The sequence below is a fragment of the Gobius niger genome (assembly GCF_951799975.1).
Source record: "Gobius niger genome assembly, chromosome: 2".
NCBI classification, from domain to species: Eukaryota; Metazoa; Chordata; class Actinopteri; order Gobiiformes; family Gobiidae; genus Gobius; species Gobius niger.
The window spans coordinates 40,503,564-40,647,742 of record NC_136853.1 but is presented as its reverse complement, the minus strand read 5'-3'; the positions used below and the strand labels follow the sequence as shown (position 1 = coordinate 40,647,742).

At 42.1% G+C, this 144,179-nt stretch overlaps 5 protein-coding genes across 5 annotated transcripts; 3 read left to right on the top strand and 2 right to left on the bottom strand.

Annotated features, from left to right (window-relative positions):
* Positions 1 to 69,318: 69,318 nt before the first annotated feature.
* On the top strand, positions 69,319 to 73,483 carry LOC306959935 (NXPE family member 3-like; the record flags this gene model as incomplete). The annotated part of the gene is made up of 2 exons (XM_079552190.1): positions 69,319 to 69,403; positions 72,846 to 73,483. The coding sequence occupies 2 exons, from the start codon at positions 69,319 to 69,321 to the stop codon at positions 73,481 to 73,483; spliced, it is 723 nt and encodes a 240-aa protein (XP_079408316.1).
* Positions 73,484 to 77,921: 4,438 nt separating this feature from the next.
* LOC306959934 (NXPE family member 3-like) lies at positions 77,922 to 89,273 on the top strand (the record flags this gene model as incomplete). Its single annotated transcript, XM_079552189.1, has 6 exons — positions 77,922 to 77,944; positions 78,139 to 78,595; positions 78,853 to 79,148; positions 81,752 to 81,819; positions 87,257 to 87,451; positions 88,723 to 89,273. 6 exons carry the CDS (start codon positions 77,922 to 77,924, stop codon positions 89,271 to 89,273), a joined length of 1,590 nt encoding a protein of 529 aa, XP_079408315.1.
* A 9,946-nt stretch (positions 89,274 to 99,219) lies between these two features.
* On the top strand, positions 99,220 to 108,521 carry LOC306959933 (NXPE family member 3-like; the record flags this gene model as incomplete). Its single annotated transcript, XM_079552188.1, has 6 exons — positions 99,220 to 99,232; positions 99,397 to 99,842; positions 100,265 to 100,536; positions 103,808 to 103,872; positions 105,360 to 105,554; positions 107,964 to 108,521. The coding sequence occupies 6 exons, from the start codon at positions 99,220 to 99,222 to the stop codon at positions 108,506 to 108,508; spliced, it is 1,536 nt and encodes a 511-aa protein (XP_079408314.1). The 3' UTR covers positions 108,509 to 108,521.
* Positions 108,522 to 109,383: 862 nt separating this feature from the next.
* On the bottom strand, positions 109,384 to 123,924 carry LOC306960177 (fibrinogen-like protein 1). Its single transcript, XM_079552539.1, has 4 exons — positions 123,832 to 123,924; positions 121,806 to 121,923; positions 116,015 to 116,200; positions 109,384 to 109,767 (listed from the first exon to the last, which is right to left on the bottom strand). Exons 2-4 carry the CDS (start codon positions 121,909 to 121,911, stop codon positions 109,466 to 109,468), a joined length of 594 nt encoding a protein of 197 aa, XP_079408665.1. The 5' UTR covers positions 121,912 to 121,923; positions 123,832 to 123,924; the 3' UTR covers positions 109,384 to 109,465.
* A 4,496-nt stretch (positions 123,925 to 128,420) lies between these two features.
* pkp2 (plakophilin 2) lies at positions 128,421 to 143,943 on the bottom strand (the record flags this gene model as incomplete). Its single annotated transcript, XM_079552426.1, has 13 exons — positions 143,750 to 143,943; positions 142,610 to 142,680; positions 141,282 to 141,862; positions 139,815 to 139,953; positions 139,230 to 139,440; positions 137,820 to 137,997; positions 136,365 to 136,482; positions 134,768 to 134,929; positions 132,853 to 133,029; positions 132,325 to 132,478; positions 130,759 to 130,951; positions 129,685 to 129,772; positions 128,421 to 128,489 (listed from the first exon to the last, which is right to left on the bottom strand). Exons 1-13 carry the CDS (start codon positions 143,940 to 143,942, stop codon positions 128,421 to 128,423), a joined length of 2,334 nt encoding a protein of 777 aa, XP_079408552.1. The 5' UTR covers position 143,943.
* Positions 143,944 to 144,179: the final 236 nt, after the last annotated feature.

The window sequence follows — 144,179 nt, the reverse complement described above, 5'->3', positions numbered from 1 at the left end:
GGGAGGGTCTTTCATCCCCCCCTGGTGTCTCTGGCCAGAAAAACACAATTTCAACTTCCCTGCCTCCGGGTCGGAGCCAGCAATACACACTAATGGAATCACGAAGAAGAAGCTAACAGGCCAACGGGCAAAGCTAACTGCGGGCTAGCACCACTTAAACGGTATTTACAGCCAAGTTTGAGTGAAAAAAATTGTCTCCATTGTGTGTGTGTGTTTGGATGTACAATATCTCCCTTTGTCTTTTCTGTCAGCGTAGTATTTACTCTCACGGACAAATTATGAGTAAAAATGAATAAAACATGCTACAACACTTGCAGTGGCATTTATGGCCACTAGGGGCATGAGTTCCTTAGTACGGCTTTAACTTTTTATCTATGTGTTATTGTTAATGTGAATAATAATCAAAACATGGTTCATAAGTCTTTGGAACTGGCCCGTCTCTCTCTGCAAACAGTCCAGCCTAATTTTGGACTATTACATTTTGACCTATTTATGTTAACGATGCTTGACGTCGTTCTTAATTATTGGTCCAGCTCAGATGGGTCCATCCAGCTCTAAACAATGGCCACGGTCACATGGCTCTCACATGGTGCACCTTCGGTCCCAGCGACTGGCCTTATTACTAACGAGCGTGACCACAAAAACAGTCCTAACGACAATCAGTGCCGTCTTGCGCCTCACCATCAACTGTTCTCTGGGGCGCCGCCGTCATCTGACTAAGCCCAAAATTACCCGCAAATAATTCTGGGAAAAAAACATTGCGGTTAATACCACAAAAATCAACACGCGAATGCATTCATACTGTATATATATAGTGATTTTGACTGGAGCGAAACGTTCCTTATGTGCAATGAAATATACAGCGGGATTATAGAAAGCGTTGGCAAGAGTTACAAAGTCATTACTGTAAATGTAATGCCCTTTCGTTAATTAAGTGTGGTGCACGAGGCTAAGCCAAAACGCTGCTATTCAATAACTTCAAAAGCTACTTATGACGCACTTTAAAAGCAACAGTGTTTAAAAGTGCTACCAATGTCTAAACAACACACTTCGCTGTTGCTTTTTCATCCTCGTTTTCCTCGCATCTTTGAGGGTTTTTTTTCAAGAAACTGTTAGATTTGGGTAAAGCCAAACTGGGGGAAATGTGCTTGGTTATTTAAGAGGTTAAAAAAAAAACTGACGCCTGACCACCATTCTTTAGCAATGACTTTTTGTGTGAATTTATCTGTTCCTTAACAGAAAGAAATCTTAGATTAAAGGCACACTGTGTAACATTTTGGACTCCACTGATGCCATCAACACAAAACATGCTCCTCATGACCAGCTCGGTGCAGAATATGCTATTTTCTGTATCGCAATTAAAGAATGGATTTGGATGAGGACATAATTCTGCTTAGTCACATCTCCATGGAGACGAGCTGGAGACGTACCCACTCTCGGTAAAGTTACAGTCATGTTTTAGGAGAGCTGAGACGCTCAGATAAGTTTTTTTTTTTTTTTCATTATGAATATAAATGCTTGTATTTCAATATTATTTATTGGGTGAATTTTATGAGTTGTGGCTTTAAAGCAGTACTAAGTAACTCATGCCCCTAGAGGCCATAAGCGCCACTGCAGGTGTCGTAGCATGTTATGTTTTTTTACTCATTAATTGTCCGTGAGAGTAAATACTACGCTGACAGAAAAGACAAAGGGAGAGAGGGATTAGGTATATCGCAATGGATTTCATTTTTATCACTCAAACTTGGCTGCAAATACTGTTTAAGTGACGTTAGCCCGCAGTTAGCTTTGCTCGTTAGCCTGTTAGCTTCTTCTTCGTGATTCCATTAGTGTGTATACGTTTGTTTCTTCAATGCCACAATCAACATTTCTGAAACTCAACAGAGAGTTACTGAGCATACTTATTTATCAGGCCCATTAGCCAAAAATGCAGCACCTACTGTTATAAAAGTAATATTTACCAAAATTGCTACATCCGGGTGGAGAAAAATGCCAACGTCCGAGTTGGCACAGCAGCTATGCTAACTCCGGAAGCAGCGACTTTAGTAAATATAACTTTTTTAACAGTAGGTGCGGCATTTTTGGCTAATGAGTCTGAGAAATAAGTAGGTTCAGTAACTCTCCATTGAGTTTCAGAAAGATTGACTGTTGTTTTTAAGAGTTTTTTATGTTTTTTTCTCATATATTTGCCGGTCTGCCACGACCCGGAAGCGGAAGTCGTGACGTCACACCTAACACACATATTGGTGACTCCGACCCGGAAGCAGCGAAGTTGCAATTGTGGTTTTCTGGCCAGAGTCACCCCCCCAATCATCCCAGTAACACTTATTTATTAAGGTAAACAAGTTAGTACTGCTTTAATGAAGACTAAAGAGGTTTAGTCTTCATTAAAGCAGTGACACTGACAATCTGCATGCCAAATTTGACCATACACTTATTTATTCCCCATGAAGAATAAACATAATGACCATTAGCTACATCTCAAAGCAAGTAGTGAAAACGCTGCTTTATTCAGTCATCCAAATCTCTTAGCACATACAGTACATACAACTGACTAATGCACCTTCAAACCACCTCACATGTTCACTCCCTCATCTATAGTGGCTCTGCTAAAATGAGACACTCCACAGAAAAGCGCCGCATTCTCTCTCCATGCGTGTGTCTCCCTGTGTTGGAAAATGCATTAATATTTAAACATATTTCGGTGCTATTCTTTGTTCCATGCGTCATCACTTCCAGCGGCACGCGGTCGTTCTCTCACGTAGGCCTTTGTCTGACACTGTTCCGCGGTTGTACATCTTTTTTTCTTGATCAGGAACTTGATCAGAGGAATAGCACAGAACGTCCAACACACAATGCTGACAACTGTACGTGTTTGCACCGGAATGGCAAAGAAATAGAAGAGAATATTACTCTTTATCACTGAAAACCCTGGTAATATATATATCAAAATAAAACTTTGTGATAAAGAAAATAAATCCTGAAATAACAAACACACCAGTCATATAATACATTTGTTTTTGAACATCAGGTCAAACGTTGTTGTCATAATGCGTCATAACTGTATATCTTGTACAGTCTTCACATGAGATCCTGTTTTTTGCAAAGAAATCGCCAGGAGTCAATTCTTTGTGATCATCTGCTGAGAGCATTAAATGAATAGGCCAATAGATAAAGTATGATACACAAGAATGAAATCCTACAGTGGCTTTGAATAGTTTCCGTTCAAAGGCTGGTGTTTTCACTGTTTTTTTTCCTCAATTGCTTTAGTGTATTCGTTTATTTAACAGGGACATTATTATACCAGATTGTAGCTCAGGGTCAGGCCACCGTTTTTACATACTGAAACATGTTCTTACCTGAGTTTAGACGAGTTGATAGGTACCTGCCTGGTCTTTGTGCGTGCCCTCAGTCACGCAAAATGACAAAGATGTTGTTAGCATTTGGCCTCTCCCAGTATGTTCCTATAGCTCCAAATGAGGTGAAGTTTGAAGCGACCAAGCTCTTCACAAAGACCAGACAGGTACGTATCAACTCGTCTAAGCTCAGGTAAGAACATATCTCAGTATGTAAAAACGGTGGCCTGTTCCTTTAACAACACCGGACTGCCACTTAACCAACTTCTACCAACCTCGTATTTACTACTTACTTCTTGCGTTGATAATCGCGGACAAGCGGCACGTGCAGGCGAAATACCACTCGACCAGACACCACCTTAACTACCAATTTTCCTGGGGGAAACCCTGTAGCTTAAGCTGTTTTCCACCTGCAGTCAATAGATATGACACTGTTTCTGAAACATAACACACTCCCATCTACACACTGAAAAGCACAGTGCACTTTATTGTCAAAATGTGGACTTTGCCAAAACGTGCACACACAGAGCAGAAGTAAGACAATGCACGGCCAGTTTGTTTTATATGAAATAAATTAAAAAATAACAGTAAAGTGAATAATCAGCAGATCTCTCATCGACTATTGATGGGAATAAATATCAGATTCTACATAACACAATCACTACAGTATAGATACAGACAGTACCTCTGGAATCGCCCATATATGGTCATGCTTGAAAACAGTTCAGGGGGAAAACAATCTATTCTATCTAATCTACTTTAACAAATGCTGAATTATGAATATAGTTTTCAACTATATAAAGATACAAAGACATGGAGAGGAGCAAAGAGGTTCAACAGCCCATAAATAGCCTACATAAATAATGGAGAATGCGAACACGATGCTTCATGTTAGCATCGGGCTAATGCTAACTGTTAGCTAGCGCTAGCTACAACTGCCGTTTATTTCACTTCTACTGAACAATCTGCTGTGAGAAAATATCCATATGGGCCCGATTTACACTTGACTTTATTTATGTGTCATAAATGAGTTCATATTCCAACAGAAAATGGCTAAAAAGAGTGAAAAAATGTTTCTCTAAAGATTTTATTTTCCCCCTCGGCGAAGCCACGCCCCCTTCTATGACGCAATGCCGTCTGTGTCGATACATTTGACTGAAATATTGTACCAAATTTACACATCAACAGTGTAGGAATCAGCTTATTCTCCTCAATTTTAGTTTGTCCAAGTTTGTCACTGAATTGTTTCACTAATTTGTTGAGGTAGAAGGAATGTGTTTCCAAATTGCTTTAGATTCAAGGGGAAAGTGCAACATGTGTGTGAGGCTAGAGGTATTTGCCCCGTGTGAGAGGGTTGTGAGGATTGTACACTTTGATTTATTTGTGAACTGACTGTGAAAACATACTGTACAACATTCAATACCATCAAATGTATAGGAATGTCCACAGATGAAGACGAACAACTGCATGCACTCACTCACGCTCCAATATCCTGAAATCACCGCATGAACCATGAATATCACGCGTCCAATCCAAGCGTATTTGTAAAACAGCAGCACACACAGTAACAGCAGCGATGATTAATGACTTCCCGACAAGACGTTGGCGTCAGATTGAAGCAAAGTCAACAGACCAAATAACAAGCTGTGGACATGTTGTGCTAATCCCTCAACGGAAAAAAAAAAATCTGTTAATAAAACATAAAACTCTGTGGATCCTCTGTCCCGGCCTGCACTTAACAGTTTGACATCTCCATTAATACGTGACTGCATTATGTCGGCGCAAACGGGACAGACGCTCCCAGTGCAATAAAACCACCTGATGGAGTCCCAGAGCTGTAATTAAAGCACTTAACTAACGGTAACGCAAACGCTGGGAAGTTTCCAAGAACCTTTTCAAGCACACTGAATTGAAAACAAACTATTCTGCTACACGCGAGTATGAGTGCAGGATGTGTAAATCAATTCTGTGCTAAATGACTCAGTGTGAAGTACAGAATAATTCAACTTGACTTATTCACCCTTAAAGCTACATTTACCACAGTCACGAGGAGGAAAGTGTCTTCATTCTGGGGAGATATTTGTGTGGGTGAGTATATGTGAATATTGTTTTTTTGTCTTGTGTCTTGTCCTGTGTGTTGAAACTTGTCCTGAATGTGCCTGGATTGTTTGTGTTGTTTTGTTGTAAGTCTAAACTGAAGGGGAATGTGCTTTTTCTTTTCACTGTTTAGTCCTGGTAAGTACTTGGTAAGGACCAACTGGGAAGACCATTGTAAAAATAGAAAAAATAACATTTCTGGGAAGTATTTCTTATTGCCACAGGTAAAATGTTAACATATTTGTTCCGAGATGATATTAGAAGGTGTAAAATAGCATGGTGTAGATCAGGGTTAGGCAACGTCAGGCCCGGGGGCCAAAACCGGCCCTCCATCATCAAACTCTGGCTCTCGAGATGATTTTGAGAAATATTATGACTCAAATCAGAGATCAAATGCCTGTTAAAGTACTCTAGAAATGTGAAAAATACTGTCAATTCCTTAAAAGGCCTTAGCAGAGCACCCTGTTAGGCCATAATCCTAAAAGAATAATCATCTAAAAGGAAGAAATTACTTAAATCTACTTGAATTAAGAGATTAAATCTAAAGTTTGGGTAGATTTGGTCGGGCCTTAGAGCAGATAAAACCTATTCTTACCAATGGAAAAAGCACACGTTTTTTTCTTAATTCAGGTTATTTTGTGTAATTTCAAGTGAATAATAAAATATTTTTACAGTAAAAGTTAATTCGTCTGATTTCCAGTGAGATTTCTATTTGTTCCATTGGCATAAGCGTTTTTATGTGATCTTAGATTAGTTCAAACCGACACAAATATAACATAAAAAAAACTTTATTCAGGCGATTTTAAGTAATTAATCTAATTTAAGATGGACATTTTTCCAGTGTATATGATGTACAACACTGGCACATGTAGAAAGTGATGCTTTACTTCAATAACTTCAATTGGAGGGTCCGGCCCTTGGTCTTTTGACGATGAAGAAAGCTGGCCCTCCACCGAGCAAACTTGCCTACCCCTGATGTAGAAAAAAAAGTATAGAGGCATAATGACAATGATTTCCGAAGAGCAAATCCTCTTAAAAGTCTTAAATCAACATTGTGGGACATTGAGTTAAAGCATGTTTGCAGTCAGCAGCCTCTAACCGATTCACCTTTTAGGACAAGTTGGGTTTCGATGTCTCGCCTAAAGGCATAGCTAAAAATACGAGCGGGAAGCAAGAGGGGGAAGGAAAAAAAAAAAAAAAGCACATGCCTCGATCCAAATGTCTTACTGCCCAATAAACAAGTTTGAGAAGATTTTTTTTGGTCACATTTTTGTCGCTTTTTTTTTGCCACTTTTGTACCACATTTTCTTGCTTTTTTTGTCACTTTTTCAATGTTCTTTTGTTGCTTATTTGTCACTTTTTAATCACATTTTAGTGGCGCTTTTGTGGCTTTTTTTTGGGTTGCATTTTCGTTCTCCTTTTCATCAAATTGGAGAAAATGTGCTCGGTTTGGGGCTTAATAGGTTAAGCAGCTTTTTTGAGGATCTGTACTTTACTTTTTACATCACAACATTTAAAACGTTTATAGACTTTCTACTTCACTGCATTTCTTCAAAGGCTCCAAGTAAATAAAACTTCATTTGACTATGCGATATGTTCATTTGTAAAGCCTTATAACATACATTCAATGAACAGCAGGTGGCGCTGTGTGACTCACAACAAGGAAGAAGGTTTGTCCCCAGTCAATTGCTTGCATCTATATATTTATTTACTTTCAGCCACAAAGTTATTTTTTATACGACTTACTTGAAATGGATTTGTACCGTCGATGCAGAATGCTGAGGTATTTTCAACAGTTAACACTTACAAGTACTTTCACTACTTTGACTCAAGTAATGAAATCAAGTACATTGACCAAATGATCTCTCGGATTGATGACGAAATTGTAGACACCTAAACATTCAGAGAAAACCCATCTACAAAGGGAGAACATACAAACTCCACACATAAAGTCCCAACGTGATCTGGGACCTATACAACGACATTTCAAACTGCTCTGCCACCGAGCATCTTCCACAAACCGTAATGTATAGAAATGTCTTCATCATCATCACCACCAACGGCAGCATAATATCTATGGTCAGAAACACCTGGCTGGAGGATTCACCTATTGTACAGGTTTTTAGTGGTAGGGGAAAACGGAGTACCAGAAGAAACTTACACAAACTCCACACAGAAAGGCCACGTCCAGGTGGGAATAAACTGGGACTTTCTCTCCATGAAGCCTGAAAGTAAGAAGTTGACTTGATAGTTGGTTCAGCTCAAATAAATGATGCAGCTTTTATGGATTAAATTAATATTGTTGTTGTGTTTTCTGGTTCTAGATGAGGTTTTTTTTCTAGTATAGGTATTGAAAAAAGTATTGTTCATGCATCAGTATCATAAACCAAGTGTCCAGCCCTAACTATAAAAAAATCATTGTTTAACCTGAAAGCAACCAACAATTGAAGATTTGCCTGTTTTGTTTATTGTTTATTTAAAAAATAAATAAAGGCCTTTAAACTTCAAATTAATGACATCCACACACAAACCCTTGATACAGCTCTACCTCTAGCGTTTCAATAATGTAACTCTCTGCTATGTTCACTGCATATTTTACAACAACATGACAAAACAACTGGCACGCATTAATCCCCACCGCGTAACGTGTGTCATAGTCTATCCCTGGTTTGAACTACGTCTAAACAGTTCTGTGAATTGGGAGCATGCACAGACCTGCAGTGTGCATAAAGGACACATCGATTCAATAAAGTCCTTTGTCGGGTGTAGAGAAGAACGCAGAGTACCAGAGGGATGAAATACAGTTAACTACTTTCTGTCAAGGAAAAGACAGAGATCTGGCAGTTTTGAGGTAAGGAATGGTGAGGCACATTCTCACTCAATGACAGCACAGACAGTCACTCAGTAGTATCTGCGTTGCGATCTATTGTGCGCTAATTTTCTTCGATCTTGTATAAATATCTCAACTTTGTGGCTGAAACACATCGACATTTGAGTGGATGTGTTTATGATCCAATAGAGAAATGTACAATTCCCTTTGTCTTGCTTGTAACCAGATGCCTGGTTTATACACAGATTTAAATGGGCCATAACATAGCAAACAATGCCTGGAGCTGAAGGAGGTTTCCCTGCCTAAATAGTTGCGGGATCAAACGTAAACTTGTGTAAAATACCTGCGGTTCACTCAAATCACACAACAGCAGACTTTCCAAAACTCACACAGCAGCACAGCCCTTCACACGTTTATCCACCACTTAAAGCCGTAAGTAACTCATGCCCCTAGAGGCCATAAGGGCCACTGCAGGTGTTGTAGCATGTTGCGTTGTTTTACTCATAAATTGTCCGTGAGAGTAAGTACTACGCTGACAGAAAAGACAAAAGGAGAGAGGGATATTGTACATCCAATTACACAATGGAGATATTTTTTTCACTCAAACTTGGCTGTAAATACTGTTTAAGTGGTGCTAGCTCGCAGTTAGCTTTGCCCGTTAGCATGTTAGCTTCTTTTTCGTGATTCCATTAGTGTGCATTGGTGCTCCTACCCGGAGGCAGCAAAGTTGCAATTGTGGTTTTCTGGCCAGAGACACCAGGGGGAGATGAAAGACCCTCCAGGAATCCCATTAACACTTGTATTACCCCCAGAGGGACTACGAAAAGGATTTATTGTGGTAAACAAGTTACTTATACTGCTTTAAATGGCCTAGATGCAAGTTCGTCATTTTATACTCACTACTGCCACCTCAGGTCTTATGTGTAACTGCAGCTTCTATATCAAGCTCGTGCATGACGGCACTTCGGACCTGAATCAACACCTTTTTGAGTGACAGTGCAGGATTTTAGAGGCAGTTGTGGTGAACAGGTCTGCGCTCATTCGACACATTAGGACATTGCTGGAACATGAATGGGGAGGAAAATACATCATTTTAACATTTTTAAACTCTCTTTAAACAGAATCCCTTATGGTCTTGTCTCCGGATCGTTCCAAGGACATCTGACACAACAATTAATCACAAAATGATTAAATGAATACAACCCGTAAATCACCAGAGCCGCCTCTTTTCTTTCCGTCACATCCAAACACAGGTCAGTGCTTTTCTATCGGAACATCAGTCCACTTCACTCCAAACTTCAAGTTCACCTGGGTAACAGTTTCGCTGCTCCTCTGACTTATTCAGCCTAAAGCCGGTGCGGGACACAGCACACGACTCAGCTTTTATACGTTTTCTTTTACACTTTTGAGTACAATCACACAGGGATACACAACAACATTGAAGTTCATCAAAAGCATTGACCAGACGTTATCCAAAAACGACTGAAGATCGTGTCGCTTAAGGGATTACGCCCACCATTTCACATTTAAATCCACAATCCCATTCTACAGTACCTAAGGAATGTCTACAATGTACAGCCTTAACACACCCACAAAACTATGAAGATTAAAGCCGGGATTAGTCTCTTCTAATGTGAGGCCCATACCTTAAACAATGGTATATATTTCACAAGAGTCCAGTCCAGGTGGTTATGGATTCGGGGTGGGGTCAGGAGGGAGCTGCAGGTTTCACCCTTGGGTGCTTTACAAACCTGCGAGATCTGATATCAAAGGTGTCCACAAGCTGACACCCATCACCCAGAGGCACCTGAGGCGTTAGGGAGAAGAGGCGCTCCCTGACATTTAGCCATAATTATACCATTACAACTGGCCCGTCTGGTACAGGGACTGGTTCTGTAGATTAGAACTCTTTTGGGAAACACCACTGTTATCAATGAAGACAAAAGGCGCATCTTTACTCTTATCTCCGGGAAGCAGGAGACTGAATTCTAAGTGGCCTTTTACAGAAACAGATGACCTGATTCCAGTGCTCGATATTTTGCGATATACATTCTCCTTTTAGTATTTTGATTGTCCTTAAACGTTGCTGTCTGCTTTGCTTGTCTGTCCATGGCTTATCGCTGCAAAGCACAACTACTGCCCCCCACTCTCACTCTGACGATATTCAAAGAAATCAGTTCTATTTATCACATGACGACTGCAATAGGTCCACGACTCTCCAGCTCAAGTCCTGACAAGAACAAGGAAACACAATCATATTAGTCCAGTGCTCAGGTCTCTGCACTGGCTTCCTGTCGCTCAGAGAATGGACTGTAAAACTCTGAGAACGTCAGGGAGGGATCACAGGCTGGTTCCCGGAGTCAGGTCTAAGCATAGTGAGGCGAAAATCTGGAGCCGACTTCCGGAAGATGAAGTATGACACTGAAAGTATTTGATCTGCCCTCTTCATCTTTAATGTTATTTATCTTCAATGAAGGTTCCTGACACAAGAACCTTGATTGAAGATGATTAGATTGATGTTTTATAGATTGATTTTATCTGCCTTTTTGTTTATGTCACTGTGAAGTACTTTGATTTGCACTTCATAAAATTGTCCTGCATTGCCTATGTTATCTGTGCTTCTTAAACTGTGAAACTAATATGATAGACTCATTACATGCAAAGTGAGATTAACCTTTAAGTTAAATTACAAATCTCACAACATGAGAATATATTGCAAATGGACTATAAGCCATAATCATCAAAATTAAAACAAATAAAGGCTTGACATATGTCACTTTGCATGAGTCTATATCATACATAAGTTTCACATTTAAAGCAGTACTAAGTAACTTGTTTACCTAAATAAATCCTTTCCGTAGTACAAGTGTTAATGGGATGATTGGGGGGTCTTTCATCTCCCCCGGTGTCTCTGGCCAGAAAACCACAATTGAAACTTCAGTGCCTTCGGGTCGGAGCCACCAATACACACTAATGGAATCAAGAAGCAAACAAGCTAACGGGCAAAGCTAACTGCGGGCTAGCGCCACTTAAACAGTATTTACAGCCAAGTTTGAGTGAAAATTATCTCCATTGTGTAATTGGATGTACAATATCCCTCTCTCCCTTTGTCTTTTCTGTCAGCGTAGTATTTACTCTACGGAAAACGAATGAACCCCATGAACTGCTACCTTAACGTGGTGGGGTTGTTTGAGCGCCCGAATGATCCGAGGAGCTATGTTGTCTGGGGCTTTATGCCCCTGGTAGGGTCTCCCATGGCAAACAGGTCCGAGGTGACGGGTCAGACGAAGAGCAGTTCAAAAGACCCCCATGGACGTACACTATACAAGGACCGTGACGTCGCCCGGCATGGCGCAGCCGGGGCCCCACCCTGGAGCCAGACCTGGGGTTGGGGGCCCGAACGCGAGCGTCTGGTGGCCGGGTCTCTGCCCACGGGGCCCGGCCGGGCCCAGCCCGAAGGGACGACGTGGGCCCGCCCTCCTGTGGACCCACCACCCGCAGAGGGATCCGTAGGGGTCGGGTGCGGAGAGGACTGGGTGGCAGTCGAGGCCGGGTGCCTCGACGACCTGGTCCACATGCACAGCTTCTGGCGTTCGGGACATGGAACGTCACCTCGCTGGGGGGGAAGGAGCCTGAGCTTGTGCGGGAGGTGGAGAGATACCGACTAGATATAGTCGGGCTCACCTCCACGCACAGCTTGGGTTCCGGATCCCAACTCCTGGAGAGAGGCTGGACTCTCCATTTTTCTGGAGTTGCCCGCGGGGAGAGGCGGCGGGCTGGGGTGGGTTTGCTCATATCCCCCCAGCTCAGCCGCCACGTGTTGGAGTTCACCCCGGTGGACGAGAGGGTCGCGTCCCTACGCCTTCGGGTCGGGGACAGGTCTCTCACCGTTGTTTCGGCCTACGGGCCCAACATCGGTGCAGAGTACCCGGCCTTCTTGGAGTCCCTGGGAGGGGTACTAGATAGTGCTCCGACTGGGGACTCCATTGTTCTGCTGGGGGACTTCAACGCCCATGTGGGTAACGACAGTGAGACCTGGGAGGGGGTGATTGGGAAGAACGGCCTCCCCGATCTGAACCCGAGTGGTGTTCTGTTGTTGGACTTCTGTGCTAGTCACAGTTTGTCCATAACGAACACCATGTTCGAGCACAAGGGTGTCCATAAGTGCACGTGGCACCAGGACACCCTAGGCAGGAGGTCGATGATCGACTTTGTAGTTGTGTCATCTGACCTCCGGCCGCGTGTCTCGGACACTCGGGTGAAGAGAGGGGCTGAGCTGTCAACCGATCACCACCTGGTGGTGAGCTGGATCCGCTGGCAGGGGAGGAAGCCGGTCAGACCTGGCAGGCCCAAGCGTGTTGTGAGGGTCTGCTGGGAACGTCTGGTGGATCCCTCTGTCAGTGGGGTCTTCAACTCCCACCTCCGGAAGAGCTTCACCCGGATTCCGGGGGAGGCGGGGGACATGGAGTCAGAGTGGACTCTGTTCTCCTCCTCCATTGTCGATGCGGCTGCTCGTAGTTGTGGCTGTAAGGTCTCTGGTGCCTGTCGCGGCGGCAATCCCCGAACCCGGTGGTGGCGCCCGGAAGTAAGGGATGCCGTCAAGCTGAAGAAGGAGTCCTACCTGGCCTTGTTGGCTTGTGGGACTCCTGAGGCAGCTGAGAGGTACCGGCAGGCCAAGCGTGCTGCGGCTCGTGCGGTTGCGGAGGCAAAAACTCGGGTCTGGGAGGAGTTCGGGGAGGCCATGGAGGAAGACTATCGGTCGGCCTCGAAGAGATTCTGGCAAACCATCCGGCGCCTCAGGAGGGGGAAGCAGTGCTTCACCAACACTGTGTACAGTGCGGGTGGGGGGCTGCTGACCTCGACTGGGGATGTCGTCGGGCGGTGGAAGGAGTACTTCGAGGACCTCCTCAATCCCGTCGTCACGTCTTCCAATGAGGAAGCAGAGGCTGAGGACTCGGGGGTGGGCTCGCCCATCACCGGGGCTGAAGTCACCAAGGTGGTGAGAAAGCTCCTTGGTGGCAAGGCTCCGGGGGTGGATGAGATTCGCCCTGAGTACCTTAAGTCTCTGGATGTTGTAGGACTGTCTTGGCTGACACGTCTCTGCAACATCGCGTGGCGGTCGGGGACAGTGCCTCTGGATTGGCAGACCGGGGTGGTGGTCCCTCTCTTTAAAAAGGGGGATCGGAGGGTGTGTTCCAATTACAGAGGAATCACCCTCCTTAGCCTCCCCGGTAAGGTCTATTCCGGGGTGCTGGAGAGGAGGATCCGGCCGATAGTTGAACCTCGGATCCAGGAGGAACAATGCGGTTTTCGTCCTGGTCGTGGCACACTGGACCAACTCTATACCCTTCATCGGGTACTCGAGGGTTCGTGGGAGTTCGCCCAACCAGTCCACATGTGTTTTGTGGATCTGGAGAAAGCGTTCGACCGCGTCCCTCGTGGTGCCCTGTGGGGGGTGCTCCGGGAGTATGGGGTCCGGGGCCCTCTGCTAAGGGCTGTCCGTTCCCTGTATGACCGCAGCAGGAGCTTGGTTCGCATTGCCGGCAGTAAGTCAGACCTGTTCCCGGTGCGTGTTGGTCTCCGCCAGGGCTGCCCTTTGTCACCGGTTCTGTTCATTACTTTTATGGACAGAATTTCTAGGCGCAGCCAGGGGCCGGAGGGTGTCCGGTTTGGGAGCCTCAGAGTCTCATCTCTGCTGTTTGCGGACGATGTTGTTCTGATGGCTTCAACGAACCAAGACCTTCAGCACGCACTGGGGCGGTTTGCAGCCGAGTGTGTAGCGGCCGGGATGAGGATCAGCACCTCCAAATCCGAGGCCATGGTTCTCCACCGGAAAAAGGTGGCTTCCCCTCTGCAGGTCGGTGGGGAGTCCTTGCCTCAAGTGGAGGAGTTCAAGTATCTCGGGGTCTTGTTCACGAGTGAGGGACGGATGGAGCGTGAGATCGATAGACGGATCGGTGCGGCGTCAGCAGTGATGCGGTCGCTGTATCGGTCTGTCGTGGTGAAGAGGGAGCTGAGTCGGGGGGCAAAGCTCTCGATTTACCGATCGATCTACGTTCCCACCCTCACCTATGGTCATGAGATTTGGGTAATGACCGAAAGGACAAGATCGCGAATACAAGCGGCCGAAATGAGTTTCCTTCGCAGGGTGGCTGGGCGCACCCTCCGAGATCGGGTGAGGAGCTCAGTTACCCGGGAGGAGCTCAGAGTAGAGTCGCTGCTCCTTCACGTCGAAAGGAGCCAGCTGAGGTGGCTCGGGCATCTGTTTCGGATGCCTCCTGGTCGCCTCCCGCGGGAGGTGTTCCAGGCATGTCCTAGTGGGACAAGGCCTCGTGGAAGGCCCAGGACACGGTGGTGGGACTATGTCTCCGAGCTGGCCTGGTGTCGCCTCGGGGTCCCCCCAGAACAGCTGGAGGAGGTGTGTGTGGATCGGGAAGTTTGGGCATCTCTGCTGAGACTGCTGCCCCCGCGACCCGGCCCCGGATAAAGCGGAAGAAAATGGATGGATGGATGGAAAACGAATGAGTAAAAAACGAAACATGCTACGACACCTGCAGTTGCGCTTATGGCCTCTAGGGGCATGAGCTACTTTGTACTGCTTTAAGTTGAATTACAGAAATAAATGAGCTTTTGAGCGATATTCTAATTTTCGAAGTTTCACCTGTATTTATATATTTTAAACAAATAAAATAGGGTATAAACATGTCAATTGTAAAGTTCTAGATTTTCAGGTAGTGACAATATTAGTGGGTCTGTCTGATAAAGCTTTACGTTAGTTTTACGAGTCGATAATGGATGAAATCTACACTCCCACTTTGGGGTACAGCTGCTACATGCACAACTATACAGTAACACGCTGCTAACGCTTTGTGTATAACCAAAATTAAACAGCATGTGGATGCTCTACAAACAAATCTCACTGCAACAAAGAACTCGCCATACATAGAAGGCCCAACAACACTGAACATTCACCCATGTTTTGTATGAACATGAAATATAAAGCTGAGTGATAGAAGTTCGTTCAGCCCAGCTCATGACCTACTTTGTGCATTTTCAAAACAAATCACTTTCTTCAGATTTCAGAGTATCTTTGAGGATTATTACATCAGGCAGTCGTGCATTGAAATCATCAAGTGAGAGTGAGATGTATTAAGAAACAGATGAATTCCAAATGTCTTGCAAAGTTCCCCCAAACATTCAATGCCTAAAGTTGTCCACGGTCTACAAGAACCGATCAAGAGGAATTTAAAAATAATGTTGTTGAAATTTCAGCTAATGTGACAATGACATTCTTGTGTGCCAATGAAATCATATTACCATGTTATTATTACTATTATTATTATTAGATACAGCATAATGACAGTATGGATAATGATAATAGTAGCTGTAACATAAATGTTGATGATGATGACGATGATAGCCATTATTATTGTTATTTTCTCTAAGCATTTGCTTTAGCATTTGCTTTAACAACTGTTGCCTGGTCTGTTGTTTTTGCCGTCTCTGTTGTTGGTTTTTCTTATAACTCAATAAAAACAGAAAAAGAAAGAAATCATATAACCAGAATAATACATTTATGGGATTTAGCTGATTTAACCTGCTGTAGAGCTGACTACAAGGCTCTTTTTAAACACCTGACCACAGAGAAATATTACTTTTACTCCAGATCTTCTTAAGTAAGTCTTTTCTGACATTAATTATCAAATTATTTTTTCCATACACAACGAAAGCTTTTTTTTAAAAATAAAAATAAACACATTTTAACTGGAAAACTTGTGAGAGATATTATTCTAATTTGGGGTAAAGCCGTTTTTGGCCTTTTATCTGCTGCTATATCAGCAGGAGAATCAGATGAAGCTGAGTTTTTTGCCGTTTTTATCTATGGATCTCTCAACTGTTTGGACCTGGAAGTAGCGTATTAATGTCACACTGAACAAACCTATAGATTTCAGGGCTGTGATGTCATATTGCTAAGCATCATGGGATTTGCAGCAATATTAAACTAATGGAGATTTTAAAAGGTAAAATACTTTATACATAAGAGTCATCATTCACATCAAATTACTTGGACACTACAGTGAGTTAGATGTATTTACCAGGAGTGACTCAAATGCTAACGCAGCTTTTTCTTCACTTTTTAAACTGTTTTTAGCTAATAATTTGTCTATGGAAAATGTAAGCTAACAGCTGCAAACATGGCTGATCTCCATGGTAACAGTGCATTTTCCCAAACTCTATACGTTTGTTAAGTGGTGACGTCACAGCTCTACTTCCAGGTCCGCAGATGTGCGAGAAACTACAAAAAACTCTTTAATACTACAATCAATATTTGTGAAACTCAACAGAGAGTTACTGAACATACTTATTTATCAGGCCCATTAGCCAAAAATGCTGTACCTACTGCTAAAAAAACTACGCTAACCTCGGAAGTAGTGACTTTAGTAAAGATAACTTTTTTAGCAGTAGGTGCGGCATTTTTGGCTAATGAGTTTGAGAAATAAGTAGGTTCAGTAACTCTCCATTGAGTTTCAGAAATAAATTGTTGTTTTTAAGAGTTTTATATGTTTTTTCACTACCGGGTCTGCTCGGACCCGGTAGTGGAAGTCGTGACGTCACACTTAACAAACGTATAGCAGCCATTTGCGACTTACAAAATTCTGATTTCGATTCAATCAACGATTTTGCTTACAGCCTGAGTTCTTGAACTCTAAAAAGTCTCCTTGTCACTCTTCAAACTATGCAATACATATGAATCATGCACACTCATACATCTCAGTTATTCTTCACCAACTTTTCCTATTTTTAAATGAACTATATCTGAACTGGTAACACTCCCATATTTTCCACCACTGATGTTGTTTTGCTTGTTTGCTTTTTGACTGTTGGCCATTTAACTGTGTTTTTTTGGGACAGTTTATCAGTTCAAATCAGAAGGTCTGGCAACACGCAGAAAAAGACTTGCATGCTGCATATAAATCACCGGAGCTTCTATGGCTTGCCTGTATTGTCTTATTGGATTGCTCTGGCCTGATAAGTAAATCTAAATGTCTTCAGGATGTCCCTTCTGTATCAGGCATCAGCTCCGTTCGGTGGATACACTTTGAGTTATCAGCAGCTCCGGACTTCTCTGAAAGACCACGCTGCCATAAAGAGAAAGAGAGAGAGAGAGAGGGGGGGGGGGGGGGCTATCGGAACGGGTCAAAGTAAGAGATGTCCAGCAGCCGTAGACCCGAGTGCACTTAGCGTTGAGGAGATAAAGGAAATCATCGGGACAGAAATGCAGATTAGCCGGTCAAATGGGACATCATGTGGCTTTGCTGTTGGGAAAACGCGCCTCACCTTCAAAACCACATGATCTGTATCTGTGACTGTCTCCCAGGGAATTGTGGGGAATGATAATACAAGCTGCATGCAGGGGGGTTGTTTGTGGACTGACGGGAGCTTCAGTCTAAGCGTGTGTTTGGCTCGAACTTGCCAAGAGAAAGTGGAATCAAATGAGTAAACTTTGTGTCGTAACGGTAACTGTGACCCAGGTACTGCTGGACTTAGGCTTAAAGGGATATTTCAGGATTTTTTTTTTTTTAACATAGGGCCTAATTTCCTAGTTATCCAGAGTGTTGTTGATTTATGGAGATTTTTTTTTTTTAATTTATTCATGCAGTCCTTATATTTGGAGAGTTTCGTGGTGCTAGGCTAGTGCTAGGCTAGCGCATGTCTATGGTAACTAGTAGCCTGCGTTAAAAACCTCTTCAAAATCATCGGGTAGTCCTCCAAACGTTGCCACATCTGATTTGTAGAAAGCTCCTTTGTGAATTCCACGTGAAGTAATGCCGGCCACAGGAAAACTACTGCAGATCCGGTAACTTAGCAGATCACTCCGCCGCTGCGTAGCTTACAACCAGGAAGCTGATGCTGCTCAAATATAAGGTCTTATAAATGCAAAACAGTTATGTTTCAAAAATGATTCAGTCAACACAGACATTTATATCGGTAGTCTGGTGTTGTAAGTGATTTGTCTCAGGTGCACTGTGCTTGGGTCAGACTGTTTTTAATGCAGGCTACTAGTTACCATAGACATGCACTAGCCTAGCACTAGCCTAGCACCACTAACCTCTTCAAATATAAGGACTGCGTGATAAAAAAAAAAAAAAAAATCTCCTGAAATCAATAACACTCTGGATAACTAGGAAATGAGGCCCTAGTGAGCACCCGCTAACAAACTCCTGCTGCACTTCTATTATTGTCTTGTTGTTGCAATTAATTGAATATGGGTATTAGGATGCACAGAAGTTCACATGACTTACATCTGTCCCACATTGGATTATATTGTGGTCAGGTCAAACGCAAATTGGATTTAGAGATAGAAGAATGAAGAATTATTGGGCTTACAGAACATGGGGTTGAGAGTTTGGAAGGGGGAGTAGCTTAACATAAGGACTTCAGACATTTCTATGACAAGTCTTAATTAGAGACACACTGTACGATATTAATGCTGCTATATATGTCTGGAGCTATATGGCACGGAGAGTTTTGCTGGACAATGAGCGGTCAGTGGCAGGGAGGGTTTTGATTCTGGCTTTGGAGAGGCGGATCTGACAAAATGACAAACATCCACTCACAAACTCTCTCCTGCATAGATGCTCATTTGTGGTTTCGCCGTGACAGCTGATATGAGCTGTTGGACTTGGTTTAAAGATGAGGCTGGAATGTAGACCCGCACCTCTCTCCCAAACAGCATCTTTTTATTTTATTTTTATGAAGCACCTGGAAACCATTTGGCCTTATCATCTCTCTCTGTTCTCTGGACCTCTCCAAACTCTGTCTCACAAAAGCTCACCGGGGGGAGTGCAGTAAAAGTGAAGCCCTACAGCTGGTACAACACAGTTTGAACCTGATGGGAAAGGGTTTTATGGGGCTGACTTGTGAGGAGGGCTACACTGCTATCACTATTATCACAATATGTCAAATATCATTATAGTCTTACATATCTATGTGCTTTTAGTGGGAAGTGTTTTATAACAAAGATACAGGCTGTGAAGAACTCCATTTCTTCCAGACAAGCTAATTAACTCCTGCCAAAACGTGTCAAAAAAATTAAGTCTTATATGAACGTTGCCAGTGGATGAAGTGGGCGATTGTGCAAACTGTCACCAAGTCTGGGAGGAAACAAAATGATGCTTTTCTGCGTCAGATTCGCTGCTTCTATCAGCTGCTTTACCAGCCACACGCGCACTGAGCCTCCCACCCACACGCGCTCAAACGTCCCACAGCAGAGACCCGACTCACTGCCACAAGAGACCCGCTCAGGAAACCCCCAGAGTTGCTGCTGTGCGCCATTACGCACAGCTGCACGGAGCTATACGTGCCACAACGCGCCGCGCTCAGAAAGACTATCTGACAGACTCCCCAAGTACAAATTATTTAATTATTGAATAAACTCATGACCTCAGTCGTAAAAGAAAAAACATAATAATAAGTAGTGTAACGAAGAAAAGCGGCAAAGGGATTATTACGCACAGACCAGGCGGGATCTCTACTGTTTTAGTACTGTATATTTCTTTAAAACACATAGGCGCACAAGCCCCTTGCCCTTGGGTTGGAAAAAGCATTCGACTATAAGGCTTTGGATCAGCCACAGCCTTTTGAGGGAAACTCTCCGCTCAGATGTGAAAGTATGCATTGCCTTCCCACGTTTACGCGCTCGCGACGCACGCAACAATTCACAACGTCAGACGACTTCCCACAAGTTACTGTATGTGTGTGTGTGTATGTGATAGCTATACTCTATTATGGGAAGAGTATGGCTGTTCGATAAACGAATTATAAAACAACAACAGACAAATAATAACTCTCGCACTGCTGAAAGGATTTAGGCCACACACATAATGATTGGATATTTCCAGAATGTAAACAAGTAAGTGCATTAGCTTCCCTAAAAAGCCATGTATACACGTGTTGTTTTCTTATCTAGGAACCCAACTTTACGCCTTGCATCCCACTACAAATGTTTGGTCCTTTCCAAACAATTATTCCTACACACGCATAAACCATGTGCCGAGAACGCATAGATGAAGAAAGGCACGCGATTTACGCAGCCGCGTGCATTGTTCAAATAAACTGTGTCAACTGTTCCATATCATCTTTCACTCACAAACTCGCCCAATTAGCACCAGTTTCACGGCGCGTATTCGTCCGCTTTCGCCAAAGAATCACAAACAGGGCCACGTCCAGGCCCCGTCTGCGTCTATCGCCACTTTCTCAGGGTTGTAAAAACAGACTTTGACTTTGCAACAGGAGTGTGTTTGTGTGTTTAGCCAGGCCCGCCCTGAGTTACCTGTGCGTATGCACAGAGAGGCAGACGCTGTGCCTTTGGGCTGCGCACGTTCTATCAGGCTTTACCTGTACTAGCTCCGGCTTTGAGGGCACAGTAGTGCGCGGTAATATCACGCACAGGTTTTAGTCCACGTGGACATCTCCAATTAGATACGCTGGTGGTGGTTCAAATCAATTAATCATAATAATACAGCGTTTCCAAAGCCTTTGTCATGGTGTTTAAAAACTTTGTCAATATTTATGGGCAACTTGTTTTGCTTTTCCCTACTGCAAATCAGTCCTGCACGGCAGAGCCAACGTGTAAGTTACATTTGGAACTACTTTAGCGCATTAGAACGAACTGGAACAGCAAGAGATCCCAGGATGAGGTCCCCAGGCTTAAAACCAAATCCAAAGGGCGCTCACAGAGAAAGTAAACAGCGCTTCTTACCGTAATAAAGGTAACCATAGCCTCGGCGGGTGTGTATCCAACAGCGTCGACATGAAGGTGATTGAGTTATAGAGAATCCTTTCGGTGAAAACTTCCCACTGTTCAGATCCCCAAGTGCTGCCGCCTGTCTGCTCTGCGCGCCACACGGCTCTGTCCCGAGCAGAGCCGGGGATCAGCCTGTAAAGCTCGCTCTGGTCTGCGCGTGTGCGTCTGGTGCGTGCATGCCGTGTGTGTCCTCGACATAATCTAGCGCTCTCGCTGCTACGGGACAGATGGCTCGGCGCATGTTGCAGTTTAGACCTGTCTGCAGGAACTGGCGTCAAGTAGGGCGTAGTAGTGCGTGTAGCTATAAGAGAACATGTGGCCTATGGGGAAATAACTTAAGTGCTGAGAACATGGTCCATGTTGTGGAATCCGGACTCTTTGTGAAGAGTCAAAATCAAGAACATTTATTTTCATTTCACTGTCTCATACGCTCCTGTTTGTCCTCCGTTTGGACATGTCTGAACAGAAGTCAATCCGAGTTCAATATAAGCCTGTCATGACGTCACCATGAGGCTATGCATTAGGTCGTCAGCAAAAGTAGTTCCACTTCATCATTAAAACAAAGTGTTGCATTTTTAACAAGAGCAAAAACGCACATCTCCTGCCTGGCTCTGGGATGTCCCACGTGACCCCACTACACGGTCATTATTATGCTGGACTGCACTAAATTCATCAAATATGTAAAGAGGAGGACGGAGGACTCAGAGGAGGGAAAAGGGATGAAGTGTGGTGTTGTAGGTCATGGACAACTTATGTGTCTTTATATACAAGCGCAAGTTGATACTAATAATACCATTTTCATTACGAGGAAATGGGTTACCTGCCTTTGACCAATAGGGCATCCAGTCAGGAGGGAACACAGACACAGTGCAGCACTTGCTTGATCTAAGATTTACGTCAGATTAGCTGAAAGTTGGTCTTTAGGTTGAGAGAAGAAATCAGGGGGAAAAAATATGTGTTTTTAATTTTCACTTTGTTTTATGTTTTGTTTAAAGGGACTATACAGAGTTTAAAAATGTTAAAGGGGGGGTATTATGCAAAATCGACTTTTTCAAGCTTTACATCATGTTATTATGTCTTTCCCTCATTAAAAACATGCCTGAAGTGTTGCCTTGGCACATTCACGTATTTTTGAGTAATCTGTAAAAACTCGGCCATTTTAGGGATAGGTTTGCCTGAGTCCTCCTAGGAACGCCCCCACCTCCTGGAGACGCCTCCGAGCTTTCGTCACCAGCCGAGTAACCAACCACTGCTCCTCAGCAGAACCCCCTCCCCACTGATGCCACAGACAGCGTGTGGAGGGGGCGTGTCGGAAGAGTCAGAGGGTCAGAGGTTCTTAAAGAGACAGAGGCCTATTTCAAGACATTCACTACAGCCATTTTGAGAGAGCAATTTTATACAAGGCAGTTATTCTAATTTACTGCAATTACAGACCAACAGAAGGTTTCGTCATCATTTTAGTGTGATATAGACTGGTGATTGAAAAAAGCATAATACCCCCTCTTTAAAAAGTAAGTATTTTCCTCCCCCTACACGTTCCAAAGTCCTAATGTGTAGAATGAGCTCAGACCTGTTCACCACAACTGCCTCTAAAATCCTGCCCTGTCACTCAAAAAGTCGTTAATTCGGGTCCGAAGTGCCGTCATGCACGAGCTTAATATAGAAGCTGCAGTTACGCGTAAGCCCTGAGGTGGCAGTAGTGAGTATAAAAATGACCAACTTGCATCTAGTCCCTTTAACCTCTTAACCCCCACCTGAACCGTGCACATTTTCTCCAGTTTGGCTTTACCCAAATCTAAAAGCTTCTTGAAAAACGCGCCACAACTGCGACAAATCTCTATGCGTTATATCTCGTGCTTCACAGCTAAAAGGTCCCGGGTTTGACTCCCACCTGGACGGGGCCTTTCTGTGCAGAGTTTGCATGTTCTCCCTGTGTCTGCGTAGGTTTCCTGTGGGCGCTCCTGGACCACAAAAAACATGTACAATAGGCCCGGATGAATGAGAGTGTGCATGGGGACGGCGGATGGAAATTAGCCCAAGGAATCCGGTGTGGCTTGTTTACATGCATGAGACCCATGTATGTCCATTAACATGCACTGTCCCCACCAAATAAACCAATAAAAAAAGAAGAAGAAAACGAGGATGATGAAAAAAAAGGATGAAAAAAACATGACAAGAAAACTACAATAAAGAGACGAAAACAGGACAAAAGAGAGAAAATGTGCCAGAAAAGCAACAAAAATGCGGCGTCAATGTGACAAAAATGTTAGGATCAGTTTGGTAGGCCTTAGCTTTCAAATCAGGCATTACACTGTTGCTCTCCAGTCCAGAAGCTTTGATAGTTGAGTAAAACCGACCTGGAGAAAATGTGCTTGGTTAAAGAGGTTTATGGATTACATAATTACTAAAGCTTTCCCCCAAAACTACTTTTCTTTTATACGAGTATTCGTATTATTGCTTTTTATTCCAACATGAGTGATGTCATTTTAAAGTACTTTCAGATCTTACTCACCTCTGACACTACACATTTTGGCATCTCGAACTGACACCTCGCGTTAAGCTCAAACTCTTAGACATGAGCTCCACTGACAGACTAAATCCCGGACAAACCGCGCGCCACATCCCATATTACACGGGGCGGATTATATTTGTTAGTACAGCAAATTCCCCGTTCTCCGCGCTGACACCCGAACGCATCGTATTCAAAAGAGCAGCACTTAATTCGGTGGAGATGAGCATCAGTCAACAACAGCAGCCTCCAATGCAAACAAGAGTTTTATGAAGCTTATCAACGGGCCGCAATAAAGAAGCCTGTGTTTCGGTCACGGTATAATAGCTTTCGTGCCGCTTGTCATTGCAGGGGAAGCGGATGGCTGATGGACCAACATATTAAAAAAGAGGTGAATAAAGCATGCCGGGTCAATGGAATTGAAGTGGAGCACTCAGGAATACAATGAATGAAGACAGCTGCCTGATAGAGTAAACAAACTGGGGACAAATGAACAGGGAATATATTAGGAGAGCGGGAGCCGGGCGAAAAAGCTAAAGAGCGGATCAAGTACGTATCATTTTAGAATAGTTTTTAACCACACAGTACTTTTTACTTATACTTGAGTGAAATTGAATTGCACAACCAGGAAAACATTATTTTTCTTAGAGCAGTACTAAGTAACTTGTTTACCTTAACAAATCTTTTCGTAGTCCCTCTGGGCATAATACAAGTGTTAATGGAACTATCTCCCCCTGGTGTCTCTGGCCAGAAAACCACAATTGCAACTTTGCCTACACTGGGTTGGGGGCTCCAATACACACTAATGGAATCACGAAGAAGAAGCTAACAGGCTAACGGGCAAAGCCAACTGTGGGCTAGCGCTACTTAAACAGTATTTACAGCCAAGTTTGAGTGGAAAAAAAACATCTCTCTCTCCCTTTGTCTTTTCTGTCAGCGTAGTATTTACTCTGACAGACAATTAATGAGTAGAAAAACGCAACATGCTACGACACCTGTAGTGGTGCTTATGACCTCTTGGGGCATGAGTTACTTAGGTCTACTTTAATTATTCCACCATGTTGTTCTCTGCTAACTGCAATGCACTTTTTGAATAACAACAGCCTGCACTTGGAGGTCCCTGGACTCAAATAACCAACCTTTCAGTTAGAAGACAATCAAGAGGCAGGAGGAGGAGTCCATTGTGCATGTTTTGGGTTGATGGCAAAACAGGGGAACTCACCTCATCTCCATGGCAGCGCCAAAGCCATCATCTTCATCAATGACTGATTCATTCACGACCGCCCCACACCATGATTCTCCTGCTCCAGACTTCACAGTGAGGAGAGGGTTTTGATGTCGATGTGTTGCTCCATTATTCCTCCACACATTGTGTGTTCCGCCCAAACTTTTCAACTTTGGGTTAATCAGTCCATAGAATATGAATAGTGCTGTGAAGCATTCTGGACACATTAATTCACAAGTTTATTATCAAGATATTTTGCAGAAAAACTTGAGACACAACAGCATGGAATAAGTAAGTGAACCCTTGTATTAAACAGCTGGCTGACCCTTTTGTAGCAATAACTGCTTTCCTGTAGTTGCAGATTAGACGCTCACAACGATCAGGATGAATCTTGGATCATTCCTCTTTACAAAACTGCTGCAGTTTAGCAAGATTCCTGGGTTCACTTACTTTTTCCTCCCTGTCCTGTGAATGTTTACATGATATGTCCATTTAAAATATGATGACGTGTAAATGTTTAATTTTAGCAGACACTTGATTCATTCTTATGATTTTTATGAAGATCAGACCACATTTTATGACCAATTTAGACAGAAGTGTGAGAAATTCCAAAGCGTTCACATGCATTTTCCTCCCACCTTAGATGCCAAGTGTGACACCTCATTTGAAAGCTTCTAGTTTCAAAAATCTGTGTAAGATCTGTGTGAGTGAAACACAACTTACATCACATTTGCCATCCCTAACCCTAATCATAACCCTAGCATATTGGTAATTCACCATGTCAGAGTGAACAAGTGAATGCATTATCCTCTGCATTTGACCTACACCTATATTACTGAGACAACTCGTGGGGCGACTCCACTGCATGTTTTGGAGGAATTCAGACACAAGAGGGACATAAACTCTCATAAAATGACACAAGTTGGTTTACATTTCCAACACAGGAACTTCTTGCTCACAGGACGACAGTAATGTAACATGTCAGACGGTTGCAGACTTCAGAGGTGTTCCTGAATTTACAGGTTATTTTACTGCTGCTGCTGCTGTTTCGCACTTAAGAGTTATGGACAGTATGAAACTCAATTGAGGATGAAAACTCCATCAATCAGACTGGGAGACACTTTTACTCTCCTGGACGTTTTGTATTTGTGTTTGACAGTTTCAGACTAATTCTACACTTTTAAAGACTTTTAAAGATACAGTACAATCTCAGAACATATTGTTTTGTTTGTGACTTAAATAATATAATAATTATACAATATAATAGTTCATTTTATTACAAAAATGACAATATAGCCCACAGTGTTTGTTGTATGATGCAAAATGTCTATACTTAGCATTGTCTCTTTTGCATAATTCTAACAGTGACAGTACAAGTTGTACATTTGCACATACACCAGGCCTCCCTGCTGTAGGATTGTTGAGTTGTGGAGATGTGTCTTAAGCATTGTGTTCATTGCATAACCAGTCCTGGCGGATTTGCATATGAGGCCTTTCTAGTTTCGGTTTTAAAGACAGTTCAATTGACAGATGGAGAGGCAGGAATGTGTGATGGCTAACTGGCTAGTCCAAAATACTGTATACTGTAGTTCTGCAGACTCGGTGAAAACATGTGTCTGTTTCTACCTACATTAGGCACTCAAAGTGTTTTACAGCAAGAATCCACTCACCCATTCACACTCTCATTCATACACCAGTGAACGCAGACACTGAAGGCAAGGTGGGTGAAGTCTTGCCCAAGCACACAACGACAGTCTGCACCTTCAGGAGGCGGGATAAAAAAAAAAAAAACCTTTATATCTTGAGACGACCGGCTCCACCAACTGCGCCACTGTCGCCCCCACTGCCTAAAACAACTTTGTAGAGTGTAGACAGGACTGGACAGCAGTCAAAGGTAGGTGCCTCGACGACCTGGTCCCCGTGCACAGCTTCTGGCTGTCGGGACATGGAATATTACCTCGCTGGGGGGAAAGAGCCTAAGATTGTGCGGGAGGTCGAGAGGTACCGGCTACACATAGTCGGGCTCACTTCCATGCACAGCTTGGGTTCTGGAAACCAACTCCTGAAGAGAGCCTGGACGCTCCACTTCTCTGGCATTGCCCACGGTGAACAAGAGGGTCGCCTTCAGGTTGGGGACAAGTCTCTCAACGTTGTTTCGGTCTAGCATCGGTGCAGAGTACCCGGCCTTCGTGGAGTCCCTGAGAAGGGTGCTCCGACTGGGCGCTCAATTGTTCTACTGGGGGATTTCAACCCCCACGTGGCAACGACAGTGAGACTTGGACAGGGGTGATTGGGAACAATGGCCTTCCCAACCTGAATTGAGCGGTGTTCTGTTATTTGGACTTCTGTGCAAGACTTTGTAGTTGTGTCATCAGATCTCCGGCCACGTGCCTCGGACACTCGGGTAAAGACAGGATGTTGTAGGAATGTCTTGGCTGATGTCTCTCTTGAACATCGCGTGGGCGGTTGGGGACAGTGCCTCTGGATTGGCAGACCGGGGTGGTGGTCCCTCTATTTAAGAAGGGGGATTGGAGGGTGTGTTCCAACTACAGAGAGAGCACACTCCTCAGCCTCCCTGGTAAGGTCAACTCCAGGGTCCTGTCGATAGTCGAACCAAGGATTCACGAGGAACAATTTTGTTTTCATCCCGGTAGCGGCACACTGGACCAGCTCTATACCCTCCATCGGGTGCTCTGGGGTTCGTGGGAGATCACCGAACCAGTCCAACCGTGTCCCTCATGGTGCCCTGTGGGGGGGTGCTCCGGGAGTATGGGGCCGGGGCCCTCTGCTAAGGGCTGTCTGTTCTCTGTATGACCGCAGCAGGAGCTTGGTTCGCATTGCCGACAGTAAGTCAGACCTGCTCCCAGTGTATGTTGGTCTTTGTTACCAGTTCTGTTCATGACTTTTATGGACACATTTTCTAGGTACCTCCAGCCGGGGGCCGGAGGTTGTTTGGGAACCTCAGGATCTCATCTCTGCTGTTTGTAGCAATGTTGTTCTGTGGGCTTCATCGAATCAGGACCTTCAGCTGCACTGGGGCGGTTTGCAGTGTGAAGTGGCCGGGATGAGAAGCCGCTGCTCCTTTACGTCGAGAGACTGATGCGGCTCGGGCATCTGTTTGGGATGCCTCCTAAAGTCCTATAGTAGAGACACGATAAAGCGGAAGAAAATGGATAGATGGATAAAACAAGTTCTGTTTTCTGATGGTGATGCGCATTTATTTTATTTATTTGTATTTATTTATTGGTTACATGTTCCCTAAAGCATAGTTTACCTTCACAAATGTCCTCTATGTTAAGTGGAAACTATCTGACATTTCTGATTGTTCAGTCATGTTCGGTTTTGTAGAACCCTTCTGTGGATGTCTCTGCTGCACATGTGCTATTCTGCTGCTGATCAACAGTTTTTACAGAAAAGCAAAATGCTGTATATACTAATTGGAGCTTATTATGTTTATGTTGTGAGGAACAGAGTGGTCTGAAATCCTAATTTCTTGATTTTATATGGAAAAATGTGTACATTGGTTTTGGAGTGGAGAAAAATAAAGTAATTAAATACACATGGGATATCTGTTGTGGATTTACTTGCCGCTTTCTATGCACTGTCAACATAATTTATACCTATGATTGGTTATGGTATGTTTTTGACATGGTGGGCTTTGTCAAACCAAATAAACTGCAGAGTTGATTTTTTTAGTGTAAAAAAATAGCACTAATAATTGTTAATTATTATTTAATGGTCAAGTTTATTGTTTTGAACACAACCATTAATTCAGTGAACCAGTAGTGAACCATTTCCCAAAACCAGTTGAAAACAATACTAAAGTTAATATGTAACCAATCCCTAGAAAGAAAGAAAGAACAAAACAACTTTCAAACATTCTCCGTATCTCAACCATCGCGGTATCCAGGGTCATTGGTGGTTTTAATCATACTTGCTACTTACCATTTCCATGCATTGTCCTCTGCAAACTTGGGCCCGCTGACGCACATCTGACCTGGCTTATTTACGCCCCCAGTTCTGCTTTTCCCATGAGCCACTTGACCCCGGGATCTCCTCATTGCAGCCATACAGTGCATGAATGAGACCGGCTGGTTTGGACTAGACCAGGGCGTAGTACAGACCTATCTTAAGTCAATACAGCAGTGTTTCTAGTAATAATGAAACACAGACAGACACAAAAGTACTAACCACTGCTGTGTGAAGACCACTTGTTCACAACATACAGTATTTGAATCCTATTGCAGCTTTTAGACGTGAAGGCATTGTTACTTCTCATAGTGCAAATATGTGTCTGACGTTCAGTGCAGTGTCTGGACTATTGTAAAAGGTGTTCCCCTGCCTTTCACCCACTTCTTTGTGAATCACGTTTGTTTGTGATACAGGAAAATCTGCACAGCTGTTCCCTTCACTGCACAAAGAGTGGGCGATTTGGACCAGATGCTAAAGGGATTAACTATTATGTGTACAGTACATGTTTTAAATAAACTTAGATAAACAGACCGCGTTCACAATGAAGAAGTCTTACTGTTGCTGCGTTACAGAACACAACAAAGTACGAGACGATCTTATAGGTTTGTATGGTTAAGACATTTTTGCTAACCCGGAGTGCTTATCATGTCATGCATTTCTCGCAATCATTTAGTTGAATAAAGTTTAATGATTTTACTCTAATTGTGCTGACTTGTCCATGGCCTTTAGATACAGTACGGCTGCTAAATAAACTCTCCAATAAAGAAGTGACACATCACACCGCCCAACATCCTTGAAATAACTGAATGAATGAATGAATGAGTAAATAAATAAGATCAATTAGGCAAAAATGTGCATGTAGCTAAATGTTTATTTTCTCCTCCGTGTGCAGCTCCTCCCCGTTGGCCCAGTCAGACGTGTTGGTTTAAGCCGCAGCAGCAGAGAATAGAGCTTGGCCACAGACCTCTTTGTCTCTTTGGCTGAGCGTATTGACTTACCTCTCAGATGAATGTATGTGGGGACGGAGTTATGTGAGAGGCATGTACCTATGTGTCCATGCGTGTCCACCGCGTCAACAGCAGCCCGATTCTTCAAACCCATGGCCTCGACAGTGCGCACTCTGACAGGTTGCAAATACAAACTGTTAGAGATTGGAATAACAGCACATACACAAAGCACTGAAAGACTTTACTGAAATAATCTTAAGAATTTGTGTTGATAATCATTACCTTCAGTATACTGTTGTTTTGTTTGTCAAGACAGAACAAGGATCCCCTTCAGTTTTAATGTCATTCGACCACATTCATCATTTAATTCAAACATACAACACAGAAACCATGGGAACTGTAACCTAACTTGGACTTGCGCCCAAAGACTTGACTTGGATTTGGCCTCAGACACTGTTTGTGAAGTCTGTATTTAAGGGACGTGTGGCAACCCAAGCCTTCTGCTTGTTGTTCTACTGCATTTTCTGCATGGCATGGTGGCACAGCGGTTAGCGCTCGTGCTTCTGAGTAAGAAGGTACTGTCATAACTACTGATGACCTCTGGTTGAACTGCATGTTCAGGTTTAAGCTTCATGATGTCAACTTAAAAACACAACTCACTTTACAACCACACACTTAGTTTTTTTCTTTTGTAGTGTGAAAGACTATATTTAAGTTGTGATGGCATAAATTTGTGCTTTATTGGGACGCTCGTAAAGACAATGGTGTCCTTTATGGTGAAGCTTAAATGTCGAGTTTGCGGAGGTGTGTCTAATGCTTTTAAATGGTGCTTACACAGATACAGTACATTCAAACCATCTGCAGCCAATTAAAGACCTACATCAGACATGGACAGTTACTGCCTGGAATTTGAACTTCATGAGAGGCCAGAGATCTGAGTGTGGAGACAAGTCCATGTGACAAATGTCTGACAATAGGATCATATAAACAACAGTCAACCAGGTTTCTTTTGAGTTGAAGACCTTCCATCAAAGAGATGGTAAATTCTGAAATGGAAAGAAAGCTGAAAGGGCTGGAAGTCTGAAGGGACAATATGGGCCCACCCTCCTGTGGACTCATCACATAAGGGTTGGGTGCAGAGAGGACTGGGCGGCAGTCGAAGGTAGAGGTACCTGTCAGGTGATGTGGGCTTGCTTATACAGCTCAGTCGCCACAGGAGTTCATCCCAGTGACCGAGGGGATCGTGTCCCTACATCTTCGGCCTTCGAGCTCGAGATCAGTGCAGAGTACCCGGCCCTCTTTGAGGGATAAGGCGAGGAGCCGCTGCTCCTTCACGTCGAGAGGAGCCAGCTGAGGTGACTCGGGCATTTGTTTCAGATGCCTGATCGCCTCCCTCAGCTGGAGGGGGCGTGCATGGATGAGAAAGTCTGGGCATCTCTGCTCAGACTGCTGCCTCCGCAACCCGGCCCCGGATAAAGTGGAAGAACATGGATGGATGATACTCGCCTGGATGACTGAGAATTTGCACAAACTGATAACTATGTTAGTGCTTTATTTGTCATTGTTCAATTGTACAACTTTGAGTTCAGGTGTTGGGTAAGTCCTGAGCTGTCGCAGCCATTGTGGGCCAACATGACCAGCATGTTTTTGGAGGTCGAGGAAACCGGAAACCGGAGTACCCTCCAGTTAAACTTTTGACATCTATCTGTCCTTAATTTTTTATTGTGTAGAAACAAAACAAAAACAAATCTAAACTAAATGGTTTATCTTGGTTACACCCGTCTCCTGGGATGGCATTTTTTTTTATTTTTTTTTTACAATATCCATGCAATCATGGAGCAATAAAAAGGAAAAGCTAACTCAAACAATGTGGCTGGCCGAGATTAGAGACCGGACGAAAGGATAAAACAATCTGAGAAAAACAGCTGGCCATAACAGTTTACAAAGGGACATTTTGAGTAAACAACAAATTACAAAACACTCAAATAAGTCCACTGTGATTATGCAAATGACCACAAAACTAAACTAGGGCAGAGCCTGGCCACTGTAACCACACCTTGACTTCAGCAAATGGCAGTGATCGTCTTATCTTTCAAAGGCACTCTGCAGCCGAACCACATCTGAAGATTTTACTCTAAATCGGCTTTTGGTGCACTTAACCTCCCAAATGACATTCTTTTGAGGTAGGTAGGTAGGTGTAGAACCACTGGTCTACAGTAAAAGGGTACAAAGAAATTAATCACTTTTCAATGTAGGACAAGGGGGAAATGTTTGTGATGGCTCTCAGTCGTTCAGGAATTTTGAGACAAATGCTTCAATATTCAGAGGCTTTTTCTTGCTCTTGCAGTCACATGTAAGAGTGATAAAATACACAAGTTAGAGGCCTATTTAAGCCATCTTATTTCGTAAAGTATGCCTTCCAGACATAATGTTGGATGTAATCAATATAAAAAAATAATAAAAAAAAGAATGCTAGCAGCCAGCTTGTCTGCCAGTCTAAAGCCACAGCACTATGGTCCCAGAATCTACTCCCGAGACTACATGATCCTGGCAGATCTCGAATGCTAAGCAGGATAGGCCTGGTTAACACTCGGTGGGATATTGTGAGGAAACACCAGGTGCCTTGGTGAGAGGTAGGTGATTCAGTGGTTGGTGACGGTGGGAAGAGCTGTTGCCGCAGATGTGTGCAGCCACACGACTGCCAAGGGCAGCTGGAGCTACATGCAGATCCCCACCACAGAATAAGTATTTTCTGGGTTTAAAAACAATACAACTCTCTTAATAGTACTTCGGTGTGAAATGCCCCTTGTGAAGCGCTTTGGGCGACTCGTGACGCAATAGAAAAGCGTAATAGAAGTATGATCCCTTTCTGTGCAGGCCCTCTTCCCCCAAAACATACACGACTCAAGGGCACATTTTTCGGACAAAGAACTGGGGAGACAGTGGAGCAGATGGTACAGCGGGTCGTCTCATGATCGTAAGGCTGGGGGTTTGAATCCCACCTCCTGAAGGTGCACACTGTCATTGTGTCCTTGGGCAAGACACTTCACCCACCTTGCCTCCAGCGTCTGCGTACACTGGTGTATGAATGAGAGTGTGGATCCCTGCTGTTCAGCACTTATTTTATTTTTATTTTATTTATTTATTTATTTAGCACTTTAGCACTTTAGCACAACTAGTCAAAAAGAACACAAAAAGCATCCATTCGGATGTATGAATATACAACAAAATAATGAATAATAATAATAGCATGTGCATGGGAGAGGTAGAAGCCTAATAGGCTTATAACAACACCCCTCCCAAGTAAACAATTAAATAAGAATCAGAGTCATGTAAAACCACACTAAGTCACTACATAGTACAAAAATACAGTCAAATACAAATACAACGTGTCAAATATACAATACTCATACAATCATTTCCTTTATGAGTCTCTGCTCTGTACTCAGGACAAATACTCAGCCATTAAACTTTGAGTGTCTAATGTAGGTGGAAAAGTGCTGTATTAGTTGATACCATTCTACCATTTCATTTCCCTTGTCAGTTTGAAAAGGGAAATAAGGGAATTTTGTTCCTAATTTGGATTAGTGCGCACAGGGAAAATACAGTTAAAAAGTGACGATTGGGTGATGGTGAGGAAATGGTTAGCGTTCGTGCTTAACAGTGAGAGGGTCCCAGGTTCAACCCCCAGGCTGGCAACTAGAATGATGCTTTATAAGACTTATCATAAACAAAAACATATAAGACTGTTTGTTTGTTTGTTTGCTTGTTTGTTTGCTTGTTTGTTTGCTTGTTTGTTATATTTGTAGTGAAATATTATGTTTTGTTGTCCCCGATGGCCTTTGACCCACTGTTCACTGTCACTGGAACCAACCGTCTGGGGCAGTGGGTGACATTAGGTGTTTCTCAGGAATAGTTTTACATATTTTTGGATGCTATAGAGCATGCAAAACTCCACGGAAATACCCTATGAAAATTTAAGCTTCAACCTTACGTAACTTTCTGGTAAATAAAAACACACAGAGGATGAACACTTGAATTGTTCTCCACAGCCCTAGAGTTACAGACTTGACTTCCAATTTGTAAAACAAGGGTGTAGGTTCCCTTAAGGTAAAAGCATAGGTGGAGACTGGGTCAGTGGCAGCTTTTACTTGGAAAGGATCGCGTTTCGAGCCAGTTTCACGGGTCAGGGCTCAGCTTTTATTCACGAGTCTGACATTCAGACTGAACACACTGGCGAGAACATATACACTAACTCCCCATGTGCACAGCGCGGACAAGCAAGCCTTTAACAACGCTACAAAAGGTGCATCGCAGTGAAAAGGGGGCAATTATAGAAAACAAAAGCCAAGTGAAGCATATAACCTGCTCGGTAACTGGTTTATAGCGTCTCCCTGGGGCTTCATACTTTAATCTCCTCGCATACGTAAAAGTGTTTAGCCTACTTGTATATGAGTCATGAGTCAACAAGGAGAGAGCAATAGCAGAATAATAACAACTAGATCTGATAACATGCTAAACTGAGCTTTTCAACATAATTAAGCTATAGTGATTATAAGTGAAAAACTAAAAAATGCGGTCCTGTTGCGACTTAAGGCGCAAGAACAAGAGGAACGGCATTTTAGACGATAAAATAAGGTTTATCTGATATTTCCAAAAACAGTTAGACATTTGTTTATCGTTACTATGACAACAGCTACAATGGAAATAGATAGGAATCTCACTTCGTGCCTCCAGCTAAGCCCAGAATGTTTACAAATAATTAAAGGGTCTAAATCAGGGGTGCCCAAACTTTTGGTCTCCGAGGGCCAAAATGAAAATGTGCCAGTGGGTCGCGGGCCAAACACGGCCTTGTCAAGAGTGAAACACATATAACTGCAAATAATAATAGTTACTTTATTTTATTTTTTGGTATGCATTTGCATTTGATTCTATCTATGCACATATCATGCTACATTAAAACAAACGGTAACTATGGCAAAAGCCTAGTTTTAGTCAAACAAAATCAACTATTGTAGCCATATTGTGCAAAATGTAAACAACAACACCACCTGCATCTGCAGCACAAACAGTGAGATCATTGTTTTTGGCCCACAGGCACAAAGACAAAGTGTTGTCAGTCACCTTGAGTCTCTCTCTCTAAAACCAAAAAATCAGGTTAGAAATCTAGGAGTGATCATGGACTCAGACCTGAACTTAAACAGCCACATCAAAGCAATAACAACAGCAGCTTTTTACCATCTGAAAAACATTGCTAAGATCAGAGGAATAGTGTCAAAACCAGACTTAGAGAGACTTATCCATGCATTTGTCTCCAGCAGGTTAGACTACTGTAACGGCTGCTCACTGGCCTCTCTAAACGAGCTATCAGAGCTGCAGAACATCCAGAACGCTGCTGCTCGAGTCCTGACAAGAACCAGGAAATACGACCATATTAGTCCAGTGCTCCGATCTCTGCAATGGCTTCCTGTCACTCAGAGAATAGACTTTAAAACAGCTCTGCTTGTGTACAAGTCTTTTCATGGTTTAGCACCAAAGTACATCTCTGACATGTTAGAGCCGTATGAACCATCTCGGGCCCTGAGAACTTCAGGGAGGGGCCTCCTGGTGGTTCCCAGAGTCAATAATAAACACGGTGAGGCTGCGTTTCAGTTTCATGCAGCTAAAATCTGGAACAGTCTTCATGAGGATGTGAGACAGGCCTCAACTCTGACAATGTTCAAATCCAGGCTGAAAACAGTTCTTTTTACCGATGCATATGACTGAAAGTATTTTATCTGCACTCTCGCCTTTTACTGTAATTGATTATTTTTTTGTTGATGTTTTTATTGATTCTATTTGTTTTCTTGTATTTATGCAACTGTGAAGCACTTTGAATTGCCTTGTGTATGAATTGTGCTCTACAAATAAACTTGCCTTGCCTTGCCTTACTGTACCTCATTCATTTAACTCAAATTAAATGCCACATTAGATCATTTTGAAAGTGTCAGTTCGGCATAAATTCTTTTATAAGTCAATTTTTAACATGTGCCTTTGTTGATGTCAACGACCTTTGCAATAAAAGTTGGAAAACTGTGAAAGTTGATGCTACAACGCTCTGTGATTGATAATACCAAGACACCACAACAGTGTTTCCTTAACTTTGCGAAAGGAGTGAAACAGCGCCCCCAATTCGGGCGTTCTGCTCTCCCACAAAATTCCACCCGGTGGGCGGGGGGAGCGATAAAAAAAAACATCCGTCGTTGCCTATTTCACTTCCGGTTGATTTAATGTAATGGCCAATATGGCTTACAAGCGACTGTCAGTGCCTGAATTGCGTGAAAGGTTGAAGAGAAAGGGTATTTCGAGTGTGGGGAAACGAAAGGAGGAATTGTTGTTGCTAATTGAACGAGCGGATGTTGTTTATGAAGATTTAGAAGAAGATGATATTGAGCAGAGCGAACGAAAACGTCTGTGTGTGCGAGTGAAAGACGGTGACAATGTGAATGAAGTTCAGCTGAGAGGGAAGAATGTGATGATGAATGATCAACTATAGCTATACACACGATCTGCACAAGGATCTCCCTAGTATTTAAGCACATATCCAGCCCATATGTCCGAATAAAGATTATTTGTGCCAGTGGACAATGGTTATTCCAGGTTAGCCCCGTTAGCTTGTTACAATCGCCTACAGCTCATTGTTGATGAAAAGTCCACAATAAACCACGAATGCATCAAGCCCGGCTCAGTGTGTGATCACCTCAAAGGCTGCTTTATATAGTTACCGGCTGTATTTACGTTACTATTGCATAATACTTGTTTTCACCGGATCTATGCGCTCCTAAGGAGCTAGTTAGCTCCGGCCGAGCGGTTAGCAGCTCGGCTTTTTGCCATGGCTGATGTTCTCACGTTGAAAACACAGACTCGATAAAGTTGTATTGGGCAGAGAGATAATCAGAGGCTGTCAGTGCTTATGAAATGGCTGCTTTTTACTATAGTCTCCCAGGGACAGCCCACAGACCCCTGGGGCAACGGTTAGTTATCCGGCCCAGCCGGGAGACCGTACAGTGGGGCAGTGCATGGCTAAAAGTGTCCGCTGAAGGCAGGAGGGGAGGCGGGAGGTACGAGCCCCAAATGTAGGGAGTCGGAACAGTTGAAGTCTGCATCGTAAAATATCAGCTACAGAATTGTATTCCTCTCTTAGCAGAAGATGAAGCCAGCAGAGCGAGCGAAAACACTCCAGCAGAACCGGAACTTGCGAAGACTATTGGTCACCCATAATGCACCGCAAAATTCAGTCGCTCCCCCGCCCATCGGATGAAATTTTGGGAGAGCAGAACGCCCGAATTTGACGCTGGTGGCCAAAAAGCATCCATATTTACCATTGAGAATGAATGGAAGAGAGTTATATTAACCACACGCAGCGCAAAAGTAGGTCACTCTCTGGTGGGCCAACATAATTGTTTTGGCGGGCCAAATGTGGCCCGCGGGCCCCACTTTGGGCACCCCTGGTCTATAGATACGGTATGCAGAACGCTCACCTTTTTGGTGATCCAACAATTGGATCTTTGATGACAGAATTAACTTGAACTCACTAAGAACGTCTGAGCCAATCTTTACAATGATGGAGCACAGGCAGTCCACACAAACACGTATTCTGAGAGATGAGTTACAGATTATTTCATTGATCTTTGCTGCCGATAACAAAATATTTCTTTACAATCTAAACAAATGTAAGCAAGGCCTGCTCCAGATTTATGAACACCATGTGCAGTACTATGCAGCATGATGGATGATCTTCAGCCTGTTGGCCTCATATGATGCGCTGTGGGACTTTCTGCTGCTCTGAGCGCTTAATGTTTGTTCACAATGTCCACAGTTCTTCCCCTGCCCAACATCACACACACGCCTGCAGCCACACAAGACATGTTATGATTTAAATCTAAAGGATCACAACGAGAAACAGACCGCCATCCCCGTAATGACTCGTCCCATTTTTGTCATGGGTTCTTGTCGTCCATAGCGATATGTGTCTTATACCGAGGGAAGCAGCTGTCGGACATATTTGTTTTCCCCAGTTGCTGCTATATACTGTCTTCTACACCTGCTCAAATGTACGAGTTACTGTATTGTTTGTTATGATTATAAAAAGATTCACCTTGACACAGACGGCATCTCTGTAATCGTCCATATAGGGTCATGTTTGAAAACAGTTAAGGGGGAAAACAATTTGGAGAAAAATGTAAACTTTCTCTAATTATTCAAAAACTACTTTAACAAATGCTGAATTATGAATATAGTTTTTGCAATTTATATTTTATTGTGATTTTCTTTTATACCAATATGAACGTGAAGACAAAAAAGATGAGAACGCAACAAAAGAGCAACAAAAAAGTGCCAACAACACATAAAATAGGAACAAAAAAAAGACAAAAAGGCCACAAAAGAGCAACAGAAGTGGCAAATATGTGCGACAAAAACGCAAAAAAAGAAAAAGAGAATTTTTTTTTTAAAATAAAAATCCATCCATCCATTTTCTTCCACTTTATCCGGGGCCGGGTCGCGGGGGCAGCAGTCTCAGCAGAGATGCCCAGACTTCCCGATCCACACACACCTCCTCCAGCTGTTCTGGGGGGAGCCCGAGGCGACACCAGGCCAGCTCGGAGACATAGTAGGAGACATTTAATAAAAATAAATAATATGTAAAACATATGTCAAAAAAGTGACAACAACGCAACAACAATGCGAGAAAAAGAACTAGCCTAACGTGGGAGCCAAGAGGTTCAGGAAAACAGAGAAAAACAGAAAAGATACAAACACACAGGGAGGAGCAAAGTGGTTCAACCGCCCATAAATACATAAATAACAGAGAATGCTAACGGGATGCTTCTATGCTATCATTAGCTACGACTGCCGTTTTTTCGCTTCTACTGAACAAGCTGCTGTGAATAAACATGACTTTAGACATGACACTTGACTTTATTTGTATGTAATAAATAAGTTTATATTTTACTTTAAAATGGCTCAAAAGAGTGAAAAATTGTGTTTCCCAAAAGATTCCCCTTTGCCGAGGCCACGCCCCCTTCTATGACGCGATGCCGTCTGTTTCTATCTGACAACACACATATACGAGTCTGTGGATGGGGGTGTTACTGTTTTACTCATGGGCCCAGCTGCTGCACAAGCTCAAAAACCTGACCTTCTGAATCCCAGACGAACACTTGGACCTGCACTACTGAATTAAATCTGTGTCATCAGCAACAAAGTGTTATAGCTTAAACCTTCCCTGAAACCTAAGGATACGACACGAGAAAAAAGAACCAAGCTTGGAAAGAGGAAGGAGGCGGCAGCAGGTGGAGGGATCACAGTAACTGGATGCTCGTGGCTTGGTTTACCCCACAGCAGACAGACAGCGTTAGATCCCGGGGGCAGATACTAAGGACTGTGTAGTGGACAACAGCACAGCCCAGCCAGGGGTAGATTGCCCCGCCCGATAAAACTACAGTTCCCATATGGGACAGGGGGCAACAGGTAACACTAGAATAAGTGGTCCTCCTGGAGTAAATAAAGGCTTTCTGATGTGGGGAGGAAGGGGGAGAGGGGAGAGAAGCGGGCCAACTGGAACGATTACAAAGGCAAGGACCAGGGGTTTCGCTTAGGATCATTTCTCTCTGTTACTTTGACGGACGGGGTCATAAAAAATCCATCATGAGCTATTTTTATCTGTAGTGAATTAATCTTTCAATAAATGCATTTTTTTTAATATATATATATTTAGGCTATGTGTTAGGAAAACATGTGAGATTACAGGATGAAGGGAGTTTAACTAAATGATATTTAGACTCATATGAGAAATGTGTTCATACTTGTGCGTAAAAGTCTCAAAGGGGAATAACTTAATCAGAACATCATCTGCTCGTTAATATTAAGGCCCACATTTCACTTATACAAATTAGAGTTTAAACTTTTCATTGTGTCAATTTTTAATGTTTAAGAAACTGTAGGACCATATTTAGCAGTTCACAACTTCATACACAACAAACTACTTTACATAAAGCAGAAAGAGCCCAGGGTGTATGTCAGGGGTCTCCAATAGGCGGCCCGCGGTCCAAATCCAGCCTGTGTGATGATTCAATCGGGCCCCTGACTGAGTACTATGTAAAAAAAAAAAAAGTACGTTTCTAGCCCATTCCTGTGCGGAGCTATGAATGTTTAAGGGAATAATCAGTGCTCATTCCAGCCACTAGGGGGCAACTTAAATTTAAAAAAAAGGAAGGAATTCCGCACGTGTCCAGCAGAGGGCACTGACATAAAAGAGATCAGGATAAAAACAACTAATTATAGCCATGTGATAAATGGTCAGTCTGCCCCAGGGCGGCTGTGGCTACAATTGTGCTGACTGAATGATGAATAATGACCACAGTGAGAGACTGTGACATAACTGCAATACAAGTGTAATAATGAGTCCTTTCAGGCTCATTATTATTCATTTATTAAAAACAGTTTCCTCAATTCAAAAATATTTTAGTGGAGCTTTTATTTATGGACCCCGGCAAAACACTTCCGATATATATTGGCCCCCAGTGAAATTTACTTGGAGACCCCTGCTGTGTAACATTTTCTGACAAATGCTGCTCAAACGTTTATTATTTTTCTTTTTTGTTTGTTTTTAAGAGGGCCTATTATTAATAACGAAATATATTAAAAATAATTGTGATCAACTTCAAAAGTGTCGACCTGAATCCATAAAATAGACTGTTTAACTTCTTATTTTTTATCACTTTATTATATAATTATATATCATATTATAATTTATAACCATGGCAGATACAGATACTACTGCAGTAAATACATTCATGTTTGATTAATGACCAGGCCATGGGAACAAAGCTCTCACCATGGAGAGAGGAAGCCTGTGTCATGTGCACAATGTAATGCACTAATTCAAGGTGAAACACACAGGAAAAGGGTGGCAAACCAGGACTCATAAAGTACTGTGTACATGGACCTTAAGGAGAGGCTGGGAGGGATTGTCCTGATTCATGGAGCAATAACAGAATCATGAATTACATCAAGAGCAGAAGAAAACACAAACAAAAAAAAACACATTATTAAGCCCTTTTCATATAACCAGAACATCCATGAATGTTTTCTTTGGGATAAATAGTTTGTAAGTAAGAAGTTTCTGAGGACTTGAGAAGCCACATCTTTTCTTAAAACAGAGATCATTACATTTCATCATAATAATAATAAATAAACTGATTAGAAATATTTTCTCAAATAATTTTATTGGTGAATGAAATAATTTGGAGAAATATGTTATTTATCTTGAGAGAGGAATAAGAATTTTTGGGTCCATTATTACTGTGATAATATTTTAAAGCCGAGTCCTCCTGACTGTTCTCAGGGCTAGTCTCATAGAAGAGCGCTTTCAGCTGAGAACAAATGTTGTGAATGCTAAAAATGTGCGTGTCTGAATGAATGAATTCCTGAATCTATTTATGTGTTTTTTGTCAAAAAGAAACATTTCTCATAGCATTGTTTCCACCCCCTTGTCCCTATAGGACCCCTGCCTAGCATAAATATAAGACCTAATCTTAAGACCCCAATCATAAGGTAGTGTTTTCTAAATAAAACAAAACCAAAGGAAGGAAGAAAACCAGGTGAGGAAAGTGCACCAAAAACGACCAGCAGGGAGGGCGTCACGAGATTAAGGCTTTGGAGATAAACAAAGAAAAACTATGCATGTTTTTTTGAGCTGCATATACACGGTAAAAGAGTTCTTGTTCATACAGTAACATAAGCCCCTCCTCCGTGTGAGATTATGACATCATCAGATCCCACGGGAGAAAAAAAAAACAAAAACAGATTGGGTTGCACAACATGTGGGATGTGGCCAAGTCTCTTTCAAAGTGTGTTTGATTGACAGTTTTGACAAAGACACCAGCGCAGCTTACGCTGTACTCGCAATGCACCTGTCCCGTAAGCAGTGCACACTGCCTACACTGACACTTCCTACACTGCCTACACTGCCTATACACTGCCTACACTGCCTATACACTGCCTACACTGCCTACACTTCCTACACTGCCAACACTGCCGACACTGCCTACACTTCCTACACTTCCTACACTTCCTACACTGCCCACACTGCCTACACTTCCTACACTGCCGACACTGCCTACACTGCCCACACTGCCCACACTGCCTATACTGCCCACACTGCCTACACTGACACTGCCTACACTGCCAACACTGCCGACACTGCCTACACTTCCTACACTTCCTACACTTCCTACACTGCCCACACTGCCCACACTGCCTACATTTCCTACACTGCCAACACTGCCGACACTGCCTACACTTCCTACACTGCCTACACTTCCTACACTGCCCACACTGTCTACACTGCCTACACTTCCTACACTTCCTACACTTCCTACACTGCCCACACTGCCCACACTGCCTACACTTCCTACACTGCCGACACTGCCGACACTGCCTACACTTCCTACACTGCCTACACTTCCTACACTTCCTACACTTCCTACACTGCCCACACTGCCCACACTGCCTACACTTCCTACACTGCCAACACTGCCGACACTGCCTACACTTCCTACACTGCCTACACTTCCTACACTTCCTACACTTCCTACACTTCCTACACTGCCCACACTGCCCACACTGCCTACACTTCCTACACTGCCAACACTGCCGACACTGCCTACACTTCCTACACTTCCTACACTTCCTACACTTCCTACACTGCCTACACTTCCTACACTGCCCACACTGCCCACACTGCCTACACTGCCTACACTTCCTACACTTCCTACACTTCCTACACTTCCTACACTGCCTACACTTCCTACACTGCCCACACTGCCCACACTGCCTACACTGCCCACACTGCCTACACTGACACTGCCTACACTGCCTACACTGCCCACACTGCCTACACTTCCTACACTTCCTACACTTCCTACACTGCCTACACTTCCTACACTTCCTACACTTCCTACACTTCCTACACTTCCTACACTTCCTACACTGCCTACACTTCCTACACTGCCCACACTGCCCACACTGCCTACACTGACACTGCCTACACTGCCTACACTGCCCACACTGTCTACACTGCCCACACTGCCTACACTGACACTGCCTACACTGCCTACACTGCCCACACTGTCTACACTGCCTACGGGCCTTTTCCACTCACACTGGACTATCACAGTCACTACAGCATAAATGTTCATGAAGAGCAAAAACCTGATAATAGCTGATAATGGTTTGTCTTTTAGTGCAGTTTTTGTGGCTGTCACCGGGTACGGCGTTACAAAAACTCAAGGTCCCAGGAATCATTTATTGTTTTCCAAAGTGTTGATTGAAATACCGTAAATTCTCTAATACTGGCCTGTATGTCATTACCGGCCGGAGCTCTAACTGTGGCCGGGTTCGTAGCGTAGCTGGCGGAGGCAAATAAAAGCCGGTCTCTAAATCAGGCCAGGGCTATTATTAGAAACTATTGCTGTAGAAATATTCCCCATGTTAGGAATTTGTCTCATACTAGAGTAAATGAAAACCCACGTGCAGGAAGTAAACAAAACCCGGGCCGATGGGGAACGCTGCGGAGTGGAGTAACTGGCGTAATTTTGACACAGATTTAGCCACTTTTCAAACCTTTTGTGACTATATTTGGAAACAGGGCAACAAATGTTGTGTGGCCCTCCAGGGTTTTAATAAACTCACCATTGCGTCTTCAAAGCACGTCCAGCTGCTCCGTGTGCAGGTCAGTCCCACGCCTCAAAATAACTCCTCCGATCAGCACGAGCGTCTCATCTTCTCTTGGGTCAGTCTCATGATCCATCACAAACACAAACGCTCCGTCTAAACTCAACTTTACACGAGATAACAACAAATAATCCAAGACCGCGGTAAAAATGAAAGTAGAGAAATCTGACATTGATGTGAATGTTCCGCCAACAGCAGCAAAACGGTTCCTGTTGTCCCTACAAAATAAAAGAAGAGTGTTTGAAGTGTTAATTAATAAATGAACCTAATATTTTAGGTGCAAATGGACACAAATCTCATTTTTCTTTATTTTCCTGGTCGTCCGTTTTGCTCAAACAGAAATAAAGGCCTGTCTCTAATTTTGGCCTGGTTCCAATAAAGGCCTGGTTCTAGATGCGCTTAAAGGCCCTGGCCTACATTAGAGAATTTACGACAGTTTGGAAAATTGGAAGAAACAAATAACTCAGGGTGCAACCTTAACTCTACAACATGTATTGGCCATGGTAACAACAGCGGCACCTAATGGCAGGAGATCAAATAGCATTGCCCTTTGTTCACTTAAAGCTAAATTGAAATAGACTTTTTCTCACACCAACCTGAATCATGGGTCAACAACAACAGGAAGGCTTTGGGGCAGAGGAAGGGGCAAATCCATATTCGGTTTGTGTTTTATAAATGCATTGATCGTTTCATTGTAAATTTCACTTATCTAATTATCTATCTAGAAACACGGGCAACACAAACTATACTTCATTGAAGCAAAGTCATCCATCTGTCTCAATTCAAAAATCCTCATGGGCTCAAGGGAGAGATGTAAGTATGTGCTTTATTTGTCATTGTGTTCAGGTGTTAGTCCTGAGCCGCTGTGACTGAGCCACCACTGTGCACCAACCTGACCAACATGTTTATGGAGGTCGGGGAAACAGTAGTAGGTCAGTCTCCTCTGATCCTCTGAAACGGTGCACTCCCTCCTGGGTTTGTCCCTGTACCAGAGCATGGTGTCCTGCACTGGTCAGCTCCTCTACCTCCTCCTTCCTCTTCCTCCTGCGCAGCTCCCTCCGCTCCACAGCAGTCTTTCACCATCATCTGGGAAGAGATCAGCAGTTCATCTGTTTTATTCTCCAGTGAACGTCCGGAACAATAGAAGGCATGTGTGGCATAGCTGTGAATCTTGCCCGGATACCTCCTCGTTTGTCCTGTAGCTCCTCTTGTGATGCCTTCACTGTGCTGCAGATGTGGGGGGCTCTTGGTGTTTCAGGAGAAGACAGGTCTCAAATGTCTTTAGCTAATAAGCTGGTTGTTTATTTTTAAAAAGCCTTGTGGACTGTTTGCAGTAAAAAAAAATCTGCCGAACCCCAAAAAAACACGACAAAGCCATTCAAAAGCATCCAGAAAACACAAAAGACGGAAATGCAGTTTGCAGAGAGAGGAAAAAAAAAAACAGCTGTACCAAGAGAGAGGGAGGTTGCTGCTTGTCTATGCATTGCCATGAATTTAATCATGTTTGTGTAAAACTCCTCAGCTGTCTTACCAAAATAGTAAAAAAAAAAACGGCAAAGTGAAGCAGAGAGGTGGAAATGAAATACACTGTATTTAGGCTCTAAAAATCTGCCCTATTAAGTTCCAAACAGAAAACGGGTTCTGCTAAAGATGCAATGTTAACATTATAGGCCCGGCACGGTAGCGCAGCGGTTAGTGCTCTCGCTTCACAGCTAGAAGGTCCGGGTTCGATTCCCACCTGGACGGGCCTTTCTGTGTGGAGTTTGCATGTTCTCCCCGTGTCTGCGTAGGTTTCCTCCGGGCACTCCGGTTTCCCCTACCACTAAAAACATGCACAATAGGCCAGGATGAATGATGTGTGTGAGTGAATGGTGGTGGTCAGAGGGTCCGTTGGCGCAGACGTGTGTAGTCGCGAAAGCGCTTCTGACAGTCTCCCCCAGGGGAAACTGAAGCTACAAACGTAGCTTTCCACCACCGAGTATGGAGTGAATGTACAACTGTCTCATGTAAAGCGCTTTGTGACTATATGTCTGTGAAAGGCGCTATATAAATAAAGATTTTCTTCTTCTTCTAAATTTCCTAAAACAAGTAAGATTGCCCCGCGTGTGAGTTTACTGTCAGTGTCAAGTTTAGACGATGGAAATATTTTGTAGCTGCACATCATTGACTTGCCGACCATGGCTTATTATAATTGACATCTGGCTTTAAAACGTTGTTAAGTTTCATTGGATTCACCTGCAGCACAGATCAATTTGAAAGGTCAGTTCGTATGACTAATGTTCCCATCACGTGACTAATGTTCCCATCATGTTTCTTGATGTTTCTCAATTTTCTGGTGACTACACACACAGGTATTCACACTAAGCTTTTCTTCAAAGCAAAACGCGTTAATAGCCGTGCATTAGCTGTCGCTTTGTGAGCACCATAGAGTTCATGATTTTTGTTTGTTTGTATAGTTTATTGTCCCTGTGGGGAAATTTGTCCTCTGCATTTAACCCATCCTTCGATGCCGCTGGGGTAACCCGTAAGAAGCAGTGGTCGACGGCAGTGCCGCGCCCAGGGTCCCATCTCCATGATGTGGAGCCAGGCTGATGGTCAAAATCACCTGGCTGGAGGATTCACCTATTGCACATGTTTTTAGTGGTAGGGGAAACCGGAGTACCCGGAGGAAACCTACGCAGACACAGAGAGAACATGCAGACTCCAGACAGAAAGGCCCCGTCCTGGTGGGAATTGAACCCGGGACCTTCTAGCTGTAGCCGCCTTGAGAGGCAAGGTAACTCTCTTTGCCCTGTTCTTTTCTGTTGGAGTCCTCGCTGATAAGTCCTTCCCATAGAAACCAAACCAAGTTGATTTGTCCCTCACTAAATTTAGTACAATGTATTGTCCTTTGTAACAATCTGTAATAACTTGTATCTACATAGTACATACACAGTAGAATAATGTGTATTAGTACTTTGGAGGTACATAATGTAATAATAAATGTAGTACAATGTAATGTGCTCTGCAACAATGTGAATTAAGTTGTACCTTTGTGTTACATACGGAGGTACATAATGTAATAATAAGACATAAGACCCTTAGGGTTAGAGTTACCTGGGTGTTCACCTCAACAATAAACTGGACTGGTCCCACAACACCAGCCCTGTGCAAGAAGGGCCAAAGTCGCCTCCACCTTCTGAGGAGACTGAGGTCCTTCGGAGTGAGCAGGCCTCTGCTCAGGACTTTTTATGACTCTGTGGTAGCCTCTGCCCTCAACTACACTGCCGTGTGCTGGGCCCCGGGCAGCACAGAGCGGGACAAGAACAGACTGAACAAGCTGGTCAGGAGGGCCAGCTCCGTCCTGGTCTGCCCCCTGGACTCTGTGGAGGAGGTGAGAACAGGAAGGTGTTAGCCAAGCTCACCTCCATCATGGACAACACCTCCCACCCACTGCACGGGACTGTATATAGCTGAGCAGCTCTTTCAGTGGCAGACTGAGGCTCCCTCAGTGCAAGAAGGAGCAGGGCCTTCATCCCCACTGCTGTCAGACTGTAAAGTAACATGTGCAATAACACCTTGCAGAATACACACAATAATCCCTGTATTTACATCACTTACCTGCGTCACTTTATCAACCACTTGCACATGATGTAAGCCTGCACTGCTAACACTGACTATAACTTTACATTACTTAATTATTTACTGCTTATCTTATCTTAGCTTAGCTTAGCTTAGCTTAGCTTAGCTTAGCTTAGCTTAGCTTAGCTTATCTTATCTTATCTTAAGGTCTTATTATATTATGTACCTCTGTATGTAACCCATAGGTACAACTTAGTTGACATTCACACAGAGCACATTACATTGTACTACATTTGGCAGGTACAGTGTATCAAGGGTAGTGTAAAGAACAATAAAACAAGTGTTTCTCCGTCTTCTTCAAAAATAACACAGACTACACTGAAACAATACAGAGTACATGATAAAATAACTAAAAACAATGAATGCATAACAATATAGTAGAAAAAACAATAAAACAAATGACATACAACATATTTACACAGACGACCCCAATGCTCATGTGGAGTTTAAACCAACAGAATAAAAGTATTTACTAATACTTCACTGTGAAGGCCTCCGTGTCCTCAGTACTGGTCATCCTCCAAAAGAAATGTGGAGGATGAGGTCTGTGAAGGCCGGTACTGGGGGGCTATAGCTTTAAAAGTAAAATCATTTCTAATAATAATGCATTTAAGCAGGAAATAAAAAAATTAAAAAAAAGTGGAGTGTAATGATACGATCGTATAAGTCTAAGGAAAGAAACTGCTGGGGGAGAGGAGGATGACTACATGAGAAAGAAGAAGCTTCTAAAGACAGAGTGGCCGATATTAATATCTCTACTATGGAAGATTCATGGATGACTTTTCACAGCTTTGTGAATTTGATCTAAGGTTGTTATTTTTCTTGTAAACACCTGAACGGATCTAACATTTGCAGACTCTTAAAATTCCACTATCCTCACCTGATTTAGATTGTTTGGCAGGGAGCAGCGTGTGTTTGGAGGAAAAACAGTCTTCGCAGAAGTCAGTGTGGAAATTATGAAGAGAATTTGGAAGGTGTAAATCAAAGGATCAGCCTGTGTTTGAAATGCAAAGATCACAAACATTTGGACGAAAGCTCTGGAGCTGTCAGACACAATTTGTTACTGTTATGAAACACTGCATCAGGTACAGAGAGAGCTTGGATAGATCTTTTGGTTACATCAACTGAAATACAAATGCAAACAAAGGTGTGAAATTAATGGCATGGGAATATTTCAGTTTTTAGATATGAACTGCAAATGACATTCAACAGTTGTGAATTAACTGATTGGAGAGGGTGGATGGATGGATGGATGGATGGATGGATGGATGGATGGATGGATGGATGGATGGATGGATGGATGGATGGATGGATGGATGGATGGATGGATGGATGGATGGATGGATAAAGGAAAAATCCATTACAATCATTGCTCAAGTTGAATTAAACATTAAAAGTTTATTTAGAGTCTTTGTCTCTAGTGGAGGAGTTCAGTGTCTCGGGGTCTTGTTCACGAGTGAGGGACGGTTGGAGCGTGAGATCGACAGACGGGTCGACGCTGCATCTGCAGCGATGCAGTGGCAGTATCAGACTGTTGTGGTGAAGACAGAGCAAATCTCTATATATTCCAGCATTTTAAGCCCCTTTAAAAACCACACAAACAGCAGCAGATACAGTTTTATATTACTCACTGTGACTGGCGTCTAAAGGCTTTTTCAGCTCTATTGTATTATTTTGAAGGCCTGACATTAAAGGGGCTAGATGCAAGTTCGTCATTTTAAACTCAATACTGCCACCTCAGGTCTTATGCGTAACTGCAGCTTCTATATTAAGCTCATGCATGACGGCACTTCGGACCCGAAATAAACACCTATCTGAGTAACAGTGCAGGATTTTAGAGGCAGTTGTGGTGAACAGGTCTGAGCTCATTCTACACATTAGGACATGGCTGGAGCATGTAGGGGGATAAAAATACATAATCTTAACATTAATAAACTCTGTATAGACCCTATAGTCAACAGAAGCACATGGTTGCTTAATATATGTAAACATAAGGACATAATTAAGAGTTCTGAGTGTTAATGGAAGCACTGCAAAGGTAATAACTCTGTAATAATTATGTTAAAGCAGTTTCCTCTTCAGTGAAAGTGCAAGCTGCTGTTGACGTTAGAGGAAGCTGCGGTAGCATTAGCAGATGCTTCGCGATTTGCCTGATAGGCTATCAATTCATTCTTTGCTGGAAATTCCCAGTGGGTTACACCAAATCTTTTGGCGAGGTGGATCTGGCCTCTGGGCCGCCAAGTGAATAGGCCTGCCAAAAGACTTCTCTGTGGTTTCGACACTGGTAAACTTGTTTCCGATCTGATATATTTAGCCAGATGTGCTTAAAGCTACAGCTCTTTCATTCATTGCTAATGTGTTTGTGCCGATAAAATACTTGATTCATGAGTTGGACAGTAATGCCATCCGGCGCTAAATCAGGCTCAATATGTGTCACTGTGTGGGCAGATCTTATCAGTAATCGAATCAAACGGCTGCCAATTTACGTTTTCCTGGCTGCATGCATGCTGTAGTTTATTTTTATTATTTATTTTTTTACAACGCTCAAATAACAAGTGCTGCTGAGGAATACTGAGATCCCGAGTCTTGAGCCAGAAGGAAAACCATGACTGCTTTTACAGCCTGTACAGTCATTTTATTAGGGGTTAAATCTGTACTCTGAACTCATGGAGGTTTTGTCTTATTGCTGGAACCAAGAGTAAGACGTATTCACAGATCACTGGACAAGTGTCACCCAAACCTGCGTCTACATCAATTATGTAGTTCATAAATCTCGGTCTCCCGGTGCCTTTACGGACACATTTGTCTACAGCCCATTGAAAACAGATTTCCTCCTACGTCTCACTCCAGCGTTATCGGGTCTGTTTTTCACTCATTCAGGCAGTGGAGCGAGAACACTGGAGCGTGTCTTTAGTTCAGCTCCGTCTGCTCTATCAATGAGCCAGAAAGAACTCAAAACTGACAAAAGGCTTGGCCGTGATGGAAAGTGGCAGTCCAGTCCAAGACAATGTTGCAGTGAGGAAAGATGGCTCCTGACTTTACCACCTCTCCATCAGTCAGAGATTTAATATTATTTTCATTAACAAAAAAGAAATAAGTGATTCCCCCGACCTGACGCGTTGTTCAACAGGTCAGAACTTGTGAAGTTACCGCACATGGGGAGGCGAAATACGATCCTGAATTTGAGAAGGATGTGAGAATACCTGGGGTCATGGAGAGGTCACAGGGGGGTCATTAGGGTCAGGGTCAGAGCCGAGGTCAGCTGTGTTAATAAAGTTGAAGTAGCTGAGAGGCACAGGCAGTCGGATTTAAGGAGGCACTTTCTCGAGTGAAGTTCAATTGACGTTCCCGACCTTATGAAGTTCTTGGAATTTTCTCATGGTCATTTTTCCGGATCCTTCTGCTGCCTATATCCACCGCCATCATGCCCTGTTAGTTTAACTTCAACGTTTTGTCAGAGTAACATTTTTGTGAAGTCCAGTTTCTTCTGTGGACTTTATCTCCAGCTCGAGGCCAGGTCTCAGATGAAAATAGCTGTTCTATATTTCTCTGCATGGGAACCGCTCGCTGTTGTGCGGACGCCCTTGGACGCCTTGAGTCCTGCTCTCATTACAACCTTGTTCAGTCCTTCAAAGTATGGGACCACAGGCCATTTATCTGGAGTAATATAAATATATATATATGTGTGCTTGAACATATTCTCACACTGGGAGATGAATTACATTTTTCAACCTACACTTGACCCATGAGTTCTTTCTCATTATAACCGCGGGGCAACTCTTAGCAATTACCATAGTAAGTCAAAGTACGTAATAGTTTTACACAGCTGTCAAGCTACATTTTTCCTCCACAATAAAAGCTATTAATAAATTGATGTCCATCATCCCATTCATGCGATTGAGGTGAAAGAAAAAACAAAGTTGCCAGATACTGGCCCGAATCATGGTTGTGCCAAAATTTGAATTTTGGCATAAATTACTATTCACTTATTGCTTATTCACTTATTGCTTATTTACTCATTGACTGCCAGCCATTTTCAAATCAGAGAGCTCCCCACTGCCAGAGGCTTTTCAGGATTTTGACTGTTTTTTCAAGACCCACAGAAAATGTATAGGTCTAGGTCTATGTCAACACGAAGCCCACCAAAAGAAAGATTAGACTCTCTTCTTTCATCTAAAAAAAAAAATCCAAAAAAATGTCCATTCTTTAGTAATCGTCCGTAGAAAATAAGTGAAATCACCCAAAAAGCTGAGAAAACAAGTATTTGTAATTAAGCAAAAAAAGAGCAATGCTGCCACCTAGTGACTCAATAAAACGTGTAGTTCTTTTATTGAATCACTAGGTGGCAGCATTAGGCAACACAACTAAGATTTTAACACCAGACTTGCTCAAGGCTTTGCTGCAGCTGTTCCCATTGAAAAACCTAATTGACGTCTATAGACGTCATTGGCAGTCAGTGTGTTAAGTAAGATTTTCTGGCTTAATCTGTCAAACCTCGGTTGATTTGACAGGCCAGAAGCATTTTTTCCCCTCTGCCTGAGTAAGAGAGAAAGATTCTAAAATAGATATAAAAGCTGGCAAGTCATAAATTGAGAGTGATAATTTAAAGGTCCTATATCATGCAAAATCGACTTTTTGGAGCTTTTAGCCATGTTGTTATGCTATTTCCTTATCAAAAACACCCCTAGAGTGGTTTGTGGCTTCATTCACGCAGCTCTCAGTAATCCTCCAGAATCCTGCTCTCTGAGCAGCTGCTCCTCCCTCTCCTGGTGAACGACTGAGTGTTCAGTTGTGTCGTAACAGCGGAACGGAAGTGCTCGACGTCTGTAATGTAATGTCTTAATTCTATGCTTATGGCCTGATTTTAATTTGTAAAACAGCGTTTTAATTATTTCTGTCGTACGAAAGAAACAAAGAGAAAAAAGAAAAGAAAAAAAAGAATAAAAAAAATAAAAAAGGATGTGCCCGAGGTGCTTCCAGGTCAGCTGAGGCCAAAACAAACGCATCCCTCTGAACAGATCAGTCATGTTTGCGCTGCAGCTGAAGATGGAGCTCGTTATAACTGGACACTCCTGTTCTTTATTCTTAACTAACGATAATGTCACGGAGAAAAAGAAGCGCGTTTGGCTACGAGGACGAGGAGTTTATTCAACCTTTTTCAGGAAGAGGCCACTCAGCTGTTTTTTTCTCCGGGATTCAGCGACTCACCAAAATATTGTTTTTCTGTGACTGTCTCTGATGGATGTTTGGTGAACCTTCGCCAGAATCAAAGTGGATTAACTTTTATAACCAACGCGAGTCCCATAATGTAAACAGCGATGAAGCAGAGGGTGAGTCAGTCTAAACGCGGGTTAGCTTGTGTGTTAGCATATTAGCTTGTGTGTTAGCCATTTATGAAGCTGTGTTGCAGATGTCAACTCCGTATAACTGCATCGTGAAGTAATTTCACTTATTGCTGTTTATTTATATTACGGTAAAGTTGTATGTGCGGACAGAGGGGGCGGAGTTAACTGAATCGAAGCGTTGTGTCTTCCGGGTTCGAAAAATACCTCCAGAAAACACTTATATTTATCACAAAAATGCTCCATAGTGGTAGAGGTATAATATATCATATAAATGCCTATACTTAACTTTGGAATGGCTAAAATAGCATGATATAGCTCCTTTAAAGGAATAGGCCACCGTTTTTACATACTGAGATATGCTCTTACCTCACTTTAGACGTGTTAATATATCCCCGTCTGGTCTTTGTCCGTGCGCTCTGTCACGCAAACGGAGCACATACGCAGCCTCTCCCACATGTCACATAGCTCCAAAAAAGCTCACGATAGAAGCTACCAAGCTCTTCCACGTGTTCCCTATTAAAATAAAGTTACGTGAAGTGTTTTCATGCGAAGTATATTTACACAGAAATGTAGCATGTCGATTTTATGAGCAAATAAAAAGGGGGACTATATTGTGAGGCGTAATGATACGAGGAGCAAAACGTCCGCGCAGTAACTCCTAAAGACTTCCCCCGCTCACTTCCGTCAATAACCTATAGGAGTTACTGCGCGGACGTTTTACACCTCGTATCATTACGCCTCACAATATAGTCCCCCTTTTTATCTGCTTATAAAATCGACACGTTACATTTCTGTGTAAATATACTTCGAATGAAAACACTTCACGTAACTTTATTTAAATAGGGAACACGTGGAAGAGCTTGGTAGCTTCTATCGTGAGCTTTTTTGGAGCTATGTGACATGTGGGAGAGGCTGCGTATGTGCTCCGTTTGCCTGGCAGAGCACACGGACAAAGACCAGACGGGGATATATTAACTCGACTAAAGTGAGGTAAGAACATATCTCGGTATGTAAAAACGGTGGCCTATTCCTTTAAATCATACCATAAGGTCAGTGATCATCAGACCTTTTAAACTTTTTAACACTTCAGCTTTGGCATTTCACTCTTTGTAATTCATAATTAGGGCTGGGTACCGTTTTCAGTACCACTACTTTAACAATACTATTTTCGATACCTGTCTTATTGTAATTGAATTATAATAACATGGGTATAAAAACATATATTGTTCGGGATTTCCTACTACAGCACAACAGAAGAAGCGTCACATGACACTTCCTGTTTTGAGCAGAATCTCCAGAGAGAAAGGACATTATTACCTCCTGATCTTTACACAGTGCACGTCTTTACTCATTTCTCCACAAACAATCTTTGATACTCCCCTCACGCTGCAGCTTTTAGTTTGCTAAACAACAAGCACTAAGTCTAGCCTCGTGGGTCTGTCGCAAAAGGTAAAGACATGTCTTTCATGTTTTCTGTTGTGCTTTTCAAGAGTCTAGCCAGCAGACATTCCTATGAACATGCATCTTATTCGACCATCGTAGCCTGAAGTGTCAAGAAAACTATTAACTTTTATATGTTTTCCAACACTATGAATGACTGAGTTTCCATAAACCATACATCTCATAATATTCTGACATGGATGAATCCTGCAGCCTTTCCCTGACCTCTTTCCTCGAGCTGTAAAAGTAACTGACGTTGATTTACTGAACCTCTTCTTCAGACCCTCTTATATGAGAAACTAGGCCTTTAGAGTAGATCATTATGGATGAAGTGTACAGCTACACATGCATTGTAATAATGATAAATCAGTATCAATACAGTGAGATGTGTCCAGATTGAGACAGTATGAAAGGAAGGGATATAAGAATATGAATGATAACACAAAAGTTTTTTTTTCCACATAGTTAGTGGTTGTGTGAACCCATTTGTGTCCTCTTGATCAGAAACTTTTGATCCGGGTCATTGTTGGTACTTTCTTTTTCATTATAATTTAAAAAGAGCAAACTCCGTTTTTCTCACGACAAATGGCTTCACACAACCACTAATTATGAGTGAAAAAAATGTTTTGTGTTATCTTTCATATTCTTCGAAAAATCATCAACAATGTAAACCAGGAGTGCCCAAAGTGGGGCCGAAACAATTCTGTTGGCCCGCCCGAGAGTGACCTACTTTTGCACTGCGTGTGCTTCCATTCATTCTCAATGGTAAATATGGATGCAGTACACTTTTTGACCACCAGCGTCAAATTGGGGGCGCTGTTTCACTCCTTTTGGAAACACTGTTGCGGTGTCTTGGTATTTATTAATCACAGAGTGTTGTAGCATCAACTTTCAGATGCTGAACTGACACTTTCACAATAATCTAATGTGGCATTTTTACATGTTGCACTAAATTGCTACAATTGTTGATTTTGTTCTACTAAAAGGAGGCTTTTGTCATAGTTACTTTAATATAGCATGTTATTTGCATAGATAGAATCAAACCAACCAAACACCAACTTAAAAAGCCAAGTTTTAAGAAGACATTTAAAAACAGGTACAGACGGTGCCTGTCTTATAAACAAAGGCAAGTCATTCCACAACTTAAGTCCTGCCACTGCAAAAGCCCAGTCCCCTCTGAGCTTCCGATTTGTCCTTGGGACGCTGAGGAGGAGCTGCTCAGCCGACCGAAGAGACCGAGAAGCTCAGAGAGGTACAAAGGGGCAGCTTAAACATTTAAAAACAAATAAAAGCTATTTAAAATGGATCCTAAAATGCACAGGCAGGTTAAAGTTAAGGTGTGCTTTTTGTCCCCATAAGGATGGTGGTCAGAATCACCTGTCTGGAGGATTCACCTATTGTACATGTTTATAGCGGTATAGGGAAACCAGAGTACCCGGCGGAAACCTACGCAGACATGGGAGAACATGCAAACTCCACACAGAAAGGCCTATCCGGGTGGGAATCGAACCAGGGACCTTCTAGCTGAACCTTTTATTGTGCACGACTACCGTATTTTCTGGACTATAAGTCGCTCCGGAGTATAAGATGCACCAGCCAAAAAATGCGTAATGAACAAGAAAAAAACATAGATAAGTCGCTCCGGAGTATAAGACGCACTAGTCAAACATTGCCTAATGAAGAAAAAACAACAGGTTGAACAGGCGTACGGTTTGCTAAGGTAGCACATTGTTGGTTAACAACATGAAGCATAAACAATGAACTAAATAGGTGTCTGGTATGTTAACGTCACATAACTGGCAACTACCTGGGGACGGAGTTGTAGCTGCATGTTTTCAAGCTGTCATATAGCTTTTAGCCCGTGATTAGCTTGTTTTGTTTAGTACTTCATTGCAGTAACTTCCACTTCTCGCTCACTCCAAACTTTCTTTCTGCTGCTCGAATAGCCTGCAGCGCCCTCTAGCGGCATGTGAAATTATTTAGAATTTTTTAAAAAGGAGGGAAAAAATCACACATTAGTCGCTCCGGAGTATAAGGGCTGTCACGGTATGAAAATTTTACCTCACGGTTATTGTGACCAAAATTATCACTGTTTTCGGTATTATCGCGGTATTTTTTTTAAATGTGTGTTAATATGTTCAGAAAGCATTGATAGTCCTACACAAACTGAAATAGTTTCAAAAAAGTTTAACAGTGCTTGTTACATAAAAAAAAATAGACAAAGCCTTTTCACATCAAAGTAAAGGAACTATAACGATGTGTTGTTGATCGTTTCGAGGGTATTACGTGTGCTATTTATAGCTATTTAAACCGTCTATATCAGGAAAATTGTCGTTGTCCTTCCAGTGAGCTTTCGCTTTGCAGATTTGGGAAAATGCCATCATTATTAAATTCATAATACTGCGACGAGAGTGAGGTATCCGCGACACGGCTTATATGCTGGTGGTGGCGCTGCAGCCGCACTATGGGGCGACTCGTTACCTTCTCCCGCAACCCAAAGTCCCACATCAGCATTTCAGCTAAAACGCCAATGTTAACTTACTGCTATAGAGCTGTGGGAGACGGTCACGCAGGTGAGTCAGAAGTTCGAAGTATTGCTGCATTTAGCAGACACGTTTTCCTGCACGCTCCACAAACAGGAAAACTGTCTCTATCAACCAATGATTCCAGCTTCGAGAAAGTTTTGTTTTGGTTGTAGCTACAGAGGCGCCTGCGCGGCAACTTCAGCAGATGAGACGGTGGCTTAAGGCTCTCTTTGCCTAAACCGTGGATGCGGTAATCCACCGCGGTAAAATATTTTTTCAAAAACAAGACGGTAATTATTATTGTCAACATTTTTACCGGGGTTTACCGCTACACCGGTAACCGTGACATTCCTACTGCCAAACTATGAAAAAAAGTGCTTGGACAGCAGAAAAATATGCAGTTTCCGCTGCCCCAGAGCCCTGTAACAGTGAGTAACATATGGGCCTGGTCTTGTGTTCCTAAACACAGACTGTAGACGAGCGCATTGTGCCATCTTCATCTTCATACCTGGTGCAGTAATTGCCTGACCTGCCAAACTACATGCCTTTTCAAAGATATGCATTCTGAGCTCAGCGATTTCCCGATGGGCGTAATTGACACACTGCATCAACCAGTTAGAGAAACGCCGGATATGATACAGAAACAAGCTGCAGGAAACCTTTTCAGTAAACGGTAAACAGAGGAGGGATAACATGTCAGCGACGTCAAAACAATGCTTATTGAAAACAGACAAAAGAAGAAAACAGTGCATCGGTCGCAGCGCACGCCAGCTTTAATGCTTTGGAAGAGTGCGGTTACCGAACCCCCGCCTCTCGGTCCGTGAGTGGACTGAAAGCGGTAACATCGAGACATGATTGGCTGCGAACAGCTGCCCAGACGGTTCTGCTTTTGAACAGAAAGGAGAAGCAAAAAAGAGAGAGGCAGCGGGGTCTCTCGCCGTTGACAATACTCGAATGTGCAAATTTAACAAACAAAAAGAAGAAAGAAAGAAAGAAAGAAAGAAAGAAAGGAGGAGAAGGAGGAAGAAGGAAGGAAGGAAAGAAGAAACAGGGAGAGAGAAAGAAAGAAAGATAAAAGGAAGAAAGAATGAAAGGAAGGAATGAGGAAGAAGAAAGAAAGGAAGGAAAAGAAAGAAGATGAGGAAAGAAGAAAGGAAGGAGGAAGGAAGAAAGACATAAGGAAGGAGGAAGAAAGAAAGAAAGGTAAAAGGAAAGGAAGGAAGAAAGAAAGAAGGACATAAAGAAAGGAATGAAGGAGGAAGAAAGAAGGAAGAAAGAAGAGGAGGAGGAAGGAAGGAAGAAAGAAAGAAGAAAGAAAGAAAGAAAGAAAGAAAAAAAGAAAGAAAGAAAGAAAGGAAGGAAGGAAGGAAAGAAGGAGGAGGAGGAGGAAGGAAGGAAGGAAGGAAGGAAGAAACAGGGAGAGAGAAAGAAAGAAAGAAAGAATGAAAGGAAGGAATGAGGAAGAAGAAAGAAAGGAAGGAAAAGAAAGAAGAGGAGGAAAGAAGAAAGGAAGGAGGAAGGAGGGAGGAAGAAAGAAAGAAAGAAAGAAAGAAAGAAAGAAAGAAAGAAAGAAAGAAAGAAAGAAAGAAAGAAGGACAGAAAGAAAGGAATGAAGGAGGAAGAAAGGAAGAACGAACGAAAGAGAAAAAGAAAGAAAGAAAGTCACTTTGGCTGTGGAGAAGTGGCAGACATATTAACGTGGTTTGTAGTCGACCACCTATAAAGTATTGTGTTTTTTGCCGACCCGCCCACGCCTGATATGTTCTGGTGATGAACTCCTTCACCTCCAGCACCTGCGTCCGTATGTGTTCTGATACATTCCTTCCTTGCTGTCTCCTTCAGCTTGAGTAATGTTCTCTGGCGGAGGAGGGTTCCCATGAGGCCGACCCTCTCCTCTTTCCCCTTCTCCGCCCAAAGAGAACCACACACCGTCTCCAGATCGGTTACTGAATTAGCATTTGGGACCGGATTGACAGGAACTGAGCGACCACTTGACAAAAGAGAGTTATTCTTTTTTTTTTTTTATCATTGGCTTTGGAGCGAAGAGTCTCGGGTGACTTCCTCCTCATCATGTCCCAAACACCACCACATCGCCCTTTAAGACTATAAGCCAAACTTAAAGTGGTTACTACAGTTTGTTTCTTTAAAGTGCACTTCAGAGATTCCCACCTCTAACCTGTCAAAATACTGCAAGGGTGTAGCAAAGAAGTTGATGGCTCACTATCAAAGGTTCCTCAAGGAGGGCTGGGAGTTGAAAGATTATGTTTATGTTTGCCAATTTTCTTTTGTTAAATGGAAAAAGAGATACTGAGCTTTAAGCCATAATATTCTCTTACTGTCTATCTGGAGATGTGTTTGGATTCATTCCATGTTTGAGCCATTCATCTCATCTCACGCTACAACACTATAAAACAGAGATAATAGGACCTTTAACCCTCCCATCGTGTAGAAAGAATGCCATGTGTTCTTGTATTAGGAATTTTCCGGTCAATAAAAAAGAAAGAAAGAAATTCTTTCATCTAATGTAGTTAATCTAACCTCAGCCGTACAGCCATGCACAGAGACACTTGTGTATCCAGGGAAGTCACATGACTGCAGATGATACTGATGGATCCCAAAATTTAAGAGTCATATAAATTTTTTCACAAAATGTGCTCATAAAGGCCCGTGTTACAGACATTCTGGCAGCGATTCTCTGTTCTGCCCTGGGGCGTTTGGTCATCTGAATATACTGTACAATGTCAGGTTCTCCCCCTTGTGACATACGATGAGGTGTAAATCAACAAACAAAAAAGTTAGAGCATTTTGAATTGCCTACAGTAAAACAACCAGGTACAATTATTAGGTTTCTTTTATATTTGGGTTTGTGTAACTGTTGCTAATTAGTCTGAGGTCAGGATTAATCTGATAAATTGTTGCAACGAGAGTGAACATGTAAGAGGAATTTAAAATGTTGATAAGCAAAAGGAAATACTGTCTCGGGCTGTAGTGTGTTTTGTAATTGTTGCACTGCACAAAATGATACATTTCCCATGAGATAGTTAAAGAAGCTCCTTTGGGACCAAAAGCCAAACTTAGACTGATCTGGAAACTCCATCAAAATATTACTGTGAGAGAATCTCGCAGAGCATGATGCCACAGATCATCAGGATCAAGAGAAACAGCGCGCAAACGTTTAGAGCTGAAGTGAGTCAAATGTTGAATCAGAAGTGTTTCTGTTCTACGACTTACCGCTTTATCTTTGTCCAGAATGTGTTGATGCCAATCTGAGAGAGACGGGTTGGTAAATATGGACAAATCAAGCAAATGAAGTCGCCAGTTACATGTCTTTTCTCACTTAGAAACTAAAAAGGTGTTGTACATGAAAAAAACAGACGAACTCGAACTGTCTTCCATCAATTGATACTTAAATACAACATTAGCCCAATGTTAGTTTCTGGAAAACATATTTCACACATGTTTTCAAACATTTTTTCCAAAAACAGACACTCTTGATGACCCAGGCTTAAAGCGTTGTGAAGAGATCAAAGGTCAATGGACGAGGTCATAAAGGGCTCTGTGAAAACGTGCTGCCGTTTTCCACTGCTCGACATCTTTGTCATTGTTGATTTTAATCAAAATGCCAATATTTGTGGTGCCCTGTTTGCTAACTGCTGGAAACAAGTTTGGCCTGATACTATTTGCGTATGGATAATAAACATGTCCCATGTCCACTTGCCCTCAGTGGCAAATATATCTGTATAATACATATTTTTGCAGATCATCATAAAATGGCCAAATGGAAGAATGTAAATATTGAACTGAGGAGGCCCCAATATCAACCCTTGGGGATCCCACAAGTCAAGGCAAATTGTGATAAAATTAATAATTTCAGCAAAGTATGATCTATCCTGGAGATATTTTCATTATTTCCAGCTGGTTATTTCCAGAATCCAGCCTCCTAAAGGTGCACACTGTTGCTGTGTCCTTGGGCAAGGACACTTCACCCACATTGCCTCCAGTGTCTGCGTACACTGGTGTGTGAATGGGAGAGTGGATCCTTGCTGTATATAAATTGAGACCATCTACCATGTTTTTTTCTAAGGCCAATACATAGTATTGAGTATTTTATATGTCTCGTGTCTAATCCTGTGTTTGAAGCTTCTAAACGTGTCAGTGTTGAACTGTGACAGTAGGGGGCGCTGTATGAGGGGCATAGGGCTGATTTACTCAGGACATTCATGATTAGTTAAGGAAGCTTGTTTGAAAGACGAAAATCATCAGATTCTCTTTTGATTCCAAAATTAAGGCCGTCTATTTGCACCGAGGTCCAAATTAGACCCGACATCAGCAGGACTGGATGAACTGACACATAGACACTGGTTTGTTTGTAGGCAGCGAGTGTAGAGTCCCTCCCCTCAGTATTACAACATGTTTCTTCTCCGCGTGAGGACCATCACACCCCAAGTGTCAACATGGTGCTTTTTGTGATCTTTTTATATTGATAAAGAGTTTACTGTGTTGTTATGTAATCACATTTGAGGAATGTGCACATCGTTCAAAAGTCTAACACCGCCTCTCTTTATTTAATACAGAAGAGAAGTCTTGTTAAGGTCTCGGACGCTTCAAGGCAGAACACCATGAATTAAGTGATAGATATAAAATTCTCTCCAATGACAGGATTACACCACTTGAGGCAGCTGGCATGGTCCTCGGCGTGTGTGGGGAATTACCTTCACAGTAAAGGATGAAGTGTTACATAATGGAACTGAAATGAGAAGCATCTTTCAGGCCACATGCTGCTCTTACAGTCTGGGCTTTAGATGCAAGGCGCCAGTGCTTCCTTCTGCTCAGGCCAAACTAGGGCTGCACCGATCCGATACTGGCATCGGATATCGGCGCTGATACTGGAAAAAAATACGATAACGGCTACAAATATGAACACAATTATAATTTGAAAGGATAATTTGTGATTAGAAAACATTGTGTTCACACCACCCTTAAAAGTATGTGTATCTCTCACGCAGGAATAACATAGTGGAATGAGTTAAAGAGACTAAACGGAGCAAAACACTAGGACACTTTAAAAGAACGTGTAAAGACATTGGGCCAGATCTTGTGGCGGTGCACGGGGCGGCGCAGGCTCTTGGCGAATTATTTTCCGAGTGGCGGCGCTATATGTGCCATTCGCCTCCGCCACCTGTGAGGGGGCGTCACAAGAGGAGGTGACTGCACTGATGGAAACACGGCTGACATTCACTTCCTCGTTTACATTGCGCTGTCTTGCGTTCTTTCTTAAGCCTTAGGCTCTCACAGGTCAAACTAAAAACTTTATTTACCCCATCGTGAGCTAAACGATGTTCACGTCTCGAGAGAAAAAGAACTACAGTGTCCGCTGTGGCGCGGATCGGCCGCGCTTGGCGTGAACGCGAAGCAAAACAAAAGCACATGTTCACCCCACACAACCACTCCAACCACGTAATGATAAGGTAATGAAAGGTTATTGACGGAAGTGAGCGGGGGAAGTCTTTAGGAGTTACTGCGCGGACGTTTTACTCCTCGTATCATTACGCCTCACAATATAGTCCCCCTTTTTATTTGCTTATAAAATCGACATGCTACATTTCTGTGTAAATATACTTCGCATGAAAACACTTCACGTAACTTTATTTAAATAGGGAACACGTGGAAGAGCTTGGTAGCTTCTATCGTGAGCATTTTTGGAGCTATGTGACATGTGGGAGAGGCTGCGTATGTGCTCCGTTTGCGTGACAGAGCGCACGGACAAAGACCAGACGGGGATATATTAACTCGACTAAAGTGAGGTAAGAGCATATCTCAGTATGTAAAAACGGTGGCCTATTCCTTTAAGTACCATATGGTGTGTTTATTTTGTAGGACTGTAATGATAAATCCTTTATGACATTTTGTACAATCATAAACGATTTATAAAAATACGTAAGTACAGACTCATGCACTCATGCATCGGTTTCTAGCATGAGTCTGTGCTGAAAGTTCATGTGATGCTACTTGAATGAGAGATAAGGGGTAGGTTTATTAAACTTCTTCCAACCCCTTTTGAGCACAGTAGTCTTGTTTTATTTCCTTTCTTCTGTAAAAATCTTGAAAATATGTTTCTGCTCAAATGAAATGAATGAATGAAATATTCAATACCTTTTGCCCTTTACGGTTTTGAAAACACATCTTTCAAATAATCTCAGTGTAGATGGGCAGGCTGTACCTCATTTTAAAAGGGTGAATTCAATCGCTCAGTTTTAACCATCCGCAAATTTATTTTCAATTGCAGCAAAATGCAGTGCCAAACGGTATGGTGATGGCCTAACAACAACAAATCAGTCACTGCTGGAGTGGCCAAGTGTTTGTATTTTAGTTCATGAAAGGCTGGTAAAGAATTGCTTATAGCCTATGTGACCAGAGGGAGATCGAGAGAACAAAACTTATGGTAATCAGTTGGCTGCCTATAATTGACCCAGATTTTTACAACAATTAAGTATAAGGTTCGTCTAGCTTGATAATGACAGGGACATGATTACAAAAAACACTTTATTTATAAATAGTAGTTTTCTTTTAAAAGGCAGTGAATGAATCCATATAGTTTTACAATTCACATGTTCCACTTAAACAGATTTGACAGTCCCTAAAATGTGCTGGTGATCAGATCAGAGTGACCACCACCATAACCACAGAACTCCTGTGCATGAAGCTGAGCGCTGGATGTTTCCACTGTAGGGAGGCTTGCCATGGCCTACAGATTAACAGTGTTAGACTCGGACTGTTGTCAGTGTAACTGCATAACACACTGGACCGGGGTATCGCAGCTCCAGACCCCTTCGGCCCTGGGGTCTGGAACAGTTTGCCGACTCACCTTTTAGAGGGGAAACGGGAGGGGGACATGCGACCTCTCTGATTGGGTGACATGTCTTTTCTATTGTCCACAGAAAATATAGGCAATAATGGCCATCTCTATAGCCCAATGCCTATTTCTAATGTGAAAACATTTAATGAAAGAATATGTTTTTAATCTACTGCCCGAGTTCAATGACAATGTGTTTTATTTTCCCAAAACCTGCTTGAAAACCCAACTGCTCATATAAAGAAATAAAAAAATAAAAAAACAGCTGCATCCATACGACAAAGAATAAAGTTAATAGTGCATAACCCTAAGATGTTCAGGACGCGTGTTGTGTTTTATTTGTGCAGACGAACAGAGGCAGCAGGGCCTGGAGCGGCGAGGCCGAAAGGCTGCCACATCCTGCTGTGGTGGCGGCGTCAGGCATGAACGAGGATATGCACGAACAGAGCGGAGAGGCGGTGCCAGAGGAGAGGGCTCAGCGAAGACGGGCCCGCAAAGGACCTGGCGGACGACCGGATAGTTATTTCATTCCTTTCTATCCTTGGTCTGCTCCTCGATCGCACCATATTTAGGCTCCCACTGTATTTTAACCTGTGACACATGCATCTGAAAAGTATAGACAAGTGATACAAAAATAGATCAAATTCTTGCTGTAATTACTCATCTTTGTGTTTCCATGTCGGGGTAAAAGCATTTTCCTACGGTTAAAACAAAGCCGACTAAATAATCCAGGGAGAGTCGCAAACGCAAATATCCAAGATGCTGCCGATGCTGCTTCTTAACTTTGGTCTGACCATCTAACAGTGAAAACGAAACATGCACCACATGGTAAACAGCTGATTTTACTTTTACTTTTGAACTGCTGTTCATGAATGTACAGGACATAATATAGATCAATGGGCGCTCGGCCCCACCTAATGGCCAAATCATGCATGTACAAAGGTGTTTTGTTTCCTAAAGGCACATGACACTCGTTTTTTTGTCAGCTTTAATAAAACACACTGCCGCAAATACTATGGCTTTCAGTCACATTGGCCTTAAAGTGGTTCCCCTCGGAGACGTGGTTCCCCTCGGAGACGTGGTTCCCACAGCAAGTTTTCAGAGTATAGGGAGCGGCGGTGCTGGATTTACAGAAAAAAACACAGCAAAATAACTTAAAGGGACTATACATAGTTTAAACATGTCAAAATTAAGTATTTTCCTCCCCCTACATGTTCCAGCCATGTCCTAATGTGTAGAATGAGCCCAGACCAGTTCACCACAACTGCCTCTAAAATCCTGCACTGTCACTCAAAAGGTTTTACTTCGGGTCCGAATTGCCGTCATGCACAAGCTTAATACAGAAGGTGCAGTTACACGTATGTGTAACTGCACCTTCTGTATTAAGTATGAAATGGCTAACTTGCATCTAGCCCCTTTAACAGAAACAGTAAGCTTTTATAACCCATGGGTCTGCTCTCCACAGACATTTCCTCTCCTCAGGTTTGGTGCCCAGATGAGCAGTGTTGCTGTTTTAACTCTCTGTTGTCCCTCTTCATTTACTTTCAAGTGCATATGGGCCGATCTTTGATTCATGTGAGTCTGTTATGCTGCGTTTGAGCAGCAGCGGTTAGGAAAAATGTTAACGCTCAACTGAGCAACTGAAAATGAACGTTAAACATCTCTCTCATTAAAGCCACTATACTTGATGTTAAAGGGGCTAGATGCAAGTTCGTGATTTTATACTCACTACTGCCATCTCAGGCCTTATGCGTAACTGCAGCTTCTATATTAAGCTCGTGCATGACGGCACTTCGGACCCGAATTAACACCTTTTTGAGTGACAGTGCAGGATTTTAGATGCAGTTTTGGCTAATAGGTCTGGGCTCATTCTACACATTAGGACATGGCTGGAACATTATTTTAACATTTTTAAACTACTTTAAGTCAGATTTTGACTAAATGGGTATTTTGCAGTCACGGCCGTCCTTTGGAGTCAGTATGTGACGACAAAGGTGCTCCTTTACATCACACATTGACTATTTGGATTGACCACATAAACAAATCAGAATTTGGTTTTTTTTTTCACAAATGACTACTTTTAAATGTCAGGTAAAGGGCCTTTAATTAACAAACCTGTGTGACATAGTTTGTTTTGTTTTTATTCATTTGTCCGTTTATTCGGGATGGCATTGTTCTGAACTTATTATCACCTCCACACTGCTCTACCGAGGGAACTCTCTACATTTGGACAGACATAAGACGTCTGCTACACCATGAACATAGACATGACTTGTAATGTCTGTGTCGTATAAGGTTGTTTTGAGGGCGGTGCAGTTGAGTGTCAGAGTTATAACTGAGGTATTATAGGAAGGATGAACCCACGGATTGTTCCATTACTTCTGTTTATCATAATTTTGTAATCAATAGGAGTCACACACTGCCCACAGAGATTATTGCAAGTACGACAATCAAAAGACTTGTGCAGTTGACTAAATAATGGCTTCTAGGAAAACAAACTTGCACTCATGACCTGTAACCAAGCCATGAAGGAGCGACCGTTCACCCAGAAAAAGGACCGGTAGAAAATGCTCAAATTAAATGTATGTTTTTAATGATGTCAAAATGTATAAATCCATGGTCAAGTATTCATCTACATTTAAAATCAGTTTTTGTACTGCAACATCAACCTGCCCAGGGACTACAGGTGGAAATTAGCATCTTTGCTATAACCTGGCACAATTCATCTTTCCTTTTGGTCAATGTTAAATTGTGCACTGTCCCTGTTTAAATAAAAAACATACCATACTATACTCATCCACACAAAAATATATTAGTCAGTTTTAATAAAAGGTCTTCTTCACATTGGCTATTGAGGATAATTGACAAACTATTCACAGCTAATACATCACTAATACTATAACTCTGAGTTACTAGTGACAGTTATAGTCTGAGTACATGTTCATATGTTCTCACTTGGCCTCGACGTCGCTCTAAAACCGATGTTGGATGTTTATGTGGTCGTTGTAACAATGATTAAATCCAGACAGGAAGTGGAGATGAGCGCTGATCACACACAGATTACAGATTTCTGTGGTCTTATGCCAGGCAGACGTGGTGCAAGCTTATGTAACAGGCTTGTGGAGCTTCATATTACTCATATGGGCAGCATCATTGTCTTCATATGTTTCAAGGTTAGATGGAAATTTGATACATTAACATTTTATTAGTTGGTGCTGCTGAAATGATGGAGTTTTGCGATCATTTCAAATTAAAGCAGCACTTGAGGCCATAAGCACCACTGCAGGTGTCGTAGCAAGTTAGGTTTTTTCACTCATTAATTGTCCGTGAGAGTAAATACTACGCTGATAGAAAAGACAAAGAGAGAGAGGGATAATGTACATCCAATTACACAATGGAGATTTTTTTTTCACTCAAACTTGGCTGTAAATACTGTTTAAATGGCGCTAGCCCACAGTTAGCTTTGCCCGCTAGCCTGTTAGCTTCTTCTTTGTGATTCTATTAGTGTGTATTGGTGCTCCGACCCGGAGGCAGCAAAGTCGCAATCGTGGAGACACCAGGGGGAGATGAAAGACCCCCCAATTATCCCATTAACACTTGTATTACCCCCAGAGGGACTACGAACAGGATTTATTAAGGTGAACAAGTTACTTAACACTGCTTTAAACATTACCACAGAAATGCATCATTTTAGGGGGTACAAGCAAATATTGTTCATAAACAAACATTAGCCAGAACTATGAATATAGAAAAAAAATGTGAAGCTGCTGGTTCCCTAACACTAACTCCAGTATTTCACATTTTAAAACCTCCAATTATTATGGAATGTGCAAGAAATCCCAGAAATCATTGTTTGATTACACAAAAGATATTGGATTGTGTATGTTGCACTACTCTACATGTTCAGTTCATGGTAAACCTACAGAGATATAACATAATGCTCAAGCAAGAGTTAACACAAAATTATTCTCACATAACTAATGCTCTTATTAACATAATAAAGTGCATCATGGTGTGTGCAACTAGATTTAAAGGGGCTGGATGCAAGTTGGCCATTTTATACTCACTACTGCCACCTCAGGCCATATGTGTAACTGCACCTTCTATATTAAGCTCGTGCATGACGGCAATTCGGGCCGAAGTGACACCTTTTTGAGTGACAGTGCAGGATTTTAGAGGCAGTTGTGGTGAACAGGTCTGGGCTCATTCTACACATTAGGACATGGCTGGAACATGTAGGGGGAGGAAAATACTTAATTTTAACATTTTTAAACTCCCTATAGTCCCTTTAAAGCTAAAACGCCCACATCTACTGAAATGATGATTAATGTGCTTTGTCCTTGTTCAAATAAATTAATGAAATAAATAAAATAAAGTGTGCCGGTATGAGGCCTGTCTCATACCTACAGCTGCTGGCGTGGACTCCACCTCTTTGAGGTCAAAGGAAGTTGCAGATTTGCTTCATAGTCCAGGGTAAAAAGCCACTTGGTCTGCAGCCTGCAGATCTAATCCAGACTGCAGAGAGATTATTATGGGGCGGCAGCTGTTAATCCTTTGCTTCGTCATACGGGATGCCCCTCCATCACTGTCATGAGTGAACACATCCGCTTGGGCTTAAGCTGCTGCTGTGTGGGACAGAGCAACGCTGAGAGGAGGAGGAAGTGGATGTGAGCAGATAAAAAAAAAAAAAACGTGTTTATCGGCTACAAACTCCCGACACGTACAGACTGTCACCGTGACAGCTCATGGACAGGTCAGGAGCTTATTTTTATGTCAGGAAATATGAAAAATGTACAATAATGGTCTTTTGTAGTTTTGGGATATTCACAGAAGCTTCTTCTCAAGTCTTGTGGTTAGAATATGATACTGAATTAGTTTCTTTACTATACTAGACAAACTAGGTGAATGCCGCCACCTACTGTATCGAGTGTTTATGCTTTTAGGGGCACGGTATAGCGCAGCGGTTAGTGCTCTCGCTTCACAGCTAGAAGGTCCGGGTTCAATTCCCACCTGGACGGGCCTTTCTGTGTGGAGTTTGCATGTTCTCCCCGTGTCTGTGTAGGTTTCCTCCGGGTACTCCGGTTTCCCCTACCACTAAAAACATGCACAATAGGCAAGGATGAATGATGTGTGTGAATGTATGGTGGTGGTCAGAGGGTGGTCAGAGTGTCCGTAGTCGCAAAAGCGCTTCTGACAGTCTCCCCCAGGGAAACTGAAGCTACAAACGTAGTTTACCACCACCGAGTATGGAGTGAATGTACAATTGTCTCATGTAAAGCGCTTTCTGACTATATGTCTGTGAAAGGCGCTATATAAATAAAGATCTTCTTCTTCTTCTTCTTCTTCTTTAGAACAGTCTATATCCTGGAGATCCAAGACTCATAGAAGCTTCGTCTTCGCTCTTGTGGTCAGAATGTGACAATGGATCCAAGCCAGAGCAGTCTTTATACGACTCAGGCTCCTCCCAGGAGGAGGGAACTGCTCTGGATTGGGTCCTGTGTCACATTCTGACCACAAGAGCTCAGAAGAAGCTTCTGTGAAGCAAAACGTCCTTAAGTCAACTCCAGTCCAGTCGACAATTTAAGCTTCACTTTGATGAATACTTCCTGGATGAATGAGAGCTTCACAAACTTGTTATTTTGTTATAAATTACATTTTTAGCGCTTCATTACAAACAACAATTTGGTGCATTAAAAAGCATGAGCCATAATATTTCATATTTATTCAGATACTCAAAACAGTTGTTTGGGTAAATTTGACCACTCAAATATGATCTGCAGTCTGAATGGATTTCATTCAAAACCATGCAGACATGAATTTGCAGTTTTGCTCTAAGCATCCATTGTTCAGTGTTCAGTTTAGCAGGAGAGACAAAAAGATTAAGGGAAATATGTCACCCATTTAGTATCAACAAATTCATTATTAACAGTACGGGTAGGCCAGTCCATTTTGACCACATAAAGCTGTCCTTGTTATTCGTCACGTGCAGTTGAATGCATATTGTTTTGGTCACCATGGGCAGCTCTCGCAGGCCCACCAAAATAGTAAATATCTATGAGGTCCAGGATTTTGCGTGGAGCTTGTTCTTCCTGTGCCAGCGTACACTTTAAACATTGAAAACCATTTGGCCCAAAACACAATGGTTTCCTGCTAATTGAATCTTTTGTTTGTAATTAAAACCATTTGCACTTGTATTGAACTGCATTATTCTAATAAAACTAAGCCTTGCACACAGGGTCTCATCCTTTCATGTGACACCTTTCACAAAGTATCTGACCATAAAAATATTGCTGTGAGCCAATGGCAGACTACAACACAGTCATTGTTAGGCACAAAAGGAAATCCCCCGTTAGAAGTGTCTAAAAGGCTATTTTCTGCCATTTTGAGGGCTGTTATGAATGTTCAAACAGTTCAACAAGGGGCAGGTCTGTTACATAACAAATGTGTCTTTGAGGAATGCGTTTTGTGGTTGTTGGTCGAATAGGCTGATGTAAGAGCAGTATTCATCACCTTAGCGCACATGTTCCCTGTGGAGAATAACGTTGAAGCTGAAACTTTCTTTGATAGGGGAATTCCACCTCACAGTAACTCGCTGATCTGAGTTGATGCTGTTATGCTACTGGAATTACAGATGAAAGAAGTCATAAAAGTTGAGTTATATCGTTTGACAGCATATTTGACAAGTTAAGTTTTATTCAAACACAAAAGGCTTTTGAGAAATCATGCATGCAGTAAAGTTTGGGCGCCCCTGTAAATTTTCATGATTTTCCTTTATAAATCATTGGTTGTCTGGATAAGAAATTTCAGTTAAAGGAACAGGCCACCGTTTTTCCATACTGAGATATGTTCTTACCTGAATGTATTCCTATAGCTCCAAACGGGGGTGAAGTTGGAAGCTACCACGTTCTTCCACGGGCACAAAGTATCACCTCGCCTAAGCTCAGGTAAGAACTTATCTCAGTATGGAAAAACGGTGGCCTGTTCCTTTAAATATATCATATAGGAGACAAACACAGTGATATTTGAGAAGTTATATAAAGTTTATATGATTTATGGAAAGTGTGCAAGAAATAACAGCCTCTAAATGCTTTCTATAGCTTCCAATTAGAGTCTGGATTTTGGACCATTCTTCTTTACAAAACATCTCCAGTTCAGTCAGGTTTGATGGTTTCCGAGCATGGACAGCCCACTTTAAATCACACCACAATGTTCTGTCCCTCACTGGCCACACAGCCCCACAGCATGATGGAACCGCCACCAAATTTGACTGTCGGTAGCAGGTGTTTTTCTTGGAATGCTGTGTTCTTTTTCCGCCATGCATAATGCAAATTGTTTTGCCCTAATAACTCTATTATAGTGTGCTTTAGCTTTACCTCAAGCGACACAGTTTGTGGCGCTGCAGAGAAAAGGCTTTTTCCGCATGACTCGTCCATACAGCATCTCCTTCTGCAAAGTGCGCTGAATAGTTGAACGATGCACAGTGACACTATCTGCAGAGAGATGATGTTGTAGGTCTCACAATGTCTCACATTGTTTTCTTCTGCATGTCTCCACATGGTCAAACCAAGTGTTTTTTATAGCCTAATAGTGGCTATTACTGATTACTGATTTGACAAACTGAAACCATTTGAAAATAAGCAATGATGCGGATATCCCATCAAGTCCTCCAAATCCATGTGACACAAGTGGTCGTTTGTCTTATCCCTGAATTACGACCATATGAGACATCTACTAAAACAGCGCCCCCAAGCTCCCATTGAGGGTATGTACATTACATTAACCCAATTCAGAAACGAAAACAAATCACAAACTTGCAAAACTAGCCCCAATTGGAATATATGTTCGGGCAAATAGCAGTCCCAGGTCTTCAGCCCTGCCACACCTGTGGAGGAACTGAACGTCCAGCTGTGCCAAAGCGCGCACTGCGCCATTAGCATCACACCTCCCCAACCGCAGCAGCGTCACAGTTCACCACTCTCATATCATATCATATGTGTGGGCTATAGGTTATCGCCATTTTACTCACAACAACAGCGACACCAAAGCATTACTTAGCATTGATGTCTTTGTGAGTCCTTCTTCTCCTCCATATGCGTCACTGCCAACTCCATAAACTCTCCTGTCCACTTCTCTGTCCTCAAACGTCCTCGTGTCTCAGACTCCGTGTCTCCCGTGCGTCCGGTTGTCTGGTGACCGCTGCGAGCCTCGGATCCGCGCCGGGTTCCAGTGCATATGATGCGGGTAAACTTCTCTCGTCATCCCGGCAAAGTCGGGCTCCTCTGCTGTTCTCCACAAAGTCCTGCGTCTCTTTCTGAGTTCCTCTTAAGAACGTGCTGCCAAATGTCTGGGAGGAAACTGATGTCGTTCATTTCTCCGCAGTTTCGTCATTTAAAGATAAAAATATAAAACATCACAGCTGTGTTTAGCTCGCAGGTTTTTGAACTAGAGTTGACGGAAACTCGCTCCATCCAATGAAAACACGTGAATCAGCTCAAGGGCATTCGGGCAGGTGAGCCTGCGCTCTGATTGGCTGAAAGGTCAGCTGCGTCATAATGTCATATCCAGTAGTATGTCTTAATGATTCTATTTATTTAGTTATAAATGCTTTATTATCTACTATTTATTTATTTATTTACCGCAGCAATAATTATTCTTCCTGGGATCCATTTATTTGTATTTCTACTGTTACTCGAGATGAGTAGTGATGTTATTTATCTGTACTCTTGAGTGTATAGTTCTCTTTTTACTCAGTAAATCTTCAAGCGGAAAGCTGAATTTAAAAAATGAAAATGAATCAAAGCGCAATTAATCTAAACCTGTATTAATTTTCTTGTGTCTTATCATTAGAATTATTTTTTTCTGGGGTATTATTTACACATATCAGAACAACACCCTCATATGTTACTGTTTGATAAAGTCATGTTTACATTTCTATATTTCATTAAAACACACTTGACAGTAGCCTGTATGATTTACATGATGGGCGGCACATGTGGCTGAGTGGTTGGTGCTCTGGCCTCACAGCAAGAGGGTCCTGGGTTCAATTCCCTATCAGTGTGGAGTTCACCTGCACCCCAACATAAGATAAGATAAACGCCCCAGAGGGGATTAGTCTTGTGCTACAGTGCCGCTCATCTACACTGTCATTCCACTGATTCACATTCACAAAGAATGTTTGTACCTATTGTATTGCAATACAGATGTTATCTTCACGTATTTGAAACACATAGGCCGCCTACTATTCAACAAACTTTCCAGTTTGAATACTTTCTTATGGCAGTTTTTATTACCTTAACTTAGGTAAAAAATTGATATTTACTTTAACTACTTTACTTTAAGTAATATGAGCAGTAATAAATGTGTACTTTTACTAAAGTAATGATTTCTGGTGGGTGTCAGCCATACGTATGTTCCTTGATTTTAATTATTTTAATATGTACGTTGATTATGAAATTACAAGACAATGATGAATTTTAGAAGGTCTTCTCAATGCTTGCCATCAACATTACAGTCCATGAGTTTATGCGACTTTGTCTTTCAGATCTATTGACGTTTGACAAACACAGTTCACCTCAGAGTGGTCCGTTCTTGGCTGTCGATCACACCAATGACGTCATGGTGACATATCGCTGCCATGGTCCTCCCATTCGATTCAATGTTCCTGTGTCCCAGCTGCGATACGTGGCTAATGAACTGGACGGACTGACCGGTGGACCAAACACAGTGGTCGTGATAGGTGTCTGGTCTCACTTCAGCACTTTCCCCTTGGAGGTCTACTATCAACGCCTCATGACCATTCACAGGGCAGTGCAGCGGCTGCAAAACAGAGCTCCAGGGACTAAAGTCATCATCCGAACTGCAAACATGAAGGACTTGACTCTGTATGAGAGCCTGACCAACAGTGACTGGTACTCCCTGCAGCGGGACAAAGTGCTCCGGGCTGTCTTCAAAGATTCGGGCGTTCTCTTATTGGACGCCTGGGAGATGGGACAGGCCCATTACCTTCCTCATAGCCTCCATCCCCAACCAGAAATCATCAAACTCTTGATTGACGTCGTTCTGTCAAACACATGCTCAAATAAAGACCAGAGCCAAGATGCACATGTACATGCTGAAGAGTATTTTGTCTGGCTACACATTGCTGCCCTCTGCTGGTTTCCACACTTGTGTCTCAACTAGAAAAATGTTATTCAAGTCATTCAGAGGATGTATAACGAGAAAGTTCAGACAAATTAAAATATTCACACTTACTTCAATAAATAAAGAAAAAGCTGTATTATATTAGAATGCCTCTCCCATTTGGCAACAAGTAAGCATCAGACTGAGGGAGTAAAAGGTACCCAGGGCAGGGTGGGGGCCCTCAAAAGTACTGCTATAAAAGCGTTCTGTATTGCACTTTCTAAATTTCCTCATAATTGATGTAAAAAAAAATGAAACAACCAGGCTGAAATACAATGGTTGCTAGACATGTTGCACAGACAACAGTGATGGATGATAACTCAGTGCCCTGACACCTTTTATAAAAAATAAAAAAAAACTGGAATTCAAAGGGTTAAAATGTATCAAATTGTTGAATGTTTAACATTTTTGGAAAGATTTTAAGCTTGAAATTTAATGCAAAAAGCAACCAAAAATTATGATTGTTAAAACCAGGGTCGCAAAGTGTGTAAAACGCATATTTACAATAGAAATTACATAAGGTGAAAGGAAAACTGTATCCACAATCATTGAAAAATGTACGTTTGAAGCTGTAACAAGCTGCAGTAAACATAAAGTCTCACAAAATGTACATGAATTCTAAATGACATTTGAAGGACAGACATTTTAATACAGTACAGAAGGTGCACGTGTCATGGTGACAGTAGTTGATAGACAAAAAAATTAAAAACAGGAATATACAACAATAAAATGAATAACAACATTTGACCCCTCCTGGAACCGCCACCTTAACGTGGTGGAGGGGTTTGAGCGCCCGACTGATCCTGGAGCTCTGTTGTCGGGGACTTCGTGCCCCTGGTAGGGTCTCCCATGGTAAACAGGTCCTAAGTGACGTGTCAGAAAGAAATTAATAAAGTCATTATTCATTCACTCTACACTCAATGGCAGTAAGTTACTATTGTAGCCACCGCCGCCCTGGGGCAGACTGTCCATTTACCACGTGGCTATAATGCTGTTTATATCCTGATCTCTTATTAGGTCAGTGCCCTCTGCTGGACACGTGTAGAATTCTTTCCTTTTATTTTTATTTAAGCTGCCCCCTAGTGGCTGGAGTGAGCATTCTGGTTATTTCTTTAAACATTCATAACTCCGCACAGGAATGGGCCAGAGACTTACATTTTTTTACTCATGCTCTACAAAGGGCCACATTAAATCATCTCCGGGCCTTGTGGTTTAGACGTACTATATAACACAAACATTTTACACACCTTCAGAGTAAACCATGTCCAGTCAGAAAAACACACACAACTTAAATGCATTACATTATACTTCCCTATAGTCTACATATTCCATATAATTATAAAACAAATTAAATTTAAATTTACAGATGACCCCGAGTACCACCAGCTGTACATACAGTTTGAGAACCACTGACAACTATGTTGGAAGGGGCGGCTGAGTTGAAAACAACAAACATGAAGGATAAAGAAATAATGTAGCAGTTGAAACTGACCGTACACAAATCTATAACGTCATTACATTTAACATTTAGATATTATTTGCTTTGGAAACAAAAAGTTTGGGAACCTCTGTGTAGTGGCCAAAATGTGCCACCTGGCCTCTAGGTGTCACTGCTGTGTTAAGGGTGTGACCTCTGCCTAACGCCGGGCTCAGACCTAGAGCGGCGGAAGAGAGGAGAGCGGCGAGCTTCCATTCATTCCCTATGCTGCCTGGCGACCGGAAAGAAGCCTCCGGAAATCCACAGGAGAGCGGCGAGATACGGGCGGCCGCAGCGGAGACTTGCGTTAAAAAAATGTCAACGCTATGCAAATACAGAGCCATTTCCGGCGGCGACCACCAACCACAGAACAAGATCTGACAGACACCTGTGCGTAATTGGCTCATGCGCAAAAGCTGCGTCTCAAACCCACCTCCACGCGCTCCTGCACAAGGGGGGCTGGCGAAGGAAGTAGAGCAAACTGAGCGACGGAAAGCGTTTTTTTGCCGCTTGGTGTGAGCCCGGCGTGAGGGAGGTGTTCAGGGTGTGATGTGTTGCTCCTGTGAGGAGAAACAGTCCTTTGACCGTGTTACATGGCAACATAAAGGACTTTTGAACCATATATTCTGGGCTCAAGGAAATACGTGTCCGAAACCTCTACTAAACCTGTGCATCCTAGTGGCTTAGTACAGGGCCACTGGCTTCACTTCTCCCTTTGATAAGCAAACGAGGAAACCATCTCAGATCCATTGTACAGGTACGAGCATTTTATGCATATTACAATAATTTTCAGAGCTCTTGCGGACTTCACCACAGGTATTTTCTTGTGCTTAATGCTGCAAAGGAAAGACAGCAGTTTATATGCACTGGTTGGACAATATTGGACTTTTTTAAGTAGCCTTTTGTTTCTTGAATCCCTCACCGACTGCTTTAAAGGAGCTATACCTGATTTTACTTCTAGAAATGGAATGAAAATTATTTGATCGTCCTTAAGTACTGTATATGCAAACTCAAATGCTTGTAGGCAAAACAGCGTGTATCAAATTATAAATTATTTGTATGAATTTCATGAATTTTTTTCATTGTTTCATTTCACTATTTTTGTAGCATTTTGTAGCAAAGTGACCCTGCAGGTTGTGAAATTTGCCCATAAACCTGTCCCTGTAAAGAATTTGGATGCTACAAAGATATAAGGAAAGTTACGATTAAGTTTGGACCACAACTACTATTTCATTTTAGTGGCTTCCCCTTTCATTGTTGGCAAATCAAAAAATCAGGTATAGAGCCTTTAACACAACGATCTTTCACCAAAGAAAAAAAAGAGTGGAAAAAGAGTGGTGCGCACTGAATGGGTGCTGCTGCCAGATGCTCTCTCATCGAATGCAATTTCTCCATCTGTGAGATCAATAAAGTATCATCTTATCTTATCTTATCTTAAAGGTCCGGCTTTGTAAAACACTATTGGGCTTCTTAATATTTTATAATTTTATATGCATAGGGTGACCACCTGTTCCATTTTTGTTTGCACTTAACAGCCATTTGGACCTTTGTCCCCGTCCCAACTGTTAAGATAATGTCCCACTTTTTCAATGAAGTTAGATTTGCCAGTGATCCTCCAGTGTTTCAGACTTTTCTGAGCCATTAAAGAATTGTGCCAAAATTAAGGCTTTAAATCTCACTGAAAAGCATTACAGTTGTTTGAAGTCAGCATTAAATCTACATTTCTTGATGCATATGGCATGAATTCATTTTTGTTTAAGCAGGAAGTATGGTACATGGATTTTCATTATTTTACTCCTTTCCTCTGCTTAATCGATTAATGCATTTAAGGCATTCATTTTGCATTAAATGTACAATATTGTGTCCTTACTTTCCGGATTAGAATACTGTGTGACGTATTTAACTGCAAAGGAAACACTTCAGCGCTGATCTTGGTCTAATAAGTTTGAGTTTTCACATGACCTGTCCCACTTTCACTGCTGTTCCTTTCATTTTTATGGTTTAATAACATTTCATATCTTTTTATATCTATATTGTTCCGTTGTGTTTGCGGGGACTGTTTATCCATCGGCCTGTATCCATTGTATCTAGTACGATTTAAACAAAATAGAACGGCAACTTAAATTTAATGGATAGTCCAAGAACTGACAAAAGAGCAAAAGCAAAATGTTTTTTTTCCCCCCCTTTTTGACACAGAAATACAATTTGTATAATAATTTGGAACGCGGTGTATATGATAGAGTTTTATAGCTTTCTGATCTTGTGCCAATTAAGGATGATATTTTTGTTGATACAGCATATTTCAGATGCCCAATCTAATCAGTTAAATAAGTGAGGGGGACCTGTAATAAATCATGTCTTTTTATTTATGTGTGATCATTTATTTATTTCTGTTTTAAACGAACTGTTCTTTCGTGGCAGGGGCTGAAGCATGAAGCGAAAAGATTACATCATAAAACGCAAAAAGAAGAAATGTGTCCTCCTTTTTCTGATGGTCACAGTTTTCATCTTTTTTCTCAGTAAGGTAAAGAGAACACAAAACAAAGAGGCAAAGAGAAGTCCGAAATGGTTCACACAGGTCGATATGTATGGTTATTTTACAATATCAGGTATTGGCCATTATATATTCACCTTATTCTGGACGTTCGCGTGGGCACCGCCATGAATTGTGACCCTTTTCTCCCTGTTGACATTGGACTGGAGAAGTCCACATAAAATCAGTTACTACATGAAAGCAAAGCCGTTTTCAGGCCACACAGAGAAACTGTGCAGTGTTGACTTGTTGGTGCAAATGAACATTGGACATTTTACACAAATCAATCAACTTGGCATCAGATTTTAGCAGCAAACTTTTTCCCTCATTGTCCGCTAACTGAACGGGCTTCGCGCTCGACCGGAAGTGTTAGGACAACGGAAGTGCTGAGACAAGGCTAAAAGAGGTGAAAGTGGGTGGGGCGGAATATGGTGAATATTTACTCAAGCATGTAAGTCGCTGCTGAGCTGTATAGGACCCAGTGCCCCGAAAAGAGCACAGCGAGTATTCACATCAGGAACATTTGAATTACTTCGAGTTTAGTCTGTTTGCATGAAATTACTAGAAGATAGTGATTATTTTTTTCTTCTGAATACAGGCCCATAACTTAATTTGGGATAAAATAGAGTCTCGATGCTTCTCAAGACCAGAGTTTGACTTTAAGACGTTACCAAACCTCGAGACCTCCAGCGCCTCCATCAGATCCACAGTGCGGTCTGAACCTGACGTCCAGCAGTGCAGTTACTTGTACCTCTCTCCCAAAAATACAAAAGAAGGACCCAGACTTTTGGACTCTATAACATGGCCTGACACTACACCTTTATCCAAACCATTTTCACTGAATCTGACGACTAGCGGAGCCAAAAGTTCATTCACCATTGTGCCTCGTAGTGGAGGTTGGCGAGTTGGGGATGAGCTGACTGTGAGGATCCAGTTGAGGGATTACAATGGAAACCCAAAGAAGAGCGGAGGGGACTTTCTCATCTCCAGACTCCACAACCGAGAGCTGGGGGCAGGTGTGGTGGGGCAGGTGCAGGACCACCTCAATGGGACGTTCACCGCGGTGTTTCCTCTGCTGTGGAACGGGAAGGCAGACATAGAGGTGAGAGTGATTCACTATAAGGAACTGTATCTGCAGATAATTCAGCCTCCTGACAGGAGTGATGGGCAAAATGAAGCCCCATGAACAAATGGGATTTCAAAACCTACTGTTGGTTCATACGACGGGTTCTTTTGCAAGCACTCTTTAGCTCCAAACAAGCTTTAAAGTCTCCTTTACTACCTGCCAGTAGGCTGAATCACCCACTGCTGTGCCATGTGTATGCAAAAATATCTTCAACCTAAGTGATTACTTCACAGGTGACGCTGGTGCAGACGAGTGAGTCCATCACAGTATTAAAGCGTCTGACAGAGGAGCAGCCTGACAGGATCTTCTTTAGCAGTGACTTCAGATTCGGAGGCGTCACTAAGAAAAGCATTTGTAACGTGTGTCTGGATCCAGACAGGGCTCCTCTATGTAACTTCACTGACCTGAACACTGGGGAGCAGTGGTTCTGCTACAAACCCAGTGGACTGGACTGTAACACCCGAGTCAGCCACACTTTTGGTGGATTTAGCCAGAAAATCAGCAAGGAAGAAGCGACTCTCTTCCAAAAGTATGATACATTTTTTGTGTGTTTGTATGTGTAGCGTGCTATGGGTCTAGGAGTTGGCACAATGACCGTGTAGATGTTTCCAGGTGGTTATTGTTGTTGTTTTAAAGGTAAAAGGAATTTCTTTACAAAAAGGGGAAAAAACAAGAAAATCAAGGTTTGACTTATAGAACACAACTGACCAAAAGCAAAAACAGAAAGTTGCTGCATCTGAGCAACCCTGGCCAATGGACAGGAGGAACATTTCTGTAAATTGTCTATGTGAAGGTGCGCACTTGTGTGAATAATTCGCTGTGTGAGCGGTTCATGCGTCAGAGTGACGCAATCAGTGTGTTACGGCTCTTACACACTGCACACGTTTTCTCAAGATAATATGTTTACAAAGTACTCTGTGGAAGGGCCGCTTCAATTTGCTTCCTGTTTAGCAGATGAGAACGTGCTTTGCTTTTACACCCGAGCCGCTCCTGATCTCCTGATAGAAAATATTCATTTATTGAAGCATGAAGACCTGTGCATCGCTACATGTTCCTCCTGCGGGTTTTGAACATTAGACGGAAATTTGGCTGGTTTTGAGAAGAATTAGAGACTTTTTGCAAAAGACTTACACTTACTTACAGCATAACCAGAGGGGAAGACAAACCTACTCAGCTTTTTATCTTTAGTTCTGTGGGGAAATGCTCCCCTCGACAGTGGCGCAGTAGCTGGTAGAGCGGGTCGTCTCATGATCGGAAGGTCGGGGGTTCGAATCCCACCTCCTTAAAGTGCACACTGTCGTTGTGTCCTTGGGCAAGACACTTCACCCACATTGCCCCAGTGTCTGCGTACATTGGTGTATGAATGAGAGTATGAATGGGTGAGTGGATCCTTGCTGTAAAGCGCTTTGAGTGCCTAATGTAGGTGGAAAAGCGCTATATAAGTTCAGACCATTTACCCTCCTGAAGCTGAACAGCTTCACCATATGAAACACAGAGGCAGAGGCTGCAGCTGCTTCTCTCTGCTCTCTGCCAGTGTGTATATTGCCACGAGGCCGTGCTCTCGGCTCTTGGATATGCATGCAGTCTGTAAGAGAACTTAAATAGTGGAACGTCTTGGACTAGATATGAAAACCTTCGATATTTCATGAAAGATTTAGTGTAATTATTGTACTGTTGATTTTGAGCACACTTAGGTTTGTGCAGATAAAGGCACAATGAGTTTGGTTTCTGCCAGACAAATACATCAGATTAAGAGAACAGCTGCTACAAAGCAGCAAAGAGGTATTGGAAGCTTCTGGTGCCTCTGGAGTCTCCCGAACATCAAGGTGTAGGACCCTCCAGAGGCTTGCAGTTGTGCATAAACCTTCTATCCGGCCTCCCTTAAACTGTTGAATGTTCACGAGCAGAAACGGCTGCAGTGGGCCCAGAAATACGTACAGCTTTACATGGTACATTGTCATGCATGAAGATGATCAATGATGTACCTGAACGTGCTCATTGAACGAAAGTTCATGAACGTGTAATCCAGACAAAATGGGATGGCATATATTGTTATATTTCTGTTTGGTTTTATATGCATGTTTGGTTTGCCGTGATTATGTTTTCCCAATGATGTGTATTTTGAGTATTTTCGCCTCCCTCATTTGTCTCTATGGTGACCCCGTACCTCGTATCCAATCACCTGAGCGTGAGCCACTGATGGGTAGGGTTTTCCCGTCATGCACGGGGCCATGGAGCCGCTGCAGGAGCCTTTGGATAGATGCAGCGGCTGGTCTCACGATCTTTCCGTGCCCCACGTGCCCGTGACATCAGAGCCTGTATGGGGCAAGTCGGATAGAAATCTAACATGCACCGTGCGTGTGCAGTCGGCTGTCAAAACTGCGTCCGTCTGGCTCATCTGGAACGAGCCTACTTTTGCATTATCTCTGCTGGACTGCACCAACTCAATCTAACTAGCAGGGATGTTCAACCTAACACCCCTGATATCTGCTTCAGCGCACTGAATGCGAAGCGCGACAGTTCTTTCTGATTTCAACACCTCAGTCCTTATTTGATCGATTTGCAAGACAAAAAATGTATGTGTAACATTATTTATGTCTAAAACAGCAGTCCAGGCTCCTGCTGCAGCCCAGTTAAAGCCTTTGGGCCTGTAATAGTACAACTGTGAGAGTCCATTCTTAATACATTTTATTTTATGCCAGCCCAAAAGTACCGTGGCCCACCAGGAAACGTCCTGACTCTTTTATCGTGTTCATCAAGAAAAAAACATGCACAATAGGTTAATCCTCCAGCCAGGTGATTTTGACCACTCGCCCTTGCTCAACATCTGGAGAATGTTCTCGGGCGCTGCACTGTGTTTTCTCACTGCTCCTATGAGTCGCCTCAGCAGCATCGAAGGATGGGTCAAATGCATGACCTATATCCCTAATAATGTAAAACCAAAGATGTTACTTGGCAGGAGGAGGCAATCAGGGAGTGAAGTAAAAAAACATCACAAAAAATGCAAAACTTAGGAAAACTGGGTGAATCTAATGTGTCATATGCACTTTAAGGAAAAATGTATTGTCTTTTTATGTATTTGTACAAGCCATATGAGAACTACCAACTCAAGTGTTTTGTTTGTTTTGTCAGGGGCAGCAACATGAAAGTCCTTCTTAAGGCCGTGGAAAACTCGTCCATCAACATTTCGCCAAAACCAGGTAAAAAATAATGGACTGAAGCTCGTTCATGCTAGCAATCTAGCATGAACATTATCTCGAACAGTTCTCAACCTAAATTCACGAGGTCGCCAGATCATGTAGATAAAAAGTATATGTTTTTATTGTTGTTTTTTTTACTGTAGAATGTATGTGCTATTTTACCAGTGTGTGATTATTTGTTCTTAATCTGATTTATTTTATTTAGCCATTTGTTTGTTTTTTACCTTCTTTTTTAAAGAATTATTTAGGCTAATGTTCCTGTTTCCCATGGTGTGACCCAACTGTGGGATTAAATAAGATACATACATATGGGCCGGGGTTCCGAACCCCATTAAATGTTAAAGGTTAGAATGACAAGCCTGTGTTAAATACTGACTTACAGTTTATGGGCCTAAACGAAGGGGCTCCTATAACTAGACTACGCCTCAATATGCGCGAACTGAGCAAGGGATACAACCATATTGATCTCACAATGGAGAAATTCACTTCTTACAACAGCTCTCGTGAACACTCAGGGGGTGCAAATAGTCAGAAATCAAATATTTTAAATTGTGTTATTTAACAATACATTTAGAAGGTGCAATGGAGAACACTTTTATAGCAGCACTTTTGAGGTCCCCACCCTGCTCTGTGCCCAGGGTGCTCAGCACCCTCTACCCCCACAGTCCGACGCCCCTGCCTGTTTTACTGAACACAAAGATGATATTTTTGCAAGAATTGAAGAATGACAAGTGAAAGACACGATAAGCTGATCAGGCACACCTACCTAATGGTCTTTGACGGAATACTTATGTGCCGTGGAGTCTTGGCCGAATACAATGTTGGAGCTGGATTGAAACGGTGACCTATGGACTCTTGAACAAATGCCCTTAACAATTACTGTCGTGTCATAAAAGATGGTTAATTTTCCTATGTGGCTCAAGTTACGAGAATTGAAGGGACAAACTTGCTGTTCAAACAGACAAACACAAGTTTGAGTGAGCTAATTGACAGTCCAATGCAAGCCCTCTAGCAGGTCAAATGTTACAAAATCAAGGTTTTGTGCTCACTTTGAGTGATTAGACTGGTACATCACCTTGAATACTTGTTCTGTTTTGGAAAAGAAACAGTTTGAACACACATGCTTCAGGTTAAACCTACATTTTAATGCAGAGCAATCTATTATTATATAGTTTTGCCCAATTAATAACAAAATACAGGTGAGACTGTAGGAGCGTTAATTATGGATTGTTTAGTGTGTTAATGGCTGTGAGGATTAGACTGTTTTTAAAATGTGTTGCACTTTATTTACTATTTGTGCCCAGTCACAGGAACCAGGGACACAAGTCGGTTCTAGGGCATTTTGAGCTTTTCACAGATTGTTAAAGTGTAGTGTCCAAGCTTTCCAACAATGTGTAACATATGGAAATCTGCTAATATTTGGAGAAGTGAGAGCAATTTGAAGTTAAAGACCCAGAAGAATTCTAACCAAAGGAATCGGCCTCTGAACTTTGGGGCTGTTCTCGCCTCTCTCTGCTGCTCGAGTGACAATAGGGGCTCATTTACATCTCATTTAGATAAGCCAGACCCACTCCCCCCGTAAAGCTGTAAAGCACAGGGGGGAGAAAAGACCAAAAGCAAGAAAAATGAGCCATCAAAGAAAAAAAGCAAATAGGTTTGCAAACAGGTAATATATGAATAAATATCTCTTGCATAAACCCACTTCCCATAGAGCCTACCTCTACAGCAACTAGCAACACAATGACAACTAGCAACATCATCCCAACACACACACATTTGACCAGAGGGAAAGAAGAACGCACACACGGTCATTAGTGCCATCCAACCCACTGAACACACCACGTTAGCTTACCACATTAGCTTACAGCACAACAATGGCCTCGTCAAAAAGCAAACAGACACAGCAGCCACAAGCCAAAAAAAACAAACTTTCACTCACCCGTCAGAAGTAACCACAGCGGGCCTTCTGCTCAGCAAACTCATTCACTATTGTGATCAAATCCATTTTCGTCGCTCAGTTATTTTCAATGTAGAGTTATGCAAATCCGTGCTACATCCTTCTGTCTTGAAACACACTCTGAAGGAGCTGGCTTGGGAAACGTAGCGGTGAGCAGGGGGCGCTGTGCATGCTTACAGCCAGGGCTTCATCAGTCGCACTGGAAAAGTTAGCCTGAAAGAGTTCACTGGTTTCACGCAGAAAAACAAACTTCTGTAGTAGTATTCCATGTAGTAGTATTCCAGCGTTAGCAGTCGGGTATTCAGAGTGTTAGCAACAGGGTAACACTTTACGTTACGGGCCGGTAAGTCCGTGGTACTTACAGTGGTACTTACAGTGGTACTTACAGTGGTAATTCTAGGTACTTATTGTGGTACTTACAGTTGTAAGTACTAGCATTTACAGTGGTATTTCTAGGTTCTTGCTGTGGTACTAAAAGTAGTAATCAGGGTTGGGGGTTAGGATTAGGGTTAGGGAGACACAGAGTTACCACTGTATCTCTCGTTACTAAGAGATACAGTGGTAATGCTCTTAGTAATGAAGGTTGTACTTCTATTTACTTTGGTACTTTAATTGATAGTTTCTAGTAGTTACAGTGATACATCTATGGTACTCTCTCTCTCTCTCCTGGTGCAGCTGAATTGTTAGCTTTTTTCAGTGAATTGTTTGCCTTTTTCTGCGAACCACGTTGTTTTTCTGGATACTTTTGTACATCTTTATCGTGTTTTTGTGGAGGTTTGGTGGATTTGTTTACTTTGAGAGTCCAAAAGGGTCCTGAAGAAAGCAGCTTTTTGAAGGTAAACAAACTGCTAGCTTATCAGCTAAACCCATTTGAGATCTACAAACATCTTCTTCTGAGACACTGAACAGTGAAGAGGCACCAAGAGCCCCCACACCTGCAGCACGGAGGAGGCGTCACAAGAGGAGCTACAGGAAACAACAAAAGGGACCAACGAGGAGATGGTGATAGACTGTGGAGGGAGCTGTGCAGGAGGAAGAGGAAGGACGAGGTGGAGCTGACCAGTGCAGGACACCACGCTCTGAGACGGGGACAAGCCCAGGAGGCGGTGCACCGTTTCAGATGATCAGAGGAGACAGAGGGCAGCAACAGTTTCTCCATCCTCCAAGGTCATGCGGGTGGAGTGACTGAAGGACAACGAGATCATCGACCCGGCCGAGGACAGGAACTTCTACATCACCGTGGACACAACCTGATCATCAAGCAGGCGCGTCTGTCCGACACGGCCAACTACACCTGTGTGGCCAAGAACATCGTGGCCAAGCGCAAGAGCTCCACCGCCGTGGTCATCGTCTACGGATTTCCCATCAACCAGTGCTCCTCCTGTGACCAAAACAGTGAAGATGGCGGCCGCGACACAACCATCTTTCACCAAAGAAAAAAAAAAGAGTGGTGCGCACTGAATGGGTGCTGCTGCCGGATGCTCTCTCATCGAATGCAATTTCTCCATCTGTGAGATCAATAAAGTACCATCTTATCTTATCTTATCTTATCTTACTTATTGGTAATTCAAGGATACTACAGCAGCAATTCATAGGTAGTAAATGTGGTACTTCTACACACAGAAGTCAAACAAGAAGTACAACCTTCATTACTAAGAGTTACCACTGTATCTAGAAGTACATACCTTGTAATTCTCACTATAGTATCCTTTAAGTACCACAATAAGTACCCAGAAGTACCACTATTATTACTAGAATTTACCACTGTAATTACCACCATAAGTATCACTATAAGTACCTAGAATTAAGTATCACTGTAAGTACCACTATAAGTACCATTGCAAGTGCCACTGTAAGTACCACCATAAGTACCATTGCAAGTGCCACTGTAAGTGTTAGAGAAATAACAATGGTGTTCGAGAGGATAGATGAATGACAGGCAGCAGTCTGGATGTCTTATGCAGGAGAAGTTTATTTACCATCGGTGCGGGACCCGGAGACATGAACTCGAGACATTGCGCTAGTCCTACCATTCAAGTCTGTCTATGCTTCCACAGAAGAGGGATAAATACCCTCTCAGAGCGTCATACTGATACGCAAGCATTCAGTGGCAGAGAGTGGGCGCCTGAGCACCACAGTCAAGGCTATGACAGAGATAGTACGACTGTACAGCCTGACCCAGTATGATAAATAGCGATTTAATGTTATCCTCTAACAGTAAGTACCACCATAAGTACCACCATAAGTACCATTGTAAGTATCACTGTAAGTACCACCATAAGTATCATTGTAAGTACCACCATAAGTACCACCATAAGTACCACCATAAGTACCACCATAAGTACCATTGTAAGTACCACCATAAGTATCATTGTAAGTACCGCCATAAGTACCACCATAAGTACCACCATAAGTACCACCATAAGTATCACTGTAAGTACCACCATAAGTACCATTGTAAGTATCACCATAAGTACCATTGTAAGTATCACTGTAAGTACCACCATAAGTATCACTGTAAGTACCACCATAAGTACCATTGCAAGTACCACTGTAAGTACCATTGTAAGTACCACCATAAGTACCATTGTAAGTATCACTGTAAGTACCATTGCAAGTGCCACTGTAAGTACCACCATAAGTACCATTGCAAGTGCCACTGTAAGTACCACCATAAGTACCACCATAAGTACCATTGTAAGTACCACCATAAGTATCATTGTAAGTACCACCATAAGTACCACCATAAGTACCACCATAAGTACCATTGTAAGTACCACCATAAGTATCATTGTAAGTACCGCCATAAGTACCACCATAAGTACCACCATAAGTACCACCATAAGTATCACTGTAAGTACCACCATAAGTACCATTGTAAGTATCACCATAAGTACCATTGTAAGTATCACTGTAAGTACCACCATAAGTATCACTGTAAGTACCACCATAAGTACCATTGCAAGTACCACTGTAAGTACCATTGTAAGTACCACCATAAGTACCATTGTAAGTATCACTGTAAGTACCACCATAAGTACCATTGTAAGTACCACCATAAGTACCATTGTAAGTACCACCGCAAGTACCACCGTAAGTACCACTGTAAGTACCACCATAAGTACCATTGTAAGTACCACCGCAAGTACCACCGTAAGTACCATTGTTATTATTATGTAGGTTTAGTAGCTGTTAAAGGGGCTAGATCCAAGTTATCCATTTTATACTCACTACTGCCACCTCAGGTCATACGTGTTACTGCAGCTTCTATATTAAACTCATGCATGACGGCACTTTGGACCCGAATTAACACCTTTTTGAGTGACAGTGCAGGATTTGGTGAATATGTCTGGGCTCATTCTACACCATAGGACATTCTTGAATCATGAGAAGAAAATACTTAATTTTTTAACATTTTTAAACTCTGTATAGTCTCTTTAATGTAGTTTTTGACCAATAATATTATTTTCTGATGAACAGGTGAGACAAAGAAGGTGAAGCCTGGACCTTCTGGATATTATTATGGGCACCAGTGGCGACCAATAGGGGGCCCCACACTTCACCAGTTAAACGACGCCGCAGTCATTACCGCCTGTCTCAAGGGGAAACAGCTGTATCTGTTTGGAGACTCTACCATCAGACAGTTCTACCAACACATCACAAAAACACTACCAAGTAAAACCTTCTTCTTTCACGCTCACTTATACTGTACATACTGTAAACTAAGCAGTGGGAGACAGTAAAATGGGAAAAAGAAAAGAAAATCAGTACTAGGTTTCATTTTTGCATTAGAATATATATGTGTTACTTCCAAGAGCCACAGAGGCACCTTTTAATTGATCCCACTGCGGTTGTCACATTCTAACTTTTTGTGTCACGATTATTGTGAGGAAAAATAGTGCGATTAGAAGAAAATACAGAAAATGTATCAAATCCTTTACAGTACTGTTCATACTGTAAGTAATCGGCCTATTTTATTAGTGATTTGGAAATAATTAGTAGGCAATAGAATATTATTATTAGCAGTTTTTAAAGGATGAAAATTGGTGGGAATGAGATTTTCTACAAGATATTAACTACAGTGGGTTGCATAAGTATGGGCCCCCCTTTAACTTTTCGATATTTTGCCATGCTATGGACCATTATCATCAATGTATTTAGTTGAAATTTCATGTGGAAGACACACACTAAGTGACACACAATCGTGAAGTGAAATGAAATTTATACATGATCTGGATTTTTTTATAAAAATAAAAAACTGAAAAGTGGGATGTGCATAAGAATCTACCCTCTTTCTTTTTAGTGCAACCAATTGCCTTCAGAAGTTGCTTAATGATTTCTGAATGATCACATGTTGACCCAATGACTAAATAGAGTCTACCTGTGTGTAATCTAATGTCAGTTTAAATACACAAACCCATTGCCGGTACTTTATATGTCAGTTTGTAGCTTTCCTCTGCTGCCTCTGCTGCAGGGGCAGAGCAAACTGGAGTTCCCAGGGGGCCTGTCATTTGATTGGCTGTATTTAGTTGTTATAATCCACTCGGTGGTGGAACAAATGTAACTTAAATTTGTCAACCTCCTAGCATCATCACAAAAGGCATATGAGGTTCACAGGAAATAGAAAATACACTTTGGATGGATCTACTGTATTTATGAAGTACGGTTGTATCGAGCTTTCTAGTTTGCTATGGACATAGTCATTCTAAGAAACAAAAATATGTACGAGAAAAGACCTGCGGATGAGAGTCACGTGACTGAGCGAGGAAGATCCAGCTTTTGGGACATTTGATGTACGGATTGAACTCAAGCGGGCAAGCGATGCATTGAGGAGAATAGGAGGAGGCTGATTATAAAATTATAAGGAATTTGATACATTTTAGAAGGTCTTCTCAAGGCTTGGCGTCAACACTACATTCCATGATTTATGAGACTTTGTCTTTCAGATCTATTGACATTTGACAAGCACAGTTTACCTCAGAGTGGTCCGTTCTTGGCTGTCGACCACAAAAAAGACATCATGGTGACATATCGCTGCCATGGTCCTCCCATTCGCTTCGGTGTTCCTGTGTCCCAGATGCGATACGTGGCTAATGAACTGGACGGACTGACCGGTGGACCAAACACAGTGGTCGTGATAGGTGTCTGGTCTCACTTCAGCACTTTCCCCTTGGAGGTCTACTATCAACGCCTCATGACCATTCACAGGGCAGTGCAGCGGCTGCTAAACAGAGCTCCAGGGACTAAAGTCATCATCCGAACTGCAAACATGAAGGACTTGACTCTGTATGAGAGCCTGACCAACAGTGACTGGTACTCCCTGCAGCGAGACAAAGTGCTCCGGGCCGTCTTCAAAGATTCGGGTGTTCTCTTATTGGATGCTTGGGAAATGGGACAGGCCCATTACCTTCCTCATAGCCTCCATCCCCAACCAGAAATCATCAAACTCATGATTGACGTCGTTCTGTCAAACACATGCCCAAATAAGGGAGGCTGAAGTTATTATGTGTGGAGCCAAGACACACATGTAAATATTGAAGAGTATTTTGTCTGTTCTTTTTTTTTCTTTTTCCCACCATCACTAGTGATTTTTAAATATAATGCAACAAAAAATGTTACATTTTGATTTTCCAACAACTTAAAAGATAGATACATAGGCTACATAAGATAGTTGAGACAAGCTAAAATAATGCCTCTCCTTAGGATCAACATATTATGTGGTTTTCAGTTGTTTACTTTCACATTGCACAACTTTCACAGTATCAATATTGGAAAAAATATTGTCTGCAAAATGGCACAGTACATGCATATCTCAGGCAAAAAAAAAGAAGGTATTTTTCAAAGTTCACCACATTTTTCCAGGGATGTGCCTGACTGGCATGAAAGCAGGTTTTTGTCCAGAGCGTTGCGGAATGACTAACTTGAGCTTTGGATGTTCCTGGAGCAGATTTGGCTGTAGACGTCCATCAACGACAGCAGGTGATCCTCCTCAAGGCTTGGATTAGTCTTAAACAAATGTGGTGAATTCAAATCCATTTGTTGCAGAGCCGAGTTTAAATGACTCATCCAGAGCACATTCAGGAGCCATTTGCAAAGGAGATATGAAAATTTCCTTGTGAAGAAATACAGACAAAAGTCATTTTCATGGTGTTATGTACCTTCATGGATGGACTTATGGTTTCATTAAAGACTTTCCGTAGATTTTTCATTAGATGATCTCATCTTTAAGACCAATTCTTATGTCTGTGACGGAACACGGCTTTATCTGTCATAGAAGTGGCTCGGGCGCATTACATATGTCACGACCAAACGCTGGCGAAAATCAGATACAATCGTTTCAAAGGAGTTCACCCCTCCCACCTGATAACGGAGCTCAATTGTGAAGATCCAGACCCTTGTACGAAACACAATGAGTACGAGTACGAGTACAAGGGTGATGAGAGTGCCCTATGAAAGCCACGCGCTGCAAATTTATTTTCACAGTAAAAGACAACAGCAAAAGTGACCTAGTGTGGCGCGGTGGTCTTGGTCGGTCACTGGGTCAGTCACTGGGTCGGTCACTAGGACGGTCACTGAAACGGTCAGCGGGCCTCAAAAGTGCTGCATCGTTTGGCATCTGCAAAAAAACATGCAAAATCATGTATGTGTCAGCAGCAGCATTGTATTCATGTTGGTAACACTTTATTTTACACTACCCTTGGTACACTGTACCTGCCACATTCAGTACAATGTAATATTCTATGTAACAATATGTAATAACATGTAAACTATGTGTTACATACACAATGGAATAATATATGTTAGTAATTTGGAGGTACATAATGTAATAATGTAGTAAGACATAAGACCCTAACCCTAAGGGTTTTATGTCTTACTACATTATATACCTCCAAAGTAATACACATTATCCCATTTTGTATGCACATACAAGTTATTACACATTGTTATATTGTACTAAATATAGGTTTGGTACAATGTATCAAGGGTAGTGTAAAATAAAGTGTTACCCTCATGTTTAGTGTCCTTGTCTTTTTTTATATGTACTATAGTTCAGTGTCTGTAAATGTCATTGTCTTCTCATCCCCTTTAAACATGTTTTGTACTTTTAGCTCTTTTTATAAAAGCCCATCTAGGGACAGTGCTGAAAATGAGCTTCTGCTTTATTAAAACTGATTGTGATTTTATAACCAGGGATGCAAATGTTTGTAAAATGCATATTTACAATATAAATGACATAAGATGGAAGAAGCTCTGTATTAATAAAATTTGACTAAAAAGAACATTTTCAGCACAAAAATGTACATTTCAAGCTGGAACAAGCTGTAATAAACAAAATAAGTCTTACAAAACGTACATGACATGAGTCTAATTCTAAATTACATTTGAAGGACAGACATTTTAATATGTATAATACAGTAATACAAAAACATGAAAAACAGTAATATCCAACAACAACAACTCAAAAGTAAAGGAATGTAGTGTAACTCTTTCACATTGGCAACATTTGTTTAGACGTACTATGTAATACAAACATTTTACACACCTTTAGAGTAAACACAGCAAAGGTGTGGAACAGCCTTCGAGAGGACGTAACCCTGACAATGTTTAAGTCCAGGCCGACACGGCACCTATTTACTGCAGCCTGTGGCAATTGATGGTATTTTAAGGAATTTTAATATATACTTATTTTTTTTATGTAATGTTATTTTTGTTTTTAATGCTTTTTATTCCATTTTTTATCGTGTTTGTTTGTCTGGTGTTGCTGTGAGGCACATTGAGTTGTCATATACATGAAATGTGCCATACAAATAAACTTGCCTTGCCTAAACCATGTCTTAATACGAAAAACACACACAACTTAAATGCATTACCCTATATACTTTATATTATACTGTAATTATTAAACAAATTCAATTTACAGATGACCCCGAGTACCACCAGCTGTACATGTACTACAGGTTGAGAAATGTTATGTTGGAAGGGGCAGCTGAGTTGAAAACAACAAACATGAAGGATAAAGAAATAATGTTGGCGTTGAAATTGACTATACACAAAATTGTAAAATTTGAACCTTGAACATTTACATATTATTTGCATTGCTCAAACACTTCTCTTTTTTGGTAAGCAAACCAGGAACTGTCTACAGAGAGAGATAGTGATTCAAAGGAGGAGCTTAAAGATGATGTGTTGGAAAATTCAGAGCCAGCCACACGTACGCACCTTTATGATCTCAGATCCAAGACTTTGAACAGGTACGCAGGTAGGCATTTTATGCATATTACAATTTCTCTGAGAGCTCTTGAGGACTTCATCATGGGTATTTTCTTGTACTTAAATTTGCAGAGGAAAGACAGCAGTTTATATCAGATAGTTGGACAATATTGGATTTTCTTAAGTAGCCTATTGTTTATTGAATCCATCACTGACTATTTTCTGACAGCTTTAGGTCCTATTTTGGTCCGGTTTTGTAAAACACTATTGGGGAACTTAATATTTTATAATTTTATATGCATAGTGTGACCACCTGTTCCTTTTTTGTTTGCACTTCACAGCCATTTGGACCTTTGTCCCCCGTCCCACCTGTAAAGATTTGCAAATTTGACAAATAATCCTCCAGTGTTTCCGACTTTTCTGAGTCATTAAAGAATTGTGCCAAAATGAAGGCTTTAAATGTCACTGAAAATCATTACAGTTGTTTCAAGTCGGCATTAAATCTACAATTCTTGATGCTTATGGCATGAATTCATTGTTTGGTATTTTTGGAAGTATGGTACATGGATTTTCATTATTTTACTCCTTTCCTCTGCTCAATAGATTAATGCATTTAAGGCATTCATTTTGCATAAAATACTTTCCGGATTAGAATATTGTGTATTGTGATCTTCGTGTAATCTAAGTTTGAATTTTCACATGTCCCTCGATGTCCCACTGCATCACATGACCTGTCCCACTTTCACTGCTGTTCATTTCATTTTTATGATTTAAAAACATTTCATATCTTTTTATACCTATCTTGTCCCGTTGTGTTCGCGGGGACTGTTTATCCATTGACCTGTAGCCACTGTATCCTCTTTTCTCTATTCGCTCTTGCATCCAAACTCTTGGACAATCGACATAAAGGTTAAGGCAGCTGTATATATGGCAGAACACTGTGCTCCATTGTGTGTTCACGTCTCTTCCCACTCTTCACTCAGTCAGAACTAAGCCTCGTATAAAGAGAAAGAATTACAAATAAATGAAAGAAAAGTAGCTTTGTTTCGACTGTGTTCAGTTATTATGTGGGAGTGATCCAGGCTAAGTGACATTAAAGTTAATATGTGTCAAAGATGACATTTCAGCTCTGCACATTGTTATCTTCAACACTTGCCCGATAGATACTGATAACAACAATGTAATCAATGTCTTTGGTAATCCAGAAATAATGGATCAGTGTAAGGCAGAGCAGGCTATATGATATAATCTTGTGCCAATAAAGGATATTTTTTTATGATTCAGCATATTTCAGATGCCCAACCTACAGTAATCATCAAGTAAATCATGTTTTTTTTTCATATGTGTGATCATTTGTTCATTTCTGTTTTAAATGAACTGTTCTTTTGTGGCAGGGACTGAAGCTGAAGCACCAGCATGAAGCTAAAAGAATGCCAAAAGAAGACATTTGTCATCCTTATTCTGCTGCTCACAACGGTTTTCATCTTTTCTCTCTGTAACACTAAGGTAAAGACAACACAAAACAAAGAGGCAAAGAGAAATCTTAAGTGGTTCACACAGGTCAATATGCAGTATATGGTTATTTTACAGTATTGGGTATTGGTCATCGGCCAATAAAATGCCGATATATTTATTCATGCATTTAGTGAGTTGCCGCTGAGCTGTACTGGAGGAATAATAACATGAGACTAGAGGAATAATCACATGAGACTCGAGGAATAATCACATGAGACTAGAGGAATAATCAAGTGAGACTAGAGGAATAATCACGTGAGACTAGAGGAATAATCACATGAGACTAGAGGAATAATCACGTGAGACTAGAGGAATAATAACATGAGACTAGAGGAATAATCACCTGAGACTAGAGGAATAATGACGTGAGACTAGAGGAATAATCACATGAGACTAGAGGAATAATCACATGAGACTCGAGGAATAATCACATGAGACTCGCGGGAATAATCACATGAGACTAGAGGAATAATCACATGAGACTAGAGGAATAATCACATGAGACTCGAGGAATTATCACATGAGACTCGAGGAATAATCACATGAGACTAGAGGAATAATCACATGAGACTCGAGGAATTATCACATGAGACTAGAGGAATACACTGCGTTCCAAATTATTATGCAAATTGGATTTTTGTGTCAAAAAGGTAAAAAAAAAAGCAATAATAATGAAACTCATGGATGGTATCGTGTCTTGGGGCTCTATGAATCACTGACATAAATCTCAGAGACCTGGGATGATTAGTTGTCGGGTTAAGCCCAGTTAAGGGAAAAACTACTGAAAAAGGGTGTTCCACATTATTATGCAGATCATCATTTTCAAGCAATATGGTAAAGAAAAAAGGTCTGTCTGCTGATGAAAAGTGTGACATAGTTGAATGCCTTGGTCTAGGTATGAAAACCTTCGATATTTCATGAAAGATTAAGTGTAATCATCGTACTGATAAGAGATTTGTGGATGATTCAGAGCACACTCCGTTTTGTGCCGATAAAGGCACAATATGGACGGTTTCTGCCAGACAAACACATCAGATTAAGAGAACAGATGCTACAAAGCAGCAGACAGGTATTTGAAGCTGCTGGTGCCTCTGGAGTCTCCCAAACATCAAGGTGTAGGACCCTCCAGAGGCCGCAGTTGTGCATAAACCTTACTAAACTGTTAATTGAAGCTGATGAACAGAAACGGCTGCAGTGGCTCAGAAATACATGAGGACTCATTTTCAAACAGTCTTGTTCACTGATGAGGCCGTGTGACCCTGGATGGTTAACTCAATGGAGTAGTGAATGGTTGGTGAATGACCACAATGTCCCAACAAGGCTGTGACGTCAGTAAGGAGGGGGCGGAGTCATGTTTTGGGCCAGAATCATGGTGAGAGAGCTGGTCGGCCCCATTAGGCCCTTTTAGGCTCCCTGAAGGTGTGAAAATGACCTTTGAAAAATATGTGGAGTTTCTGACTGACCACTGTCTTCTATGCTACAAAAAGAAGAGCTGTGCTTTCCCGAACAAAATCCTCTTCATGCATGACAACGCACCATGTCCTACTGTAAAGAAAACCTCTGCATCACTGGCTGCTTTGGGCATAAAAGGAGAGAAACTCATGATGTGGACCCCCTCCTCCCCTGACTTCAACTCTATTGAGAACCTTTGGAGCCTCAACAAAAAAAACTTATATGACGGTGGGAGGCAGCTTTCATCCAAACGGCAGCTCTGGGAGGCTATTCTGACATCCTGCAAAGAAATCCAAGCAGAAACTGTCCAAAAACTTACAATTTTAATGGATTTAAGAATTTTGAAGCTGCGATCACACAAGGGCTCCTATGTTAAAATATAACTTGACCTGTTAATATTTTTTTGATTGAAATAGCTTTTGATTTCAGTAAGTATGACCTCCTAATGCTACAAATTCAACAAATGACCATTTTCAGTTAATTACAAGCTTTAAAATGTACTGAAACGATGAGTTGCATAATAACTTGGAACAGTGGATTTTGAGGTTTTTACTATATTTATTTTTGAAAAAAATACTGTTATCACTAGGAAATTTTTTCCACCACATTTAAATGATCCTCTACCAGTTAAAGACTTAAAAATTATGCTGACTCTCATTTGAGTTGACAATTTAGAAAATCAGAGAAAAATGTCATTTGCATAATAATTTGGAACGCAGTGTAATCACATGAGACTAGAGGAATAATCACATGAGACTAGAGGAATAATCACATGAGACTAGAGGAATAATCACATGAGACTCGAGGAATTATCACATGAGACTAGAGGAATTATCACATGAGACTAGAGGAATAATCACATGAGACTCGAGGAATTATCACATGAGACTAGAGGAATAATCACATGAGACTCGAGGAATTATCACATGAGACTAGAGGAATTATCACATGAGACTAGAGGAATAATCACATGAGACTCGAGGAATTATCACATGAGACTAGAGGAATAATCACGTGAGACTCGAGAAATAATCACATGAGAGTCAAAGAATAATAACATGAGACTAGAGGAATAATCATGTGAGACTAGAGGAATAATCACATGAGACTCGAGGAATAATCACATGAGACTAGAGGAATAATCACGTGAGACTCGAGGAATAATCACGTGAGACTCGAGGAATAATCACGTGAGACTCGAGGAATAATCACATGAGACTAGAGGAATTATCACATGAGACTCGAGGAATTATCACATGAGACTAGAGGAATAATCACATGAGACTCGAGGAATTATCACATGAGACTCGAGGAATAATCACCTGAGACTAGAGGAATAATCACATGAGACTAGAGGAATTATCACATGAGACTCGAGGAATAATCACATGAGACTCGAGGAATTATCACATGAGACTCGAGGAATAATCACATGAGACTAGAGGAATAATCACATGAGACTAGAGGAATAATCACGTGAGACCAGAGGAATAATCACGAGTGTCTCGGAGTAGAGTCGCTGCTCCTTCACGTCGAAAGGAGCCAGCTGAGGTGGCTCGGGCATCTGTTTCAGATGCCTCCTGGTCGCCTCCCGCGGGAGGTGTTCCAGGCATGTCCTAGTGGGACAAGGCCTCGTGGAAGGCCCAGGACACGGTGGTGGGACTATGTCTCCGAGCTGGCCTGGTGTCGCCTCAGGGTCCCCCCAGACCAGCTGGAGGAGGTGTGTGTGGACCGGGAAGTTTGGGCATCTCTGCTGAGACTGCTGAGACTGCTGCCCCCGCGACCCGGCCCCGGATAAAGCGGAAGAAAATGGATGGATGGATAGATGAAAAAAAAAAAAACAGACAACGCCACCTTGATTTAGGCAGAGGCAGAAATGATATTTAAGTTAACAGTATAATTTATTTCATTGCTCACCATAGCTTAATTTCTCGTTGTTTCACGATAAACAATTATTTAAAAGCAAAACATAAGATATGTCATAGTACATCAAACTCCATATTTTGAAATCCATTTGTCCACGATGTTGCTTGGAAGAATTATACACATTTATGGACATGGCAAGACAGCAGGATGCAGACTGACCACGGAAAACCCCATTTTCTGTGGATGGATGTTTTAAGTTAGCCAAGTGCAACTGTAACTTCATCCACACACTGTTTTTAGAGAACATAACAAACCGCCTCAAAATACACAACCGGACTGATTAGCGACTTCATTTCGGCCCGGGTAGCAATGACGCCTTCGACGGCAGCCACTACCAGAAAATGGATTAAAACAGCGAAAAATACTTAACATTTTTCGCTGTTTTAATTAATTTTCTTAATATATTTGCAATAAGACTGTACGCAGTATTACACTCTCATAGCAGAGTGTGAAAGTACTGAAGACAAAAATATGCAAAGCTTGCTGCAGCTCACAGTCCAGACACACAGGCATTGTCTTAAAGGTCCTATATCATGCAAAATCGACTTTTTAGAGCTTTTAGCCATGTTGTTTTGCTATTTCCTTATCAAAAACACCCCCAGAGTGGTTTGCGGCTTCATTCACGCAGCTCTCAGCAATCCTCCTGAATCCTGCTCTCTGAGCAGCTGCTCCGCTCTCTCCTGGTGAACGACTGACCTGTTCAGTTGTGTCGTAACAGCGGAACGGAAGTGTTCGACGTGTGTGATGCAATGTCTTACAGCCTGATTTTAATTTGTAAAATAGCCTTTTCATTATTTCTCTCGTAAGAGAGAAACAAAGAGAAAAAAAAGTGAAGGAAAAAAAAAAAAAAAGGATGTGCCCGAGGTGCTTCCAGGTCTGCAGCTGTGAAGATGCTCATTATATCCTATTCTGGACACACCTGTTCTTTATTCTTACCTAACGATAATGTCACGGACGGAGAAAAAGAAGCGCATTTGGCTACGAGGACTTTATTCAACCTTTTTCAAGCAGAGGCCATTCTCATCAGAAGTGTTTTTTTTCTCCGGGATTCAGCGACTATCACCAAAATATTGTTTTTCTGTGACTGTCTCTGATGGATGTTTGGTGAACCTTCGCCAGAACCAAAGTGGATTAACTTTTATAACCAACGCAAGTCCCATAATGTAAACAGCGATGGACCAGAGCGGTGAGTCAAGCATGTGTGTTAGCATATTAGCTTGTGTGTTAGCCATTTATGAAGCTGTGTTGCAGATGTCAACTCCGTATAACTGCATTGTGAAGTATCTTCACTTATTGTTGTTTATTTATAATACGGTAAAGTTGTATGTGCAGAGAGAGGGGGCGGAGTTAACTGAATCGAAGCGTTTTGTCTTCCGGGTTTGAAAAATACCTCCAGAAAACACTTATATTTATCACAAAAATGAGTGCTCCATAATGGTAGAGGTACAATATATCATATACATGCCTATACTTAACTTTGGAATGGCTAAAATAGCATGATATAGATCCTTTAACGGACACATGAGGTGTATACACTCTTGCACGAGTTGACCACCTCCATATGAGGTAAATGATGTTAAGCTCTCACGGGAAGGCGCTGTGGACTCCTAGGACAAAGCAACATCGACCAATCATTTGTTTTATACTTTATGAAGTAACTTGACTTTTAATTAAATCTGTCAGACTTGTATTTATCTCATAGTGATTTTTTTGCTGAGTATTTTACAAGAATCAACGAGGTGATCAAAGGATCGGGTCTTATTAAGGTGGTCCCATAGGACCTGGGGGCTAATTGGCCCATTAGTGGGAACTTATTAAAAGGAGTAAAAAGAGGTTATGCTGTTAACATAGGTAATGCCAACCAGATAACAACAAGACAAGAACTATGTTGTGAGCAGTAGGTATACCTTGCCTGGCCTGCCAAACTACATGCTTTTTCATAGATATTTCAAAGACATATAGTCTGGGAGCGAGCATGATCTCAATGATTTCCCGGTGGGCGTGATTGACAGACGGCATCAACTAATCAGAGCAACGCTAGATACGTCGCAGCAACAAGCGACAGGAAGCCTTTCCAAAAACGTCCTTATTTACGAGGAACGCTTCAAACGCTGTTTCTTGCTCCGGTTTTAGGGATTACGTTTTTTTAGATGATTTAAAACAGACGAAAGAGCAGAAGAAAACATTGTGTGTGTGTGTGTGTGTGTGTGTGTGTGTGTGTGTGTGTGTGTGTGTGTGTGTGTGTGTGTGTGTGTGTGTGTGTGTGTGTGTGTGTGTGTGTGTGTGTGTGTGTGTGTACGTGAGTGCGTGCGTGCGTGTGTGCGTGCGTGTGTGCGTGCATGCGTGCATGTGGTAACAAATAGCAAAATAATACACAAAATGGCTTACAAAACAGCCAATAGTCCATCACATTTGTCTCTGACCTAGTGAAGTGCTCCTGCTCTGTTGTGTTCTCATTCTTTTTTCTTTCTTCTTCTTCTGAATACAGGCCCATAACTTAATTTGGTATAAAACAGTTTCTGCATGCTTTACGACGTTACCAAACCCTGAGAACTCCAACGCCTCCATCAGATCCACATGGCCTGATGTCCAGCAGTGCAGTTACTTGTACCTCTCTCCCAAAAACGCAAACGAAGAACCCAGACTTTTGGACTCTATAACATGGCCTGACACTACACCTTTATCCAAACCATTTTCACTGAATCTGGTGACTAGCGGAGCCAAAAGTTCATTCACCATTGTGCCTCGTAGTGGAGGTTGGCGAGTTGGGGATGAGCTCACTGTGAGGATCCAGTTGAGAGATTACAATGGAAACCCAAAGAAGAGCGGAGGGGACTTTCTCATCTCCAGACTCCACAACCGGGAGCTGGGGGCAGGTGTGGTGGGGCAGGTGCAGGACCACCTCAATGGGACGTTCACCGCGGTGTTTCCTCTGCTGTGGAACGGGAAGGCAGACGTAGAGGTGAGAGTGATTCACTATCAGGAACTGGAGGGCAATTAAAGTTTTGCAGCATGTCTTGTACTGTATAATAATAATTCAGCCTCCTGACAGGAGTGATGGGCAAAATGAAGCCCCATGAATGGGATTTCAAAACTCACAGTGGGAGCAAATAGTGCAGAGCAGAAGCCTTGTTCTACACAGTCATCAGCTTATGGTTTGATTGCTTTAATACATTACGTTTTTCGACGCCTTAAGTGAAATAAGATCTGGGCAAACGTCTAGAGGTTGTGAGAACATACTTTTAAAGTTTTAGGCTCACATAATCCTTTGAGTTCATAATTTCCATAAACCAAGGTGCCTAACTACCTGTCAGTAGGCTGAATCACCCACTGCTGTGCCATGTGTAAGCAACAATGTCTTCAACCTAAGTGATTACTTTACAGGTGATGCTGGTGCAGACGAGTGAGTCCATCACAGTATTAAAGCGTCTGACAGAGGAGCAGCCTGACAGGATCTTCTTTAGCAGTGACTTCAGATTCGGAAACATCATCAAGCAAAGCATTTGTAACGTGTGTCTGGATCCAGACAGGGCTCCTCTATGTAACTTCACTGACCTGAACACTGGGGAGCAGTGGTTCTGCTACAAACCCAGTGGACTAGACTGTAACACCCGAGTCAGCCACATTAAAGGTGGCTTCAACCAGAAAATCAGCAGGCAAGAAGCGTCTCTCTTCCAAAAGTATGATTCACTTTTTTTCTGTGTGTTTAATGTGCCATAGGTGTTGGCACAAAAACGTGTATGTAGAGTCAAGAGGTGGTTGTTGTTATTTATGTTTTAAAGGTATTATGAATTACTTTACAAGAAGTTGGAAGAAGTGCCAAAGCATGAAAATACAACTGAACAAAAGGAATAACATAGGTTTGCTGCAGTTGAGGACCCTCTGGCCAATGGACAGGAGGAGATTCTACCAATAGCCAACAACAACCAATTCAAATAGCCCAAGGCATTCCCCAAAGCCAAGGGCAGAGCAGACACTCTAAGAGACCACACCCAGCTGCCATGGTAGCTACCAAGTTTTAAGCGCAGATGAATTCTGTGTATTGTTGATGTGGAGGTGTGCATATGAATAATTAGCTGCATAAGTGACTCATGCAACAGATGGATGCAATCATTTTGTTAGGGCTGTTCCACACCGCAAACCGTCCTAAAGCTTGATCTTTGGATCACGGTCTAAAGCTTGATCTTTGGATCAAGCTTTAGACCGTGCTCTAAATAGTTCAGCTGGAAAGTTTACAGCGAGTATGTCATTCGTCATCAGTACAATTGGTACGCTTGGCTGTCCTCAACATCACGTGCCCCTGGATTGGCAGACCGGGGTGGTGGTCCCTCTCTTTAAGAAGGGGTATCGGAGGGTGTGCTCCAATTACAGATGGATCACACTCCTCAGACACCCTGGTGAGGTCTACTCCAGGGTGCTGGAGAGGAGGATCCGGCCGATAGTCGAACCTCAGATCCAGGAGGAACAATGCGGTCCTGGTCGTGGCACACTGGACCAGCTCTATACCCTTCATTGGGTGCTCGAGGGTTCGTGGAAGTTCGCCCAACCAGTCCACATGTGTTTTGTGGATCAGGAGAAAGCGTTCGACCGTGTCCCTTGTGGTGAGCTGTGGGGGGTGCTCCGGGAGTATGGGGCTCTGCTAAGGGCTGTCCGTTCCCTGTATGACCGCAGCAGGAGCTTGGTTCGCATTGCCGGCAATAAGTCTGACCTGGCTAAGGGCTGCCTTTTGTCACCCGTTCTGTTCATTACCTTAATGGACAGAATTTCTAGGCGCAGCCAGGGGCCGGAGGGTGTCCGGTTTGGGAGCCTCAGGATCTCATCTCTGCTGTTTGCAGATGATGTTGTTCTGTTGGCTTCAACGAACCAGGACCTTCAGCACACTCTGGGGCGGTTTGTAGCTGAGTGTGTAGCGGCCGGGATGAGGATCAGCACCCCCAATTCCGAGGCCATGGTTCTCCACCGGAAAAAGGTGGCTTCCCCTCTTCAGGTCGGTGGGAAGTCCTTGCCTCAAGTGAAGGAGTTCAAGTATCTCGGGATCTTGTTCACGAGTGAGGGACGGATGGAGCGTGAGATCGACAGACGGATCGGTGCGGCGTCAGCAGTGATGCGGTCGCTGCATCGGTCTGTCGTGGTGAAGAGGGAGCTGAGTCGGGGGGGAAAGCTCTCGATTTACCGATCGATCTACGTTCCCACCCTCACCTATGGTCATGAGATTTGGGTAATGACCGAAAGGACAAGATCGCGAATACAAGCGAAATGAGTTTTCTTCGCAGGGTGGCTGGGCGCACCCTTCAAGATCGGGTGAGGAGCTCAGTTACCCGTCGAAAGGAGCCAGCTGAGGTGGCTAGGGCATCTGTTTCGGATGCCTCCTGGTCGCCTCCCTCGGGAGGTGTTCCAGGCATGTCCTATTAGGATGAGGCCTCGTGGAAGACAGTAATATTTATCTATCAAATGAATTATTCAGATTTTATTTGGCCAAGATAGAGTCCAAACTGCGAGGTTTAACAAGCGTATTGACCAGTTGAACACTCGTGGGCGGCACGGTAGTTCAGCGGTTAGTGCTCTTGCTTCACGTTCCCGTTCCGGGTTCGATTCCCACCTGGAACGGGGCCTTTCTGTGTGGAGTTTGTATGTTCTCCCTGTGTCTGCGTAGGTTTCCTCCGGGCACTCCGGTTTCCCCTACCACTAAAAACATGCACAATAGGCCAGGATGAATGATGTGTGTGTGTGAGTGAATGTATGGTGGTGGTCAGAGGGTCCGTTGGCGCAGACGTGTGTAGTCGCGACAGCGCTTCTGTCAGTCTCACCCAGGGGAAACTGAAGCTACAAACGTAGCTTACCACCACTAAGTATGGAGTGAATGTACAATTGTCTCATGTAAAGCGCTTTGTGACCATGTCTGTGAAAGGCGCTGTTCGTGCTAGCCCAGTGCAGTTTCCCCCCAACCATAGATATAATAATTGACTTGAGCATTGAGTTGCCTTGTGGACGAAATTTGCGTAGTAAATAAAGTTGCCTTACCTTGCCTAATTAGAGATGAGTGGGTCCCATTCAGCCCCATTTATTGCACAGGTCCCAAGTCCTGTGTGAAAAATGCTTCTCCACCACAAGTACTCCACACTTTAATGCACTAGGTCTCGGAGCTGCAAGATAGTGTGCTCCTACTCAGCGCAAAATGCTATGCTATAGTCTGCGTTTTGAAACACAGGATCGGGCCCTTGTCTTTGTGGGCCAAAGACAATAATCTCAGTTTTATCTATATTTAATGGGAGGAAATTGTTTTGGATCCACAGACTAATGGCAAGGCAAGGCAACTTTATTTATACCGCGCATTTCGTACACAAAGAAATTCAATGCGCCTAATCTGTTTGATACAAGGACACACTGTATCTACAGGCCCATGTTCACCCGCTGTCAATGAAACATAGATCAGAGTATCGGCTCCGTGATTGTGATAGGACATGTTGTTACTGGATATTGATTGACCTAATGGAAACATGTACAGGTTGAACAAGAGGGACCCCAGAATTGACCCCTGCGGAACCCCACATGTCAATGCTATTTGGTCTGAGACACAGTTTCCCATTGCGACATAGTAAGTTTGGTTCTCAAGGTACTGCTTTCCGTCTACATCTATGTACAACGTTGAACAAGAATGAGGTTCATGGGAGAACGCCACTGAGGAAGCTATTTCTGTCTTAAAAAAACATTGCTGCACATTTGAAGTTTGCGAAAGAGCACTTCGATGCTCCACAGCACTACTGGCAAAATATTCTGTGGACGGATGAACCCAAAGTTGAATTGTTTGGAGGGAACACATAACGTCATGTGTTGAGGAAAAAATGGAACAGCACACCAACATCAGAACCCTATGCTCACTGTGAAGTCTGGTGCAGGAGAATCATGGTGTTTTGTTTGTTTTATCAGGGGCATCAACATGAAAGTCCCTATTAAGGCCATGGAAAACTCCATCAGCATTTTGCCACATGCAGGTAAACATCCATTTATTGTTTTACAGTTTGCGGGCCTGAGCGAAGCTGCTCCAATAATCATACTTCCCCCTTAATGTCCACAGAGCGCGCAAGAAATTAAACTTTATTGATCTCACAATGGAGAACAGCCCTCATAAATGCTCTCATGTTCTTTCCAGCTACATACTACTCCCTTGAAGCTGGAAACAGTGACCTATGGACTCTTGGACAAATGCACTTAAAGGGACTATACAGAGTTTAAAAATGTTAAAACTAAGTATTTTCATCCCCCTACATGTTCCAGCAATGTCCTAATGTGTAGAATGAGCTCAGACCTGTTCACCACAACTGCCTCTAAAATCCTGCACTGTCACTCAAAAAGGTGTTAATTCGGGTCCAAAGTGCCGTCATGCACGAGCTTAATATAGAAGCTGCAGTTACACGTATGACCTGAGGTGGCAGTAGTGAGTATAAAATGACTAACTTGCATCTAGCCCCTTTAACAGCCACTGTTTGCCTTATAAATAAACATTACTTACTTAATTACTTACTTACCTTAAAAGATTCTCATTCCTATGTGGCTCAAGTTGCAAGATATTAAGGGACAAACTCTCTGTTCAAACAACCTCTGAACGAAGAACAAAACTTTAAGTGGGTGATCATTCAGTTGGTCAGACTGGAACATAACCTTGAATGCTTTTTAAGTTTTGGCATAAAAATAGTTTAAATCGGCATTCTATTTTTTGCCGAGCAATCTATAACTTATATTTTAGCCCAATTTAGTATAATTTGTCATGTTGCTTGTAGTTATTCATTTGCAAAAATAACTATTTGTGTTCCGTTGGTTGTCATCATTGTAGTATTTGCTGTTTCAGTAATAATAATTGATTGATTGATTGATTGATTGATTGATTGATTGATTGATTGATTGATTGATTGATTGATTGATTGATTCATTCATTCATTCATTCATTCATTCATTCATTCATTCATTCAATCAGTGATTGATTTATTCCAAGTTCAATACGAGCGATCGCGATGTCGTCACATCCGTTGGCCGTGGTAGGCATTTTACATTTTCATATTTGATAAACATTTTAAAAAAACAAAAAACAATGTCCATAAACAGGGCATTGCTTCTCTTGCGCTGTAACAGATCTATCATTTTATAAAACCGAGTTAGAGGCCTGTATGCATCAGCTGCCTACCAAACATCCGGTGAAAATTGCGGAAGTAAACAATAACAGCGATCGCTCGTATATACATCACATATACAGTTTTTACAACATTTCAACATACATTCATATATACATACATCCATAATACTGAACATAATTAAACTTTAAAATGAGGCTGAGGAAGAATAAACTGTTAGTATCATAATTGTATTAATGTGGTGGGAGCCGATAGCCGGGTAATGTGCAACAATATGACGCCAAACTGTGGTAGTATTTAGGTTTAGCTGTTAATGTAGTATTTGACCAATAATATTGTTTTCTGATGAACAGGTGAGACAAAGAAGATGAAGCCTGGACCTTCTGGATATTATTATGGGCACCAGTGGCGACCAATAGGGGGCCCCACAGTTCACCAGTTTAACGACGCCGCAGTCATTACCGCCTGTCTCAAGGGGAAACAGCTGTATCTGTTTGGAGACTCTACCATCAGACAGTTCTACCAACACATCACAAAAACACTACCAAGTAAAACCTTCTTCTTTCACGCTCACTAATACTGGACATACTGTAAACTAAGCAGTGGGAGACAGTAAAAGGTAGTACTTACTTACTTTTGGAAAAAGAAAAGAAAATCAGTACTATTTTTGATCAGAATATATTTGTGTAGCTATACCAGGCATCCAAAGCACAGTAATAGCCTTAACTTTTTGGGAACCATCTATTAATTGTTTCCATGAGGGTTGTCACAATTTTTTGTGTCATAATTGTGAGGAAAAATATTGCAATTTTTACATCGAAAATAAGAAATAAAACAGAGAGAATTTCTCGCATCTTTTACAGTACTGTCCATATGTAATCGTCCTGCAAAAATAATGATTTTAAAATAATGTGACAGAATATTACTTCTACCAATATATCTAGAAAAAAGAAAATAGAAAGAAAATTGGTGTGAAGGTTTTCAAAATTTTGTACAAGATATTCTCTCTCTGAGTGACCTAAACAAATGAAACTATCATCTGTTTGGCATAAATACGCTGAGGCTCATGAGACAGCGTCCACCTGTAGTCTTACGCTCACAATTAACCTTATTTAACCTCGATAATTGTAAAACCAGTTAGTCTTGACATCCCTAGTTCCCAAATGATATTTCACACATCTATACATATATGTCTATGGAGTTATATTTGCTCCACCCTTACCAAGCTGTGCACACTCACAGTGGGACTGGTGTGAACGTGCACTTCATACAGTACCTGTCAAATATGTTCAAGCTTAGTAGCGTTCATTGTCTCTATTTGTGTTACTAGTGTATCCAGACACTAGGATTAGAGAAGTTGAAATCTTTCCATGTTTCAGCCGCCATCTGCAGGCCGTCATCAGAAGTATTACCGGCGTGCGGTGAAGTGTCACTTATCAGCTGTTCTTCCTTCCAAGGAGTGGCCATTCTGACGGTCCTGCCAGGTCCATCAGACTGGCCGCACACCCCCTGCTGCTTGGTGATCTCAGGGCCACAAGGGACTCTGTTATTCTGTTATTTTTCCGAGGAACAATCACATCATGGACTGGAACAAATCCAGGATCCGGAACTAAAACCCGGATCTGGTTTCACATCCAGGTCATCAGATCTGAAACCAACAAATTCAAATGCCCATAAAATAAGCCATCGAAATCTGGTAACCAACACCATCAACCGTTGGCGGCACGGTAGCACAGCGGTTAGTGCTCGTGTTTCACAGCTAGAAGGTCCAGGTTCGATTCCCACCAAGGACGGGGCCTTTCTGTGTGGAGTTTGCATGTTCTCCCCGTGTCTGCGTAGGTTTCCTCCGGGTACTCTGGTTTCCCCTACCACTAAAAACATGTACAATAGGCCAGGATGTATGAGAGTGTGTTTGAGAGTGCGCATGGGGGACGACGGATGAAAATTAGCCTAAGGCTACAATCCGGTGTGGCTTGTTCATTAACTTGTACTGTCCCTACCAAATAAACCATAAATAAATAAATAAATAAACCGTGATGAAGGAGCATTTCTCCTGTCCCACACCTGGGACACCCTTCTCAAGAGATCACGCCCCCTGTCGCCCTGAGACCACCGGGCAGCAGGGGGCGTGATGGACCTGTCAGGACCGTCAGACTAGCCTCGCCTCGGAAGAAAGAACAGCCGATAAGTGACACTTCACCGCACGCCGGTGATAATTCTGATGACGGCCTGCAGATGGCGGCTGAAACATAGAAAGGCAAAGATTTCAACATCCCTAATCCTGGTGTCTGACCCAATGGGCGAGGATCGCGCTTCTGTATGGTCCTTATGGCGGGGAGCTGACATTACTGTAATACCACCCCCTGGTGGCCAGGGGCGACTCCAAGAGACACTTGGGAGCATTGATTCTAATGGAACTTCAAACGTCCCAAAGAGTTTTTCTTTTTCTTAAAATCGCTATGACCCATAGAACGGCTTAAAAGCCTGGCTCCAAAGAGTTTTTCTTTTTCTAAAAAATGCTATGACCCATGTGACCACACTCGGGTAGGTGAAATGTTTTTAACCACACTGGCTTTTGTTTATCAGCCCGCAATTTGAAAGTATTTTCAGTACATTGACTGGCTCCAGAGCCTGTCAATCAAGCTCTGGAGCTCTGTGGAGGCTCCGCCCACTCCTCGAGTGCAGGGCTTCCCGCCTTTTTGCCTTTTTAAGGAACAGGCTGCATAGGAGGAGACAGAGCGGCCGTAAAATTTCACACAGGGACCTTTTTCAATTAATGGGGCTGAGTGGGACCCACTCGTCCTTATTATATTATATCTATGGTCTGACAAATAAACTTATACTAAAAATATGTACGTTGATTATGAAATTACAAGACAATGATGAATTTTAGAAGGTCTTCTCAAGGCTTGCCATCAACATTACAGTCCATGATCTTATGGGACTTTGTCTTTCAGATCTATTGACATTTGACAAACACAGTTCACCTCAGAGTGGTCCGTTCTTTGCTGTCGACCACACCAATGACATCATGGTGACATATCGCTGCCATGCACCTCCCATTCGCTTCTCTAAAGTTCCTGTGTCCCAGCTGCGATACGTGGCTAATGAACTGGACGGACTGACCGGTGGACCAAACACAGTGGTCGTGATAGGTGTCTGGTCTCACTTCAGCACTTTCCCCTTGGAGGTCTACTATCAACGCCTCATGACCATTCACAGGGCAGTGCAGCGGCTGCAAAACAGAGCTCCAGGGACTAAAGTCATCATCCGAACTGCAAACATGAAGGACTTGACTCTGTCTGAGAGCCTGACCAACAGTGACTGGTACTCCCTGCAGCGAGACAAAGTGCTCCGGGCTGTCTTCAAAGATTCGGGCGTTCTCCTATTGGACGCCTGGGAGATGGGACAGGCCCATTACCTTCCTCATAGCCTCCATCCCCAACCAGAAATCATCAAACTCATGTTTGACATCATTCTGTCTAACACATGCCCCAAATAAGGGAGGTGAGGTTATTATGACGTTTGTGGAGCCAAGATATAAGTCAGTGGTTTCCCCTTCATGTTTTTTTTATTTTTTTATTTTTACTTTTGTCATGTGACTGTTTGTCTATTCACTGGTTTTCTTTCCATGTCCGTTGTTTTTAAAATAAAATAAAATGCTTTCCAAACTTTGAAACAATGGTACATACTTATCAGAGTGGTGGGTTGTCCAATAGGGACAAAGTGAGTGAGATCCCAAAGACGAATCAACTTTGGGGCCTAGTAAACACAGATGGGAAAGTGAAGTCTCCTTTATGAACCCCACACAATACTTCAAGTGCAACGTGCAGCTTATAAAAATATAATTCAAAATCAGCAAATTTAAACTACGGTTGGAGATGGAAAATTAAAGGCGCTACCTGATTTTTTGTGTGAAACTGACTCTGAAAAATGACCCTGCAAGTTGTGAAACGTGCCTATTAACTTGTCCCTGTGAAGACTTGGGATGCTACAAATGTGAGAAAAGTTAGGAGTCAGTTTGGACCACTACTCACATTTTATTTCCTCTTTCATTGTTTGTATTTTTTTTTTCATCTGGTTTAGGGCTTTTAAAGAATACTGCTACTTTTGTTTCCCTGTTTGTTCTCATCTCAAGTCCATGTCACACATTTTCTAAAGACATTTTACTTTTACACTTTGTCTTGTATCATGTTGCATCACACAAAAAGAGGTACATTTTGCAACAACTTGATTTTTTATTCCCCATTCACATCATATACATAAGCTACACCTTGCTGCCCTCTGCTGGTCTCCACACTTGTGCATTTACTGGAAATTGTTGGCAAATATTCATTCAAAGGTTGTTAAACAGGAAAGTTAAGACTTTGAAAGGTTGAAATCATCACACCCATTTGAATAATATTGAAAAATTGAAAAATAAAGCACAAAGCTGGATTATATTTGAATGCCTCTCCTTTTACACCATTGGTTTGACCATGAGCCTGGTAGCCTTCAGAGAGTACGGAGCTGCGGTTTTCCACGTGTCCCAGTGCAGGCCCGATGCCCAGCCGATGTGGTCTCCCCCTGGGTGGTAGTCCCCGTGGAGACTGGCCGACCCACAGCGACTGAACCACCAGCCTCCTCCCTCGGAAGCAGCACACTCATTTTGTAATATGTCCCCAAAGAGACATGGGTCGCATCCATCGTTGTCCCGGTCAATGGTGCTGAAGCCTAAACCGTTCTGGTCAATGCCCTTGTACGCCCCACGGATAGCGTCACCTTAAAAGAAAAACACAGATCAATATGTGTATGTAAATGTTGTGCATGTTTCAAGGGGAATCAATGAGCACCCGTAGAAAACCCACCCACACTTGGGGAGAAAGGGCAAAAACAGAAAAGCCTCGCTCAGAAAGGTTGAGAGTTGAACCTATGCAGGGGCGGACTGGGACTGAAAAACAGCCCTGGACTCTGGTCAGCCTGGCCCAAATTAGCGTAAATGCGACACTTCCACAAATACACATGTTAACCTCTTACCACCCGCCTTAACCGAGAGCATTTTCTCCAGTTCGGCTTTATCCCAATCTAAAAGCTTCTTGACTGGAGAGCAACACTGTAACACCTCATTTGAAAGCTAAAATCTAGAAAAGTCACGGTAACTTTTTGTCACGTTGTCGCTGCATTTTTGTCATGTTTTTGTTGCTTTTTCATTGCTTTTTTCATCACTTTGTCGTCACGTTTTCGTCACATTTTGTTGTGTTTTTGTCACTTTTTTGTCACTTTTTTGTTGCTTATCCAGCACATTTTTGTTTTTGGATGCTTTTCTTTTAACCCCTTAACTCCCACCTGAACCGAGCACATTTTCTCCAGTTTGGCTTTACCCCAGTCCAAAAGCTTCTGGAAAAAAGGTGAGAAAATAACAACAAAACTGAGACGGAAACAATGATGGAAATGTGACAAAAAAGTGAGAAAACATTGATGAAAAAGTGGCAAAAATGTCACAAGAAAATAACGAAAAATTGACGAAAAAAAGACAAAAATGTGACCAAAAAATGACATAAAAATGACAAAAATGTGACAAAAATGTGATAAAAAATTGATGAAAAAAATGACTAAAATGTGACAAAAAAATTACCAAAAAATGTAAAAAAAAAAATTGACAAAAATCTAATAAAAAAAATTGACGAAAAAATGACAAAAATCTGATGACGTGAGGAAAAAGATCCTCTCGGTTCAGGCGGGAGTTAAGAGGTTAAGCTTTTAGATTTGGTTAAAGCTCGGTTATGCCCGGGGTAAGGGTAAGGTAAAGTGAGAGGCCAGACCGGTGGCCCTAGAGCCAGTGGCCCTTCTGTGCTCTTCCAGAATGTACATATGGCCAGTCCGCCCCTGAACCTATGGACCATCTTGCTGTAAGACTGGATCGCCCTCTCACCTGTCTTACCACCGCACGATTTGAGTTGGGCACACACACTTTTGCAGGATCTAAAAGTCTGATGTTTACAGTCTATGTGCATATTGTTTTGTCTGGGTGTCACATAATTTGATCTTTTCATTATATGTATAACTTTATCCAACACAACCTATTGAGTTAAAACACATTTTCATCACATTTCATTAATTAATATTTTTTTTATGTTTCCACACCTCAAACCCCTAAAATGTCAGGTGGCGCAACCGTCCGAGCAAATGATTAGACTAACAAAGCTTCTAAAAAATTTATTTTCAGGGTAACAAAATAAAAATAAAAAAACTTAACATTTTAAATAACTTTCAAATCAGCCATAATTTGTGAATGTTGATAGCTTTAAAGCTTTTGAGATCAGTAAAAAAAAACATTTGTCTGACAATTTGTAATCTTAAAACATCAGGGGGCACAACCGTAAGAACAGGGCTGGTATTTTGAAATGAAGAGTAATAATAGCAAACAGAATATGACATCAGCCAGAGGAACAAGTCGTCTTTATGGCTGAGCGAAAAGGTTTGAAAATCTCTTTCAAGAACTGAGAAAAAATAGCTTTTTTCTGACTCATAGGTAAACTGTCATACTTTCGGTGTCAGGTGTACCTATACTATACTATTTTACTAATATTTTACTTTTCATATACTAATACTATTTTATTTTAAAAGTATTTAATTTGTTTTAAATGTAAATGTTTTTCCCATTCTTACAAATGCTAAAGCTAATGTAAGAGCCCACATAAAAGACAACTTTATTTGATATTAGTTACTAATGTCAGGTGTGAGGTGGCTAGGGAATCTATTTTGGATGCCTCCTGGTCGCCTCCCGCGGGAGGTGTTCCAGGCATGTCCTAGTGGGACAAGGCCTCGTGGAAGACCCAGGACACGCCGCTGGTGGGACTATGTCTCCGAGCTGGCCTGGTGTCGCCTCGGGGTCCCCCCAGAACAGCTGGAGGAGGTGTGTGTGGACCGGGGAGTTTGGGCATCTCTGCTGAGACTGCTGCCCCCGCGACCCGGCCCCGGATAAATCGGAAGAAAATGGATGGATGGATGCTAATGTCAGGTGGTGCAACCAGACAGTCTGCAAAAAATGTCAAATTACCATCTAAAAATTGCAGGGATGCACTGATCCAATACTGGTATAAGTATCAGAGTCAGTATTAGAAAAAAAAAATCTGATATTGGTTTAAAATTTGAACCGATAACCGATAAGATTCAGTGCATCTTAAAGGGACTATACAGAGTTTAAAAATGTTGAAATTATGTATTTTCCTCCCCCTACATGTTTCAACCATGTCCTAATGTGTAGAATGAGCCCAGACCTTTTCCCCACAACTGCCTCTAAAACCCTACACTGTCACTAAAAACGGTGTCGCTTCGTCATGCACAAGCTTAATATAGAAGGTGCAGTTACACATATGACCTGAGGTGGCAGTAGTGAGTATGAAATGGCTAACTTGCGTCTAGCCCCTTTAAATGTATTATACGGCACTAAGTCCGACCCCCTTCTGTGGTATTTGCATGTTTTTGAGGGCAAATTTCCGTACGGGAACACACATTAAAGGAATAGGCCACCGTTTTTACATACTGAGATATGTTCTTACCTAACCTTAGTCGAGTTAATATATCCCCGTCTGGTCTTTGTCCGTGCGCTCTGTCACGCAAACGGAGCACATACGCAGCCTCTCCCACATGTCATATAGCTCCAAAAATGCTCACGATAGAAGCTACCAAGCTCTTCCACGTGTTCCCTATTTAAATGAAGTTACGTGATGTGTGTTCATGCGAAGTATATTTACACAGAAATGTAACATGTCGATTTTATAAGCAGATAAAAAGGGGTACTATATTGTGAGGCGTAATGATACGAGGAGCACAGCGTCCGCGTAGTAACTCCTAAAGACTTCCCCCGCTCACTTCCGTCAATAGAAGCTGCATGACTAGTAGAGAGCCTTTTACAACAAGCAGAAAATATATTTTCGGAAAGTGCTGGCGCATTCCTACCTCATGGTCGAGGTCCTGAGTCCTGTGTCGTTGTCCGGGGTGAGTTGGAAATCTGTGAAACATTACTACACTATATACATTCTGCTTGTTATCACAGCCCGGCACGATGCACGTAAAAGGCATTGTTCACAAGTTATTGTGCTAAAACTTGACGCTTCTTCAACTGTTCTCTGCTAGCTCTCTACAAGTCACGCAGCTTCTATTGACGGAAGTGAGCGGGGGAAGTCTTTAGGAGTTACTGCGCGGATTCTGTGCTCCTTGTATCGTTACGCCTCACAATATAGTCCCCCCTTTTATCCGCTTAGAAAATCGACTTGTTTAATTTTGTGTAATTATACTTGGATTATGTAACGTAACCGTATTTAAATAGGGAAAACAAGGAGAGGCTAAATGCTAACATCTTTTTGTGTGACTGAGCGTACGTGTAAAGACCAGACAGTTACGCATCAACTCGTCTAAGCTCAGGCAAGAACTTATTTCAAAATGGAAAAACAGTGGCCTGTTCCTTTAAGACAAAGGTTCTTAAGCTGTCACCCCTTGGTAGTGTTGGACATCTCAGCTCTCATCCAAGAAGCTTTGTCAGCAGTGCTAATGCTCCTGTTCGGCAGCAGGCCAAATATAAACATAACAAAGTACCACTCACAAAGTTTCTTGGACGAGAGGCAAAACATCCAACATTTAAAACTACAGAGAACAGATGATGGCTTTTGTGTACGACGGAAAACTCCTGCACGACTGAGAGCTTACACAAACAATTTGCAGTCTGCTTGTGTTTCATCTGAGTGCTCCAGTTTCAACTCCAACAAATATCTAGGCCAGCTCTATTTTGGTTTAGTCCCATTTTTGCCCTGGCCTGTGGTCCTTGGTTTGCTGGAATAAATTTAGTTTGGGCAGTGTTGGGAATGGTATTGTTTTTTGTTTCATTGTTTTGTTACCTGAAGCAGCACTTATTGGAAATTAGCATGTTTGATTGCTTTCTTTCTGACAAATAAAGAAATTTAAGAATAAACGTTTTGGAGAGTGAGGGTTAAAGGAATAGGCCACCGTTTTTACATACTAAAATATGTTCTTACCTCACTTTAGTCGAGTTAATATATCCCCGTCTGGTCTTTGTCCGTGCGCTCTGTCACGCAAACGGAGCACATACGCAGCCTCTCCCACATGTCACATAGCTCCGAAAAAGCTCACGATAGAAGCTACCAAGCTCTTCCACGTGTTCCCTATTTAAATAAAGTTACGTGAAGTGTTTTCATGCGAAGTATATTTACACAGAAATGTAACATGTCGATTTTATAAGCAAATAAAGAGGGGGACTATATTGTGAGGCATAATGATACGAGGAGTAAAACGTCCGCGCAGTAACTCCTAAAGGTTATTGACGGAAGTGAGCGGGGGGAAGTCTTTAGGAGTTACTGCGCGGACGTTTTACTCCTCGTATCATTACGCCTCACAATATAGTCCCCCTTTTTATTTGCTTATAAAATCGACACTTTACATTTCTGTGTAAATATACTTCGCATGAAAACACTTCACGTAACTTTATTTAAATAGGGAACACGTGGAAGAGCTTGGTAGCTTCTATCGTGAGCTTTTTCGGAGCTATGTGACATGTGGGAGAGGCTGCGTATGTGCCCCGTTTGCCTGACAGAGCGCACGGACAAAGACCAGACGGGGATATATTAACACGTCTAAAGTGAGGTAAGAACATATCTTAGTATGTAAAAACGGTGGCCTATTCCTTTAAACAATGGGCAAGGAACGCGCTTCTGTGTGGTCCTTATGGCGGGGAGCTGACTGATATTGCTGTAATACCACCCCAGGGGCGACTCCAAGAGACACTTGGGATCATTGATTCTAATGGGACTTCAACCGTCCCAAAGAGTTTTTCTTTTTCTAAAAATCACTATGACCCATGTGACCACGCTGGGGTAGCTGAAATATTTTTAATCACGCTAGTTTTTGTTTTTAGCAGCCCGAAATTTTGAAGCATTTTCAGTGCATTAACTGGCTCCAGCGTCTGTCAATCAAGCTCTGGAGCTCTGTGGAGGCACCGCCCACTCCTCGAGAGCAGGACTTCCCTTTTAAGGCCCTTTTAAGGAACAGGAGGAGACAGAGAGGCCATTAAGGTTCACACAGGGGAACCTTTTTCAGTCAATGGGGCTGAATGGGACACACTCATCTTTATTATATTATATCTATGGATTTGAAACAGGACCAAGTAACTCTTGCCCCTAGAGGCCATAAGTTGTTGTTGTAGCATGTTGCGCTTTATTTTTACTTATTAATTGTCCTTGCGAGTAAATACTACGCTGACAGAAAAGGCGAAGGAAGAGATGGATATTATACACCCAATTTCACAATGGGAATATTTTTTTTCACTCAAACGTGGCTGTAAATGCTGTTTAAAGTGGAGCTAGCCCACAGTTAGCATAGCCCGTTAGCCTGTTAGCTTCTTCTTTGTGAACCTAATAGCTATTACCATATTCCGGAAGTTCGCGTGGGCGCTAACATGGGGCTGGAGAAGTCCAGATAAAATCCGATATTACACAAAAACAGTTTTGTGTACTTGTTTTTTAGCAGAGAAACGGTGCAGTGTTGACTTGTTGGTGCAAATGAACATTGGACATTTTACACAGATCAATCGACTGAACATCAGATTTGAGCGGCGAACATTTCCTCTCGTTCTCTGTTTAAATGAAGGGGCTTCGCGCTTGACCGGAAGTGTCTGGACAACGGACAAGGCAAAAAGAGGCTAAAGTGGGCGGAATAAGGTGAATTGGTTGCTCCGGTCCGGTGGGAGTCAAGTTGCAATTGTGGTTTTCTTCTCCCAGGGGAGATGAAAGACCCCCAATCATCCCATTAACACTTGTATTACCCCCCAGAGGGACTACGAAAGGGATTTATTTAGGTGAACAAGTTACTTAGTACTGCTTTAAGCCAGTAATTGCGATTGGCACTTTTACCACAAGGTGCCGCCAAAAGACCATGCTGTATTATATTTTTGATGTAGTACTAAGTAACCCACTACTTGTTGATAATGGTTTCTCTCAGCGATCTGTGTCTGTACCTGCGGTGCCCTTGTACTTTTTGACATGTAGTTTGTAGCCAGACTTCTCATTGCCCAGTTTGAAGTTGCTGTACTCTGCAAACGCTGTGTTTCCTTCATGGTCCCACAGATCCACTCTCAAAGTCCACTTCCTGGTCTTGCCTTTGATCAGAGCGAAAGTCTTCCTGAGTCCAAGCCAGTGATCATCTGCAGACAGCGGGAAAACGAAGACAGGTTTAGGAGTACTGTGATATTGTGGACTGGTTTGAGCAGTGGTAAAATACAAAAGAAATGCAAAAGAGGAAACTTTGGAAACAGGTCAGAGTCATTATCATGTTCCACTAAGGTTGTAATTAATCATGCACTTAAAGGAACAGGCCACCGTTTTTCCATACTGAGATATGTTCTTACCTGTATGGTCTTTTTGCCCGTGGAAGAGTGTGGTCGCTTCTAACTTCACCCCCGTTTGGAGCTACAAGAATATACTGGCAGAGGCCAAATGCTAACAACATCTTTAGTCGTTTTGAGTGACTGAGGGCACGCACAAAGACCAGACAGGTACTTATCAACTCGTCTAAGCTCAGGTAAGAACATATATCAGTGTGTAAAGACGGTGGCCTGTTCATTTAAAGGTACTGGCTGTAGGATGCACTCTTTGTGGATTTAAAATAAATATAAGCACAAATCATAAACAAAGATTATTTTTTTGTGTACATCAAAAATGCAATTTATAATATTTATAATAGTAAAACCAATATTTGATTTGATACCTCATTGCTGGAGACACAAATCTCTCATGTTTAAATGTTTTACAGAAAAATACCCTAACTTTAATTATATATAACAAGTAAAAAAATACTTCCATTAGTAATTTTTAAATCCTACCGTTTTCTTTCTTTTCTTTTTTTGTTTACAAACTATGATAGAGGGAGCGGGTAAAGCTTAAAGCATAGACTGTGTATATAATGGACAGCTCCTGCTCACTCCGTTTACCATAATGACCACGTTCGAGGGGGAATTCATGGCGGATTTACAGACTCCCCCTCCCCAGCTCTGACGAAGCATGTTCCTAAAAAGGGCATAAGGGCGGGATCTTCAGTATAGACTCCGCCCGTGCGTGACGTGTAGCTCGCGCTGCTCCAATGCTAACAGTCCGACCCTCATTAAGTACGAGATTTCTAAAAATTATCTTACAAAAACCAGCCTGGTCCCCTTAATTGTAACTAACCCAGCGTTATTTCAGGAGGAATATCGAGCTGGAAAAAGTGTAAGAAAATTAAAATTGTCTAAAGTCCAATGCATTCCAATGGGAAACTAGCGGCAATATGGAGGTACTACAGCAATGGCGGAGCAATGGCGGCCTCTAGTGTCGTCGTCGCAAAGCAGAGCAGCCAGCGCCCATTGGGTTAAACATATAATTGAATTCCTAACAAAGACATTGACATTCCTAAAGTGCCTATTCATCATTGAAGTTTGTGAGCCTGTTTGACAACTTTCAGGATGTTAGGATCTGGTTCTTTTGTATCACGCGAGAACAGTTTTTGGATATAGCCAAAGCATACACTGGAGATAGAAGTCGTCTCAAAGATAAGGCTTTTATTGCCATTGTTCCTAGTTACAAAGTTGTATAACCAGCTGGTGACTTCAGAGAAAGAGAAGAAGTGAAGTCCAGAATTCCGTTGACAGTCCCCTTTTATCCTAGTCTTGCACTCCTCTACTCAGAGAGGGTGACTGCCTATCTGTGAGTCAGTTGTTTGTGTCTATGTGTTTGTATATTATCTGTACTTTGCGTTATGTTCAGAATGATTATAGTGTGGACCATTTGTCTATCAGCTCATCTCAGTGACATGGTCTTCTTGTTGTGTAGCGTGTAAGCAAAGCATGAGTCAGAGGTTTGTTCAGATTTCGTTAGAATCCTTACAATCCCCCTGTTACTTACTCCCTAAGAGTAAGTATAATATTAAGTTCTAAAACTAAACAGTCTAAATTAGCCTTTAATTAACTCTAAACTAACTGAATTTCAGCTTGTGTTGTGTGTGATCCTATGTATAGTGACATTCCACCTTCACCTCCATAGCTAGGCGTGGCTTTAACGTGATGCTGACCACCCCCAAATCAGCTCTGCCACCCTTTCCGTTCCAGTCAATGCCAGCATGTAGCGTGTGTTTTTTTTTTTTTTTTTTTTTTTTTTTTTTTTTTTTTTTTTGCAAAGCACATAGTGTATTATTTTTATTACTAAACATCGTGTACCTCCCAATAATCTAATTAAGCAAACCTACAACTATTTCTAGCAGAGCACAGCGTTATCATGTGTGATTAACTTTAGCAACATTGTGTATCAGTAATGTAGACCCTAGACTATCACGTCCAAGGATTCCAGCCTCCAGATCTCCATCTCACCAAAATCTGTAACAGCATGAGGGGAAACAAATGGGGAAGTTACCCTACTCTCCCTCACCCCCATGTCTAACTTTGTTATTTTCCAATTGTCTTACCTGGCAAATTTGGGGTTTGTCTACTACTTTTATAAATGACTACGTCTATGGCCTTTTTTAATTCAATTCAGTTCAAAACATGTATTGTCAATTTTTATCCCAATTAAAAAATGTATCTGTCTTATCCCCAGAAATACGAGACTATTACTATTATTTGTTATTTTAACTAAACTAATACCCAATATAGTTCCCTTTCTTCCAAAGTTTAATCCAAAGAAAAAAGAAAAAAAATGTTTTTGAAAACTACTGAGCAAGAAACCCCCACCAAGGCCAAACCACACTCCAACCCTACACTCCAGGCCCAACAGTCCCATGAACAGAGCCCCAAACATTCCCCTATGACCCAAACAAATCTACAATGAACAGCACACACAAGGCTAAACTGAAACAACCTCCCCACAAGAAAACCAAGTATCATACGTTCTAAAAATTAAAATACAACATCATAATCAAGAGGCTCTTACCACCTCCGGCTGTTCAATCTTCTCATCCCCGAGTCTCCTTCCTGTATTTACTCCAGGACCCTGTACTTGGGTTCCTCGACAAGCGTTTCCTGTGCACCTTGGGATAAAAACTTAACAGCAGAGTTTAGTATTCTCATATATTCAATTATTTACTAGTGTTGCTCTTTCAACAATATTGTTTTGTCACTTGGCCCTACAGTCAGAGGACATGGCCTTTTTAACCTGTGAGATCCTCATGGAGCTTAAATCCACAGGCCTCCACAGGGTGAGATCTTATTCCAAATAGCACTATAGTGCAGTTAGCCATTTAAGTTTTAGTTTATGCACATACCCCCTGTTTAATTTAGACTGTCCCCCTGTTCACATTTAAAGTAAGCAATTGCCTGTGATTCTTGTTTCATGACCAATCACAATTATTTATTTTTATTTGTTTATTACTTTTTTACTTTTTATTAACCTTTTTTGTAGTTTACCTAGTTTTCTCGACGTGTTTACGCACGGAACATCATTTTTATTTTATATTTTTGTATTTTTTTTTTTTTTTTTTTTTTTCATTTTTTCTAGTTTACCTAGTTTTCTCAACGTGTTTGCGCACGGAACTTAGTTTTCTCGACGTGTTTACGCACTGAACATCATTTTGATTTTATATTTTTGTAATTTTTTTTTTTTTTCATTTTTTCTAGTTTACCTAGTTTTCTCTACGTGTTTGCGCACAGAACTTAGTTTTGTCGACGTGTTTGCGCACGGAACTTAGTTTTGTCGACGTGTTTGCGCACGGAACTTAGTTTTCTCGACGTGTTTACGCACGGAACATCATTTTTATTTTATATTTTTGTATTTTTTTTTTTTTTCATTTTTTCTAGTTTACCTAGTTTTCTCGACGTGTTTGCGCACGGAACAACATTTTTATTTTATATTTTTGTATTTATTATTTTTTTTTTGTCTTTCTTTGCGCGCTTTTTTTAGAAACTCAGGCCTGTGGCTTTTTTTCGGTCCTTGACCGGGTCCCTGACCAGCCCGCTTTTTACGGTCCGTGACCGCCGCAAGTTTATATAGTGGTCCCTGACCCCTGCGGATTTCGCGTAATTAACGACTTTTTTTCGGTCCCTGACCGGGTCCTTGACCAGCCGCCGCAAGTTTATATAGTGGTCCCTGACCCCTGCGGATTTCTATCTAAGTAACGACTTTTTTGCGGTCCTTGACCGGGTCCTTGACCAGCCGCCGCAAGTTTATATAGTGGTCCCTGACCCCTGCGGATTTCTATCTAAATAACGACTTTTTTGCGGTCCTTGACCGGGTCCTTGACCAGCCGCCGCAAGTTTATATAGTGGTCCCTGACCCCTGCGGATTTCTACCTAAATAAATGAATCCTTGTAAGAAGGAACGGCAAAAATCTTTTCACTTTCTCTTGCCTTTGATCAGTGTATGTCAAAATTTAAATAGGGAAGTACCAAACCTTAAGAGCGAGGCCACTCAAATATAGGGAAATAACACGCGAGAGCGTGGCAGAAATTTAGAAAAGGTTTTCTGCTTACCTTGTTCTGTGGCGCCTTTCCCCTTTGAGTGGTCACGTGCTCAGGCTGCGGCTCCCACGTCTGCTCCTGTTTGGCCTGTCTTAGTACTGACGAAAAAAAAATGTACAAATATTTTCAAAAAATAAGAGTGATCCTCTACTCTCGCGAAGATATCCGGGTCACGGCACCAATTGTTAGGATCTGGTTCTTTTGTATCACGCGAGAACAGTTTTTGGATATAGCCAAAGCATACACTGGAGATAGAAGTCGTCTCAAAGATAAGGCTTTTATTGCCATTGTTCCTAGTTACAAAGTTGTATAACCAGCTGGTGACTTCAGAGAAAGAGAAGAAGTGAAGTCCAGAATTCCGTTGACAGTCCCCTTTTATCCTAGTCTTGCACTCCTCTACTCAGAGAGGGTGACTGCCTATCTGTGAGTCAGTTGTTTGTGTCTATGTGTTTGTATATTATCTGTACTTTGCGTTATGTTCAGAATGATTATAGTGTGGACCATTTGTCTATCAGCTCATCTCAGTGACATGGTCTTCTTGTTGTGTAGCGTGTAAGCAAAGCATGAGTCAGAGGTTTGTTCAGATTTCGTTAGAATCCTTACAAGGAGCAAAGCTGAGCCTTAATGTCATGATAATGCCAGCAACAACTTGTGGTTCACAGTCGATACAATAATGGATTTTTTTTTCTCCACAGAAATGTTTACTTTTATACACAAACCAAATTGCTTCCTACTGTAAGAACACTGGATATTTGTATTCATTTATTTATTCATTTTTGATATTATGAAAAATACCCAGAGTGAGATTTATTTTTGTTATGTCTTGGTTGTATGTTTCAGACACGATGCCTTCATGTCTGTGTCGTTACTGGTTTCCAAATGGCTCCTGCTGTGATATTGGGCTATACAAAAGCGGAAGAAAATGGATGGATGGATGGATGGATGGATGGATGGATGGATGGACATTATGTTTAGCATAAACTGCATATTCTGAGGATGGTTGTAAAGCGGACTGATGTTGCTGCTGCTTCAGTGTAATTGCTTTTTCTCAATGTTACAGGGAATAAGAGTGATTCTTACTGGCTATTTGGCTTTCTGCTCTGTCCATGTGAAAGACCTCAGCACTTGAAAACTGGTCTGTCAACATGCAGGTACAGGCTACACCACTCTGACGCAGAGAGAACATATTCCACACAAAGGCCCTTTATAAGATATTTTTATAAATATAATGCAGTGTTTGTCTGTTCACTGCTCTGTGTAAGGAAGTTCTTCCGGGCAGCTTGACCACAGTTATACTGAGGTCAGCCTCGTCATCTGCTGTGACACTTACGTGTGAGGTTTCCAAAGCCATTTTTATAGGCTGCCCACTTCTTATTGAACTTCACTTGGGCCCCACTGCGCCTCTGAAAGACTGTCCAGCCTCCGTCAGATCGCATCTCACAGTACGCCTGAAAACAGGAAGCAAAAAGGCCAGATAAGAGAGAAGAAATCAACTTTTTGTATAACAAGCAATGCGTGAAAAAACAAATCAAAGTGTAACATTCTAGGCTTAGAGAAATGTGTCCTCGGCATTTGATCCATCCTTTGATGCAGCTGGAGCAACTTGTCAAGAGCTGACGACACATCTCCTGATTTAGAGCAGTAAGTTCGTGGTCAAAGCTTTTAATACTTAAAGGAACAGGCCACCATTTTTACACACTGAGATATGTCCATTCCTGAGCTTAGACGAGTTGATGCGTGCCTGTCTGGTCTTTGTGCGTGCCCTCAGTCACACAAAACGACCAAAGATGTTGTTTGCATTTGGCCTCTCCCTATATATTCTTATAGCTCCAAACGGGGGTGAATTTCGAAGCTACCACGCTCTTCCACGGGCACAAAGACCAGACAGGTACGTATCAACTCGTCTAAGCTCAGGTAAGAACATCTCAGTATGGAAAAACGGTGGCCAGTTCCTTTAATACATGTTTTTCTCTCATCCGACCCACAAAACACCAAATGAAAGATTTTCCGGTAACGCTTTATATTAAGGTTGTCATTAAGTATTATTACACCATGGTCTGGGTGAATACTCGATTCTGATTGGCTGGAAGGTGTCCATTAAAAAGTGAAAATGTACACTTAGCCTGGCATCATTCAAGTAGCAGTTAAAGAGGGGGTATTATGCTTTTTTCAGTCACATAGCACCAGTCTATAGCACACAACAATGATGACCAAACCTTCTGTTGGTCTGTAACTGCAGTAAATTTGAATAACTGCCTCGTATAAAATTGCTCTCTCAAAATGGCTGTAGTGAATGTCTTGAAATAGGCCTCTGTCTCTTTAAGAACCTCTGACCCTTTCCGACATGCCCCCTCCACACGCTGTCTGTGGCATCAGTGGGGAGGGGGTTCCGCTGAGGAGCAGTGGTCGGTTACTCGGCTGGTGACGAAAGCTCGGAGGCGTCTCCAGGAGGTGGGGGCGTTCCTAGGAGGACTCAGGCAAACCTAATCCCTAAAATGGCCGCCATCAGAGTTTTTACAGATTACTCAAAAATCTGGGCAACACTTAAGGCATGTTTTTAATGAGGGAATGACATAATAACATGATGTAAAGCTTGAAAAAGTCGATTTTGCATAATACCCCCCCCCCTTTAAATCACGTTCTATATCACTCCACTGCAGCTGTTTCCATAGTAACGATAAACAACAGAGCTGGATCTACTTTCAGGTAAAACTGATTAAAAAGTGAAATAACTCAACAAAAAAATATGCAAACTGGCCCCAATGAACAGTTTCAGTTGGCGGGACCATGGTATAAGCGGGATAATGCACTACGGGGTGTCCATTATCACAATAACTGGACTCTGCTTAACCCTTAACCTAGCCCTAAAAATATTACTAATGCTTATTGATACTTAATGAGCACACCTTAATCTAAAGCGATACCCATTTTCCTTGTGTAACTCTCTCCACATACACTTGTGAGTGTGAGTTGAAGAGAGAGAACAGGGGCTTTGTTCTTTTGCCTCAATTCACCAAATAGATGATGGTGATGAAAGTGACATGGAGCCTTTCTAACACCATGACCCAGATAACGTGCAATTCTCGAGCCGTGATTCTTGTATAGCTTTGGATAATCATCCTCCTGACAGTAAGAAGAGGAAAGATAAACACAGGTCCTTAGATGGCTTCATTGTTTCGTTTAGAATGTGGCCAATGTGTGACCTCATATTTAAAACCCTGAGTGTGTTTTTCCACACACAAAAAGAAACAACTCAATTAGTAAAAACTAAAAAGTAAAACTATTTTCATTAGGGTGCCAATAACTGGTGATAATGTTCTATATCTGGGTTTAGTATCGTCTTAATACTCTCATACCTTAAATGGTGCTTTGAGTCCTTTTGGCTGGATGGAATAAACTCCACTAGACGCTTCAGGGTTTTTGCTCTTCACATCACTGCAGTCTGTTCCTATGGACCAAATACAAATATTACTATTACAAACTCCCCTGTTTGTGAGAAGTAACAATGAGGTAATAATCGTACCATGGGAGACTCTGTCCGTCTGAGGAGGAATAAAAGGATTGAAAAAACACACAAGATTAGTTGTAATGCACAGTGCTGGCACAAAAGGGTCACACTTGTCATTATTATCACGTTACACTCTGTCATCTTTGGGCTGTGTTTGACATTTAAAAGATTAGGCCACATCTGAGCTCATCCAGAGAGGCAATACTCAAGCATCACAACAGATAAAGATAAACATGAACACAAACGTGCGTCCTTTTCTGTGGTAATCACTGTCTTATCTGGAGTCGCTTTGTTTTTATATTTATTATTATATTTTTATTCTACTGTAACAATCTATAAATGAATAATAATGAGCCTGACAGGACTGTAACCTCGACTTACACTTGTATTGCACTTTACAAGCCTGTGTCACAAGTCTCTGCTACACTGTAGTCATTATTCATTCACTCAGCACTTGGTGGTGGCAAGCTACTATTGTAGCCACAGCCGCCCTGGGGCAGACTGACCATTTACCACGTGGCTATAATTTGTTGTTTTTATCCTGATCTCTGTTTATGTCAGTGCCCTCAGCTGGACATGTATGGAATTATTTCCTTTCCTTCTTTAAGCTGCCCCCTAGTGGCTGGAATGAGCACACTGATTAATTCCTTAAACATTCCTAAATCCGCACAGGAATGGGTTAGAGACTTACTTTTTTTTTGGCATACTCATGAATTCCGTATGTCAGGGGCCGGATTTAATCATCTCACGGACCGGATTTGGCCCGCAGGCCACCTGTTGGAGACCCCTGCATATGTTTCCCTCAGAACAGAAGCTGATATCAAGCGTTTACTGCAGGCCTCTGAATGACGGGTTGGTACATGAGGGCCCTTGACTGTTTGTAGAAGGTTCATACTGTCTTCTTAGGTTAAGTCTATCACAGTTTTGTTTCTTTTAGTAAGACAGAAGGTTTAGTTTACCTGCCTGACTAGTTTCGATCACTTCCTGTGATCTTCCTCAGAAGCGACACCTGGTGGTGGAGGTGACGTGTCGTAGGCAGCTACATGGATTTTTCAGTCAGTAGGGAGAGCTACTGACTGGCGCCTTCTACAGGACGGCATCCCAGGTGCGGGATAAGGTGTATGTTGATGCACGTTTCCTGATCAACATCGAAAACTCGAAACTAGTCAAGCAGGTAAACTAAACCTTCTGTCTTACTAAAAGAAACAAAACTGTAATAGGGCCCTTGACTGTTGGCCCAGGCAGCTGCCTGTCCTGCCTTAAGGCAATATACGCCTCTGAGCACATTACACTGTACTCAGTTTGGCAGGTACAATGTATCAAGGAAATAGTGTTAAATAAAGTGTTACCATTTATTCTTCAGAAACCTCATCCCTATGAAGATCGGGGTTGGGTTTGAAAGATGTAAATCAAAATAGGAGTTTGGACCACAACAAACATTGCTCCCTCTTTCATTGTTTGTCAACAAAACAAATAACTGTAGAGTCTAATTATTATATTAGTCTGGCCCTATCGGGGACACAGACACAGCAATACTTCATTATGAAGAGATCCCTCTTCCCTTGCTTAACTCATGCCCACATCCATTGCGGTAAGTAATAATAAAAAGGTTCTTTTAGCTTTACCTTCAGCTGTTCACTGAAGCTGATGAGAAAAGCCAGTATTATTCCACTTCCTACTTGGTGCCTCATGTTGACCTAAAAACAGCACAGCACATGGAAACAACTTCACAACACGCTATACAAACAGCTTACACGTGGACTTACCTCCACACCTGTCGTTCCAACCTTTGAGATCTTTTAGACTGAAGCAGAGTCTTTATGTAACCATTTATGAACAGTGACGGCACAGCCACTCCTCCACACTTGTGCACTTGAGTCATGGATTCAGGGAAGTCAGTGACAGCCAATGGGAGTGGAGCTGTTTCCAAGGAATGTCGACATCTCTAGCCAAAATATACCCACAACAGTGTAGCCAGTAAAAGTTCCCGTGGGATTTATCCTTGTTCTTGGCCAGGCAGAGGGGTGAACTACGGGAAGCGACACAATTCTTAGGAAAAGGAATGTCATGAGTTCTAGTCATGACATACACTATACTTAGAGCAGGTTACTGTTATATTTGATACCAATACTTCAACGATACTTGGTTTACGATACTGGCACCTGAACGATACATATTTATCATATATACCCAGAAAAAAGAACAATAATGTGTGGAAGATCTGCACAATTGCAATATCGGGTCCATCTTCAATGCCAAGAAATGTGTGAAAAATGGGGAAAAACATATGGCAAAAATAAGGAAAAAATATGTAAAAAATTTAAATAAAATAATAAATGGGGAGAAAATTGGGAAGAAATAGGGAATACATTTGGGGAAAAAGACAGGATTAAATGAAAAAAAAAATAGAGGGAAATAGAGAAAATATTAATAATAAAAATGAGGGGAAAAAGTGGGAAAATAAAAAAAAATAGGGCAAAAATAAGAAAAAGCGAACAAAAACGTGACAAAAAAGTGAATAAAACAACAACAACAAAAAACATAACGCAAGCACTTGTGTTGTGTGACAAAAACACGGCAAAAGAGCGACAAAAATGCGATGAAAAAGTGACCAAAACATAATTTAAAAAATCTACGAAAACATGTCTAAAACGCTTTCAAACTGTGACAAAAAAGCTACTGTCTGTTGAGCAGATCTTAGCGTTCAAATGAGTCGTTACTCGCTACGTTGGTCTATAGTCTGCAAGCTGCAGTCCAGAAGCTTTTAGATTTGTGAAAAGCTGAACAGGATAAGGTTAAGGCGGAGGTTAAAGGGATATTTCAGGATTTTTGACATAGGGCCTCATTCATGCAGTTGTTATATTTGAAGAGTTTCGTGGTGCTAGGCTAGTGCTAGGCTAGCGCATTTCTATGGTATCAGCTAGCCTGCATTAAAAACAGTCTGACCCGCTCCACAGTGCACCTGAGGCAAATCACTTATAACACCAGACTAACCATATAAATGTCTGTGTCGATAGAATAATTTTTGGAATATAACTTGACCTTGCATCACATGAATGATCGCATTTTGAGAGACTATTTTCTAGCAGATCACTCCGCCGCTGCGTAGCTTAACGCAGGCTAGCTGTTACCATAGACATGCGCTAGCCTTGGGCTAGCCTAGTGCCACATAACTCTTCAAATACAAGAACTGCATGAATTACAAAAAAAAATCAGCAACACTCTGGATAACTAGGAAATGAGGCCCTATGTCAAAAATCCTGAAACATCCCTTTAAGAGGTTGAGTACATTTTATGATGAATACTTTTTACTTCACTAGATTTTAAAGTTGGAATATGTACTTTCCACTCCACACTGACCACATGTGTGGAACGTATTTTTGAGCTGTGGTTGGAAAACATTTATTTCCGCTAAAACCTCGACGTCACTTCTTACTTAACCCGGTCTGAAACATTACGGACTGCTGATTATATAAGGCTTTTTCAAGCATTCGGAATGAAATGGGAATTAAAGCAGAACTAAGTAACTCATGTCCCTACAGGGCATAAGCGTCACTGCATGTTGCGGTCTTGTTTACTCTTTAATTAATTAATAATTAATGAGTAAAATACTACTCAGACAGAAAAGACAAAAGGAGAGAGGGATATTGTACATTGTGCCAAAGCTCAATTACAAAATGGAGATATTTTTTCCGCTCAAATTTGGCGGTAATTACGGCTAAAGTGGCGCTAGCCCACAGCTAGCTTTCCCTGTTAGCCTGTAGGGGAGTTGCAATTGTGTTTTTTCTGGCCAGAGACACCAGGGGGAGATGAAAGACTCCCAATCATCCCATACACACTTGTATTACCCCCAGAGGGACTAAGAAAAGGGTTTATTAAGGTAAACACGTTACTTTGTGCTGCTTTAAGTGGATGCTAAACCACATCTTTAACCTTTACCAGGTCTAAACTCATAGTGCTCCCTGTAATAGAGCTTGTGAACCACTGCAGTAAACACATTTATTTCAAGGGCACACAAAGGAAAAGCACAAACATATATATATATATTTTTACAACACAGTTTTAATGTGGTTCTGCAATTAGCTACTGTGAACGTGTTAACTAAGCTGCCAAAACAAACATGCCTGTGGAGACGTGTTTACATTCATACGTCAGTGCTTTGTCCACACATTGTTATCTACAGCATGTTTCTTTGTTCTTCAATAATTTATAAATGCTAATATAGTTTGACTTGAAGTGCAGGGATACGCGCTGTACATTCCCCTGTGACTTATCCAAAATATGATCTAGAGCTGGTAACATAAGAAAAGTGCTTCAATAAACAGGGTAGTAGACTGTAATTTAAGGTTACTGGTCTGCCCACGGTGGCAGTTTGCGGCTCTTGAACAGCAGTCCATTGTGCAAAGACGGTAATAGCTGATTTTGTCGCTGAAGGGTTCAGTCTCGAGAGGAGTTGACCGCCTTTGTTGTCCGTGAGTTGATAAAGTCCGTTTTTCTGAACCCACACTGTTGAGAGAACGCATCACAATTATATATATGACATATTTAAAACTGTTTTCATTTTTACTTTGCACCAGAAACAATATAAATGTACTATTCACTATTTTATCATAAAACATACAGTGACGAGGAATATTTTGTTATATTACAAACTTAAAGAGACTAGATGCAAGTTGATCATTTTATGCTCACTGCTGCCACCTCAGGTCTTAGTTGTAACTGCAGCTTCTATATTAAGCTCGTGCATGACGGCACTTCGGACCTGAATTAACAACTTTTTGAGTGACAGTGCAGGATTTTAGAGGCAGTTGTGGTGAACAGGTCTGGGCTCATTCTACACATTAGGACATGGCTGGAACATGTAGGGGGGAGAAAATACTTAGTTTTAACATTATTAAACTCCAAATAGTCCCTTTAATCTATGTTTTATGTTGTAGCGTTCCATCAAAGAAAATTCCTTGTGAACTTTTTCACTGACAATAAAAATAATTCTGACTGTGAACAATATAGACGTATAGTTTATCATAACAGATAAGCAAATAAAGCCTGTGTATTATTTGTTCCTGGAATAATGAAGGCCACGTGCATAACCCAAATAATATCCATTCCGTCGCTTTAAAGGCACGATATCTGATTTGGTTTTTTGCTAGTAGTGGAACAACATGTGTTTTGTCCTCCTTTAGTATATAGTGGGAACAATCATTGTTGTATCATTTCATGATATCCATTTTTCTAGCATTTCAGTGAAAGTGACCCTGAAAGTTGAACATTTGACCCTGTTAGGAATGAGTTTGAACCATAAATAACATTTTAATTTTGCAGCTTCCTCTTTTCTGTTTCGGATGCCTCCTGGTCGCCTCCCGCGGGAGGTGTTCCAGGCATGTCCTAGTGGGACAAGGCCTCGTGGAAGGCCCAGGACACGGTGGTGGGACTATGTCTCCGAGCTGGCCTGGTGTCGCCTCGGGGTCCCCCCAGAACAGCTGGAGGAGGTGTGTGTGGATCGGGAAGTTTGGGCATCTCTGCTGAGACTGCTGCCCCCGCGACCCGGCCCCGGATAAAGCGGAAGAAAATGGATGGATGGAGCTTCCTCTTTTATTATTTGTAATCACAGAATCAGGTGTAGGGCCTCTAACAACACCACAACACCTGATATAAAATGGAAAGATAAAGAATGAATAAAACTGTCATTCTGACATCATACCTTTTTGTAGAGGCTGTGCAGGTCTGTGTGCTTCCACATTGAGTGTAACAGGGCACAGGCCGCCTGGCCCGCTCGGCTCGGGCCATATCTAGGGGATAAAACATTAAAACATTTCAACAAATAATGAAAACCATTCACAAAGTTACAGTTACTGCCTGCCATGGCTCTACTCTCTACATTCTCTATGTTTGTGTTGGCTCTCAGTCATCCAGGAATTATCCATTATAGTTGAGATTTTCAAATCCTGTGCATATGACAACTCAAAGTATTTTATCTGCACTCTTGCCTTTTAATGTAATTGATATTTTTTATGTTGATTTTATCTGTTTTCTTGTAATGTTATGCACCTGTGAAGCACTTTGAATTGCCTCGTGTTTGACTTGTGCTCTACAAATAAAACTTGCCTTGCTAAATATAGGCATATTTAAGCTCCTCAAGCCTCTTGCTTGTGTTTAACCGGTCTTAGTTCTGAAAACGAGCATGAGAAGTAGCTTTTAAAGATAGTAGTGACAATAGTAGATAGTGGTGCTCGTGGTAGATAGTGAAAAGTCCTTAAGATCAAACCCAGACATAACATGTAGGGAAATTAAAATTGACCGGAGTTTACGGATGGCTAAGGCCAGGCTAGTCCATACGTCTTGCTTTTGGTAATAATTTCAAACCTTACATTGCCTTCACCATAAGACATCTGTTTGTTCATCATGATTAGCCATAATGCCATATTTAACGTCATAAAGCTTCACTTCCAACAAGAAACATGCAGGGATGTTGACACACACGTTAATATTAAAATGCAAATGTATCCAAAAGAATTTCTCATACAAGTCACACAAGAATAATATGTCCTTCAGAATCTATTAGAGTAGAGCTGTACAATTTAGGAGGGAAAAAGCGAATTGTGTTTCGTCTGAGGTGTATTGTGATTTATGTGCACATTTAAACAGGTCCTGGAGGCCATTTGAATTACAAAAATAGATGTACCCTTTGTGATTTGTTCATTCCGACCACTCAAATTGCAACTTCGGTTTAATTACGGGTAACTGTGCAGTCCAATAGCATTGTGTGCTGGCGTACCCGTTGTCCTTGTTGCTGATGTTGATGATCTTGGCCAGCGCTCCGTTGTTGACCACAGCCTTGACGCTCTCCGTGTGGTTCTGACTCAGATTGAGGAGGATGTGGCAGAGGCAGGTCGTCACCTCCGTGGGCAGGTCCGTCCCTCGGTCGTTATTAGGCAGCACGGACACTAACTCCGCTAACACATGGGCGACTGCAACATGACAGGAGATCACGGAGACGCGAGTGATCATCTGTGTTTCTTAGTAATCAGACACATTGCATTGTGCATTTGTAATACGGTATAAAATCAGATCAGAGGAGAGATTCCTATCGCAAATGATAAATCCTTTGTATGTGTTAATTTTCTTGGGTTTGAGTCCCCTCGCCAAGTGGGGCTCCCTGTCTAGAGTTTTGTTGAGTACCCCCCTCAGTCTAAATTAAGAATGTAGGTTACCCACTGCCCCTGATGCATTTAGGCAACAAAGTATGACCCTTTTTTATATGTATTGATAAGCAGATCCTTTCCACACCCTCTCAGAGTGTTCTGGCCTTGTACTGGTCTTTGTGAAAGATGTTCTTTCAAAATGTTCTGGTCATTTTAAAGCAGAACTAAGTCACTTTTTTTACCTTAATAAATTATTTCGGTAGTCCCTCTGGGGGTAATACAAGTGTTAATGGGATAATGGGGGGTCTTTCATCTTCCCTTGGTGTCTCTGTCCAGAAAATCACCCAGAAAATCCCTGCCTCCAGGTCGGAGACGCAATACACACTAATGGAATCACGAAGAAGAAGCTAACAGGCTAACAGGCAAAGCTAACTGTGGGCTCGTGCCACTTTAGCAGTATATACAGTGAAGTTTGAGTGACAGAATTAACTCCATTGTGTAATAGGTTCGTGGCACAATGCACAATATCCCTCTCCATTATCTTTTTTATTCGTAGTATTTACTCTCACAGGCTATCGGACGGAGTAAAAAAACGTAACATGCGACAACACCTGCAGTGGAGCTTATGGCCTCTAAGGGCATGAGTTACTTAGTTGCCTTAAAGCAGTACTAAGTAACTCTTCCCCCTAGAGGCCATAAGCGCAACTGCAGGTGTCGTAGGTGTTTTTTTAACTTATTAATTGTCTTGGAGAGTAAATACGAGGCTGACAGTGAAGGCGAAGGGAGAGAGGGTTACTGTGCATCCAATTATACAATGGAAATATTTTTTTTCACTCAAACTTGGCTGTAAATACTGTTTAAAGTGACATTAGCCCGCAGTTAGCTTTGCCCGTTAGCATGCTAGCTTCTTCTTCGTGATTCCATTAGTGTGTATTGCTTTCTCCGGACCGGTGGCAGTCAAGTTGCAAACATGGTTTTCTGTCCAGAGACACCAGGGGGAGATGAAAGACCCTCCAATCATCCCATAAACACTTGTATTACCCCCACAGGGACTACGAAAAGGATTTATTAAGGTAAACTAGTTACTTAGTACTGCTTTAAAGTCTGCTGTTGATATTAAAATAAAATGTATTACCTTTTCATAATAATTCAAGAATACATTACTCTATACATCCTTTACATACTCTAAATCGTCTCACCAATTTCCGAATGCAGTTCTTTGTGTCTGGAGAGGTTCCTTATGAGAGACACAGCAGTACGTCTGACTTCACTGTCACCCTCCTCTAATGTCCTTTTGATGTGCTGAAGACCGTTCTCTCGCTGCACAATGGTGAAGCATAAAGATTCAGTCACCTGAAGAAGAAGAAGAAGAGGAAGAAGAAGAAGAAGAAGAAGAAGAAGAAGAAGAAGAAGAAGAAGAAGAAGAAGAAGAAGAAGAAGAAGAAGAAGAAGAAGAAGAAGAAGAAGAAGAAGTGTGTTATAAGTTATTTTAATCCCTGCATTTACTCCCATTATTGAAATTAATCAATCTATAATACATTTGTAAAACTTATCTACAACCTTTATTGTGTATTATGTATTGCATCCTGCTAATTAAAATCAACATTAAGTTTTGTTTTTGTTTATTTACAGTACCTTAATCTTAGATATAATTGTGTGACCTATGATACAGACATATGGGTAGGGCAGTCTGATCTTATATATGGTTTATAGATTAAATGTCTTACTGGTCCATGGCCGGCTGTGATGTTCTGCAAGGCGCCCAGTGCTGCCTCCTGTGTGTGGTGACGCACACTGCGGGCGATGAGTGACAGGTACATGCGCACAGTGATGGCGCTCCACAGCCACTCCACACCGCACGGGTTAGACTTCTCCTCCAGCAGGGGGCAGTGTCGCTCCAGCTGCTGACAGCAGAAGACATGGGCAGCAGAGGTCACAGTGGTTCATTAGGTTTATTAAAGTCAGCGGTTATCAAAGTTATCACAGAGAGAGAGGGAGGAGAGAGGGAGAGAGAAGGAGAGAGGGGAGGAGAGAGAGGAGGGAGAGAGAGAGGGAGGAAAGAGGAGAGAGGGAAAGAGAAAGAGAAAGAGAGAGAGAGGAGGAGACAGAGAGAGAGAGGAGGGAAAGAGAGAGGGAGAGAGAGAGGAGAGAGACAGGAATAGAGAGAGAGGAGGAGAGAGAGAGAGAGCAGAGAGAAAGAGAGAGGAGAGAGAAGAGGGAGAGAGAAGGGAGAGAAAGAGAGAGAGAGAGAAGAGGGAGAGAGAAGGGAGAGAGAGAGAGGAGGGATAGAGAGAGAGGATGAGAGAGAGAGAGAGAGGAGGGAGAGAGAGAGAGGAGGGAGAGAGGAAGAGAGACAGGAATAGAGAGAGAGAGCAGAGAGAAAGAGAGGAGAGAGAAGAGGGAGAGAGAAGGGAGAGAAAGAGAGAGAGAGAGAGAGAGAGTGGGAGAGAGAGAGAGAGAGAGAGAAAGAGAGGGAGAGAGAGAGCAGCGAGAAAGAGAGAGGAGAGAAAGAGTTAGAGGGAGCAGAGAGAAAGAGAGAGGGAGAGAGAGAGAGAGGAGAGAAAGAGAGGGAGAGAGAGAGAGAGAGGAGAGAAAGAGAGAGACAGATGAGGAGGAGAGACAGAGAGATTACTTCGATTTTAACCAGTCAGAATTTAGTCTGTCACAAAAAAAAATCCAGTTTCACATTCACACCACACAAATAATTACAAAATATGCACACACACAAAAAAAATAGAGAGAGAGAGAGAGAGAGAGAGACAGAGAGAGAGAGAGAGAGAGACAGACCCCAGTCTGTAGCAGGATTACAGAAGTTCTTAACAATGACTTACCAAAAGCTTGTCAATGTTGATATCAACACTGGCTGACTATGAGCACAGTGACATGCTCTGTTAGGCAAATCCTATCTCTCATACATTTGATGTGGTTTGAGCAGAAAATAGAGAAGAGCCTTAGATCTAAATCACATTATCACTTTAAAAGGACTTACATAATAAGCTGAGGCTGCTGCAATGCAGTGTAGCTGGAGTCAAACTGTGAAGGGGCTGTACAACATAAAGCATCTAAACCACACTGACACAAGCAGTGCGAGTGCAGTCGTGGAAAGGACCAGGTTAAGTAACTGTTAGTAACTCAATGTGCATTTTTTTTTTAAAAGAAACTATTAGTAAACTATTATTAACTAGTATTTTTGACAAAGTGTCTGTATGCATGTCGGGTATGTGAGGTCTGTTTTAGATGTCAGTCTACTAGTCCTGATGAGGGTACACAAACAGAGACAAGGTGCCAGGATAGCATAATAATAGATATAGAGTTAGCTTTGGCTGGCCATCAGACTTGGATTAAGCTTCAGAGTACTTCTAATTGACAATACTTAAATCGGCCATTATTTATTTAGGAAAAGGAATAGACTATGTTAAAGCACTTCTCTTTGGTCCGATGCCACCCTTTCTTTGGAACATGGTCTGTAAAAGGACACTGAGCTGCCACCAAGGATTTTCTCCCAAATTATGTAATTATTGTGAATGGGGAGGAGTGACCAATGAGAGTCTCCTAATACAAGTCTATGGTCCAATCAAAACCATATTGCATTTGAACCCGCCGTTAACGCTTGTATCACCATGTTGCACAGTGCAGTCTCACCTCGGTGATCTTGGCCGTGCGGTTGGAGAAGCAGCTCACAGGTTTGGCTTTTGGGGCCACACTGAGCTTGGACTGGCGCAGCTCCTCGGCGTACCTCCTCGGCAGCTCCTCCTCGATCTGATAGGACAGATTATGGAGGATGCACGCGCAGTTCTCTGTCGTCTGGAAGAAGAACGAGGGAGGTGGAGAAACTGATGTTATTGTTATGAGAGAAATGAAATCTTTCTTCTTTACATCTTTGTACTGTTTTGACATTTATCCATGGATTTAAATTAATAATTGTAATTTCAAGGGCAAAAGATACAGACGGCATCTCGTCATAGAAGGGGGCGTGGCTTCGCTGAGAGGGAAAATAGAATCTTCTGGCAAACAGTTTTCACACTTATAGAGTTCGGGAAATTCCACAGTTACCATGGAGATCCGCCATCTTTGCAGCTGTTAGCATACATTTCCATTGACTAGAATTAGCTAAAAACAGTATAAAAAGTGGAGAAAATAGCCGTGGAACAACTCTGTTAGCTGCTGAGTTACTGCTGGTAAAAACATCTAACTCACTGTGGTGTCCAAGTGTTTTAATGTGAACAATAACTCCAGTATTTTAACTTTTAAAATCTCCATTAGTTTACAATTGCTGCTCATCCCATAATGCTTAGCGATATGACGTCACATTCCCGAACTCTATTGGCCGTTTTCTGGCGAAATATGAACTTAATCGGGTCCATATGGATGTTTGTTCGCAGCAGATTGTTCAGTAGAAGCGAAAAAACGGCAGTCGTAGCTAGTGCTAGCATTAGCACGGTGCTAACATGTAGCATCATCTTCACTTAAAGGTCCATTATGCAACTTTTAACTTTTAATGCGTTTTTTACCTTAAGGGAATAGGCCACTGTTTTTCATTACTGAGATATGTTCTTGCCTTTGCTTAGACGAGTTCTTTTGCACCTGCCTGGTCTTCGTGCCTTCAATCACGGCAAAAAGTATAATTACACTAAATTGAACAATGTGGATTTTCTAAGTGGATAAAAGGTTGAACTATATTGTTAGGCGCAATAATACCAGGAGTAGTTCGAAATCCGCACCATAACATCTTCACTATATGTGCGGACGCCCAACTACTCCTGGTATTATTACGCCTTACAATATAGTTCCCCTTTTATCCGCTTAGAAAATCCACATTGTTTAATTTTGTGTAATTATACTTTGTAGTGTAACACTTCACGTAACCATATTTAAATAGGGAAAACGTGGAAGAGCTTGGTAGCTTCTATCTTCACCTCGTTTGGAGCTATAGAGGAGGAGAGGCTAAATGCTAACGCCGTCTGTACTGTGTTTACGTGACTGAGGGCACGGGTGAAGACCAGACAGGTACAAATGAACTTGTCTAAGCTCAGGTAAAAACATATCTCAGTATGTAAAAACGGTGGCCTATTCGTTTAAAACAATATTTCGAGGATTCATAGAAACTGTTCTATTCTTCTATCTGGCTTTATCGGTGGGATATTAAATGAGATGCCATTTCTGATCCTGCACACACTCTCCATTCATCAGTCAATGGCCAAGTTTCTGAATACTTTGCGGGTTCAAAAATGAAATCCACCTTGTCATCGGTCTTGTAGTCCGCGATGGAGCCTCTGATATAATAGACCAGGGAGTCGATGAGGTTCTCGCACTCCCTCATGGCCTTCCTCCCGTTGGGTCCGGCGGAGCTCAGGTTCCTGTCCGGACAACAGCCATAAAGAGGCGAGGTTTACCAGCAACAATACCAGAGACAATCAGGACAAATCATTTGACAGAAAACCTGTTCCAGTGTGAGTATTTTGATGTAATTCTAAGGCCCCAAGAGAAAATCCACGCAACAGTTAGCACTGTCCAATACAGGGAGGCGTATTGTGCGGTGGTGAAATGCAGTATCGGCTGTTGTGCAGTATTCTCATGTATTTAAGTCTTCTCACAAATGTCAAAGCAAATCGCCATCTCAATATTTGTCCGAGTGGAAAAAAAGCCATCACATATTTTTCCCAAATTAGTTTCAGTTTGTCATTTTTCTTACTCACAAAGGAATGGCGGACACGATTAAGGAGAACTCGATAAGGCTGGGGCGGTCAGGGCTGAGTGGCTTAAACCCACGGAGGCTCAGAGAGAAGAGGGAGAGGTACATGAATAATTCAACCTCCCTCTATTTTCAACTGGATATAGTTGCCCGGGGACTGGGAGCGCAGTCTCTGATATCCGCTGCTTTGTAAACAGACGAGATGCATGTCCAAACAGGGGCTGGTTCAACAATAAACGGCTTAATCCTAAACTGCGCAAAATGGACAGGGTGCACCGTGATTTCAAACATGGCAGAAGAGGAAAGTTTAAAATGTCTTCAAAATGTTTAGCAAAAACAAATCAGTCCTATTATGTTTACAAGTACGATATTATCTTAAATGTGAGTCACTATTTATTATATAGGTATTCCTTTTTTTGCAGTGTGCTGCGGAGAGATGCTGTCATACATTTACATAACTGCCCCAAATGGTTTCTCAGCAGCACTTTTTAGGAGCATCAAAAGGAAGAGGTTATGCAACAATGTGCTCCAAGTTATGCTTGATATTTTGAAGTCTTTTAACAGACTTCCTCTGCATTAATAGATTATGCAACTGCACCACGCTCTGTTTCCTCACCAACTCAGATCAACCTTTAGAAAAATATTATGATTACATTATTACATTATAGTATTAGCAGTGATCACATTTTCAATTTAACTATATATAAAGGAATAAACTTGCGAGCAAAAATGAAAGATCAATGGCCAGAAAATGTTAAAAATTGAGCTGGCAGCGGGGAGATTACGCCAGGTGTCATTTCTGACAAACTCAGTTTATCCAGGCTGGCGGGTTTACATTGCGGCTAATGTGGCTTTTGAAAAACAACAGTAGAAGCAGCCTGAAGGGAACAGGGGACTTCATCTACACAGAAGACTTCATAGAGCTCATGAAATGGCCAGAACTGCACTGACATTCACTGCATTTCCCCCTCACATGTAGAGGACACACAGAAGATGTCTCACCGTAAGCAGCCTGTGGCGTTATGAAACACGTCAGCGTCAGCCAGCAGCTCGTCTTTCGGGTTCTCTCCTTCAGACAGACCAGAGCACGGCACCAGGACGGACTGGGTCAGAACCAGCAGACCGTCCACAGAGAGGTGCTCCTTCAGGAGGTCATGGGAGGACAGGTTCCACAGCAGCCCTAGTAACATAAGCAGTGTTGACAGTAGCGTATTACAAAAGTAACAAGTAAAAAAAATGAAGGAATATAACATATTACTTAAACAAAATACGTGAATTGATTAGTCATTACATTTAAATGCACATGTAACTAAAGTCACAAGTGCATTTCAATGTATGAAAATGGAAAAAATTGTAAAAATAAGTTGGACACTGGTATAAGATCTGCAGGTGTGTGAAGCTAAAGTCATCGAAACAAGATACAAGAGAATGGGAAATCTTTGACTTCTTTTGCTCAGTGGCTTTGTTACTATTTTCACTATTTTTCTATTTTTCCAAAAGTAAAAAGTAGTGTAACACAGTTACATTTTTGAAACAGTAATACAAACATATTACATTTTTAAAACTAATACAGAATATACTACAATTTCAAGGTAAGTTTCCCAACACTGAACATAGGATAAAAGCTTACATATAAATTATATACTGTTTGTATATATAATATATACATACTGTATTTTGATTATTCAGACTTTGTTAAAGAAAACTCTTGGATAACTTAGAACTAGCATTTCACATTATGAGCAGCAGCACCACTTCATGTCAGGATGTGGAAAACAAGAGTTTTAAGCTCTTGAGAAAGAGGCGACTTCCAAGTCTGCACAGTATTATCATTATAACAAGGACAAAAGCATGAAAAGCTATTTTCAAAATATGGACCATTTAAGCATAGTTTAACACCTGTAACAATTTTAGATGACAGTAAATGTATCACGCAACTTCAGCAAATTGTTAAAACAAGAATTTGACATTATCTATTCATAAAAAAATAAATAATAATAATCTAATTAAAACAATATAAAAGATGTTCCTCGACAAAATAGAACATTTGTTTCCCTCTGTTGCTGAACTAAACCCAGCGTGCCCCGTCTCGTTAGGTTCACGTAAGGCGATTTTGGTATTAAATCAACACGAATATCCAGTTTTCAAAGTGCATAATGTATACAAATGTTTCTTAGATATATTTACATACTGTATCTAGTGCCTTCATACTCTACGCCAGCATTTCTAACACTGTGGTCTGGGTATCCCTGTTAGTATAAACTACTTTGCTACAAAGAGGTCAGAAAGTGTTCTCAAGGTCGTAAGATCTGGTTTAGTTATTACTGTAGCTGATCCTAAGCAAAGGTCAGTATAAGATCAAATAATCGTGATCTCACTACTTTTCAGAATTAGATGTTTGTATGAACCCACCTGTAAGCTGCCTCCTGGTCTCCACATCTCTGCTGCTCTTCAGGGCCCTCAGTACAGTGGACACACCGTTGTTCTCCTTGACCTCCATCTTGTTCTCGTTGCTTTGAAACACCAGATTTCGCAGAGCACCGGCCGCCGCACGCTGCACCTCCTCTTCACTGTCAGGGCCCAAGAGCCGCATGAGCTTCCCGATGCCTCGCAGATAATAAACCTGCATGAGACGAGACCAAGCGATGTTGTTTCTAGCGTAGCACAAGACTTTCCAAAGTGCTGCACGTAGAAAGAGTCTACAAAATTAAAGGTGACATGCAAATTCCTGTGTAGTTAAGGTACGCCTTTCCTTTGTGTGTTATGTCCACATACGTGTCATTATTTTCTTGCAAAAAGCAGCTCAAAGACTGTCACGCCAGCTTTTGTTTTTCACAGACTAGCTCCCTCATCGGAGACCTAATCGCACACCTGTGCCACAGTTTACTCTTGAATATTTGATGAGCCGCTCCTCTCATGAGCACATTTAAAACCTCTGTCCTCTTTTTCTAATCCAGGTCCTTTAAATGACTGCATTCATTTGTTCATTAAACGTACCATTTTCTTGGCGTCCGCACTTTTGAAACACTGGTTCTGGATGAAGCTGGCGGCGCAAACCAGAGTCTCCTCGTTGTCCTGGGACAGCAGGTTCACCGCCTTCTCAATGGTCATCTCCGCGCCTCTGTTCTCAGACTTTCTGTGGGACAAGACACAAATCTTTACATTCTCAAGCATGTAACATTAATGTCGTGTCACCCAGTAGATACATTCGATTTAAAGCAGTACTAAGCAGCTCGTGCCCCTAGAGGCCAGAAGCGCCACTGCAGGTGTCGTAGCATGTTGCAGTTTTTTACTCATTAATTGTTTGTTAGAATAAATAATACGCTGACAGAAAAGACAAAGGGACAGAGGGATATTGTGCATTCAATTACACAATGGAAATATTTTTTTCACTCAAACTTGGCTGTAAATACTGTTTAAAGTGGGGCTCGCCCTCTGTTAGCTTTGCCCGTTAGCCTGTTAGCTTCTTCTTTGGGATTCTATTAGTGTGTATGGGTTGCTCCGGTTCGGAGGCAGCCAAGTTGCAAAAATGGTTTTCTGGCCAGAGACACCAGGGGGAGATGAAAGACCCCCAATCATCCCATTAACACTTGTATTACCCCCAGAGGGACAACGGAAAGGATTTATTTAATGGGCTAGATGCAAATTGGCCATTTTTTACTCACTACTGCCACCTCGGGCCATACATGTAACCGCTCCTTCTATATTAAAGGAATAGTTCACCGTTTTTACATACTGAGATATGTTCTTACCTGAGCTTAGACCAGTTGATACGTACCGGTCTGTGTGCGTGACCGTGGTCGCTTCTAACTTCACCCCGTTTGGAGCTATAGGAATAAATTGGGAGAGGCCAAATGCTAACAACATCTGTGGTCTTTTTGTGTGACTGAGCGCACGCACAAAGGCCAGACAGGTACGCATCAACTTGTCTAAGCTCAGGTAAGATCATATCTCAGTATGGAAAAAACGGTGAACTATTCCTTTAAGCTTGTGCATGACGGCAATTCAGACCCGAAGCGACCACTTTTTCCTTTTTAGGGTGAACACGTTACTTTGTACTGCTTTAATTTGGGAAATGTATGTCTAAAAATAATCTTTCATTATTATTAATGTGTTTAAAATGGAAAAAAAGCGAAGATGAGGTGATGAGGGTACATACATATACTATAGAGGGGGTTATCTTTCAAGTGTTTAGATACCAGTTCCAGTTTCCTGGTTTCTGGTGCCTGAATCTATTTTTTTATTCATATACCTTTGCATTATGAGAGTATGAGTATGGAGTGAATGAATAATGCAATGTAAAGCGTCTTTGAGTGTCCAGAAAAGCGCTATATAAAACCAATGCATTATTATTATTATTAATCATTATCGAGAACTACAGGTGATGAGGGCTTTAAGTGAATAGAGACCCATTAGAATTGAACAATATTAGGAAATACGGTGCAGCTTTAGTTCTCTTCTTACAGTGTCACAGCATTGCCGGCCTGCACCAACAGCTCCACCTCTGGCCGGGCTGTGTCCACCTCCATACTGGTGGCTGAAGGGGGGTATGAGTTGACTCTGCGCAGGGCGTTGGTGCTGGTCCTGACGCGGGACAACCAGGCCGAGCCGTTCTCCGGAGGCGCCGGCCCGTTGAGTCCAAGAGCAACACTGTGATGCTCCTGTTTGCTCAGAGCCTGCTTCTGGGACCATCTTGAGCTATTGGCTTTCTCTACATTGGGCAGAAAAACCTCGTCTTCGAACACAGGCTGTGGCAGAGCGACTTGTCTGAACGAACGCTGCCTGTGGCTGGCACTCGACTTGTGAGGTCTGATGTATCGCGGCCCGTCGGAGAAAGCATAGCGGTGGTGGAAGTCGGAGGAGAGCGAGCGATCCAGCATCACCCGGTTAAGCTGGGCAGGCCCCGGCACGGTGTACATGCCCATTCGGTGTGTCCCGAAGAGGAGGCGTTGCTGGTGGGCCTCAGGGCTCGGGGGCGGCGTCACCTCCACCCTCCGGCATGGTTTAGTGGAGAGCGAGCGGTTACTCAGGCCCAATCCATTTGCCTGGGGAGTAAATGCAAAACAGAATTCATGTTTTTTTTCATATTTTTTAGTTGAACCGAGTTATGGATTCTATACTGTCCATTTTAAAGCAACGTCTCCAGAGGCTAGGATCACGTTTCTCTACAACTCAGCCCATTGTGCATGATGTAGGTCGATAGGGAAACTAGAGCACCAGGAGGGATCTCACCCAGACACGGGGAGAACATGGAAAACTCAACACAGAAAGGCGCACATGGTCCACTGAGACATACTGTATCATATGCCTCGTCAAATTAAGAAGGTACCCAAGTATCTAACAATATTCTACTCTACTCCCACTGTATGATATTGTATCTTATTTACAAATTAGGTCACACTTTATTCAAGCATGCCCAATGAGTTCTTTAGGGGTCTCCTTTAGATCAGTGAGTGCTCATCCACCAAAATGAAATTCTCTAGTGTAGCAGCACATCACACTGCTGTTTTCCCTCATTCAAATGGCAGCATACAATATGAAAATGGACCTAACATTTACATCATGGGGTTTTTCTACGCATGAAAAGCTCAACTGCAACTCCACGGCTGAACATGAGTGCGATAGTACAAACTAGAAACTATACATAAAAACATAATGAAGCCATAAGGGTAGAAACAATAACATAACTAGATAGCCAATAATGATGCTCTATTAAAAATGTTATGACAGAGACAAAAACTATTGGACAATGAGAAAGTTATTGTTTTTTTTAACATAAAAAAAAGCATTACCTTCATGCTTGGTAGTTGTCCTTCAGAATAATCGAAACTCCCGGCTTTGCTTCTCTGTAAATGGACACTGCCTGAAACAAAGAAGTTGTAGAAATAACCACTGAAGTTTTACAAATGTATCACAACGTTACCACTGACGACGTCTCTGATCCCTCCCACAGGGAAACCTTTACTGGAAAAACGGGCTGTATCCATTCATTTATGTGAAACATCGTAGAATTGTTTCACAAAAATAACAATCTCTTTTGTCTTCATATTTATTTAGTCACGTCTCAGAGTTGGTTAAGCTACGATATTGCTGCGGCAGCTGCCCGGAGGATATATGGACGAGAGAGGCTGCCCATCTGCGCCATCGGCCTCTGTGACCACCCCAAAGATCTTGACCAAGGACTCATTTTAATGACAGCGTGAAAGTGTCAGAGCAGGATTGAACCCCTGACCTTTGGGTCCAAGGAAAAAATGCAAAACCTGCAACAGACATTGCTAAGTGATAAGTGTAAGTAATGTGTATCTTATTCTCAGCTTCTCTCATACTGCACATTTTTAGCATGAACACACGTTGCCAAAAAGCCTTTTTGTGGAAGTCAAATTCTAATATTCAAATTCTAATCAATAAAGTTTAAGTTACACTATAACAGATCACCAGGTTGCAAACCCTCAGGCCATCTTATCATCACTATCATCAGACAACCGTGTGTATGTTTTGCAAAAGCACAATAAGCCGATAGTAATCGGGCATAAATTCTTGTCAGTATGGGTATCATCAGCTACAGCCTGAGCCTTGTGACGCAAACTGTATGAATACAGTTACACAGTATTCGAATTTGAAAGATAAGTAGATATCACATTGTTAAGCTCAGGCTGCGCGCCCTCAGGTGGATGAAAGATGAAACCGATGAAACCTGTCAGACCAGGGTTAGAACAACGCATTTCTCTCACAAAACCGAGTGGGAACTGGATAGTTTTCAGAGGTAAAGGGCATTAGCAGAAGGCAAAAGGCAGCCACTGTCAATCACGTGTGGCATAAGGCGATAGTTTTAAGGGAGTGTTCCACAGTAATGCCAGACCTGAGTGTGATACAAAGATCTCCAGTCAAAAGCACGCCTATAGGCTGGTAGGTCAGTGGCTAAAGTCGGTTACCATTTGATAGCGTCTTCCTGGCCTTCCGTGCCAGAGTCAGCTGGACCTGCTGGTGAACGCGCAGGCTTCTGTCGTTTGAATTAACTTTCCCATTGGGTTTTGAGGTCGTGGCGCTCGGCAAAGCGAGAGTCGTGTCGTCCACCACAAACGGATCCGGGCTCTGTAACGCGGACTTTAAAAACGCCTCGTCCATCGTAAAGATACTCCACTTATGCTCGATATCTCCAAATGGTTGAATACTTGGAAATGAGCCTTTACTTGGATGAACTCAGCCGGGCTTTGTTGTGAGCTCTGACAGAGAACAGGGCGGGGCGAGCGGTGGCACCTGGTGTCAGGTGTCCCCCTCTGGGAAGCCTGTCGTTTCGAAGGGCAGTGCGTAATGAAAGCGTTATCACACTGTAATGTAGGCAATATAATGATAGTGACTATT

Excerpts from the sequence above, each read along its gene's own strand:
- LOC306960177 (XM_079552539.1), bottom strand. The coding sequence starts at position 121,911 with ATGCGATCTGACGGAGGCTGGACAGTCTTTCAGAGGCGCAGTGGGGCC. Across the intron at positions 116,201-121,805 it reads TGGCTTTGGAAACCTCACAC|ATGATCACTGGCTTGGACTC; the intron begins GTAAGTGTCACA and ends CGCTGTCTGCAG. Across the intron at positions 109,768-116,014 it reads AAAGTACAAGGGCACCGCAG|GTGACGCTATCCGTGGGGCG; the intron begins GTACAGACACAG and ends TTTTCTTTTAAG.